The following is a 144,179-nucleotide window of genomic DNA, read 5'->3' as shown; positions in this document are numbered from 1 at the left end:
TTTGCTCCGTGGCTACTTATTTTTACGCCCATAAAATCAACAAAACAACAGCGAAACAGAAAACAAAAACGCATCAGCCACCCTTGCAGTGCAGCGCCAAGTTTTCAGAACAAACGGACTAGCCAAGAGTACATTAAAGAATCGAGAAACAAACCCGTGGCATTATAGTTCCTGTAGTGCAACAAGTCCACTTTGTCAGTACGGGCCAACGCTGTGCCGGCTCGGGATTGACTCTTGAGACGCGTGTGTAGCGAGCGGCCCGGACGGCGCTCTCCGCCCCAAGCCCAGAACCTTTCCTTAGAGCCCCACGTGAAGCAAGAGTGAGGACTTTATACTCTCATTCTGTCTCTCTTCCACTCTTTTCTCTCTTTCTATATCTTTTCATTTTCTTTTTCTCTCCTTTTCTTTCCCTCTCTTTTTCCTTTTCTCTTCCTTTATTTATTTTTCTTTCTCTTTCTCTTTCTTTTTTCTTTTTTCTCTCCTTTTCTTTCTCTTTCTTTTTGTTTTTCCTTTTCTCTTCCTTTATTTTTTTTTTCTTTATTTTTTTTCCTTTTCTCTTCCTTTATTGTTTTCTTTGTTTCTTTCTTTTTCTTTTTTCTTTTTCTTTCTTTTTATTTTTCCTTTTCTCTTCCTTTATCTTTTTTTTCTTTCTCTTTCGTTTTCTCTCTCTCTCTCTCTCTCTCTCTCTCTCTCTCTCTCTCTCTCTCTCTCTCTCTCTCTCTCAATCTATCTATCCATCTATACCTTTCCACCCATCTATCCGTCCGCCTCCGCTCGGCTTAAACTCGTTCAAACTTTTCTTAGTGTCACAAAACCGGTCAACATTTTCATTGACTATTTATACAGAAAAAAAAACCCGCACACATATTTTCATAACCCAAGCAGGAAGGAGACTTTTATAACGCTTGCTCCTCTAGCGAGTAAGTCAGTCTAGCATCGTTGAGAACACTCCTTTAATTGCCTCCTATTAGCGAGTAAGACTTTCAAACGACGTGGCCTTAGCTTAGTCAGTCAAGGTTTTTATGTAATATTCTTCACGTTTATTTAAGTAGGTCAGTAAGGAATGAAATGAATGATCTTTGTCCTAGCATATAAGTGTATCGATATGATGTTGCTCATTGTCTTTGCGAGATAAAATTGTGATCGCTTTCTATCTTTCTATCTATCTATCATACTGTCAATCTTTCTATCAGTCAGTATCTATCTAGCTCTTTGCTTCTCTTCCTGTTTCTATCTCTTTCTCTTCCTCTTTTTTTCTTAGTCTTTATCTATCTATCTATCCAATTGTTATCTCTTTCTGTCTATCTTATATCTATCTATCAATCTGTCAATCATTCTGTCAGTCAGTATCTATCTTCTCTTTGCTTCTCTTCCTCTTTCTATCTCTTTCTTTTTCTTTTTTTCTTAGTCTTTATTTATCTATCTATCTATCCACCTATCTCTTCCTCTCTTTCTTTCCCTCTTTTCCAATCTTTCTCTCTTTCTCTTTCTATCTCTTTCTCTTCCTCTTTTTTTCTTACACTCTTTATCTATCTATCTATCTACCTATCTGTTCCTCTTCCTCTTTCCCTATCTTCCTCTCTTCCTCTTTTTCTCTCTGCTTCTCTTCCCATCTTCGTATCTTACCCTTTTTCTTTTCATCCTTGTCTCTCTATTCATCTACCTCTATATACCTCTCTTTTGACACCCACTTTCTATGGCTACGTTCGGCGTGTCTGCGTGGGTGTATACCGTGTTGTTAGAATAGTGTGTCCCCGGCAGCCGCGTCTTACCCCGGTACCCTCGCACTCATCACCTTCAGCCCTAAGTCTATATACACCAAGTCAAGTTATACGCAGGTTTGTGGGAGGAGACACGGCCGAGGCGTGGTTTATGCGTGACGTTGCTTGGAGCCAAACTAGAGAACGTAGAAACAGGGATTTAGAGAAAACGAAGAAAGGCGGACTAATTTAAATAAATCACTTCATCATGCCCTCCTTCACACCCCACACCGCCGTTTGTAGTCATTGAAATTACAGTCACGCAATACCACAATATAAAGACATATTTTTTCGTCAGTGGCTTGCCTGATCGCGCTGTGAAAGAAGGCGAACGGCCCCAACTTTAGTCACCCTTGAACTGGCGGGTATTTTTTTTTTGGCTCCAAGTGACGTCATCCCGCTGCTCCGCCCCAAAACCGCCTCCTGCGCGCACCGGTCGCAGTTTTGAAGCAGAGTGACTTGACTTAGTATATACAGACTTAGCTTCAGTCCTTCCTGTGTCCCGTTGCAAACTCGGAACATTGACACATACGACGGTGAGGACAAGTGTGTTCTCTGTTCTCGTGTTCTCGTACTCTGCAAGGGTTCACACGTGTTACTCATATGAACGCTGTATCCTTTTTTCTCTTGTTGATTTACATTAAAGTTATGAATTATTCTGTTGTTTTCTTTTTACAGAGGCTTGTATTCATAGACGTTTTCGGCTCTCAGAACAAATATTTTCCAAGGTGTAGGATGTTTTGAGCGCAGAGAACTTATTTTACTCTCTCTCTCTTTCTTTCTTCCTCTTCCTCTCTTTTCTCTTTTTCTATTCCTCTCTTTCTCTCTTCTCTCTTTTTCTATTCCTCTCTTTCTTTCTTCCTCTTCCTCTCTTCTCTCTTTTTTATTCCTTTCTTTATCTCTTCCTCTTTTTCTTTCTGCTTCTCTTCCTCTTTCCAGCTCTCTCTCTCTGGCTCTCTTTTCTTGATAACAGGTGAGTCTTTTACTGTTGGCGGTGGAACAGTTATTAATATAGGTGCAGCGCCAGGTCACGATGTCAACCCTGCACCCGATGGAAAACTTATCATACTTACCAACTAAGTATCTAAAGACCCAAGGGAACAACGACTATCCAAAACAAGGCCACGGAGGAGAGATCAATCGGATTCTCTAGAGTGTGTTTTTTCACGTTTATTTTTTTTATAGCAGAGGACTCAGTTCAAGGGCATAAAAAAAAGGTAACAAATATAAAAAAAAAAGCCCGTTACTCACTGCTCCTAAAAAGAGTTAGAGGAGTGGCCATGGTGTATAAGCCTTCTCAACTTATCACTAGGCTCAGAAAACTACCAGTGGAGAGTCTTATCAAATCTGGGTGTGTGAGCTCCGCAATGTTTGAGGATAGGACCCGAGTCTAGCGCAGCGAGGCACCCAAGGCTGTTCATAAGCATAGTCACAAAAAAGGGAGCCATATTGGGACACCCCGAGCGATGGGAACACGCCGTCACCGCAAATTACCCTCCATCCATACATTAGTTTTTTGTGACTAAAGCAGACTCGGTGAGGTGCGTGCGCTGGAGGAGCCCATCGACACACCATTCTCTCGAGGACAGCAATGATTAAAGTAAGAGAACGTGTGAGTGTTGTTATATATAATGGCTGCGTCTTGGCACTAGGCCCATGGATGATCTTTGTCCTAGCATGTAAGAATACCGATTTGATTTTGCTCATTGTCTTTGCTAGATAAAATTATAATCTCTTTCTGTGTATCTATCAAACGGTCAGTCTTTCTATCAATCAATGTCTATCTTTTTCTCTCTGCTTCTCTTCCTCTTTCTATCTCTTTCTATGTATCTATCTATCTATCAAACTGTCAGTCTTTCTATCAGTCAATGTCTATCTCTTTCTCTCTGCTTCTCTTCCTCTTTCTATCTCTTTCTATGTATCTATGTATCTATCAAACTGTCAGTCTTTCTATCAGTCAATGTCTATCTCTTTCTCTCTGCTTCTCTTCCTCTTTCTATCTCTTTCTCTTCCTTTTCTTTTCTTCTTTCTTTGTCTCTATTCATCTGTCTACCTATCTATCTATGTCTTACTTTTCCTCTCTTCCTCCTTTGCCCTCTTTCTCTCACAAACCCACATCTGATAAGACTTTCGTAGAGGTTGTTGTGGGTATATCCATGAAGTGTTTTATGAACCTAGTGATAGTTTGACAAGTCTTCTGCACCATGAACGTGAAAAATCACCTAGTACCCACATTCGATAAGGCTATTCTAGAGGTTGTGTTAGTATTTCCATGGTAGTTTGAGGAGTCTAGTGATAGTTTGACAAGGCTTCTGCACCGTGAATGTGGAAAACAGCCATAAAAACTCGACTCATCTCCTTTGTGGCGTTTGGAAATATATATTGTGAGACCCGAGAACGTTAAGCTAGATTCGTCAACATCAGGCGGGTGCAGTGACGTACGAAAGACATCAAGGAGAGACTCACCTGCATGCCACAACACCTGGTATTTTTAAAGACTGGCAGGTAACAGAGGCAAGGGTGTATCGGGGAACCCAGTCGTCCATCCGTCTCTGCTCCAGTCACGGCATAGAGCCCCTCCTCCCGTGCGTGGTCTTAAGTCATAGGCAGCCTCCACCCGAACCCCATGACACCGCAGCAGCAACACTAAAGGACAGCCAGCTAACACAAACAAAAGGTATAAGGGAGGTCAGGCCATCCATCTGTCTCTGCTCCACTCCTTGCTGAATAAAATTTCTCCCGCGAATGGTCTAACGGCAGCCTCCACCCAACTCCCGTAACAGACCACCGTGGCAACACCCTCCCTGTAACACCCACCCTGCAACACCCACCCTGCAACACTCACACGACCTCCCTCTGCGCCGGGCTGAAAAACAACTCCCTATTCCGTTTCGCAATTGAGGTGGAGTCAAGGAAAGGTGGCGATTTTTGCCGCTGGGAAAAGAAAACGATACATATAATTAATCTCCGCCAGTTTCCCACATGAGTTCCCTTCAGCCGACTTCCTGGGTGTTTAGAGGCGCCCCGCGGGTCACCTTAACCCCTGAACCTGCCCCCCCCCACCTGAGCCCCCCCTACGAGCCACATCCCCCCCCCCACTCTCTCTTTCTCTTTCTCTCTGTCTCTCTCTTTCTCTCTCCCGATCGCGGTTCTTTGGCGTGGGAAGGTCACTCTCGTCCTGCAGTCACGTGACACTTTTGCGGCTGAGAGAGAAACTTTATAGGAAATAATTATGAGTGATCTTATCAGTGTGTGTGTGTGTGTGTGTGTGTGTGTGTGTGTGTGTGTGTGTGTGTGTGTGTGTGTGTGTGTGTGTGTGTGTGTGCTCTTACCAAAAATGTGTGTGTATACGATGGCGATGTTGACGATTTGTTGTTGTTGTTGTTGTTGTTGTTGTTGTTGTTGTTGTTGTTGTTGTTGTTGTTGCTCCTGGTGTGGGGGGGGGGGTGATGCTACTGCTGCTGATGATGATGATAGAGCTGAATCAATATTTGTTTTTAATTCAGTATAATCATAATGTATGAAGCTGCTACTACTACTACTACTACTACTACTACTACTACTACTACTACTACTACTACTACAACTACTACATCAACAACCACCACCACTACTACCCCCAATACAGTAACTTATCCCAACCTCTCATTTGCTCTTCCTTTCCCCGACCCCCCCCCCGGGCTCAATCCCCCTGCAACCCCCCCCCCCCTCTATCCCCGGCCCACACCACCCCCACGCGCGGCACCTTGAGAGCGCCACTGGACCTTAGCGCCACACTCAGGCCGCCTTCCCTTCCCTTCCACACCCTCAGTTCGTCGTCCGCCGTCATCCGGGCCACACCTCCCTCCGCGGCGCACCTCCCTCCTTGCACAGACGACACTCAAGCCTCGACCTGCAGCCACTAAATCACTTGTCTAGTACTGCAGCGCGGGACTTCCTGCTTCGCGCTGCTCGAACCCCTTGCCTCGAGTCTTGTCTGAGCTCTCCGTTCGTCGCGCGCATCCCCGTCCGCGCAGGTCTGTTTCAGTAAAGCTGTGAGCGGTGGCGTGGCGGCAGGACGGGTTAGTCAAGCGTTGGGTTCTGATTTTTCACGCCATATCGACTGCTTTGCCTTCGTTGCCCGCCTGCCCGTCAGCCTCCCGGGGCGTGGTGACCAACGCCCGGCGGGATGAGGGGCGCGGGGTGCCTCCTGAGGGCGGCCTTGGCGGTGGCTGTGTCGCTCTGCACGGTGGTGGCGGCCAGTGAGGACACGCCAAGCCAAGGAAGAAGAAGAAGAGGAGGAGGAAGAAGAGGTGAGTGATGAAGGAATGGAGATGACGAGAACGAGGAGGAGGAGGAGGAAGAAGGAGGTGAGTGGTGAATAAGAGATGATGAGAAGGAGGAGGAAGAAGAGGTGAGTGATGAAGGAATGGAGATGATGAGGAGGAGGAAGAAGTAAAAGATATGTGATGAAGGAGTGGAGATGACGAGAACGAGGAGGAGGAAGAAGAAGAAGAGGAGGAGGTGAGTGATGAAGTAGTGATGATGAGAAGGAGGAAGAAGAAGAGGAGAGTGATGAAGGAATGGAGATGACGAGGATAAGGAAGAAGTAAAAGACGTGTTTAAGAAGTGTGGATGACGAGAACGAGGAGAAAGGAAAGAGGAGGAGGTTGATTAATTTACTGGAGTATGTAGTAACAGTGGGAGGAGGAGGAGGAGGAGGAGGAGGATTTAGGAAGAAGAAAACCATAAAAAGGGCCACAAAATAAGGAAGCGAGGAGAAGGAAACAAAAAAAAGGAGTAAACTAGAGATTGCAGGGTAGAGGAGGAGGAGGTCGACGAGGAGAGAGAGAGAGAGAGAGAGAGAGAGAGAGAGAATAAGAAAAAAAGTAATTGATATATATTCTGTTTAAAACTTTTGTCTTCATTAATACATCACACGCCCTCTTTATCTCTCTTTCTCTGTCTTATCTCTCTCTATTATCTCTCTCTCTCTCTCTCTCTCTCTCTCTCTCTCTCTCTCTCTCTCTCTCTCTCTCTCGCGAAAGGGTGGGGAGTAAGCGAAGAAGAAATAAACAAACTGGAGACAACAAGGAGGAATAGGAGAGAGGATACGAAAGTCGGGCATAAAGAAGAACTAAAAAAACAAAAAAAACAATAAAGGAAGAGGAAGAGAAGGACGCGAGAAGGCGGAAGAGAAACGGATATTGAGTCGACCACTGAAACGTTCTTGAGTAATTAACCGGCGGCCCAGGACTCAAATCATCCACCGTGACTCATTAACCGCCTCTCCTCTTCCGATGAGTGTTCCGGTTTCATTCATCGTCCTCATGTTCATCGGTGTTCATCGCGGCCTTCTTCCATCCTCCCCCCCCCCCCCCTTCCCCTGTCTTTCCCTCCCCTCTCTCTCTCCCTTTGCCTGGCTCTCAATCCATCGCCTCTCCTTCCACTCTCTCCCTTCCTGTCTTTTCCTGCATCCCTATCCCCTCCGTTTACCTCTCTCTCCATCCTTATCTCTTACCTCCCTCCTCTCTCTCTCTCTCTCTCTCTCTCTCTCTCTCTCTCTCTCTCTCCACTTTCCCCTTCCATCCCCACCCTTCTCCCACCTCTTCCTCCATTCCCATCCCTCTCCCCTTACCTTTCCCTTCCCTCCACTTCTTCCCTCTGCCTCTTCCACCATCTCCACCTCTTACCCAGCCTCTCTCCTCCCCTCTCACCCTCCCCCAGCCTCTCTCCTCCCCTCTCCCCCTCCCCCAGCCTATCCATCTCCCCTAATCCGAGTGAGGAGAGGCTGGTCGTCATCTGTGGTCCATATCGTAACACAAACCACATCATATACTTAAGCTTACCTACACACACGCTTACGTACATGTGCGTTAGATGGCGTGTACACATAACCATCACCACCATCATCACCACTATCATCACTGTTTACACGCCCTCATCACCATCCCATCACCATCTCATCACACGCATGTCCTCTGCACCCCGTCAACACACAACACTCAACACCCTCCCTCTCCTCTCCTTGCGCCATATTACGCTGGACGCCGGGCCAAGTAGCGGCTTCTGTTTGTTTGCCATTCTTTGCACGCTGCCAAATAACTCCCTGGGGCGCCTTTTCCTAAACTGTTGCACCCGGCACGGTTTAGGTTGATTTGGGTTAGGTTAGGTTAGGTTATGCTAGGTTGATTCTTCTTGCGTACTTTTTTGGGTTATGTTAGGTTGATTCTTCTTGTGTACTTTTTTGGGTTATGCTAGGTTGATTCTTCTTGTGTACTTTTTTGGGTTATGCTAGGTTGATTCTTCTTGCGTACTTTTTTGGGTTATGTTAGGTTGATTCTTCTTGTGTACTTTTTTGGGTTATGTTAGGTTGATTCTTCTTGTGTACTTCTTTGGGTTATGTTAGGTTGATTCTTCTAGTGTACTTTTTTGGGTTATGTTAGGTTGATTCTTCTTGTGTACTTTTTTGGGTTATGTTAGGTTGATTCTTCTTGTGTACTTTTTTGGGTTATGTTAGGTTGATTCTTCTTGTGTACTTTTTTGGGTTATGTTAGGTTGATTCTTCTTGTGTACTTTTTTGGGTTATGTTAGGTTGATTCTTCTTGTGTACTCTTTTGATGTTTCTTTTAGTTCAGCTGCAGGGTCAGAAGTCTCGTTAGTTATTCAGTTGTTCGGTGAAGTGAGTTGGCTTGTGACACGACGCTTTGAGAGTTTATGGTATGCTAAATATCCGCAGTTTACTTCTTTTTTTCATGTATATCTTAAGAGCGTTGAAAGTTTAAAGTATGCTAATTATCCGCTTTTTTCTCATAATTTGTCAGATTCAAATCGTGACATGACGCGTTGAAAGTTTAAAGAATGCTAAATATTCGAATTTTTCATAATTTCTAATATTTACTCCTATTGTTGAGCGTTAAAAATCTAAAGTATGCTAAACATCCACTTTTCTCATACACTTTCTCACATTTACTTTGTAGCACGACGCGTGAAAAGTTTAAAGCATGTAAAAAAAAAAACAATACAATTATTTTTATATTTAGTTTCTCACACTTACTCGCAAAAAGACGCCTTGAAAGTTAAAAGTCTGTTAAAAATATCCCCTTTTTTTATTATAGTTTCTCATATTTATTCGCAAAATGATAGTGAAGGCAAATAGTAACAAGGTAATGACGACGATAATGATGATAAAAGAACATAATAATAATAATAATAATAATAATAAGAAGAAGAAGAACAAGAAGAACAAGAACATCAATGACCATACTTAGACTCAGGTTAAATCATCATCATCGTCATCATCATCATCATCATCATCATCATCACCAAAAAGGTAGGTGGCGCGGGTGCTCAGGTGACGAGGAGGCCGAGAGGGCAATCAGCCGCAAACGTGTAGCGCCACAAATTAGGACAGTCTGTGATATTACTGTCATTATCACCACCACCAACATCATTATTAGCTTATCAGGAAGGATCATTACTAGAAAGCGTTAAAATCTCCTCCGACCTTGTGCTATCTCGCTCGTGGCAGGAAGGAAGGCTGTGGGAAGGATGCTGGCTGAAGAGTACCGGAGGAAGGGAAAGTGAGGAGGGGGAACTTCTGTAACTATGAGGTAAGGGTCGTGAGGAGACATACCGTCCTGACCCTAATGTTAGAATTTATTAGTGCTATGGCTTTGTTAGGGTCAGGTTAGGTGTGTTAGATGTGTTAATTAACCCGTCCGCTGCGATTGGCACGGATTTCGCCTTCACTGGTAGCCTAGTCACATATGCTCCCAGGTCTTTGCCCCTGTGGTGGGTAGTGGCGTGTTTCCCATGTGGTATTGGTATGCTGGATTTCCCCTCCCAAGATGCATAACCTCACATATTTCTTAACTGAATTGGAGCAGACACTTTTTGTTCCACTCCTGTAGCTTGGTGATGTCTTCTTGTAGGAAAGGCGCATCCACTGGGTTAAGATCCACCGCATAACCAGACTGTAATCTCCGTAATGCAGCGTCAGAAGTCTCGCTAGATATTCAGTTGTCCGGCGATGTGAGTTTTTCTGGCTTGTGACACGACGCTTTGAGAGTTTTTCTGGCTTGTGACACGACGCTTTGAGAGTTTTTCTGGCTTGTGACACGACGCTTTGAGAGTTTTTCTGGCTTGTGACACGACGCTTTGAGAGTTTTTCTGGCGAGTGACACGACGCTTTGAGAGTTTTTCTGGCTTGTGACACGACGCTTTGAGAGTTTTTCTGGCTTGTGACACGACGCTTTGAGAGTTTTTCTGGCTAGTGACACGACGCTTTGAGAGTTTTTCTGGCTAGTGACACGACGCTTTGAGAGTTTTTCTGGCTTGTGACACGACGCTTTGAGAGTTTTTCTGGCTAGTGACACGACGCTTTGAGAGTTTTTCTGGCTAGTGACACGACGCTTTGAGAGTTTTTCTGGCTACTGACACGACGCTTTGAGAGTTTTTCTGGCTTGTGACACGACGCTTTGAGAGTTTTTCTGGCTTGTGACACGACGCTTTGAGAGTTTTTCTGGCTTGTGACACGACGCTTTGAGAGTTTTTCTGGCTTGTGACACGACGCTTTGAGAGTTTTTCTGGCTTGTGACACGACGCTTTGAGAGTTTTTCTGGCTTGTGACACGACGCTTTGAGAGTTTTTCTGGCTTGTGACACGACGCTTTGAGAGTTTAAGGTATGCTAAATATCCGTAGGTTTCTTCTTTCTTCTTCATATATATCTTAAGATGCATCACACACGCTTTTGTCTCTCACAACAAATATCTATTAAGGCCACAACGAAAAGTAGGCTAGTTTTCATAAGTGTTTGTCACGTTCATGGGGCAAAAGCCATGTCAAACTATCACTAGACTCATAAAATTACACATAGCAAGCCTCACAACCTCTACGAAAGCCTTATCAAATGGGGGCGTGTAGGCCTCGAAATGTTAGAGAGAGAACAAACTATCACTAGACTCATAAAACTCTCCATGGCAAGCCTCACAACCTCTACGAAAGCCTTATCAAATGGGGGCGTGTGGGCCTTGAAAGTTTAGAGAGAGAACAAACTTCCACTAGACTCATAAAACTCTCCATGGCAAGCCTCACAACCTCTACGAAAGCCTTATCAAATGGGGGCGTGTAGGCCTCGAAATGTTAGAGAGAGAACAAACTATCACTAGACTCTTAAAGCTCTCCATGGCAAGCCTCACAACCTCTACGAAAGCCTTATCAAATGGGGGCGTGTGGGCTTCGAAATGTTAGAGAGAGAACATCGATACCCCAAAAAATTCCTGTGTGGTTTCCTCCAATTCCCTTTTAAGAGGCTGCTATTCAGACGAGGAAAAAAAATCTGCTGAACCTTAACGTACATAAAAATAGGTTAGTTAGGCTCGGAAAAAAAGAACATAACTACGAAAGAGAGATCGCAAAGAAGTATATGAAGTAAGACGAAAAATACTGTATATGCTGAGCCCAAACGTACATTAAGTAGGTTAGTTAGGCTTTAAAAAAAATAGCCCATAACTACGAAAGAGAGATCGCACAGAAGTAGGCCTAGAAGAAATAAGAGGAGATATATATGCATAACCCACACGGACATTAAGTAGGTTAGTTATCCATACAAAAAGGGAGAACGGGGAGGACTTCATACCTATACTCAAGACAAAAAAACAACATTGCACATAACACGTATATCCTAATGTACTGTTGTGAAAGGCTTACACGCCACCGACACAGCGGGGTCAGGAAAAGTACACGAGTGGGCGGGGACGCATTAGGGAATAGTTTCGATACTAGGAGGAAAAACAATGTTGCTTAATGTGATGGAGGGTTACATTAGGTGCGACAAGGTGAGCGTCGGCAGTGCGTCACGGAAAGGGAAGAGGAAAGAGGAAGCGGCTTATGTGACACTCGCGGTGAAAGGCGTGCAAGGCTTGGTGGGTGGGGGGCAGCGTTGCCAGATTATCGTACTCAGAGCATAGTATTTACCGGTTTCTGACGTATAAGTATTGGCAAGAAACATCAGGAATTAACTATTTTAACGATAACTATGAATGAATCTCGTTATTGGGGCCCAGGAGATAGTTTTGGGGTCAGAAATCGGTAAGACTAATAGGCTGAGTACGACAATATGGTAACTTTGGTTGGGGGTTATTTACACCAGTGGGAGTGAAATATAGATAGACAAGGCTGTTGGAAGTGCCGTGGAATGATTACCGATATTAAGTTTGCGTTTAAAGGGCTCGTGCCGCGGGGGATAATAAGAGGGTAAGGTAAAGGTGGGGCATACATCATACCCAACATTGCCAGATTCTCGTACTTCACCTTTTATATTTGATGATTTCCAACCCCAAAACTGTCTTCTCCGCCCTAATAACTGGCTTGGTATATAGTTAACGTTAAAATGGTTAATTATAGCTGTTTCTTGGCAATAGTTATGGGGCAGACACGGGTAAATATGATGTTCCGAGTACGATAATGTAGCATCGCTGGTCATAGCTGCAACTGGCCGCGGTCATCATTTCCGTTGCGTTGGTCCTTCGAGTCTGTGGTGGGAGAGAACTTATAACCCGACACAGAGGATTCGTATAGTTTCTTCTTAACTATCATAAGCGTCAGTGTATGCCTTGTATGTGTCGTTAGGGGAAGGAGTCTCTGATTAAACACTTGTCTTTTTGAGAACTTAATGATTCGTGCATGATGAGACGAATAAATAAATGAACACTAATTTTTCATATACGCCAATCCATATGTCGTAGAAGATGGCCGAGACTTTGCATGACGAAATAACAGTAAACACACGCAACAATAACAATAACTTCGTAGCCTCATCACACTTCAGTTTTTTTTGCTATTACGAGTGTCAGTTTATGCCTTGTAAGTGTCGTTAAGTTAAGCAGTCTCCTCTGATTCAACACTTGTCTTTTTGAGAACTTAATGATTCGTGCATGATGAGACGAATGAATAAATGAACACTAATTTTTCATATACGCTAATCCATATGTCGTAGAAGATGGCCGAGACTTTCCATGACGAAATAACAGTAAACACACGCAACAATAACAATAACTTCATAGCCTCATCACACTTCGGCTTCTTTTTGCTTTTACGAGTGTCAGCTTATGCCTTGTAAGTGTCGTTAAGTTAAGCAGTCTCCTCTGATTCAACACTTGTCTTTTTGAGAACTTAATGATTCGTGCATGATGAGACGAATTAAAAAAAAAAATGGAGTACACTAACTTCATATACGCTAATCCGAATGTCGTAGAAATGGCCGAGACTTTGCATGACGAAATAACAACGAAATTGACCTCTCTTTCGGCCACCTCCTTGGATTCTTTTTAGGAGCAGCGAGTAGCGGGCTTTTTTTTATTATTATTTCCTTTTTTGTGTGCCCTTGAGCTGTCTCCTTTGTTGTAAAAAAAAAAAATAATAATAATAATAATAATAACTGCGCAGCCCTATCACATTTCAGTTAACAGACTCTGGAATCATCATATCGCACAAATCACGTCTTGGGAGCATATGATAGTGAAATAACAATAATAACAATAATGATAATAACAATAAGAAGAAATAACGCTGCAGCCCCACCCCACTTACATAAAATAGGCGCTGAAATGACTCCCGGGTTGTAAATCACGTCGCGAGGGGAGGGAGTGAGCGGGGCGGGGCGGGTGTCGCTGGCGGGGCGGGGCGGGGCGGCTGGTGTTTCAAGATTAGGTTATTTCCGACGTCCTTGAGCGGTTTTCCTGCTGGACGATCTTACCTGAATCGCGGGAGATCGTTTTATTATTGTTTCTCCCGCCATTATCTATCATTATTATTATTAGAAGGAGGAGTAGGAGGAGAAGAGGGAGAAATTGTAGTTGTAATAGTAGAAGTAGTAGCCTGGTAGTAGTGAAAGTAGTAATAGTAGTGGTAGTTGTTGTAGTAGAAGTAATAATAGTAGTAGTTTTAGTAGCATTTTCCTCTCTCTCCTCGTCTTCCTCGTCTTCTTCTTTCTCCTCCTCCTCCTCCTCCTCCTCCTCCTCCTCCCCTTTCTTATTCAAATTTTTGCTTTCTCTTCCTTTTTCATTTTCCTGTTTCACCTCCTCCTTTTCTGCTCCTTCCTCCTCCTGCTCCTTCTCCTCCTCTTCCTCTTCCTTTTACCACCACTACTACTAATACTACGTCAATTTCCCTTCCCTTCGTCTTGCCGTGAATTAGAACAGAAGAATGGCAGGAAGCGTGAGTGATTGCCGTCTCTGCCTAGCCTTCCCAGTCCATCAGTCGCGCGCGCCACTTTCCCCGTCTTCCTCTCTGCCACCGCCGGAGTGAGAGTCGGGCTGCGTGACCCAAGGACGCGGGCGGGACAGACGAGGCGGCTGCTCCGTTAGTCAGGTTGCAATTAGAGGAAGGAGCAATGTACCAGATTGTCTTACTCAGCCTCTTATCCTTACCGACTTCCGAGCCAAAAACTGTCTCGTGGACCCCAAGAAGGAGATTCACTTATAATTATTGTTAAAACAGTTAATTCCTGATGTTTCTTGGCAATAGTTAGGCGTCAGAAACCGGTAAATGCTATGCTCTGAGTACGATATCTGGCAACGGTGGGAAGGAGCGTCTAGGGGGCGTGAAAATGAAGAGGTTTGAATGCTACTGGGACGTGTTGGTTAGTCCTTCTTACTCCCAGGCAGCTTAATCGGACTTGCATTTGTCTTACTTACGCACCATTATCCGATATTTTAAAGGAAGGGATTAGAACGGCGTATCGTGTGCATGGAGATGAAAGAGGTTTGAAGGGACTTAGATACGAGATAGCTATTCCTTCTTACTCCCAGGCAGCTTAATCGGACTTGCATTTGTCTTACTTACGCACCATTATCCGATATTTTAAAGGAAGTGATTAGAACGGCGTATCGTGTGCGTGGAGATGAAAGAGGTTTGAAGGGACTTAGATACGAGATAGCTATTCCTTCTTACTCCCTGACAGCTTAATCGGACTTGCATTTGTCTTACTTACGCACCATTTTCCGATATTTTGAAGGAAGTTGAGAGAGGTTTGAAGTGATTTAGATACGTGTTTGTTATTCCTTCTACTCCTGTGTGTGTGTGTGTGTGTGTGTGTGTGTGTGTGTGTGTTTACAGCAGAGGAGACAGTGCAAGGGCGTAAAAAAAAACAAAAAAAAAACAATAATGAAAAAAAAGCCCACTACTTACTGTGTGTGTGTGTGCGTGTGTGTAGAAAAGTTTAAATATTTGGAAGCGTATCAGTTGTTGTTTTTCTTCCTCAACTTTACCGGAATCCCTTTTTTTTCACTTCCTCGCCACTCTCCGTTATTCTCAAGGACGTAATTAGAAAGAGAAAAAAAACGTCTCATGTGTGTGAAGAAGGTTTGTTTCTGGTAAGGATAGTGATTTAGAAACGTGTTAATTAATCCTACTTTTCCGCAATCACCTTCATCGACATTTCTCTTTTCTTGCTCCCTCGCCCCCTTCCGTTATTTTGGCAGCAACCAGAGTGCGTTTAGACATTGTATTAATAGGTTTGTTTGTTCATGGATGCGTTTCAGTTACTCCAACATCGGAATTTCTCTTTTATAACTTCCTCTCCATCTTCCGTTATTTTGGCGATGACTAGAAGAGCGTTTCGTGGATGTGATGTGCGGAGAGGCTTGTTTGTTTCTGGGACGGATGGTGAATTGGATACGAGCTGTCTAATCACGCCGTTCCCTCTTGTCAGCGTCTATATCTTTGCCTACAGTGCTGTCTTTCTTTCTTTCTTACTTCCCCAACATTCCCCTTTACTTCCTTTACTCATTAACTCCTGTACTTCGGTGGCAATCAGAGGAACTTTATCTCGCTTGTGAAGAAGACGAGTGTGAGGTTACCATGTTAGCGCCACGGAGGGTAACTAGGGAACATGTCCGCTTTTCTTACCCCGCCAACACTCTCTCATCCTCGTCGGAGCTCCACCCTCGAGCCCGCGCCACCCCGAGAGTGAGAACGCGCCACGCCCTCGGAAGCGTGCTGGAAGGGGCAAGAAACGAGGTGACGGGGGAGGAAAACAGTGGGGGTTGCGGTGGTGGTGTGAAGGGGGAGAGAACGGGGAGGGAGGGGTGAGAAGGGGAGAAGGGAGGGTCATATCTTCATCCTCGTGTTCCCGTTTTGCTTCCGTCTGTCACTCCCGCCCCGCCCTATACCGATGCGTCTGGGTCACGGCCTTGGGAGAGAGGGAGAGACAGCGGGTGAGTGGTGTGAGGATGCTGAGTGGAGTTGTTTCGTACTTCATCATCAGCTTCTGTTATTTTGAGAAGATGGAAGATGGAGAGAGGACGAGAGAAAGGAAAGGAGAAAGGATGGAAAAGGCAGATAACTAGAACAGGCGTGGAAGATGAGTAGAGTTATAGGCCCGCATAGAGGAAGATTTGTACTCAGTAACTTTTTATCGCCAATGTCACGGAGATGAGCACCGGGGCCACGCGCAGCTATAGCGTATGTCTACAACTTTACCTTTATCTATCAATCTATCTATCTATCTATCTATCTATCTTTCTATCTCTATCTGTCTATCTATCTATCTATCTATCTATCTTTCTATCTCTCTATCTGTCTATCAATTTATTTATCTATCTATCTATCTATCTTTCTATCTCTCTATCTCTCTAACTATCTATCTATCTATCTTTCTATCTCTCTATTTATATGTTTATCTATCTATCTACTTATCTGTCTATTTATGGGCCACATGCCGTCGGTTGGGTGGCCTTCCTTCCTTCCTTCCTTCCTTCCGAACGTCGTAAAGTCTGTGAAACCTTAAGGGAATCGCTAATAAAAAGCCTCTGCGTTAGGCATCATTGGATTTCGTTAAACCGTGGTGCGTCTGAGTCAAGGCCGCCGCCGTTCGTGGTGTTTTTAGGCAGGAGGAAAAATCTTTGGCGTGTCCCAGGTAAAGGAGAAGGGAATGAAAGGGAATGAAAGGGAAGGAAAGGGAAGGGAATGGAAGGAAAGGGAAGAGAAGGGAAGGGAAGGAAATGAAAGGGAAGGGAATGAAAGGTAAGGGAAGGAAAGGAAAGGGAAGGAAAGGGAAGGGAATGAAAGGGAAGGGAAGGAAAGGAAAGGGAAGGAAAGGGAAGGGAATGAAAGGGAAGGGAATGAAAGGGAAGGGAATGAAAGGGAAGGGAATGAAAGGAAAGGGAAGAGAAGGGAAGGAAATGAAATGAAAGGGAAGGGAATGAAAGGAAAGGAAAGGGAAGAGAAGGGAAGGGAAGGGAATGAAAGGGAAGGGAATGAAAGGGAAGGGAATGAAAGGAAAGGGAAGAGAAGGGAAGGGAAGGGAATGAAAGGGAAGGGAAGGAAAGGGAAGGGAATGAAAGGAAAGGGAAGAGAAGGGAAGGGAAGGGAATGGAAGGGAAGGGAAGGAAGGGAATGAAAGGGTCTAACAAGGAAGTGATCTTCCTATTCTTCTTTTTCTTCAGTAGCCTTTCTTGGGGGATCTCTTGGACGACCCCAGCCCGTTAGTGAAGCAGGCGAATTTAATTTATAGTGTCTGCCGTGACTTTTGCTTGGCCTATGCTGAAGTCGCTGAAGGAAGAGAAGGAAGGAAAGTGGAATGACTGATTGGAAGAAGAATAGGAAGAGAAAGAAAGGAAGACAGAGAAGGAAGAGGGAAAAAGGAAAACAAAAGACTGAGAAAACAAAAGAATGAAGTGGAGTAGGTCTGGGATTGCATGGGAGAGGAAGAAAAGGAAGAAAGGAGGAGGAGGGAGACGAGAGGAAAGGAAGAGGAAGGAAAGAAGGAAAGAGACTGAGAAGACAAGAGAATGGAGTGGGGTGAAGCTGGGAAGGAGATCGAGGGAGAGGAAGAGAAGGAAGGAAAGTGGAATGACTGACTGGAAGAAGAATAGGAAGATAAAGAAAGGAAGAGGGGAAAAAGGAAGACAAGAGACTGAGAAAACAAAAGAATAGAGTAGATCTGGAAAGGCGACTGCATGGGAGAGGAAGAAAAGGAAGAAGGATGGAGACGAGAGGAAAGGAAGAGGAGGTTGACTGTAGATTTGGGCAACATGTGGGTGATCTTCCGCCACTGGGTGATGGTTTAAAAATCTCAGCGTATATCGGTGGGACCTAAACCCATACCCACACGCTGACTACCACCACCTCCCCTCAACGCCTACCGCCCTTATATCCCTCCTGTGATGTCCTTGCCCCCAACGCAGCCATCAAGTAGCGTTATCACCCGGCAAAAGGTTCTGGTTTCACATGGAGAGACAAAGAGGAAGGGGAGGAAGAGGGAGGGTGAGGGAGGAGAGGAACTATGCAATCAAACAAGAACTGGAAGCAGGCACAGAACAGCTCAAGGCCAGCCAGAGTGTTGGCGAAGTACAAGACTTTACTAGCTCGACCGCCGGCTCTTCCTCCCCCCTTCCTCCTCCTGTGCCTGGTTGTGTGCATGACTGACTGACTAACTAACTAACTAACTAACTAACTAACTAACTAACTAACTAACTAACTCACTCACTCACTCACTAACTAACTAACTCACTCACTCACTCACTCACTCTCTAGACTCAAAATAGCCCTCCCTCATCCTCCCTCCTCCTTCTGCTTCCTCGTGACGGATTGTGAACTAAAGCGGGACTCAGTAAGGTCATTGGTGTGAGGTGAGGGACGCAGGAGGGGGCGTGGGAGGGTCATGGGACGGTGGAGGTGCGGGGAGTGGGGGTGACTTCTGTTGGGGGCGGTCATGGTAAACGTCCTTGGGAAATTGCGCCCTCCTCCTCCTCCCCTTTCCTTCCCTCCCCTCGTCTCCCCCCTTCCCTTCTTCCCTTGCTTCTCTTCCTCTCCCCAAGCGATATTCAGCCCCATTCTTTTGTCTTCTCAGTTTCTTTCCTTCTTCTTCCTTTCCCCTCTCTCTTCGTCTCGTCTCCCTTTTCCTTTCTTCCTTTTCTTCCTCTCCCATGATTTTTTGTTTTCTCAGTCTCTTGTCTTCCTTCTTCCCTCTTCCTTCTTGTCTTCCTTTCTTTCTCTTCCTATTCTTCTTCCAATCAGTCATTCCACTGTCCACTCTCAAGGTGCAGGACTTTACATTTTTTTCTGCATTGAATTGTAGGTAGACACTTTTATGTTCCTGTAGCTTGGTGATGTCTTCTTGTAGGAAATCCGCCGGCAAGGGATTAATAGCTTCTCCTCACTCCCCGCTTCATTTTCCGCTATTCTCATTCATATATCGTTAACTGTTGATTTGTTTACTTTTCCTCTCAATGCACCTGTTCGTCTCTCCACCCTTAGTACCCTTCCTCTACGCCCATGCAACCTTCTATCATATATTCGTGTCTACTCTGTTTCTTGCTTGAAGTTCTCACCCTCCGTCTTTTTTCCCCACCTTTCCTTCTCTTCCTTCCTCTCCTTTCGTTTATACCTATCTTCCATTCCCATGACTCTTCTCACCCCTCCCTACAGCATTTACCTTTCCTCCTCCTCCTCCTCCTCCTCCGTATTCTCTCTTTCTCTCTCTCCTTCCTTTATATTCTTCTCCGATCTACCTCTACGTTCTACCTCACCACTCCCTTCTTCATCTACCTTTCCTTCCCTTCCTCCTCCTCCATGTTCTCTCTTCCTCTCTCTCTCCTTCATTTATACCCTTCTTCCATTCACTCCCTTCAGCATCTCACTTTCCTCCACCTCTTCCCCATTTTCTCCTTCCTTTCTCTCCCTTTTATATCACTATTTAATCCACTCCCACGTTCTTTCTCACCACTCCCTTCTGGATCTCCCGTTCCCCGTTCCCATCCTCCGTCTGTTTTTCGCCCATATCTCCCTTAATCTCCCTTCCCATTCATTCCTTTCCCCTCCCTTCTTTATACCCAACATCCTCCCTCGTACTCCCACCATGGACCCACTCCCGTCTCCACCCCATCGCTCAGTCTCCCCGTTGCTTGCTAACCTCCAGACACGTAACATGACAGACTGGATGCTTTAGGAGACAGGTAAAGGTAGAGTTGGGTGCATACGCTGTAGCTGCGCGTGGCTGCGGTGCTCATCTCTGTACCATCGAACCAGTGTGCAGTCCGGAATTACCACAGTTTACCCTCCTCAGGTTTCCCCAGATTCCCATATAGTGACCAAACTGAAAGGGAGGATGAAGAACTGGGTGAACTGTACGCCGTCTGTCCGGGCTGGGATTCGAACCTGGGCCCAAGGAGTCTTTTTTTTTTTTTTTTTTTTTTTTTTTTTTGCCAGGTACGCTAGCCACTGCTTAATTTTACCACCACCACCACCGCGGAGAACAACAATTTGAACTCGGACTTAGCTCCCACCTCGTTCTCCCGGAAGACCCGCGTGACACCGGAAGCACCACCAACGTCAATGCGTGTAGGTAGGTAGATAAGTAGATAGGTAGGTAGGTAGGGGTGTAGGGGAAGGGTGTGGCGGACTTGACGTGGGAAGGTGTGTGTGTGTGTGTGTGTGCGTGCGTTTGTCGTGGGGATGTGGTTACGTGGGTGCTTGTAGATAGGTTTAAGTGCGGGGTTGGGTTCTTTAAAGTAGTAGGTGCTTGTGTGAGGGGGATGGGGAGGGGGGTGAAGGGGGGTGACTGCATGGTTGTGGATTCCGTGTTTGTGTGTGTGTGCGTGTGTGTGTGTGTGTGTGTGTGTGTGTGTGTGTGTGTGTTGGAGAGGGAGATAAGAAGGTTTGTGTTATGTTATGGAGTTTTCATTTTATTTCTTCCTATTCATCCTCCTTCTCCTCCTTCTCTCCTCCTTCTCCTCCTCCTCTCCTCCTTCTCCTCCTCCTCTCCTCCTTCTCCTCCTCCTGTATCCTCATCCTCCTTCATTTTCTTCTCCTTTGCCTCTCTTCTGTCTCTTCACCTTCTCATTCTCCTCAATCCCGATCCTTTATTTTCTTATCATCCTCCTCTCTTCTATCTTCCTCCTCCTCCTCCTCCTCCTCCTCCTTCGCCTTTGCTGTCCTTCATCTTCCACCTTTGATTACATAGTTTGTGTAGCTTGTCACAAACAGCCTCGTAAGGGCCTGCAGGTCTGCTGTTGTTTGTTCTTCCCTTGTGTATCTTTGTGTTCCATCCTTAAGTACACACATACATCATCTCTCGTATTACAACCTTCATCTTCTTTGCAAGGTCGTCATGATTACCTTAATGTCTCTGTTATCCCGCTTCTGTCCTCTGCGCTTCCCTGGCCTAAAAACACGGAGGGGAGGAGGAGGAGGAGGTGGAGGGGGGGTGGAGAGTTTTTACCGTCGGCAGTCAAATTGTAGTGAGTTTTCGGATTGTGCAAACGTGATATTAAGGTGTTGGTCTCTACTTGTTCTCAGGATGTGGTGCCCTTTTTTTACTTCTCCTGCTTCCTGTTTGTCTGTTTGTTTATTTGCTTGTGTGAGGGGAAGGGGTGGGAAGGGGGTAAGTAAGTGTGCGGGTGGGGAGTGGTGAGGGGGTGTTGTGTGTGTTTGTTTGTTTGTTTGTTTGTTTACGTGGTTGTTCGTGTTTCTTTGTTTGTCTTTCTTTTTTTCCTTCTTTTTTTTTCTCATATTGTCTTTGTTGCGTGTGTTTATTTGCTTGTCTGTCTGCCTGCCTGTCTGTCTGTCTGTCTGTCTGTCTGTCTGTTTGTGTGTCTGCCTGTCTGTCTGTCTGTCTGTTTGTGTGTCAATCTGCCTGTCTGTCTGTCTGTCTGTCTCTGTTAATTTGTCTGTCCGTCTGTCTGTCTGATAAGGAAACATCTCTCGCACCTGTTCCGTCTCCAACCTGTTCCACGCCTCCAGCAGGTGGGATGTGAACACCTGTGCTTTGTCCGGTGCTACGCCTCAGCCTCCTTCATCCTTCATCCTTCATCCCGGCCACGCTCCATCCTGTTATTATCTTCCTCCTCTTCCTCCTCCTCCTCCTCCTCCTCCTCCCGCTTCTCTAAAATTTCTTCTTATCATGATTTTTTCCTCCTTTGTCCTAATATCAATTGTCTTTCTTTCTTCTTCTTTTTTCTTGATGTCTTCTTTATATTTATTTATTTATTTATTTGTTTATTTATTTATTGATCATTCTTCTTCCCCGTCGTGTTATTCCATATCTTCATGTTGTTATTCTCTTGTTATTATTTTTGTTCTTGTTCTTGTTCTTCTACTTTTTCTTTCTTATTTTTCTTTCTTCTTTCTTTTCTTTCTTTCTTTCTTTACTTATTCCCTTTCGTTATCTTTTTCAAATTCTTTCTCCTCCTCCTCCTCCTCCTCCTCCTCCTCCTCCTCCTCCTCCTCCTCCTCTGCCACCCTTCTAACGTTTTTTAACCCATCACATACTTTCATTCTTTTTACCTGACTTTTTTTTTTTTTACTATATAGCTGCCTGTGTCTGTCTGTCTGTCTGTCTGTCTGTCTCCCTTACATCCGTTACGTCAAGGGCTCCCTAATATGTCACGTGTGTGTGTGTGTGTGTGTGTGTGTGTGTGTGTGTGTGTGTGTGTGTGTGTGTGTGTGTGTGTGTGTGTGTAGACTATTATCAACTTTTTCGTCTGTTTGTTTATATATATGATTTATTTATTTATTTATTTATTTATTTATTTATTTATTTTTTTTTTTTTTGCATGACGGTGACGAAGATGGTGAGAAACTGTCGCGAGGTTGTTGTCTTATTTATCTACGTTATTCTTTTTTTTTTCTCTCTTCCTCTTCCAATTCCACCTCTTCCACCACTTCCACCTCTTCCACCTCTTCCACCTCTTCCATTTACCGTCACTTCTACTTCTCCTTTCCCTCCTCTTTCCTCCATCTCCTTTAGCTCTTACATCCCATCTTTTTCGCCATCTTTTTTCTTCTTCTTTTTGTCGTTTTATTTTTATTTTGTTCTTTTTTTATTATTTTTCTTTGTCTTCATTTTCCTCTCCTTCGCTGTTGTCGTTATTGTTGCTGTTCTTGTTCTTGTTCTTGTTCTTCCATTTTTTTCTTCTTATTATTCTTTTGGTCGTTTTATTTTTATTTTCTTAACCTTTTTCTTCTTTTCTTCTTTTATCTTTGTCTTCATTTTCCTCTCCTTCGCTGTTGCCGTTATTGTTGCTGTTCTTGTTCTTGTTCTTCCATTTTTTTCTTATTATTATTCTTTTTGCCGTTTTATTTTTTTCTTCTTAACCTTTTTCTTCTTTTCTTCTTTTATCTTTGTCTTCATTTTCCTCTCCTTCGCTGTTGTCGTTATTGCTGCTGTTCTTGTTCTTGTTCTTCTATTGCTCGTGTACTTGTTCCTCCTTCTCTTCTTTTCCTCGTTCGCGGTATTTACTAAACAACACACTAATTTTTTTTTTGTGTGTGTATGTCATGATTGCAACGCGAGACGGACGTTTTTTGTGCGTCTTTCTTTTATGTGGCAACAAGGAAAAATATTCTGTCACGGTCATTATGGGCTGAAAGAGAGGTTATCTAACGCTCTTTTTTCCTCTCCTATGTTGACGTGTCGAATTTTGCAAGGCGAGAGAATGCTAAACAGCCACCAACCACCTCCTTCCTTTCCCTTCCTCCCCTTCAGTTCATCCCCATCCATATTTTCCCTCCCTTCCCCTCTCACCAGCGTTGCGAAACTATCGTACACACCATATTGCATTTTCGTAGTTTCTTACTGATATCTATAGCAAAACAAACAAACAAACATCGATAAATTACAGTTTTAACGCTAACTTTAATATTCTTTCGTTATTTGTGTAGGTACGAGAGTTTGAGGCTTAAAAATGATTAATACAATGTGGTGAATACGATAATCTGACAACGCTGCCTCTCACCATCAAGTTCTTTTTGTCATCATTTTCATCCCCTGGGCCGCCTTGCTCTGACTTTGTACAATCACCTTTAGTGAAGTGCATTAACTCTGCTCTTGGTCCTGAATAGTGAGGGAACTTGGTGCGAGCCTAGCAACATTACCAGAACCAGCGCTCTCTAGAAAGGCGAAGGCTACGAGGTGACTTGATCGAGGTTTATGAATGAATGAAGGGCTTTAATTGAGGGGATGTTAATAGGGTTTTGGTTGTATAACAGGCGCCACTATAAAAATTGCCTGCGCCATAATGGGCTTGGGCCGTCCACCAGTTAGGCCCCTGAAGAAAGCCTACCGGCGCAAGAGACTGAAATGTAAAAATAAAAAAATAAAAAATAAAAAAAAAAGAACCAGGAAGGAAACGTAGCAACGGTTTTAAGCTAGATAAATTCAGATTCAACAAAGACATAAGCAAGAATTAGTTTACCAATAGAGTGGTGGATGAGTGGAACAGGCTTGGCAGTCATATCGTGAGTGCCAATACCGTAGATACATTCAAGAAGAGGTTGGATAAATTCATGGATAGTGAAGTAAGGTCCTCTTGCAGACTCCTAACGTTCTTATGTTCCTATGTTCTTTTTTTTCTCCCTCTTCTGCCCTAAACCCCCCCACTTCTCTCTTCCTCTTCCCCAATTCTTTCTCCCTCCTCTTCACCAGGCTCCCGCTACATCAACCATCATTCTCAATTTCATGATTCTCCTTCAAACCTCCCCACTCATGCACCCCCATCTCACACCCACTCCCCTCCTGCACCCCACTCCCATCTCACACCCACTCCCATCTCACACTCCTCCCCTCCTGCACCCCACACCCATTCCATTGTCATTAAACCCTCCTTCTATCCAGTCACCTCCACTCAACCCCACTATTTCAGTATAAACCAACCCCTCCACATCCCCAACCTCGTAACCAGACCCCCCCACCCCCCTCTTCACTCCTTTATTTTATTCTGATGTGGCTCCTCCCGCTTCCTGTCTTATTGTCCTTTTGGAAATTCTTCGTCTGTCGTGTTTCTTTTGTTTTGCTTTCATTGTACCATTAAACCTCTTCTTGTCCCCTGTTCCTTCTTCAGTTTTTTCCTTTCTCCTTCTATTCGTCTTTGCGATTGTTGCATCATTATTAAACCTTCTGTCCACTCTTCTCTCTCTCTCTCCCTTCTTCAGTTTCCTTTCTTTTATTTTTCCATTCGTCTTCAGGTTTCCAGCATCATTTAAACATGTCCTTTCTTTTTCCTTCATCTCTTGCATGCTTTCTTTTGTCTCTTTTGTTCTTCCTCCATTCGTCCTTCCGTTTGTAGCATCATTCAACATCCTGTCATTTGTTGTCCTCCTTTAGCTCACATATGTTCTCCTCAGTTTCGTTTTTCTTTTGTTTCATTCGTGTATTTGTTTGTATCATCATTAAACCTTATGTTCTTATGTTCCTTTTCCTCCCCCTACATGATCTTTTCAGTTCCTTTTCTTCTTCCCTTACTCATCTTTGCGTTAATACCATCACTGAACCTGCTCTCGCCTCTTCTCCCTCTTCCCTCTAATCCTTAAACTCCTACACAACCTATTCAGTTCCTTTCCTTCTTCCCTTACTCATCTTTGCGTTAATACCATCACTGAACCTGCTGTCGCCTCTTCTCCCTCTTCCCTCTAATCCTTCAACTCCTACACAACCTATTCAGTTCCGTTTCTTCTCCCCTTACTCATCTTTGCGTTAATACCATCACTGAACCTGATCTCGCCTCTTCTCCCTCTTCCCTCTAATCCTTCAACTCCTACACAACCTATTCAGTTCCGTTTCTTCTTCCCTTACTCATCTTTGCGTTAATACCATCACTGAACCTGCTGTCGCCTCTTCTCCCTCTTTCCTCTAATCCTTCAACTCCTACACAACCTATTCAGTTCCTTTTCTTCTTCCCTTACTCATCTTTGCGTTAATACCATCACTGAACCTGCTCTCGCCTCTTCTCCCTCTTCCTTCTAATCCTTTAACTCCTACACATCCTCTTCAGTTCCTATTGTTCTTCCCTTACTCATCTTTGCGTTAATACCATCACTGAACCTGCTCTCGCCTCTTCTCCCTCTTCCCTCTAATCCTTTAATTCCTACACATCCTCTTCAGTTCCTTTCATTCGTCTTCATCTTACATTCCAACTCTCTTACTTCTCCTTCGCCTCTCTCACCGCTCAAGTCGCTGTCTTAGTCCTTAACCCAATGCTCCCATCCTTAACAAACCTTGCTTACTCGCCTGTATCCCTCATTCCTAAGCCCAGGGTGCATTAGTACAGCCAAGGACGTCTAGGGGTCAAAAGGCCATGGTACAGCTCCCTTAGATTCGTTTCCCTCACTTTCGTTTCTGGGTCTTTTTCTTTGTATATATTTTCTTTGTTTTCTTTTGTCCTTGCTGTTCCACAAATACTCTCTATCTATATCTATCTATCTGTCTATACATATATTATTAGTTCCTAGTTCTGCTATTTCTGTGTACTCCATGACTTCCTTATTGGGGTCCTTCCTTATTTTGTTTCCTCTGTAATTTTCTTTCATTTTTTTTCGTCCAATTTTCACTTTGTTCCTCGTATTCTCAGCCGCAAATTTCTTTTTCATTGCAATTTCTCACCGCTCGCGACCCTCAGCCTTGCACTCTCCTGCCGCGCTCACCTTTCCCAGTCAGTCAGTCAGTCAGTCAGTCACCCACTTACCTACCTTTCCCAGTCAGTCAGTCAGTCACCCACTTACCTACCTTTCCCAGTCAGTCAGTCAGTCACCCACTTACCTACCTTTCCCAGTCAGTCAGTCAGTCAGTCAGTCAGTCAGTCACCCACTCACCTACCTTCCCCAGTCAGCCAGCTACCCACTTAATCATGCAGTCATTCTTCCAAATTCACCTCAGAAAGTACTAACAAAATTTATGATGCGCTTCGGAAATCACTAACAGTAAACTAGAATATGCGCGGTTCAGAAATCGTAGTACCATGGAGGTAGAATTGGTGGTGTCGACATCAGCCCTATTTAAGTGAATCTGCCCGAGCTGTCATTTTTACGGCCAGGTGTCAGGTGTTGTCAGGTTAATGGGCTCGGCCAGGCTCGCCCACCCCCATCTTCTGGCCGTAAATTTGACAGTTCGTCGGCTTCACCTCAATGAATGGGATTAGCGGGCCGTGTCGACTCCATCAATTCTACCTCCATGCGTAGTACCAAGCTGAAGACTGCCACTCTCATAATTCATACCTGTTAGGCGAGCATTTTCCCGTGTAGTAGAGTAATTGCCGTGGAAGGGAAGTAATTACATGAGCGTGGTACAGAAAATCAGAGAACCTTTGTATTTATGATGTGGCGTTTAGCGGACGAGAATAATTCAATAAAATCTAAATAATGTGCTTTTATTACGTAAAGGAAATATCGAAGTGGTGTATTTTTCCGTCAACGAGCTCGTGTATAATATTCGAACTGAAGGACAATGAAAATAAATATTAGGATTAATCTATAATTCAAGGTATTTTTTTCCTCTTTTTTTCGTTCTTCAAAGAAAGGCGCCGCGGAAAATATGACTTTTGTTAAGGTTCGTTGGGAAATATGACCATGGCGTCGGGGCTGAGTGGACAGATGCATCCCTCTCCTCCCCCCCCTCCCCTCCCCCCTCCCCCCCACCCACCCCACACACACACACACACACACACACACACACACACACACACACACACACAACTGGCAAGACTACATATCGATCACCTCAAATCCAGAGACCATAGTTCCCTTCCCTCCTCCTCCGGTTATCGCGCGGAAGTGATGATCCCGACAGCCCGAGTTCGAGTCCCACCGCAGGACACCAGCAATTTTCAACCATCGCCACATGCTGTCCAAATCCTCAAACAACCCAAATGTTACCGACTTTGGTCACGTGGAGCACCGGGGGACAGCATGGACCTAGCAAGCATCATATATCACGGCAGCGACTATAAATTAAATTCACCTGCGCCACTAACGGGCCCCTCAAGAGAACCTACCAACGCTATAGGCGACACATGAGAAAAAAATAACCTATAGTGTATTCTCTCTCTCTCTCTCTCTCTCTCTCTCTCTCTCTCTCTCTCTCTCTCTCTCTCTCTCTCTCTCTCTCTCTCTCTCTCTCTCTCTCTCTCTCTCTCTCTCTCTCTCTCTCTCTCTCTCTCTCTCTCTCTCTCTCTCTCTCTCTCTCTCTCTCTCTCTCTCTCTCTCTCTCTCTCTCTCTCTCTCTCTCTCTCTCTCTCTCTCTCTCTCTCTCTCCAGGGTCAGTCTTCGTGCAACATTGCGTCCGACCACAACTTGACCATCACTCATCACCCACCTCCGTCCCCCCCCCCCCTCTCTATCCCCTCTACCCCTCCTCTACACCTTCCCCTCCCTCCTCCCTATGCTCCAGATACGCTCCTTCGCATCCACAGTCATCTACATTCATCCACAACTTTATTTATTTTATTTTATTTATTCATCCTTCTCTTTAACCTTCTCAAGTTTCTCTCCTTTCTTTCTTTCTTTCTTTCTTTCTTTCTTTCTTTCTTTGTCTCTCTCTTTCTTTCTTTCTTTCTTTCTTTCTCTCTCTTTCTCTTTCTTTCTTTCTTTCTTTCTTTCTTTCTTTCTTTCTTTCTTTCTTTCTTTCTTTCTTTCTTTCTTTCTTTCGTTCTCTCTTTCTCTTTCTCTCTTTCTTTCTTTCTTTCTTTCTTTCGTTCTCTCTTTCTCTTTCTCTCTTTCTTTCTTTCTCTCTTTCTTTCTTTCTTTCTTTCTTTCGTTCTCTCTTTCTCTTTCTCTCTTTCTTTCTTTCTTTCTTTCTTGCGTTCTCTCTTTCTCTTTCTCTCTTTCTTTCTTTCTTTCTTTCTTTCTTTATTTATTTATTTTTCCTTCTCCCTCCATTTCCCTTTCCCACACACTGTCACACGGGCCCAAGACGAGGAAGGCCACAACTAACTTTTCCAACTTTGGGCGTGGCGCGAACCTCACCGCGTCCGTTTCACGTTTCACCCTCGATGTGACTGTCCTTGGTATGTGCATTCCCCCCCCCCCTCCCCCCCCCCCACTGCAACGACACCCCCTCCGCCCTTTGTAACAGCTAACCCTTGCAAGATTTACTACTTTGCCACACATCCCACCTGCAACGCCCACCTCTCCCTGCCACAAACAACCCCTACCAAGTTCATCCCTACCACTACATTTCCCCTTCCTTCCCCTCTCTTTTCCCATCAGTCACCTCTCCGCTTCCCCTACCTCTCCTTCAGTTCATTCCTACCCTTCCATTTCCCCTCATTTCGTCATATATTCCCACTGCAACGCCCCTCCCTGTCACAGCAAGGCCTATAGCTGTACCTCACATCCCCCCAGTGCAAGACCCCGCTTTTCCCATCCCCTCCTCTGCCAAAGCTAACCCCATGCACACACATCCCTCTGCAACGCTCCCCCTGTAACGCCCCCACCTCTGAAACCCCCCCCCCTGTAACGGCACCCCCTCTGCAACACCCCCTTCCCTTGCAATGTCCCTAATTTCTTCTTTAATCACGCTGTCACGCCGCCCTCCTTCTGTGATTAGCCACTTTTTTTTTCTTCTTTGCTGTCAAAACACATCCCTCCAACCCCTTCCTTGTAACGCTCACCCTGCAGCCCCCTCCCCCCCTACCCCACCACCCTGCCCACCCTGCCCAGTCATAGTCAATCCTTCTAAGATCTACACCTTCCCCACACATCCCTACTACAACACATCTCGCTTCCACTGTCACATCCCTTCCACCATCACCCCTGCCCGGCATCATCTTGCTTCTCCACATGCCCTCCACTCCCCACCTCCCTCATATCCTCCTCTGCATTCCACACGCATTCCCATACAACACATAACGGCCTTCCCTTTTCTCTCTTCCTCCCCACACTTCAATAACTCTCCTCTCTATTCCATACACCTTTCCATTTTCAAGACCTACGTTTCTCAGCCAGTTTCCCTTCTCTCACCTCTACCTTAATCCTCCCCTTCATACGCTATACACACTTCCCTTGCAAGACTTTCCTCCCATGCATTCTCCTACTTCCCCACCTCCCCATTGGTCATTTCCCTAACACATTACCTTCCAGGACTTTCCTCTCATATATTCTTCTACTTCCCCACCTCCCCTTCCCCTTCATCCTCAACACATTACCTTGCAAGACTTTCCTCCCCATAAGTGATCCTGCTCCTCTACCTGGCAAGACTTTCCTCCCCACAAGTAATCCTATTCCCTCCCTTTTCCCCTGGTTCTTCATCCCACAGACACTACCCAACAAGGCTTTTCCCCCCACACAGCTACACTCTCCCCTATTCTTTCCTTGATCTTTCCCTTCATATCCCATACCCCCCTTTCGTGCCCTAGACTAAACCCTCTCCCCTTTCGACTTCTTCTCTTGCATAGCTCACACACTTCGTTCGCCTCCTCCTCTTCCTCCTCCTCCGCCTCCTCCTCCAGGCCTTGAGATGTACTTCAGATATGGTGCTTCCTGCCTCTGTTTGGGGTTAGGAAATGGGAGGAGGAGGTGACGAAGGAGGGACAGAGAGAGGAAAGGTAGAAGGGAGGGAGAGGAAGGAAGATGTGTTAGGGTGGTGGCGAGAGAGAGAGAGAGTAATTGATATATGTTCTGTTTGTTACTTTTGTCTGTATTCATATATCACACGCCCTCTTTCTCTCTCTCTCTCTCTCTCTATCTCTCTCTCTCTCTCTCTCTCTCTCTCTCTCTCTCTCTCTCTCTCTCTCTCTCTCTCTCTCTCTCTCTCTCGACCTTGTATTGCACGCGCTGTAGAGGGAGAGGAGGGGAGGGGGAAGGAAGGGTAGGAGAAGGAGGAGGAGGAGGAGGTGGGAGGGAGAGAGAGCCGTGAATGGATGGGTGGATGGAGAGGGGGAGGGGGATGGGGATAGGCGGGGCGAGGAATAGGATGGGAAGGGATGGGAAGGGTGGGATGGGTAATGGTCCTTGAGTGGGTGCGTTGAGGAAAGGGAAGGGACGGAGGGGAGGGGGTAGTAGGGGGGAAGAATAGGGGGAAGGGAGTCATCTTGAGCACAACAAAGAACAGGCAACATCACCTGCATACCTTAATTACCACCTGTACACCTGTCCTTTCCTCCTTCACGCCGTCCCTCCCTTCCTCTCGCCCCTCCCTCCCTTCCTCTCTTCCTCCCCCCTTTCCTCCCGCCCTCACTCCCTCGGTCTCCTGTTTTCTGCTCTCCTTTTTCTTCTCTTATTTTTGTGGTGTTTCTTTTCCCAGTGTTTTCCTTTCCTCTTACTTTCTCTTTCTCTTTTTCCCTTTCCCTTTCTTTAATCTTCTGTATGGGATTTCCTCTGTTGTTGTTCTTTTGGATTATAATAAGGGTGGCCGAGTAGTTAGCGTGCATTCGTGGTGAGCCCTTGGATCTTGGTTCGAATCCCGCCGAAACACGCTGAATTTTTAACCATCGTCGAGTGGCGGAAGGTCACCCACATGCTGCCCAGATCTTCCGTCAACCCAAACTTCAGCGACTTAAAAGTGTCAAGGTTCAAGCAGGAGCAATAAGTAGCGTTTTTTTTTTTTTTTTTTTTCATTATTGTCTTCTTTTTGTTTACGTCCTCCTCTGCTGTAAAAAAAAAAAAAAAAAAAGCGGATGACATCACCTGTAGCGTACACCTTACCTGCGCACACCTTGGCAACGCTGATTTCTTAAGGATTATGTAACTTTTGATTGGGTTACCTGGAGAGGGAATTTTTCCGTGGATCTTCAGTCAAACCACGATTTCCGCTGCGTGATTCTCATTTGTTTCTTGTTATTGCTGCTGATGATGATGGTGAGTAATACCGTCGTCCTTCGGTGAAATCTACCGTAGCTTTGGAAGATCGTGAACACGTCAGAAAACCACGGAAATATGAAAACCACGCCAGCGGAAATCATGGTTTGACTGAAGATCCACGGAAAATTTGCCCAGTGTAATAGCCCCTTTAGAGGTGCGACAGAGAAGGTTTAAATGGAGCACCGGGGGGGCAGCTTGGGCCAGGCAAGAGTCATACATCACGGCAGCCACTATAAATTAAATTCGCCTGCTCCACTAACAGACTGGGCCCGTCCAAGAAGCCCCGCAAGACAGCCTACCGGAGCTAAATCTGAATATAAAAAAAGGTTACATAAGAGAGAGAGAGTATGAAAGTTCAGAAAAGATGATCTGCAAAAAAAAAAAAAAGAGAAATCTATGCCCGTTTTCGTCACTTTCACTTTCTCTGTTTTCCTTCTTTTTTTTCCCGTTCGTCAAAGTCGTTTTTTTTCCCACGTTTTTAACCTTTCCTCGTGTGTCCCTAATTTTATCTTTACTCACGCTGTCACGCTGCCCTCCTTCTGCGGTAAGTCACTTTTTCTTTTCTTTGCTGTCTACCGTTTCATAACTATTTTCTGCTCTGTCTGTCTATCTATCTATTTTTATTCTGTATCCATCTCTATCCGTCTATCTGTCATCTATCTCTCTATCTATCAGCTGTGTCTACTTTTTTTGCATATTATCTTTTCTTAACTTTTATACTCTCTCTCTCTCTCTCTCTCTCTCTCTCTCTCTCTCTCTCTCTCTCTCTCTCTCTCTCTCTCTCTCTCTCTCTCTCTCTCTCTCTCTCTCTCTCTCTCTCTCTCTCTCTCTCTCTCTCTCTCTCTCTCTCTTATGCAACAGTGAAAGAGCAAAACATGACCTCGCTCGTCAATGCAAACCTTTCTTTTTTATTCAGATTTCCAGACAGACGAGAGAGAGAGAGAAAGAGAACAGACCCTTGCATGGAGGAAAAAAAAAGTCCAAAATAGAGACTGATGGACGCGTGTTCTTATCACTAAACCCACGACCTTGGTTTCTACATTAAATTTTACTCTCTCTCTGACCTTGTATACGCGACAGAAAGAAGCAATAGGAAGTAAGGAGGGATGTGAGAAAGAGAACAGGGTAGAGAGCGTTGGAGCATGTGAAGCCAAACTGAAGACTGACTGACTGACTGACTGACTGACTGACTGACTGACTGACTGACTGAGAGTAGAGAGCGTGGAGCAACTGCGTTGGAGCATGTAGCCTAAAACTGAACTGGGACTGACTGACTGACTGAGAGAGAGCTGAGGAGCATGTAGCCCAAGCCAAGACTGACTGACTGACTGAGAGTAGAGAGCGTTGGAGCATGTGAAGCCAAACTGAAGACTGACTGACTGACTGACTGAGAGTAGAGAGCGTTGGAGCATGTGAAGCCAAACTGAAGACTGACTGACTGACTGACTGAGAGTAGAGAGCGTTGGAGCATGTGAAGCCTAACTGAAAATTGACTGACTGACTGACAGAGTAAAGAGCGTTGGAGCATATGAAGCCTAACTGAAGACTAACTGACTGACTGACTGAGAGTAGAGAGCGTTGGAGCATGTGAAGCCAAACTGAAAACTGACTGACTGGCTGACTGACTGTAGGGTTGAGCGCGAGCCGGATCATATGAAGCCAAACTGAAGACTGACTGACTGACTGGCTGACTGAGAGAGGGGGTATATGTTGTTCTAGTAAGTGCGCGTGGCCTCAGTGCTCATCTCCGTCGCACTGACCCTTGAGCTTGTGGTGGAATGAGAAGAAATGAGAGTAAATGCGTTAGGTTTATGATAGGTCGGTTTGGAGTGGTTTATGCCTCCCACTCTATTCTTCCCTCGATCTTTCCCTTCACTTCCCATACTCTCCTTTCGTGTCCCAGCCTCACCCCACTTCCCACTCCCTCCCCCTCCATCCCTTCTCTTTCATAGCTTACACTCTTCTTTCACCCTCCTCCTCCTGTTCCCTTCTCCTCTTCGATCCCTTCCCTTACATAGTCTACACTCTTCTTTCACCCTCCTCCTCCTTCTCTTCCCTTCTCCTCTTCGATCCCTTCCCTTACATAGCTTACACTTTCCTTTTGCCCTCCCTCTCTTCCTCCTCCTCCTCCTCCTCCTCCTCCTCGTGTCATCCCGTAAGTTTTGAAAAGGAAAATGAGGTATCTAAAGCATATATGGTAAAATAAGTCACTGTAGAATGCATATGATATTTTATTTGTTTTGTTGTTATTTTAGATGTAATGTGATGTTATGATGTTATGAGCATGTGTGTTAGGTCTGTAATTAATATATACAAGCACGAAAAATAATACAGCATTTCAACGTAAGTAAAGTCTAATAATCCTTACACTTACAATCCTTAAATCCCAAAGTCTGATTTTTTTTAAGGTGGCTGATAAAAATTTCAAATATACAATAAAAAAAATCAAATACACACTTTTCATCGTAGATATTAGAAAGGAGTATAACAACTTCTCCGCCTCAGTGACAGGAGCAGCGACTGTATGTATTACGCAACACTGAAATGAGTCTTGATATTTTGGGGTTCATTTGCCTCGACAGGGTTTTCGGTGATGTGCTCGCCCGTGTGTGTGTGTGTGTGTGTGTGTGTGAGTGTGAGTGTGTCTGTGTCTGTGTCTGTGTCTGTGAGTGTGTGTGTGTGTGTGTGTGTGTGTGTGTGTGTGAGTGTGAGTGTGAGTGTGTCAGTGTCAGTGTCTGTGTCTGTGTCTGTGTCTGTGTCTGTGTGTGTGTGTGTGTGTGTGTGTGTGTGTGTGTGTGGGTGCAAAGATCTTGACAGCGTTTGGTAGAAGTTATTAATGGTTAGAGATTAGGAAAATATCTCTCGTCGTATGGTAAGATAATTGACTGTATGGTTGCTTTATTTTTTTCTGCTTTTTGTCCTTCACTAGAAAAATAGTAGTGGAAATCTGTGTTCTCGTTTCAAATGAATGTAGGAAAAATAAAGGTCTGCACTGGTTTATTTTTATCAGGAATACACAACACAAACAGCTGATTCTTACTCACCCATTAACATATTTATTTTTATTTTTATTTCATCTTATTTTAACGCTTATCATCTATCTTTTCATCATCATCCATTTTTCTTATCTATTTCATCTTATTTTAACGCTTATCATCTTTCTTTTCATCTTCATCCATTTTTCTTATCTATTTCATCTTATTTTAACGCTTATCATCTTTCTTTTCATCTTCATCCATTTTTCTTATCTATTTCTTCTTATTTTAACGCTTATCATCTTTCTTTTCATCTTCATCCATTTTTCTAATCTATTTCATCTTATTTTAACTTATCATCTTTCTTTTCATCTTCATCCATTTTTCTTATCTATTTCATCTTATTTTAACTTATCATCTTTCTTTTCATCTTCACCCATCATTTTTATCCATTTCTTCTTACTTTAACGCTTATCATCTATCTTTTCATTCTTCATCCATCATTCTTATCATTCTTCTTCAACATAATATTTTACGCTGAAGCAGGTTGCCGTATTTTTAACCGATCTGCTCCATGACCGGTAGGATGTTCCCGTGCGGCGAGTGTTCTCCCGCCAAGAACTTGAATGTGAGGATACAGAAGTTGGAGACACACACGTCCTCGTCGACAGATCAATTAACTTCGTCGGCTCGGCTCACTTCACCATATAAAGCCATTCTGTCGGCACCCCGCAGTAAATTGGCAAAGTTTCGTGCTCCCTCCTCCCCCCTATTAGGACGGAGCAACCCTTAACCAATAACATGTAGAACTGATCCGGTGTTCTGTAATCAAACCTCGCCAGGATCACCTCCATCCCTTCATAGACCACCACGTACCGAACAAATCCACATAAGCAAAATACAAATACACATCAGCATATACACATAAGCAAATATACATCATCATCTTTGGCCACGTGCTGTAAACATGTCTCTGTGTGTTATGTAAATCCTTTGACGAAACGTGTGACTCAATCGAACGGATGACTGGCTTGGAGGGTGAGTGGGTGAGCGGTGTCTCTGTGTGTCTGTGTTTTGGGGACGCGAGAGCTGACTGGCAGAGGAGGAGGAGAAGGAGGCAGAGGCAGAGGAGGAGGAGGAGGAGGAGGAGGAGGAGGAGGAGAAGGCAGAGGAGAAGGAGGCAGAGGAGGAGGAGAAGGAGGCAGAGGAGGAGGAGAAGGAGGCAGAGGAGGAGGAGGAGGAGGAGGTAGAGGAGGAGGAGGAGAAGGAGGAGGAGGTACCGGGTCGTGAGGCAACCAGGTGAAGGAATATACTCAGAACACACGCAACTTTCACCTTCAGAATGGAATGAAAAAAAAAGAAGAAAACATCACACGAACAGAGACACATAAATAAATAAAAAAATTAGATTACGCATTAGTGAGAGGAAGAAAAAAAAAAAGCGTAATAACAATGACGGTCTAGGAAAAAAAAAAAACGTGAGTGGCTTGTGAGGTCACGCGGGTTGGTTGCTGGTTCCTGCTTACCATGACACCCTCGGCGCCACCTCCGCCACCACCGCCGATGTCATTCATATACGCCGGCGCTGCCATCACGCGCCGCACTTGACCACAAAATTTCAGGCGAGGAGAGCAGCGGAGGAGGAAGGGAGATGAAGGGAGATGTTGCAATGTGCGTGGGTGGATGCGGGGGCGGCAGTGGAGGGGAGAGGAAGGGAGGGGACGGGCGACAGAGGGACAGGGGACGGGAGGCAAAGGGAAGGGAGGAGGAGGGGTAGGCGGCAAGGAAGGGGATCACCTGCTGAGGTTTTCGCGGCTGAGTTCGTCGTGAAGGATTGCCGATCATGCGACGCTTCCCTTGAAACTCTATAAGGTCGTTTAGATAGGTAAACACACACACACACACACACACACACACACACACACACACACACACACACACACGGAAATTCACTAAAACAGACGTACGCACTCAGTGGTTTAAAGGGAAGGAAGAAATACATAAAGACACACAGGAAAATAAGCAAAGAAACGAATAAGGTAAATACATATAAACAACAAAGAAAGAGTTTTTAGACATAGACATAGAGGTTGTTTTTAGCGGCAAACACACACACACGGAAATTAAAACAGACGTACTGAGTTATTTAAAGGGAAGGAAGAAATACATAAAGAAGTACAGGAAGACAGGCAAAGGGACGAACTGACACTGAGTTATTTAAAGTGAAGGAAAAATACATCAAGAAATACAGGCAGACAGACAGGCAAAAGGAACGAATAGATGATGTAAACAGTATAGACAGACAAACAGGCGATTTATTAGACAGACAAAGAGAAAAATAGGTATAATATAAACAGTATAGACAGACAAACAGGCGATTCATTAGACAGGTAAAGAGAAAAATAGGTATAATGTAAACAGTATAGACAAACAGGCGATTCATTAGACAGGCAAAGAGGCGAATAGGTATAATGTAAACAGCGTACACAGACAGACAGACAGACAGGCGATCCACATGTCTGCCATAGCTCTTTAGTTTGCATTTCCGCGTCGTTCGTCACGGTCGCTCTCTAAAACCGTTGCCAGCGCACATCGGAGGGGACTGGAGGGCGGGAAGGGTGAGAGGAGGAGGTGCGTGAGTGAGTGTGTGGTTTATGAGCTGCGTGACATTGCAAAAGTGGTGGACCGGCAGAACGACGGGGCCAGCGTTGTCAAATTGTCGTACACTGAACATTGCATTTATCAGTTTTTAGGCTCCAAGACTGTCGTAACCCCACAAATAACGCTAGAAAATTAAAGTTATCGTTGGAACTGTTAAATACTGATACGGTTTTCGCTCTTTTTTGCTTTAGTTATCCGTCAGAAACTACGAAAATATGCTATGCGCTGAGTACGATAATTTGTGGCAACGCTGGGCGGGGGCTGGAAGGGAGTCAGGTGTGGCGCGTCTTTCAGCCTCAAGCAGCCCAGGATGTACGGGAGACGTCTGAAGTCACGGCCCACTACCCCCCCCTCCCCCCCTCCCCCGCTGCTGCTGATAGTCACACCATTTATCATCCGTCCTTTTCTCTTTCTCTTTCCCTCTCTGTCCATATCTATCTATCTGTCTATCTATCTATCTATATCTATCTTGGGGACATGCAATCGTAGTTTTTGCGGCTCCGAGTTCAATTTTTTTTCATTCAGTCAGTTTGTCTGCTTATATTTCTCCTTTTTCTTTTTTCTCTTTCTCTTTCCCTCTCTGTCCATATCACATGTAATCGTAGTTGTTGCGGCCTGAGTCATATAGTTCTTGCGGCTCCGTTCAATTTTTTCATTCAATCAGTTTGTTAGTTTTTGCGGCTCCGAGTTCAATTTTTTTTCATTCAATCAGTTTGTCTGCTTATATTTCTCCTTTTTTCTTTTTCTCTTTCTCTCCCTCCCTGTCCACATCTATCTATCTATCTATCTATCTATATCTATCTTGGGACATGTAATCGTATAGTTCTTGCGGCTCCGAGTTCAATTGTTTTTCATTCAATCAGTTTGTCTGCTTATATTTCTCCTTTTTTCTTTTTCTCTTTTTCTCTCCCTCTCTGTCCACATCTATCTATCTATCTATCTATCTATCTATCTATATCTATCTTGGGGACATATAATCGTATAGTTCTTGCGGCTCCGAGCTCAATTTTTTTCATTCAATCAATTTGTCTGCATATTTTTCCGTCCATTTGTCTGTATGTGTGTCTGCGTCTTTTTTTATTACAGCAGAAGAAACAGTGCAAAGGCGTAAAAAAAAAAAGAAGAAAACAATAATGAAAAAGGAAGCCCGCTACTTACTGCTCCTACGCCTGTCTATGTCTGTCTGTCTACCTGTCACTCTCTCTTGGGGAATGGAAGGAGGACTAGGCCGTGTCAAGAGGGCGCCAGAAACACGTGCCGGAACTCTGCAGGAACCGTAACAAATGTCGCGGCCGCGGGCTACGAGTGGCCGCGCTGAGCCTCCTCCTCCTCCTCCTCCTCCTCCTCCTCCTCCTCCTCGTGGGTTTGCTTCGCCGCAGTGCCTTTCGAGACCTCTTGCTGATGCCGACTGTTAAGCGCTCCGCCATATCCTTATCATTGTCATTAGAAGAAGTATTAATAGTGTTGGTATTATCTCCATTTTCCTCGGTATTTATTTCCTTTTTTTATTTTTTTTTCTATTTTTTTTTTTTTTTTACATCGCCTGTAGCCCCGGTAGGCATTCTTCAGGGGCCTGGTGGTCGCCCCAAGCTCTTCATGGCGCAGGTAATTTTTATAGTGCGCCAGTTTTTGCCGGTTTCTATTATTTGGTGTTTTTTTCTGCCAGGTTTTCATGGTTTAGTTGAGTGCTTCGAGGCTCTATTGGTTGTGTAGGCGAATAATAACCTCAATATGACCATGACAACTGTGTGAAGATTAGTACCATTCACGCGCCGATATCTCATTATTACGTATTATCATCTCATTAATATTATTCACGCTCCGATATCTCATTAGTATTATCTCATTATTATTATCATCTCATTAGTATTATTCACGCTCCGATATCTCGTGTCCTTCTTAACCAACTGTTCTGCGGCAGTAATGGATCCGTTTACCTTTTCCTCATTCGTGTTCTGATTCTTGTTCTCGCCGTGACCTTCAGCCCGGGGCGGCGCTGCGTGGGAGGCGTCAGGCCGAGGTGGAGGAGAGCGGCCTCTGTGACTTCGGCAGCCAAGGCGCTTCTACCTGGTGCAGCTGGAGCTCTCCGGGCCCCGACGCCGCCTCCAGGTAATCTCCCTTTCACTCCCTTCTCCTCACTTCCCCTCCCTTCTCCTGTCCCCTCCTCCCCCCTTCTTTGACAACCTTCCCTTCGCTTCCCTTCTCGTCCCCTCCTTTCTCTCTTCCCTTACCCTCTCTTCCCTTTCCCTTCACTCCTTTCCCCTCCCATCCCCTTCTGTCCCTTCCTTTCCCCTCCCTTCCCCTCCTCCTCCCCTCTCCTTCAATCTTCTTCGGCAGCCTTACTCCTGTCTCTTGCATTCTCCTCCCTTCTTCTTTCTTCCCCTTTCCTTCTCTCTCTTCCCCTACCCGTCCCGTCCATTCTCCAGTCCCCTCCCTTCCCCTCCTTTCCCCTCCTTTCTCCCGTCACCTACTTTCTCCTCCTGTGCCCTCCCGTTCCCTTTCCGTCCTTTCCCTTCCATTCTCCTTCCGTCCCCTCCCTTCCCTTTCCCGCCCCCTTCCGTCTCCTTCTTTCCCCTCGCCTCCTATCCCGTCCCCTCCCATTCCCTCCCTCCCGTTCCCCTTCCGTCCTTTCCCTTCCATTCTCCTCCCGTCCCCTCCCTTCCCTTTCCCGCCCCCTTCCGTCTCCTTCTTTCCCCTCGCCTCCTATTCCCGTCCCCTCCCATTCTCTCCCTCCCGTTCCCCTTCCGTCCTCTCCCTTCTATTCTCCCCCCGTCCCCTCCCTTCCCTTTCTCGTCCCCTTCCGTCTCCTTCTATTCCCGTCCCCTCCCCTTCCCTCCCTCCCGTTCAATCTCGTCCCGTCCCCTCCTTTCCCTTCCCTTCCCATCACTCTCCATTGATAATCTACAACCTTCCCCTCCGTCCCTGTCAGTCAGCCGCCGACGCTCATTTTTTACTTTTCTCCTTCACTCCCTCGCTGTCACATTTCACCAGACCTTGCGATGACGCGGGCAATAATTACAGCACTGACACACACACACACACACACACACACACACACACACACACACACACACACGAGACTGAGTAATGCTGTTTATCTATTCATTCATTTACTTATTTATTTTTTTTATTTACTCATCATTATTATCTTGGTTTTTTTTATTCTTTCCGTGTGTGAATGGACGCATGAAGATAGCTGTGTGTGTGTGTGTGTGTGTGTGTGTGTGTGTGTGTGCTCACGGTGGGTGTGTTGCAGGGTGGACACAGAGGGCGCCGCATCAGCCTGGACGCTCTCGACTGGGATCAACTCGCTCTGGGTTGGCGGCCCGCTCAACGACACCACCGGGGATGACAGGGGTGAGTGGCGGGGGCAAGGGGGGACGGGGGGTGGAGGGCGCGTCGGCGGGGGCAAGGGGGACGCGGGCTATAGCTGTGAATAAGTCTCCTTCGTTAATCATTATACTATTATCTTGATGTGCTGTCCCGCCTATCCCTCACCTCTCGCCACTGTCCCCAGCAGGAGGGTACGCCTTCCACGAGACGTCCAGCACGCCCGCAAGACTCGCGTCGCTCGCCGTCATGGAGTCCGAAATGCAGAGACCGACGGGCGCCGCGGGTGAGTACATAAGAAAATATCTGTCCGGAGTCCTGCCGTGGCGGGGATATTTCAGTGCAAAGTTCTTTCTCGCGCCACTGCTTCAAAAATAGAAAAAAAATGACAATAATAATAACAGCATCAGCGCTTTTCCAGTTACTGTTGCTGCCTATGAAAGTAATACGAACACCGTCAGGGTAACCATAAGTGACCAGAGGAGTGTCAAGGGGAGTAGGGGAGTATTAACCCGGTGGCAGTGACGGGCCAAATTTGTGGCTTTACCGTGTAGCAGCGACGGGCCAAATTTGTGGCTTTACCGTGTAGCAGCGACGGGCCAAATTTGTGGCTTTACCGTGTAGCAGCGACGGGCCAAATTTGTGGCTTTACCGTGTAGCAGCGACGGACCAAATTTGTGGCTTTACCGTGTAGCAGCGACGGGCCAAATTTGTGGCTTTACCGTGTAGCAGCGACGGGCCAAATTTGTGCCATGATTTTAACCCCCCTAAATAGATGATACATAAACTGATCACAAATGATTTGACATATATTATGAAATGTTTTTTGTGTGATTTTTTCTCAATTTTCTCGCTTAGAGGGACCATTAAGAATCATGATCCCCGCTGCTACCGGAACTGACCTCGCTTCTGGCTTCTCATTCTTTATTCTTTTACTGGAGCAGCGCTAAGCGAGTTTTCGTTTTTTTTTTTGTTTGTTTGTTTGTTACGCACTCTAGCTGTTTCCATTGATGTAAAAAAATAATTTAATTTCTTCCACCTCTCCCCTGCAGGTAAGTGCCTCAAGTTCTGGTACTTCCTGGACGGCCTGAGCGCCAATGAGCTGCGCGTCAAGGTGCGCAAGATGGGGGAGGAGGCGGCCGTCACCATCTGGCAGACCCGAGACCTCACCCGCGGGGACTGGCGGGAGGCGCAGGCCCTCTACACCTTCACCGACAACCACACGGTGCGGCCCTGCCTGTCCCTGTCCATGCTGGCCCTAAGCTTCCCCTTCCCTGCCTCGTTGCACCATCACGCCCTTCATCCCTCATTTCCTTTACTCTGTCCCTTCCACAATGCCTTCAAAACCCCGCCTCTCCCACTTCTCCTTTCCAAGTCAATCCCTCCCACGCTTCCTCCCTTACTACAAAAAAAAAATCAGAATGCTTAAATAATCTTATAACATACACACATGTCATGGGAGTCCTTGTACAATTCTTAACGTGTTGAGTCTTGCTGCACAGGTAATCGTGGAGGCTGTTCCGGCGGCGGCGGGGGACCCCTTTAACATCTTCCGAGGACACATCGCGGTGGACGACTTGGGGACGCGGCCCGGCCAGGAGTGCATCGGCCTGTGTTCCTTCGAGGGCGGCATGTGTGACTGGAACAACGCCCTCACCGATGACTTCGACTGGCACCTGGTGAGTGGGCGGGAGGGACGATCTTTAAACCTGGTGCCTCAAGAGAAGGATGCTAACGCGGGATAGTTTTGACACTGTTATGATCTCCCTTCCTTCAGCAAAATCATTATTCCTCATTGCTTAAATAGTTTCTACAAGTCTGTAATGGCAATGTGTTACAAGCGAGGAAGGCACATCATTTTCCAAGCACGATATATGGGGCACTTAGTAACACACTCTAGCGCCACATATAGAAAGACGCTTGGTACACTATGTTATTGGGGGCCTCATATATAAAATAGTTAATGTTCAGGCCGCAAAGAAGGTAGCGGTGCATGATAGCTCTCCGTACCTAGATTAAAGTAGCCCCATATGTGCCCATGCTATACACCTTTTGCTGCGTGTAGAGATAGTGGTATATGTTAACTGTCAATACCCAGAGGAGAGTAGCCCCGATGTCTCCCCGCTCAACACTTCCCTTCAGACTAAATGATTCGTAAGGAACAACACTAACGAATGAGTCTTGCTGTGTCCTTTGGTAACCACGCGCTTCACTAATAGGTTGGTATTCTTAGACGCCTTCGCTTATCACATCAGCTATTTCTAAGGGTCAAAAAGGGGATCAATAGGGTTCTAATGAGTGTTTCTTTAGATTCATGCTACAGAAGCAGGGTCAAACTACCACCAGAGACATTAAACCACCCTGGAAATGCCCAAAACTCATAGGAAAGCCTTGTGAACTTGAGCGACGAAATGTTTTAAAATACGACCCATAATCTTCGTCTCTCCAGGGCCGCGGAACTCAGAACCCAATCACGGGGCCGCCAAGAGACCACAGCAGCTCCCAGGGTGACTCTCTCGGGGGGGCGTACGTGTTCATGGACTCCTCGTTCCCCCGAAGACCCGGAGACGTGGCCAGGCTGGAGAGCATTGAATTCCAGGCCACCGGTGAGTCGGGGAATGTTGAGGGACGATTGTAAGACATCCATTCGAAATTGACCCTCTTTTTTGGGCTTTCGTTCTGTTTTCTTTACTGGAGCAGCGACTAGCGAGCTTTTTGTTGTTGTTGTTGTTGTTGTTGTTGTTGTTGGATTTACCCTTGACCCTTACTGTAAAAATAAATATGTACAAAGACAAGATATGGGGAGTTTTCAAGACAGCACTTTCTTACCGTTTAGGCATGAGACAACACCCTAGTCATATATAAGTGGCTATGACGACAACAACAACAACAACAACAACAACAACAACAACAACAACAACAAAAATAACGTACTTACTCCTCGTGTTCCGTATCTGTGGTTCCTCTACGTCTGAACAGCCATAGTAAGTTCGTTCCACGCCTTCTCGTGTTTCCCTGCTTTCCTTTCCCTCCCTCTACAGACGTTCCTTTATATCCTTCTCTTCCAACTAAGGAATAACTGTTACACCTTATTTTCCTCTTCTCCATCGGCGCCATCACTCTATAATTCCAGTCAATCAATCAGTCCTCCTTTCCAGACCCATCTCTTCCATCTAAAGAATAATTACCACACCTCCTTTCGTCTTTTCCATCGGCGCTGTGACCATCGTTGTTGCTGCGCCATCACCACACACCCCGGGGAGATCTGATAGAAGTATTCAAATGGGTCAAGGGTTACAACAAAGGCGATATAAGTAAAGTACTGAGAATTAGCCAGCAGGATAGAACACACAGTAATGGATTTAAATTAGAAAAGTATAGATTTAGGAGGGAAATAGGCAAGCGTTGGTTTAGTAATAGGGTGGTGGGGGAATGGAATAGACTCAGCAATCACATAGTGAGTGTAGGGACGATAGCTTGTTTTAAGAGTAGACTGGATAGCTACATGGACGAGGATGACAGGTGGCAGTGGGGGGGAATCTGGAGCTGCCCTGTGTACATTAGGCCTCTTGCAGTCACCCTATGTTCTTATGTAATTCATCCCCCCCCAGACCCCAACAACCCCCCCTGCATGCGGTTCTACACGTACATGGCGGGGCGGGGCGTGGGTCGTCTACAGGTGCTGCTGGAGGACGTGGTGACGCGTAAAGAGAAGATTCTGTGGGCGCTGCGGGGTCACCAGGGCACGCGGTGGGTTCAGGGGCAGCTGGCGCTCTCCTCCAGCACCCCGTTCAAGGTGAGGGTGCCAACTGTCAGGCGGAGTAACCTTGTTTTAGATGTCATACTCGTCCATTCCCTTCCCTCCCCCTCTCTTCCCCTCCCTTCCCCTCCTTCCCTTCTCCTTCCTTCCCTTCCCCTCCCTTTCCCTTCCTTCCCTTCCCTTCCCTTCCCTTCCCCTCCCTTGTAGCTCAATATCTTTGTTACAAATGCCCTCATACTCCTCCCTTTCCCTCCCTTCTCTTCCCTTCCCTCCCCCTACTTTCCCTCCCTTTTCCTCCCTTTCCTTTCCCTTCCTTCCCCCTCCCTTCCCCTTCCTTCCTCTCTCTTTCCCTCCCTTCCCCTTCCTTCCCCTCCCTCTCCCTCCCTTGTAGCTGAATGCCTTTGTTTTGAATGTCCTCATACTCTTCCCTTACCCTCCCATCCCCACCCTTTCCCTACCTGCCCATACCTTCCCATCCCTTTTGACTGAACATCCTTAATATGTTTTAGACGTCCTCATACTCTCCTCCCATCCCCCTCCCTTCGCCTCCTCACCCCTGATCCCGTGACCCCGGCAGGTGGTGTTCGAGGGCACGGTGGGCAAGCCGCGCCTCGGGGACATCGCCCTGGATGACATCACCATCGTCTCGGGGCCCTGCGCGAGTGAGTTGACCCTTGCATGCTTAGGTTCATATTCTTCAACGTATCGGATTCCCACTCTGTTTCCCAAGGCCACCAAAAAGATTAGTAACCGGATTTTCATGGGTGATTTTCAAGGTTCAAGACGCACAAGTCGCGTAAAAACTATCACTGGAATCACATTTATCCATTTCGTTATCTTCATCACTCACTCAATCCCCCACCAACCGTCTCCTCCTCCGTCAGTCCTCCCATTTATCCATTTCGTTCTCTTCATCACTCACCCAATCCCCCACCAACCGTCTCTTCCTCCGTCAGTCCTCCCATTTATCCATTTCGTTATCTTCATCACTCACTCAATCCCCCACCAACCGTCTCCTCCTCCGTCAGTCCTCCCATTTATCCATTTCGTTATCTTCATCACTCACTCAATCCCCCACCAACCGTCTCCTCCTCCGTCAGTCCTCCCATTTATCCATTTCGTTATCTTCATCACTCACTCAATCCCCCACCAACCGTCTCCTCCTCCGTCAGTCCTCCCATTTATCCATTTCGTTCTCTTCATCACTCACCCAATCCCCCACCAACCGTCTCCTCCTCCGTCAGTCCTCCCATTTATCCATTTCGTTCTCTTCATCACTCACTCAATCCCCCACCAACCGTCTATTCCTCCGTCAGTCCTCCCATTTATCCATTTCGTTCTCTTCATCACTCACTCAATCCCCCACCAACCGTCTCCTCCTCCGTCAGTCCTCCCATTTATCCATTTCGTTCTCTTCATCACTCACTCAATCCCCCACCAACCGTCTCCTCCTCCGTCAGTCCTCCCATTTATCCATTTCGTGATCATCAGCACTCACCCAATCCCCCACCAACCGTCTCCTCCTCCGTCAGTCCTCCCATTTATCCATTTCGTTCTCTTCATCACTCACTCAATCCCCCACCAACCGTCTCTTCCTCCGTCAGTCCTCCCATTTATCCATTTCGTTCTCTTCATCACTCACTCAATCCTCCACCAACCGTCTCCTCCTCCGTCAGTCCTCCCATTTATCCATTTCGTTCTCTTTACCACTCACTCAATCCTCCACCAACCGTCTCCTCCTCCGTCAGTCCTCCCATTTATCCATTTCGTTATCGTCATCACTCACTCAATCCCCCACCAACCGTCTCTTCCTCCGTCAGTCCTCCCATTTATCCATTTCGTTCTCTTCATCACTCACTCAATCCTCCACCAACCGTCTCCTCCTCCGTCAGTCCTCCCCGCCGCCGCTTCGCTGCCGTCCTCCGGTGACTGCACCTTCGAGGATGACACCTGCGGCTGGACCAACCCCGACTCCCGCCAGCGCGTCGACAACCTGCAGTACCTGAGGGTGAGGGCGTCGGAGTACTCCTTCCCCACCACGGACCACAGCACGGGCTCCAGGCAAGGTGAGGGACTGGCCGAGTACAGTGAGTAGGTAGACGTATGAAGTCTATTGAAGTATGAGGCTTTATTGAGGTGTTCAGCTTGTTTCATTGTGTTCAGTTCACGGAGTTTGAGTCTTCAAGTATGTGGATTACCATTAGGTTTTGATGCGACATTTTTTTATTATTATTTAAGTATCTGGACTAACATTAGTTTTGGTAGAAGACATTTTTTTCTAATTTTTTTTGGACTACCATTAAGTTTCGATGCGACATTTTCTTTGTATTTTCTAAGTATCTGGACTTCCATTAAGTTTCGAAGAGACATTTTCTTTGTATTTTCTAAGTATTTGGACTACCATTAAGTTTCGAAGCGACATTTTCTTTGTATTTTCTAAGTATTTGGACTTCCATTAAGTTTCGAAGCGACATTTTCTTTGTATTTTCTAAGTATCTGGACTACCATTAAGTTTCGAAGAGACATTTTCTTTGTATTTTCTAAGTATCTGGACTGCCATTAAGTTTCGAAGCGACATTTTCTTTGTATTTTCTAAGTATCTGGACTGCCATTAAGTTTCGATGCGACATTTTCTTTGTATTTTCTAAGTATCTGGACTGCCATTAAGTTTCGAAGAGACATTTTCTTTGTATTTTCTAAGTATCTGGACTACCATTAAGTTTCGATGCGAGATTTTCTTTGTATTTTCTAAGTATCTGGACTACCATTAAGTTTCGATGCGAGATTTTCTTTGTATTTTCTAAGTATCTGGACTACCATTAAGTTTCGAAGAGACATTTTCTTTGTATTTTCTAAGTATCTGGACTACCATTAAGTTTCGAAGCGACATTTTCTTTGTATTTTCTAAGTATCTGGACTACCATTAAGTTTCGAAGCGACATTTTCTTTGTATTTTCTAAGTATCTGGACTGCCATTAAGTTTCGAAGCGACATTTTCTTTGTATTTTCTAAGTATTTGGGCTACCATTAAGTTTCGAAGCGACATTTTCTTTGTATTTTCTAAGTATCTGGACTACCATTAAGTTTGAAGGCAACATTTTTTCTTATCTCCCCAGGTTCCTACATGACGCTGGAGAACCCGACGAGGAAGCAGGAGGGCGACCATGCGTGGCTGGTGTCACCCATCATGCGTGCCGAAGGGCTGACCAAGTGTCTCTCCTTCTGGTGAGTGAAGAAGGCCCGTGGTGGTCATCTCAATACTGTGTTCATAATCTAAGCCTTGAGTTAACCATTCAAGTTAATCGAGTTAATCATTCTTTTACTCTTTTTGGTACACTTTCTCCTCTGGCTCATCCTTATGCTTTCCCAATCCCTTATGCAAGAGTTAATCAGTATCTTCATTCTTTCATCCCTTTCACTGGTACACTCTAGAACAGCTTTCCACCCACCATTTGTATTTGATTTGGCATTTTCAGATGTACTTTTTCATACTTCCCAATTTTCTAGAAGCTTTGTTCCCTGTATAACTAAACTGTGGAACCAGCTTCCAAATGATGTTGTTAAAGCTGAAAACCTGCAATTGTTTAACAGAGTTGATAGTTTATTACTGAGGTGACTTGCTCTCTCTCCAGACGGGCTGACATGCTTGGCCTATAATAATAATAATAATAATAATAATAATAATAATAATAATAATAATAATAATAATAATAGTAATAATTTTCGAGAGGTAAATATCAGGACACCTCTCAACCGAAGTATATCCTATCTTTTGGCTTTTGCTTCTCCGTTTGTGGGAGCAACGTCAAAGCCTTATTTTTTCTCTCCCTTAAGCTGTGTCTATTGCTGTAAAAAAAAAAAAAAAAAAAAGCGTGAGCACTGAAATGGCAAACAAACGCCGTTCTTTTGTGGAGTCAAATCATCGTTTGTCATTTACTCTCCTTGTGTAGGTCATCGGAAGACTCCAAGCCTATTCAGTCGTTAAGAATACCCGGTAACAACTAAGAGTACTAAAAGTGTATTCTTATTCAAAACGAACCCTTCATCACATACAATTATTGATCTTTCTCGCCCCTTTATCTTCCTCCTCCTCCTCCTCCTCGGAACGCTATTCAGTCGTTAAGAATACCCGGTAACAACTGAGAGTGCTAAAAGCGTATTCTTATTCAAAACGAACGAAGGAGTCTAAAAGAGAATCCTTATCTTCCACACAAACCTTGCATTCCTCCTCCAGGTATCTGATGTTCGAGCCCCTGAGCGAGGTGGAGCCAAACCTGGGGTCCCTGAGCGCCTTCCTGCTGCGCGAGGGACCGTCCGGCGCCCTGGTCCTCACGCCCGTCTGGACGCTTCAGAACTTCCAGGGCCTCACGTGGTACTTCGCACAGACGCCGCTCAGGGCCGAGGGGGACTTCCAGGTGTGTGGAGGCTGGGAGGTGTAGCGAGGGCTGGTTTGATGTGGTATAAGGTGTGGTTGGGAGTGGGAGTGGATGGGTTGGATGTATGGTGGAGTGTGGTGGGGTGGGGTGTGGTATGATGTGGTGAGTGGGGTGGTGTGGTCTGGGATGGTGGTGTGGTGTGCTGTTATGTAGTGTGGTGTGGTCTGGGATGGTGGTGTGGTGTCGTGTGGTGTGGTACGATGTAGTGTATGGTATAGTATGGTGTCTGGTGTGGTGGTGTTGTGTTTGATGTGTAATGTATTGGTGTGGTATGGTAGGCTATTTATGATGTGGTGAGTAGGGTGGTGTTATGTAGTGTGGTGTGGTCTGGGATGGTGGTGTGGTGTGGTGTGGTACGATGTGGGGTAGTATGGTGTCTGGTGTGGTGGTGGTGTGTTTGCTGTGTAATGTATTGATGTGGTGTGGTATGGTGTGCTGTGTGATGGAGGGTGCAGTATGGTGTGTAGTGTGGTGGTGTGTGACATGCGGTGGTGTGGTGGTGGTGGTGTCAAAGATCTTGAGTGTCACCTCGACCCAGGCTCCCTCACCCAGCCCCGTCCCTCTTCGCCCGCAGGTGGTGCTGGAGGCGGTCTGGGGCGCCTCCAATAGCTCCGGCAGGCTGGCCGTGGACGACATCAGTATCTTTGACGGAAACTGCCCGAGTGAGTAGCCAGCGAACACACACACACACACACACACACACACACACACACATGCAAACACTGACAACACTGAGGATTTACTGGGTATAGTTTCGAAGCGTAAGTTATTTTTTTGTCCCTATAGTTCGTATGGGAATTTTCCTTCGTTTTCATATTTAATAAACCTACACTGGCTACAGAACATTACACACAACAGCATGATTAAAGCATGACAAAGATGAGAGAAACATCGAACTCCTGAATAGCTCATAAAGTGCGTTCTTGGTAGTTAGTGTGCGCTTCCCCGAGGTCAAATATTAAAAGACTATTAGCTTATGCTCTGTTCTCCCTTACCACTAGTCATTGCCTCCGCTCATGCTTGCCGTGTCTTCCAGCCGTGCCCGAGGCTGCCGTGGTGAGGGCCGGGGACTGTACCTTCACGCGGGGCACCTGCGGCTGGAGGAACCTCACCTCAGACCGAGACTTCGCCTGGACACTCGCTTCCACTCTTCGCCGCCCCCTCGACATGCGTGACCACACCTATGGCTCTCCGGGTAAGTCAGCTGCCACCAAGGAGTCTAGAGAAGCCTTGGGTGGTGTTTAATACGCTCTTCCTTTCTTTTCCAACCTTCCCTTTCACCTTATTCAATTGTCGAGTCCGTTTTGGCGTTCGCTCTCGCTTGTCCATTTCTCCCCTCTGCTCTGCCACACAGTCCCAACACCCATTATTTCCTCCCATATGTTACCTATAGCTTACATATGAGAGGAAGAGATAGGTGCTGGGACTGTGTGGCAGAGCAGAGGGGAGGAAAGGACCCGCGGGAACCTACGCCAGACCGGCCTCGACATATTTGGAAGACTTATTGTTCCTCCTATTTAAGAAGCATACCGAGAAAAGACTGCCGGAATTAATGGAACGCTTGCCTGCTGAACGAGAGTAAAATAGTCACCAAACTTTTGTGCGTTGTTATTTTTCTTTAACAAACAGAATTGGCCACAAACCTTTCCTCAGCAATATATATCTTTGTGAAAATACTTGCTCGACTCCGAAGCCAGTTAGACGTTAAGAGTTTGGGCAGAGGTAGCCTTGCCAGCACACTTGTAGGGAAGCGTGAAGGGAGGTAGAGTGTATTGAAAGATATAACCCGATCATATTTTTTATTACATTTACTACCATTACTTCCATCACTTTTACTCCTCTTTTTTTTCTTTTCCTCTTTCCTCCTCCTCCTACTACTACTACTACTGCTGCTACTACTACTACTACTACTACCACCTCTAAATACTACCACTAACTACGACTACTTTTACCATCGCCTCCTTCTCATCCCCTCCTCCTCCTCTTCCTCTTCCTCCTCCTCCTCTTCCTCCTCCTCCTCCTCCTCTTCTCCTTCCTCCTCATCCCCTCCTCCTCTTTTCCTTCCTCCTTTTCCTCTTCCTCTTCCTCTTATCCTTCCTCCTCTTCCTCTTCCTCTCCCTCCTCCTCCTCCTCCTCCTCCTCCTCCTCACAGGTGGCTACATCTACTTCGACGTGTTCAACCTCGGCGGGCGGACGCAGCGCCTGCAGTTCGTCTCGCCCGTGATGGAGCCGCTGCCCGATCGCTCGCCGCTTTGCTTCACCTTCTGGTTCGCGGGCTTCGGCGCAGACCCGAACACCAGCCTCACCATATTCCAGCGGCCCGCCCAGTTACGCTCGTTCCCCGATCGCCTACTGACGGACCTCTCCAGCGATATCCAGGTAAGAGAAGTGTTTAATTTCGTGTTTATTTTGTCGATTGATTGATTGATTGATAGTTTATTGTTGCAAGTAAACAACAAAGGAGAAGGGAGGAGCATGCCATCCCAACCCCCAGGCAGTACAGAGTGTGATTATACAACTAAGGATACATGTGGAAGGAGTACCAGGAAGTGTAATATATATGTGACATCGGTGCTGGAATATACAAAGCACTGTTAAGCACATAAAAACAGCACTACCTGGCGAGCATACGTTTGGCTTCTGTTGGTTAGATAAAACACTAAATATTCTAAGTGAACATCCTTAGTTTAGAGTGTGTTGACGCTGGTCTTTGAAGGGGGTGAGAGGTGGTTCAAAAGTGATAGTAGAATGCATGTGATGTAGTTTGGAGTGTGTGTGTGTGTGTGTGTGTGTGTGTGTGTGTTGCTACTGAATACCTGATTTGCGAGTTCGAGGCATGTAATGAGATGTCTTTCGCAGGTATGGAGCCACGTCCTGGATGACACGTCGGGTTGGCAGTTCGGGCAGGTGCCGCTGCTCGCCGGCTCGCGCTTCCAGGTGGTGTTCGAGGGCCTGTCCTTCAACGGGGGCTACACGCTGGACGACTTCAAGGTGTACGCCGGGGCCTGCACGAGTGAGTGGCAAACTGTTATGAGGACTGTCAGGCTGTGGAGGGTGATAGAGGATGGATTGGCCGGGGCGGGACCTGTAACCCCTCTTGTAAAACTTGTAAAATTTCACAACACAAAATAAGTCGAGGTTCGTCTCGAGGATTACGCCGCGACCCCGACCCAGTTTTCCAGGTTCTTCGTATTGATTGATTGATTGATAGTTTATTGTTGCAGGTAAACAACAAGGGAGAAGGGAGGAATTGTTGGAGGATCTTTCAGGACTGCAGGGTTTTCCAGAGTTCAGAGTTCCTTGCAATTGATCATAGACTAAAGCTTCCTGTTAGGTCAAAAATTACTTCAAAATGTGACTGTTTCATTGAGAAACTAAAAGACTTCGCATATGGCCATGAATATGCAGTGACTTCCCAAAATTATTATTACTATTATTATTACGATAAACTACCAAAGCCTCCCTCCAGGGTGCAGATACATTTTGAACCACACAAAATACCAAAAGGTACTGGAGAGAAGCAAAGACCACGAATAGTTAAGAAACTGGCCAGTCAAATCAGTTCAGTGTGTTTCTGAAGCAGCTCCGCTTCGAGACCCTCTCTCAGGTGAGCGCTATTCGAACTAGTTGTTATCCGATAGTTGCCTCGTGCCAGACAAAGAGGGCCAGAGGGCTCGTTGGACTAAAGAAATTGTACACGCAGAGCCCTCCAACCAGGCAGCTCCCAACCACTGGGTCGCATACAAAGTGGACGCTGATCCACCCATTGATGACTCTCTCTCTCGACTAGGTCACCGATTATGTGGCAAGTTTGAGGGCTATAATGGCAGTTTGTGTTTGTAACATCAATGCGGAACTGTTCAAAGCTGGAGGAGATGAGTCCATGATATGTGTGTTGTAAGCAGTCTTGATTGGCGTATGTCAATCTGATACCATTCCTCCCTACTAGGAGAGGGTCCACTACGGTATTGCACTGTCGAGTGTGCCAGGCAGGGTGCTCGCCCATCTGTTGTTCATGCAGATCCGCAGCCAGTTAGTGAAGTTCCAAACACCTGACCAGTCTGGGCTCACGCCTAATAAGTTGACAACTGACAGTATCCTAGTGCTTCGTATACCAGTGGGGCGCCGACGCGAATTTCAACAGGGGATGTTTGCAACCTATGTCGATCTCAAGAAAGCGAGATTCCTGCGAAAATTTTTGTCCTACATTACCAAATCTTGACATGATTATATTCCTACTGAAAATTTTAGTATAGCTGCAGTAGTTAAGGTTAGGCTGTATTGATTGTATCATAATATTTTGTATCTATCTTCTGAGAGAGAGAGAGAGAGAGAGAGAGAGAGAGAGAGAGAGAATTCAACAGCACACACACAAAAAAAATTGTGAACTAAAAATTGTTGCAAAAATGGCTTCAGCTTTCTTTTAATCTGCCTAACCCTTTCTTCCCCAGAGAGGCCAAGAGAAACCAGCCTCTCCTTCCCTCGCTCCTGAAGGTCGGGACTCAGGTAGCATCTCCTGAGTAGGGCGACACACTCCGGGCAGCAGGACGAGGCCGCAGGCTTTGCTCTCGCCAAAGGACGAAACCTGTACAGTTAAGATTAGAGTCTATCACTGAACTAACCACCATGGCTTGTGCTGTGTAGTTTATTTTAACTGTATATCTGGTAATTTTTAATGTTAGTGTAGGCATGACCTAATTTTCTTAACCCGGTAGCAGCGCTGGGCCAAATTTGTGGCTTTACCATGTACCAGCGACGGGCCAAATTTGTGGCTTTACCATGTACCAGCGACGGGCCAAATTTGTGGCTTTACCGTGTACCAGCGACGGGCCAAATTTTTGCTATGATATAAACCCCCCCCAAAAAATGGATGATGCATAAACTGATCACAAATATGTTAATGTATATTATGAAATGATTTGCGCGAGTGATGATTTTTTCTCGCTTAGAGGGGCCTTTAAGAAACATGATCCCCGCAGCTACCGGGTTAAGTCTGTGACTGAATACTGATCAGTTGAGCCAAACATCAGATACCTGTGCATGTCTGTAGTGCAGGTCAGGAACACCTATGTACCAGACGTTGTTACAAAGTTGTCTTCGGAATCTCCGGGCAAATTAACTGTCCTCGTAGCTCTTTCGTATGTTTTTTGTAATATAGTGTTTGTTTTTTGTCTCCTTTGTGGCCTTGTAATCAGTGTGTGTTACTTCTGTATCTTTCGTCTCCAGCTCACCTGTAGTCCTTCGTATACTAGTGCATGCTCAGTAGTCATCAATTTAGCATTGCTTCTGTTTTATCTGTTGTGTGGCATCCCCTGAATATAGGATTATCATTCCCCTTGATTTAACTTTATAAATGCATTCTGAAATTAATTTTCATTGTCTATTTTCTCTCATGCTGCTCTGCACGATGTTGTTGATAGATTTGTCTATCAGCAAATGTACATTTTGTACATTTCATATGTTGCATTAGATATTCATTTTATACAATATAATTTAATACTAGGGGACTATTTCCTGAGAAGTACTTTTAATCATTTTATTCAAAAGTGGTATTTAAGTTGTAAAGGTACTATAGCTTGAAAGCTAAATGAGGTGTGAAGTTCCTCCCCAAAAATTATCAAGCTCAGTTTGCCCAAGGAGAGACGCCTCTTTGAGGACAGAACAAACTGTAGGGAGGCGGGAATATCAAGACAGGGTTGTGGGAGTGCATAAAAGTTTTAGTATTGATTGAATTCAGTGTCAAATGGAAAGTAACCAAGAAAAGTATGTGATTGTTCACCCTCTCAATTGTGATCATGTGTAGGCTATGATGTGGACACTATGGGTCACTGATAATGTGAAGACACTTTGATATTTGATCATTTATTGGGCTAAGATACAATAAAAGTTTTATACAATATAAAATAAAGCCGAGCCCAGATCTACTGAATCAGTTTTTGGACCTAATACTAATATTTGATAATACCTAACCATAGCTTTCAGTGGCCTTGACACTATAAGCTATGCTATTTATTTAGAAGACTACTGGTGACTAATTTTGTGATGGAATTAAGTGTTTCTACTGACCTGTGAGTATAGCACTGATAGCAAGGAGGGAAAAGACAACTTGCAGCTCCTTCCTCCCTAGTACTGCATCATCTTGCCAAACACCACCATGTCTTTCCTTCACCTCGCCTCCATATGACCATTTTGGCGCATCATATTATCCCTTTAACTTCTTGCCTGCTTCCTTTCGGTGGTTGGGAGTTCTTTGATACACGAGGGAGATTGCTAGTGAGAGGCGACCTGTTACCACCACCACCACCACCGTCACCACCGTCATCATCCCCACCACCACTCCAGCTCTCATTACTCCCTATCCCCACCACCACTTCCTTCCTCCCTCCTCCATACCCTCCACTATGTCATTGCACTGGGTTTCCATGCAGATCACTACACCTCTTTAGAGTAACACTTTCCCTTCAATGAATGAATAACTTATAATTTTCATTGACCATCATATTATAACCAACAACTTCTTAATGTTTTGCAAATACTGTATGTCGAGGCCGGTCTGGCGTAGGCTCCCGCGGGTCCTTTCCTCCCCTCTGCTCTGCCACACAGTCCCAACACCTATCTCTTCCTCTCATATGTAAGCTGTAGGTAACATATGAGAGGAAAAAATAGGTGTTGGGACTGTGTGGCAGAGCAGAGGGGAGAAATGGACCCGCGGGAGCCAATGCCCAAATGGACTCGACAATTTGGTTTCACTATAGTACTGTATTATCCTTCCATTCATTACTGTCTTTTCAATGCATCACAGTGTCTTTTTTCAGCCACCTTACCACTTACCTCTAGCTTACCATTGTGCCATTTGCCTTCTGATGCCAGGCACATTTTATTCCCCATCAACTCACTCACTCACTCACCAAAACTAACATTAATCTTTCTCTTTTAGACACAGATATAAATGAACAAGGGCTAATACTTGTCCAATTCTGTTTGCTGTAGGAGATCTATCAAACACAGTGTTTGCTTGTGTGAGTATTAAAACAACAGTATACATTCTTATATATTTACATTATATACATGGGATTTATGAAACACAGACCAGTAAATATTCCACATACCACTATATATACACATCCTATATTAGAGAACTGTCATCCTTTCCTTTCACTCCACATTTACCTTTACAAAGTAGTTCAAAATGCATATTTAAATAAGAACATTCACTCTCCTTTATTCCTCACATCATGCAGTCTTCCTGTACCTCTCTACCTCAACACACCAGCAGTACTTTTCACATCTCTCAGTATGAAAACATCTTTAAACTTTTTACGTCTCACACTATGAAACACTTAAAAGTCCAGCACCACTGAAATAATCTCTTTAACCCCACGGTACTGCCCACATATCTTGTAGGAGTAAATAAAGTACTTCATTGCATTCACTGGTCATGACAAGTAAAGTAAATCATTCCCACAAGGTTCTACATCAATTTGTCCTTAGCACCTGGCGATGGGTATAAGGGGGTTCACACACCACACACACCTTCCCCCATACCTGATATTCCTTCATTGTAGTAATTTGATTGGGGAGACCTCCATTAAGCTAAATTAGTGTCTTAACTAATTTAATCAGTAATATCTGATTGTGCCCCTAACTCTACAATAAAATAGTGTGATTAATGTGTGCAGTGCTGGATACAAATATATGAAAAGATGAATCTTTGTTACATGCTGAGGAAGGCAAACGTGTCAGTGTTTCCAAGAATAACACTGAGTTAGGAAGAACTCTAGTTTGCTTGGCCCTGTCTAGAGACTGATTGTAATGGACATTCTTTTCTCAGTTAATAATGTATGAAAGTGTCTGAAATACAAGGGAGCATGGTACAAAATATTATTAAAGCCACACATGTAAAAGAATTGGAATGACAACTTCTCCAAAATGAAGTCGTCATCATCTGCAATGTAAACTGTGGTGGTGGTGGTGGTGGTGGTGGTAGCAATGAAGATGATAACAACCATGACAATGATGATAGTCAAAAGTAATGACAATGATGATGACTCTGGTGCTGCTCCTGAAAAGTGAGATGAGGATTTTAACCTTTACCAGCAGTAAAAATTTGGATTAAGCTCCCCAGTATTTCAAGACCTCATACACTGATCAGTATTAAAATCCAGACATGCACTTAGATGTAACATGTGTACTAAATCAAGCACAATTATGTACACCTAGAAACTTGTAGTAGGCATGAGCAAAACCCTCATACATACAAAATATTGCATCAATCAAGGCCCTGATGTAACAACTGGCCATACAACTCACAGCCACAGTGTATTGTTTTCCCTCACTAGTTTCCTGTTGCTGTCGCTACAGTTTCTGATATGTAAGACATATTTTTCAAATGACCTGAGTATCTCAAGACAGTCAAATTATTTGTAGGGGTGTATAATTCTAATGACAAAACTTTATCCAGCAAGTAACTGATTCTGACAAAGATTTCTTACAATGAATGAAGAGATGAATATTACCATGACTCAATCTGTCACATTCACCAGACTTTCAATATGCAGAATCTTTAATCACTGGGAATGGCGGTGATGGAAAACTTTGTTTAAATGTTGGCAAGTACGCGGCACACTTTGGAAATTAATGCTGTATTTTGTGAAATCTGTCTAGTTTTCTCTCATTAGTGGTGGTGAAATGTGCAAAATTAACCTAAAATAGTGACTGCCAGGGATGGAGTATTCATATTTGGTATTCATATTCAAATACATTTGAATACCATATCTGGGTAAATCTGTATTCGAATAATTATTGATAGAAAGCAAAGTATTCTCATTTGAATTCAAATACAAGGGAAAAGTGTTCGTATTCTGAAAGTAATCTGACAAATACTTCAAAATCTATGATCAGAAATAACAGCCGTTGTTCCTTACAACTCTAGCCTTCTGAGTGGATGTGGAATCATCATGTATAATACAGGTTCATGAGCTCATTTTACTGTTGCATAACTTTGGAGCCATGTTATACCCAGTTCTTGATGGGAGGTATTTTTCAGTGAAAAGTATACACCAATGTATTCATGAATACTTTTAGGAAGTATTCATATTTGTATTCAAATTAAAACCATTTCATTGTATTCAAATTTATATTCATTGGAATTTGAATTATTCGTATTTGAATACACAACTCTTGTATTCACTCCATCCCTGGTGACAGCTCCCTGTTTTTATCATTCATTTTCTCTGTCTATCTATAACTCTGCTGCCCCGTCCCCTCACAGCAGCTTCCCTCAAGGGGGCGGCCACAGCAGCTGTTGCCAATTTTTCTGTTCTGGCACTCCACCTCCACACACTCAATCCCTCGCCTACTAACTCTCCCTTTCTCTAACACTCATCAACTCTGTTAATCCATTTTACTGGTGGTGTCCCCCAATACAATGCCCCTCACCTTTGCACTCAAACTTTTATAAACCCATCATTCAATATCATGTATCCAAACTATCTCAGGACCACGCTTCACCCATTCAGATGCTCCACAATCCACTCACGTTGCTGTACCACCCACTCAAAGCACCAAAAGCCTTTGTTAACCACACCCTAACATTTTCCAGTCCAATCTCATCTAATAGGAAGTTTTACCGTATTTCACCTTCATATCTCGCTTCTCGCTGAATAGATTTCCTCCTAAGTTAAATGTTCTGTATGGACTGTGTTCTCCAGGAGCCCTTTTATTCATCTCTTACTGACTGTCTCTATCTCTAAAATTCTGCGGGGGGCTTCGTGGTGCAGTGGTTAGCACAATCGGCTTACAACCAAGAGAGCCTGGGTTCCATTCCCGGGCGGAGTGGAAAAATTTGGGCGGTGAATGTGAATGGGTACCAGGTATTAATCGGGGGTTGTGTCCCATCTCCTGGGATCTGCTCCCTTCTATAATTCCTTCCCCTCCTGTCTCTCTCCGGCATATGACCACAGATGTTGCGCCGACTAAACGAAACTTTCCAAACTTTCTGAAATTCTGCTGCAGTGTTTCTTCTCTTTCTTCTACCAATATTTTCACGGTAACTGCTCTTCTGAAGTTGCAAATTGAATGCCTTTGTAACTCTAACAGCTTTGCTTTCTTCTCAAGCTCATTCCTATTCTATCCAAATCTCTTATGGAAGAGTTAACCAGCATCACTTTCACTGGTAAACTTTGAAACAACCTTCCTCTGTATTTGCTCCCGCCTTGGACTTGAACAGTTTCAGGAGGGGAGTATCACAATGCCTCTTACAACAAAATCATCCTTCTGGAATCTTCAATCATTATTTTACAGGAGTTGTGTAGAGCAGATATTTTCCATCTATATTTGTTTTCCCTTAGAGCAGCCTCCTTTGCCTTCCTCATGCTAGTGTTAAAAACGCAAAGCCAATCAAATAACATCATCTCTCAGTCCCAGTCTACTTGAAGGTCTCCTAAGATAGTTGGAAGTCAGTTACAGACTAATCCTCAGCACTAACATTGTCAAGTGTAAATATATACACATACATATGCATCACAGACACGCACACACGCACACACACAAAAAAACTAAAGTGAGAGCACCGAGTGGTAGCAGAGGCAGAAGCATCAATGAGCTACATAAAATCACTCCTAGTGTATGATTGAGCATAAATGGAATCACTACAAAGAAACACACCTGTCAGTCCTCAGAGACACCAACACTATATATCACATTGAAGCTAATCCTCAGGCTCCCCCTTGCTACTTTGTACAGAGAAGGGGGAACAGTTGGCTTAACATTATTCAGCTAAGACAAAGAACTTGCAGAACCTCTCGCTAAATAGGCAGTGGAAGTTGGACAAAGCAGCAGGAAACACCCTTAAAACAGGGTGGCAGTTCCTTATATACACGGGCAAAGGAGAGTCATATTCATTAATCTGGATAACACAAATGATGGAGGTGTTGTGTGCAGTGTGTTAGGAAGGGGTTTGGAAGAACTTGTGTTAGTGTTCACTTTCTTGTGCCTTGCCAACAACACATTTCAAATTGATTATACAAGCCAAGAAAACATTTGTCTACAAATGAGTTGTTTCAAGAAGAGCTTATCTTTACAGCCTGCAAATACAAGGAGAGCATGGTGTGTGTGTGTGTGTGTGTTGTGTGTGTGATTCACCATGGCCTGTATAAGTCCCGGACTTAGCAAATACCCTCCTGGTGAGAGCAAACTCCTTAACTGATGTTTGGGTACTGCTAGGATCTTCCCACACACATCCCCCATCCCCCTTGCTTAAGGGGGTCCGTAACTGCTCTTTGTCAGCAGAAAAAATCTTTCGGTCAGAGAAAGGCTTGAACCTCAGCCTGTGAGGGTGGAATCTGACAGGGCAGAGCCATCGTCCACTGAGCCACCTGTGTGTGTGTGGCAGTGCAATTCAGCCTGCACACAATAGACTCGTGCATGTCAGTCAGTACCCTCCCTTAACCCTTTCATTGCTAATCGCTCGCAGCAAGACTATCCCCCCAGGACCTCCTGGTTGTAAGGTGTGTGTGTGTGTGCACCTCTTGGTCTGCTGCGGGTCTCTCTCGAGACAGACAGCCATTCCCCTACGGAAGGAGCTCAGAGCTCTGTGACCAATCTTTGGGGAGGACTGAGACCACTCACACACAACACACCGTGTGTGTTCACATGTATATTCTTGTGCGTGTATTCAAGTGCATTCATGTGTGTGTTCATGTGTATTCGCTTGAGTGTGTGTGCGCTTGCATGCATGTGTGTGTTTTCATGCGTGTATAATTCACCAAGGCCTGATCACGAGCTAGGCTCATTGTCACCTACAAGTACCCTTTCGATTAGAGCAAGGCTCATTAGTTGATCTCTGTGTACTGCTGGGATCTTTATACACACCCCCATCCATCCCCTTTGCTCAAGGGGATCAGTTGTCACTCCTTGTCAGCAGAAAAATCCTAGCTTGAGCGGAGCTTGAACCTCCGCCTGCCAGACCATGAAGCCAGGCAGTGCAGAGTTTTACCATTGAGCTACCAGAGCGTCGTTCGCGTGTGTGTGTGTGTGTGTGTGTGTGTGTGTGTGTGTGTGTGTGTGTGTGTTTAGAATCACATCACATTAACCACCAGTCCTATACTGCTCATATGCATGCATATGTGTGTGTGTGTTTAGAATCACATCACATTAACCACCAGTCCTATACTGCTCATACACATGCATATGTGTGTGTGTGTGTGTTTAAAATCACATCACATTAACCACCAGTCCTATACTGCTCATACACATGCATATGTGTGTGTGTGTGTGTGTGTGTGTTTAGAATCACATCACATTAACCACCAGTCCTATACTGCTCAATGTCCACAATCACAGCTGTACGAAAGACACTGAATCGACATTAAATGCTAGTTCTTCCTTCTCTGTCACAACAGTAATTTGTCAATTACTAACATCCTTGGGGAGTCTGTTTGAGCACAGGCTCTGTATGACTTACAACTCCCATTAAATTCTATCATGTTTGTGCTCATTCAATGGGGCTTTGCAAGTTTACAACCCCTTTCCTCTGAAACCAGTAATTTGCTGGGAATCAAACTGGAGGACAGTTAATGCCTATGCATATGAAAATCAATAAAAGTGTATGATAATGAAAGTGACAAACTAATATATCATTTACGTGGCTGGGCCCTAATTTTGGCTTTCACACATGAACAAGAGCTGGGTATATTTAAAGGATATTGCAGTCAATATTTGTCACTATAAAAGGACTACTAAAGCTGGTGCACAAACTGAAAGCATTACAATTCTCATCATCCTGTGTAATCTAATAAACAAAGTCTCTATATGTTATGTTTTATAACACTAAATCAAACAAGTTAATTTCTATTGACTATACTTGTGGACGTGTACAAACAAGAAGCCACGGTCACTCAGCAGACACACTTTGTGATAAGTCAGTAAATTTCTTTCCATCTTGATGCCTCAAAACCAACCAGTTTAGATTCAGAAAGCATTCAATATTAAAATACGTCCCATGAAAAATTATGAGTAACAAGAATAAACACAACTTCATTGAACACAACTCAGGGATAAACTGCCCCAGTGGGGTAATGGGCCCTTATTTGGGGGGTAACGGGCACTGCCCAACCAAAAAAGATCAGTTTATACTCTTAACGGATCTCTCTTTGTAGGACATATTGACGCCATATTCTTGAGCAGTAAGAATCCTAGTTTACTTTTCTAGCTACCTCAATGAGCAGCCTTTCCTCTAGTTTTCTTGCAATGCCGAGTTATCCACATTTGTGTGGCTCTGCACGTGGCAGACAAAGTGAATCCAAACCTTGCACTGAGCATGTTTGTATTCATAATGTATTCCAAGCTATTAAACCATGAAATGGCAAAGGAAAACTTAGCTCAGCATAAAGGTTGTGATTTTTTTGTACACAGTAAAGTCCATTAATCTGAATTCCACTGCTCCTAAGATCCCAATAGTCTAACTTAGATGAGAGGAAATTATAATAAAAGTTCAACAGTGAATTCTTGTCACTGGCCTGCACCCCTGATGGGCAGATTTGCTCTAAGTCAACCATATTCTACTAACAATGAAAAAGGAACTACTGTAGTGATGATATCTTTTCATATTCATTTAAGATTGTTCCTGAATAGAAAGAGGCTCATTTTGTGAGGTTTATGCTTAACTATTAGCCTTAGACAGCAAAAGGATGTTTTAGAGCTTAAGACTTGCCAAACCCATAAAAAGAACATACTCATACAATTTGTGAAAAAAAACTGTTTCAAATTTGAATGGCAGGAAATAAATTTAAAGTACAAAATGTTTTTCCTCAAATGTCCAAATTGACTGATTATTTTATGTATTTTAGTCACGGCATCACTGTGAGCTACAAGATTATGTTTTTACATGGACTTTGCCTTGTGCAGTGACCCTATGAAACTTCCTCTACCACCCAAAATACCTGCAGGACTTAGTGAAGAGGGTGGAAAGAAAAGGAGCAATAACAATCATTATGCAATAAACTTTAGCAACACAACTGCTTTGACAGAGTTGTCAGCGAGCAATCTGCCTGAAGACCCAGATTCAAATCCAACTGCAAGCTGATGGCAATTTTAAACAATTGTCAAGTAATGGAATATTAAGCACATGCTGTCTAGATCAAGTATCACTAAATTAAGCGACTGATCAAGAGGAGCACTGGGAGCAGCATGGACCAAGCAAGGGTTATACATCACAGAAACCACAAAGAATGAAATTTGTCTATGCCACTACTGGGCAGGACCAACCCCCAAGCCCCTCAAGAGAGCCTACCTCCACTATGGGAAGAAAGAAAGGCAAACTGATGCCAGTCTGGGATTAATGTTATAGATTACAACATAATAGGATCACCACAGTAATTATAACTTTCAAGAAGCAATTTCATGCATATTAGAAACTTAACAACTGCCGATACTAATGAATAATATTGCTCAGTGCATATGCACACTAACTACTATAGAGATTTGGGATGATGTTTGACATCTGAAAAATTCACTAATCCAAATAAGTGCAGGTCTGCTGCTATTCAGATTAAAGGACTTTTATTGTAGTACTATTGTTGTTGTGTTCATGCTCTGTAACTTGTGTAAGCTACTTTTCAAATGAATATGAGTAAATGAAAAATAGTTAATTTGGAAAACTTGTTTGACATGTTACATATGGAAAACAATGTTTCTAAGGTGGAATTTAGGTGCAGTGGCTTTCAAAAGGTTAGGAACCTTTGATTTAACATCCAAATGCATTAAAAGACCCAGGTCAAGTTAGGTAAGCCATGAAAGAATGTCTATTATGCATAAAATTGGAGCAAATAAACCTGAATACAAATTAAAATTGATCACCCCTTCCTGCTGTTCTGCCTGCAGATCCCACAAATATTAATATGCATTTACATATACTTCAACAGACTTTAAAAGAGGAACGGCTCATAGCAGAGCCGCCTCGCAGCTTTATTGTATTGCAGATTAAGCTCACGGTCAAATTGACTCACGCACAAACATAAAACTGTATTCCTTTAAAGTGGTTGTCACAATTCATTATAAACAGTAAAGTAAATATGTTAGTAGAATCTTTTATTCACAGGAAAAAGATAAATATAAAACCTTAAACCTAAATATGTGGGCTCATACGCCAAAACACTCCAAAATAATATATATTAAAGTTTAGACTTTCAGGATTTTATAAAAAAAAAATATATAAAACTATATACTCACTGAATCATTATGAGTGGTAATTTTTTTTTCAGCGGAAAATAGTTTGTGAATACCATGAAGATAATAAAGAAAAATGTAATCATTATGTGCTGAACAGCCAAACACACTCACATTTGGCTAGACACTCAACTCCCTGTCTGTAAACCTCTCCCTTGACTTAAGGTGTGTGCAGTAGTTAGTGTTGGTGCACCACACCCTCTAAAAACAGTTGTCCCAGAGCCTGTTTGTACTGCAACTCATCTGGAACTGCCCATCATCCATACACCACAAGGCCATCTGCAGGGTGCTGTCAAAACCACCTTAACCAATAATTCATTTTGCAGAACCACCAGTAAAGTACCCCTTTCACCTAACCTAAGACTCATTCATCAGCATCACTGTCACCCTCCTCACCTGTCACCATCAGAAACAGATTGTGAGGACTGTGGTGGGGATGAGGATCAGGTGGGGCCACACACTAGCTGGTGCGGGCCAGTGTGAGGTCTTCGGGGGAGAGGTAGTGGTAGATGCAGTCAGGAGACAGCTTCTTTTCTGCCACCAAGGTTGCTACAGTTTCACGCCAGAAGTCAAATGAAATACCAGAACTCTGAAAATATACATTGCCATTAAATCATACTCTCTCCTTCATTTCAGAATTTATAACTTAATTTTTATGCAGAGCAGATAGGTAAAACACTAGACTATTGGTTTAATGGGTAGCACTACTGCAACTCTCAGAGGAAAGTTACTGTAAAATTAGTTTTGAATTAGAACTGTTTTGTCTTGAAAAATGGAGGAGACTGAAGACATGGCCTACGCCCAGCTTTTCAACATATACTTACTCGTTGAAGGGTGTTGCAGTCCTTGTCCTTATTGTGGAGGTAGTGTGTCTGCCAGAATCGAAGCAGGGAGCGAAGGTTGGTGAGGAGGTGTGGCTCCACGTGAGTACGCAAGGCCTCCAGGTACAGTGGCAGTTCTGAGTTCTTGTGGGCCAACATCAGAATCACCAAGGAGGTGTTCAAACAACTCACATTCTCCTGCCATGGTAAAAATTGATGAGCAACCTGTTAATTATAATTTCTCAATGGCAAACAACTTTCGTAATTCAAAGAGAACATCAAAACTGCCAGAAGATATATACTTATAGATGGACTTTTCAATTTAATGGATATTGCAGAGCATGTGAAGAAAAGGAAGCAGATTCTTGCAGTTCCATTACTTTGTGTGTGTGTACATGTAAGCAAGTGTGCATATGTGTTCACACGGATTTCGCCTTAATTACGATCATCATACAGCCCTGCAAAGCTTAACATTAAAACACTCTTAACCCGGTAGCAGCGGGGATCACATTTCTTAATGGTCCCTCTAAGCGAGAAAAATGAGAAGGAATCGTCACTCACACAAACCATTTCATAATATATATCAAAGCATTTGTGATCAGTTTATGTATCATCTATTTGGGGAGGGTTAAATCATGGCACAAATTTGGCCCGTCGCTGCTACACGGTAAAGCCACTAATTTGGCCCATCACTGCTACCGGGTTAAGTCAAGAATCTGGAAAAAACATCAAAGTAATAATAATAATAATAATCATCCAAAAAGTGTGCCTGTCAGAAATTATCAAGCCTTGTCCAGGATACAGGTTCCAATGAATTCACTTTGTTTGTTGTATAATTTTACTTTTTTTAGTGACTGAAAATTTAAGCCGTGTATCAATATCATTTGGGGCATACGCCAGGGGGCACATTGCCTCAGCCACCCTATGACATCTCAAACTCAGGGGTACTCACAGTCAAGTCTCCATGCAGGCCCCCTTCCCATCACAGCAGGATCTATCAACTTGCTCAAGCCACTAACTCCCTTGACTTCCTCCACTCAAGGTTGTCTCTTACAGAAACAACCTGGTGAGCGGATCAGCTTCTGGGTAGCGTGTCACATGTTCGTACAGTAAACCCTCACTTTTATGGACCTCAGCATAACGATTCTCAGTTTTGTGAGGTTATGTTTGGTGGTGGGCTGACCAAGCATGTACACGCATGTCGGTCAGCATAACACAGTATCCAATGTGTAATTATTGAATTGCCTCTGTAATAGCACACATGACTCTACGATACATGCTATAAGCTGACATTCTGCCCATATCATGATGGCGAGGCAGTCTGTTCGCACGAATTATTAACAGCCAGAGTAGTTTTTATACACAACTCTCTTAGTCTGCAACCATGAGGTGGATGATGTAGCTCTACTTCAACTACACCAGTCCAGCCTTGAACCCACCTGTGTCAATGTGTCCACACTGATTGTTTTGATGAGCTGCACCAAGAAGTTGAGCCGCTGCCTGAAGGTGGCAACATGGTGAAGAGTGCGGGACTTTGCCACAAAATCCTCTGCGCCTTGAACTCTTACGAAGAAGTCATGGGAGAGAACCAGTGACCGCACCAACATGTTGGAGTCCACCAGGTTCTTGGTCACCAGGGAGAACAGTTGCTTCTCCTGTACCAGAGTAAAAATTTTTGTGGTTAACTTAGACAAAGTAAGGGTTTATAGAAATGTAAAACAATACCCTAAGCCTAAGAGTATCCTCAATTACTATGAGAAAATAATCAAAGAATTCAAAGGAAGGCTCCCTGAAAAGCTAATAACACCTCATCAGACCCAATACATTTATGATCCTCTTTTTTTTTTGTAGAGGTTTATTGTGCAACTATACAATATTTGTGATGCCCGTGATTTGCATCCATTACATGCACATGCTCGGATACATAATAAATACACGGAAACAATATGATATAGTTGGACAAAGCAGGCATCGGCCCACAGTGTGCCATAACAGAAAACTAAAAGGGATGTAACTCTAAGGGAGCTTCATGTTAAAGACCACAATTTTTGTCCAAAACACTCATCAGAATGGTCACATAACCTACTGAACCCCCCACCCCCCCAAGTTGTAGGAAATGGGATCACTGATGATTATGATAATTACTATTTAAAGTACTTATGGGTCTTCCTATATGCACAATTGCTATGTGCAGTAATTAAGCAGTATATATATGCCTACTTCAACCCAAAATTCAGTACTGTATTTCCCATCATATTAACCCCTTCAATACAAGCAGACAAATCATAACCTCCATGCCATATCCTATTTTTTTTACAGAATAGAATAAATAGTCCACCATGACATGCATACAGCCACAGCGGATCTAGGATATGGTTCGAGAGATGAAATGACTCATATACTGCGTCATGGTACTGAAGAGGTTAAGGCCACTGGAATATAGGAAGAGCTTAGAATTTGATGAGGAATAATAAGAGGGGAAAAAATATCACATTTCATCTTGTTCTCATAGACCTCTCCTCCATCCCCGTTTTGTTATGGCCCATGCACACTCAGCTCAATGTCTGACACTATTTCTAGTTAAATCTGGAATGTATGCCTTTCTACCTTAACTTCACACTTTGACTTGATAGTATTTTTTATCTGCAGAAATTTTAATCATTCTTTACTGTAATCTTAGAGGCACATGATCAACTCACCTCAAATTCTGTAGCAATGAGATCGTCCAGCTTCCTGTAGGCCTTGTCATTGAACTTGAGGAGCTCCCCAAGGAGATCAAAGGTGGACTGAAGCACTTCCTTTTGGTTTGGACCTGGGTCACACTGCAGCAGTGAACCAGCTAAGTGCTGCAAGAAAAGGTGTTATTCTACATAGCAGAACCAAAATTTCAAGAATATCGTAGATTAGTTTTGAGTAAATGTCATTTATCAAAATTTGAGTTTTTTTTTCTACTGTCTAAAAATGGTCAGTTCACAAATTTTCTCTCCATTTGGTCTTTTGCAGTTTCATTTCCTTTTTGCTCTTAATATCCTTCAATTTTAGCAATCCAGCCAAGTTACTTTCACTTGCCAAAGTTCTAACTTGTACACTGCCAAGGTCAGATACCAAAGGCAGTCTGACTGTACCTAGATTATTAGCGTCCCCAGCTCTGAAGCAGGTCTGAATTTTGCTCCATCACTACTGGGGACTGAAGGCCACACAGTAGAGGTGTATGTCACTCTTGGGGAAGGTTGGCCATACTAAACACACCAATGTTGCCATGTCTTATTGGGTGAGTTATTTTTTGGTGCCATCTTATTCATTATATTCAGTGGAGTCATATAAATCTATAGGGGTTCCATGGTCTGCACCATCCTAGGAAGGAGCCTCATATATCTATTAGACCTCCCCAGTTCACCATTTATAGTTACATCAGTTAGCACTGGGATCCTGCCTCTGGGAACTGGGTCAAATGTACATATAACTAGGAACCTGCAGCAGACCCCATGTCCAATAGAGGGATCTTCTGCTGGCTGTTCCTTCCATCTCCCATGCTGCCCAATGGCTCACCTCCAATTCATACATTCCTCTTCCAGAAAGCCATCTCTCCTGGCCCTCATGCTTATTCTTAAACTCTAACACTATCTGGCTGCTACTTTCCCAGCCAACCTATGGCCTTGGTGACTTTCAGAGACCCTACTCACTAACTAGTCATTCTGTTTCCTCTTAACATACCCATAAAACACATTACATTTTACCCATTCCACTATTCTGCACAAGACAATTTTTACCCTTAATGATGAATATTTCCACTATTCTCACCATCCCCTCTTGTAAGACCAAGTACTATCGTAGAAACCCAGAAAGTATATTACATATTTTTTTGTAATGGTATATTAAGTTCAGTGAAAGTAAATTAACATTGCATCTAACTTCAATCTCTCCCAGAACCCTCTTCTAGTAAACCGGTGAGACTGGGCTATTACAAAACAAAGTTAATGACATTTTGCTATGATTAAGAGATACTGAGCTCTCCCAAACTCTCACACTCAAGCTTACCTTCAGCAAGCCACGTTTCAGCAAAAACACTTGGTCAGCGTACGGGTTGGGGCTGCGTAGGTAACTCTCTATAGCTCTTGAAAACCAAAATCTGAAAACATACGAGTGGTGTTATCAAACAATTGTGGATGACAAATGTGAAGATTGAAATCCCTCTACAATTTTAAATTACAATAACATAATAGATACTTTTCTGCCAAATAAGAATGCACTGACTTTGTAATATTTATGGGACTGTGGCCACTATGGTAACAGCCTCCTACTATGGTGTTCTTACTCTTACATTTACCACAATGCAATGTTCTTGTGTTACTTTTGCCTGCTTCTGGATGACTGAAGTTCCATAAACAATTATTTTATGTAAACTAGCTCACACACATGATGTCTGATGGTTGGTGCACACACTGGTGCCCAGCATTATTTTTGTTGGGTCTGGCCAGGCCATGAGTGTAAGGATAGAGCACTTTCTATCAATATTTATCTGTTGCATCCAAAACAAACCACGATACAGAAACTGCAAAGACATGCAAGTGGCCAGCTGCTTCATTGGATTGGCTCTCACTTATCATCATAACTTCCACACACATTCTCACAATCCTCCTCTCCCATGGTGATGTGGAAGAGAGAGAAAGGTATTCTACCTGAATGTGGATCCTGTGGTCTCCTTCTTCAGAGCCTCAACAATCTTGAGCAGAAGTCCCTTAGAACCACCACACATTTGCTCCGGAGGGTACTCCACTAGGGAGCAACACTGGCTGGTCCTTGTGGCTGCCGCCCACTCCTCTGCTCCATCAGGCCGGCTGTTGTCTTTACAGAGGTTGGCTGGGTTATTGCCATTAGGGCTCTGAGGGGAGGCTGTGGTGGGAGGCGAGGATGAGGTGGGCCCAGGGTGTAGGGAGAAGTTGTCTTCTCGGCCATACTGCGTGTGGATCCTGCGCACCTCACCATACTCCTTGGGGGTGAGCATCAGGTACTGAAAGGGAGCAAGATTTTGCTATCATCAGGGCTTCAACAAAACATCCAAAACTGTTTGAAAGATTTACGGAAAAAAAAGTGTAAAGTTAGTGGAGAATGAAAACAGATTTTAATTTAAGATGACATCAGTGCCCAAAGATTTGGTTAGAAAGTAAAGACACGAGTCAATGTAGTGACAAGTGAAGCAACAGTGGTGGAATGGGGAGAAAGTAGTATAACTTATAGCACAAAAACTCATGGCGATGCCTTGAAATGGTGGCTGAATATCTAGGGAAAGGATCCGTACGAGTTGGAAACTGGAGTTGCACAAATAAGGAAAGTCACTGGAGCAAGATTTCTTAACCCCTTCACTCCGGTGACGCCGACGTTGGCGTCTGACATCGTCACTGTATGGAAAGGGTTTTAGTCCTCTACTAAACCTCTTAATCCTCTTCTAAACCTCTTAAGAGGAAATGGAAGAGGATTAAGAGGAATTTAGAGGAGGATTGAGAGGTTTAGAAGAGGATTAATCCTCTTCCATTTCCTCTTGACCCTTTCCATACTGTGACGCCGACGTCTGCATCACGGATGGAAAGGGTTAAGCACAGAATGATAACTTTCATATTATTCAGCTTGTTGTCAGGTGCACCTCCATTACATGATTCAGCAATTGCTGAACATCCAGCGTCAGTTCCCTCCCTCATCTTATTCTGCATATTCGCCATTGTATATATCCAAACGCTCAGGAGGAGTGAAAACGGACATTAAACGAAATGATGATGATGATGATGTATATATCCTTTAAAAAATAAAAGTCCAGTCACATAATTATATCTCCCAGAAGGTCTACTAGAACATAATCTCTCACAACACTCACTCTGTAGTCTGACTGGTCACAGAAGCTGTGCACTAGCCTAAGAAACTGTATCTTGAGGGCCACTTCAGGACTGCATTCACAGGAGCTAAGGTGACCAGGAACTCTTATCCTTTCCTGGTAACTGGAAGAATATGGGAAGGTCAACACCAAAATAAAACCACACAAATAATGAACTAATAAATACGTTCGTTCAGAAAGATGACGACACCTATCTCAGTCAGTGCTTAAGTCTAATATTTCTTCCTGGCTATACCTTTGTCCATCATCATTCAGTTCTACAGTATACAGTCTTTTCATTTTCTGCATACCTAATCACTCAAGTTTGTGGACGGTACAATATAATTTACACAGTCAATTCAATTTCTGAAATTATTACATACAATGCTGGCCATAGGAGTGCAACCAATGGAAAGACAACACTGATGCTCCACCTTCACTGAGCACCACATTCAGCAATCAACCAGCACGGCTTGAGGTAATGCACATTTGACAGCTCAGTGAAGTTAGCTACTGTAATGGCTCTTCCTGAATCAAATTTCTCTGTTACCATATCAAAATTACTTGTCCTCAAGCCTCCAAAACACTCTTCCAACCCATGGCTTATATTATCAATGAGAAGGAATAAAAATGCATCCCCATCATCCACAGAATTATAGAAATTATATCACAAGAACTTGAAGAAAATATTAACTGGATAATGTGGCAGCTTTTTCAGAATCTTGTCAATATTCCCAACAGACTAAATGCAGAGGTGTCTTCAGTTTGCAAAGAAATGCCAGTACTACAGTGAGGAGGACTGGTGTAAGTTTTGTGTTCAGAGCATTTCCAGGTACAGAAAGATGGCTGAGCAGATACAAAAGGTCAGTAAGGGTGAGTGTGAACTGTCTAGAATGTGATCACTGAAGTATTCCTAATGGTGCTTCTTTCCCCAAACTTCACACAGATTGTCACTCAGTCCTCTAAATTCTGACAGCTACTCTTTCCCCTCCTAGATGTCTCCCTCCTTCCCCAGAACTTACGCTTCACACTTCCAGATGAAGAGGTCAAAGAGACTGGACAGACGAGGGATGAGCCTGAGTTTCGCTAGCTGTACTTGCACCTCCTTGCGCTGCTTGCCAAGCAGCAACAGGCCTAAAACATAGACACTCTCCACACGCTGAAGCATGGGACTCGTGAGAGACTCAATCTGACTGGAACTGGAGATGGTCTGAGGTTGTATTCGATACATGATATCTGAAACAGAAAATATACCATAGTATAAGTGTTGCATATGATTAATTATATCACCCTTATTCAAATGTCCAGTAAAAGAAGGGTATGATGCTAAGATCCATTGCTCTAAAACTATGAGCAAAATATGATTCCTCGTATATTCAATTTGCACTATGGTAGTTTGTGTATGGTTTCTGATTAGAGTAAATAGTAATACAATTTACATTCCCTGCAAGCTTTGCACTTTCATGGCAATATATCAGCTAAACATGAAAGTGAAAGCATCAACAGATGGAAAAATAAGTTTTAGGCATTTTAACTTTGAGGATTTTAGAGTCCAGTCTTACGAGTCAGTACACATGTTAACCTTTAAGAACCTTTACTTACGGGAGTAAATGAGTCTTCTTGCACCCCTCCCAGATTGGCATTCTCTGTATATGATTTTTGCATCACTGCACGGCTATACAAATCAAGAACCACGTACCCCCAAAAGGCCGGAGGTTGGTGTATGAGGTGGAGGAGCTGGGTGAGGCGGAGGAGCTGGATGAGGCAGCGGAGGAGGTGGTTGGTTGGCTTTGCTGGGCCCTCAACACCTCACTCATGGAGTCTTCAATCAGCCTCATCCAGTGGTCCACCTCCATCGTGAGGCCTGAGTACCGCGGCTCATCTGGTGAGGCATCGTCATTCTTAGGAGTGTAGTGGTTACTGATCTTGGCCTTATTAAAAACCTTTTCCATTAGGAGGATTTGGAGGTGAAAAAAAAGTTAACTGCCTATAGTCAAACCATTTCAAATAGTCCGTTGGGGCGTTCAATTCTGCGGGTCCTTTCCTCCTCTCTGCTCTGCCACATAGTCCCAACACCTATCCCTTCCTCTCATATGTTACTTATAGGTAACATATGTGAGAGAAAATAGGTGCTGGGAATGTGTGTCAGAGCAGAGGGGAGGAAAGGACCCGCAGAACTGAACGCCCCAACGGACTATTGAAATGGTTTGACAATAAAACCCTGAAAAGAGAGCTGTTTAGCACATGCCTTGCATCAAAACAATATAACTGTTGCAATTACTTGTCTTCTAGAAAGCCTAAAGTACTATAATCCAGAATTCATAATGAGAACCATATCTGTGCCTTTCAAGTGGGATAGCCAACGTAGATTTCATTGTCAATTTTATTATCCATAATATAATTTTATCCCATATAACAGGATTTTTTTTTCTCCTCTCTGTCAACTACATGATTTATGCTTCAGTCAATATACAGTGTACCAGATGATTTTACACAATATTCTACATCATAATCATCATGGTCAATCTCTCAGTCACAAAGTACTGCTACCAGATTTTCTCAACCTCATATATGGTCCATTTATGCTCCCATCCTCTCCCTCCTAGTCTCTTCCCCCTCTATTCCTGCAAAATCCTCCTACACAAGTTGTATACATGAGTGATACTTGCATGGAAGTTTTGTGGCAAAGTTGACCAGACGAGACAAGAAGTGAGGGATTCTGAGGATAAATTCTTGGTTGATGTCACGCAGGGGGGAGAGGGACTTGATGTTGCTGCGAAGCTTGCTCTGCTCGTATACTGCAGGACCAAGATATTGATTCAGTCAGGTTGTGGAATATAGGCAAATTATATTTCAATTTGATTCTGTATTCATGACAAATATAGATATAAATTTTAATATACTGATTAGGTTTGAGAACCAAATTAGAAAATGGCAAAGTACTCCATTTCAAGTAATGTTATTTTCATGAACCAACTAAAAAGGTATATTAACTGAATGTTCACTTAAGCTTCAACATTAATTTGGACAATCAAGCCATTCACTATGTCTATTTTTTTTCTTAGTGAATGCACAATCCCATACTGCTGTAACGCTACTAAATGAAAGGGAGCTTGTCCTTACATAACGTCTTATTTTCATACACGTCCAGGTCAGAGATGGTGATTGCTAGTATACTGCAGAAGTTGGCGAGATACTCCCCATCCAACTTGCCAATCAGACGGTCCAGACCAGCTGCAAGGGGAGACACAGATGAGGCGAGAGACAACACATGGAAGACACAGATGAGGCGAGAGACAACACATGGAGGAGAATGATTAGCCAACAGGGGAATCACTTGAATACTAACGATCTTGTTTCTTTTGATGATGCAATGCCCTGATTTAAAATTCTGGAGTGTATGATTCTGAGTTACTTTTCTTGAGTATGAAAATAAAATCTGATTGAAGAAATTTAACTGTTTGAATTCATGCCTGCCACCCCCTTCTTCATTGCAGAGAACGGATATGAATAAGAAAGTACCAAATGGATATGAATTGTACAGATGAGATTTTTTTTGAGAGAGAGAGAGAGACAGAGCAGTATTTACCATGTATTTACCTTAGTATGTCAAGAGAAAAAAAAATGATCTTCCCATACACAGATACATCTATATTATTGCTCCTCAGGTTTATACAGCATACACACACACACACACACACACACATAAGGTAACCAATTTTAACCTATTGATATATAAGCAATTACAAAATGCTCTTGTTTTACCTCTACTTGAATCATACTTACCCCTCAAAAAATGTCCCTCCTCCTGTTCTTTCTTATTCACACGACTCCCTCCATCCACACACATATCTATGCTTGTTAACCCCTTGACTGTGGATTCCCTACAAGAAGACATCACCAAACTACAGGAATGGAACAAAAAGTGACCGCTACAATTCAATGAAGAAAAATGTAAAGTCATGCACCTTGGGAGGGGATATCCAACATACCAATACCACATGGGAAACACTGCACTATCCACCACAGAGGCAGACCTGGGACTATATGTTACCAGGCTAACAGTGAAAGCCAAATTCGTGCCAATCACAGCGGACAGATTGAAAATGTTCCTCCTACTGTACGTTCTTCTTCACTCTACCCCATCCATCCATCCACACAAATCTACTTACGGATGGTGTTCAGCTGTAGGGTTGATTTACGGAAGATGAGAATATTTTCCATGAGGGTGATTGCCTTGGTGTAGGTTTCTTCTACAAGCATTAAGGAGAACAAGATCTGCAGAACCTCGTCGCTCTCACTCAATTCATAGCCAGTTCTTAGAGACTGAGGAGAGGAGTGAGAAAAGTGAGTCAGGGAGGAGTCTTGAGTGTAGTTGGTTCTCGTTAAAACAAGCAAGCTTACTTCTGACGCTTTACAGCTCCATTATCAAAGGAATCTACAAGAGGTCTCTGGAAACCCTGGTGACTGTGCAGTGAGGATTACGTTGGGTTTGGACTTACGGTACGCAAACACACCACATCAGCTGACTCAATGTAACAGACCATAATTTCCATAATTTTATCTATTAATATATGAACACTAGAAAGTTAGTCAGAAAAATTTCAACCTACTAGAATGGTAAGTTGTCTGAGGATGTCGAGGGTCACAGCGTGCAGGTCGCCCACAGTGAGGTTGTGCGGGCAGGGCTCCTGGAAGCAACACCGACTCCCCAGGTCCTTCATCATCAGCAGGGACAGCAAGGTCTGGGGAATGGCAACAGTCAGCACATTTACAAGACTATTACTAATCTCTGCACTGTATAATAATCACATACAGTGGTGCACAGAGTTTCAAGTGTAAATGGATCTACAAAAAAAGTGAAAAATCGAATCTATATGACACTGGGCATGATCCCTTTGAGAGCGAGATAAGCAAAATCAAAGAAGAAGGTGAAGTGAAATCAAACAATGCTGCACTATCTAATCCTAACAAAAGGATTGAAAGATAAAGCCCCCAAAAAAAAAAAAAAAAAAAAAATGTGAAGCCTGAATCCACAAACATTACGGCATTATTAATCAGAAAAGAAAAAAAAAGGACTTTTTTGTTTTTTGTCTTCAGTCCTCTCCTGTTGTTCTTTTCTTTTCTCTTTCTTGCTACCTGCCACTTACCCTACCCACTATTACCCACACGCAATCTTTCTTTTCTTGCCTTTTTCCCTTCTGAATCTCATCTCTAGTGGTTTTGTGTTATCATCAACTCAACAACTAAAAACTATCAATTACAGTCATCCTCAAACCCAATCAGTTTTGGTTTTTTTTATTTTTTTTTTCTTTTTTTTTTTTTTTAGAGATTTTTTAAATTTTTTTACAAAAAATATTTAAAAAAAAATTTAAAAAATCCTCAAAAAAAAAAAAACTAAAACCGAAACTGAACTACTGGAACCTGACTTCATTCTGGTTCCATACCTCACCTCTCCATGGTTCACATCTAATACTCTACAAAATACTTCTCTTTTCCTTAGCTTCATCTTGCAACCACTCAAGTTGTTTCCTCTCCTCTTCATTTGAGTATTTCCTTTCCATTATGCCTTTATTTCTCTCAATATCATTTAGCCTTAATGCTCCTCTTGTGTAGTCATCAGTTATTTGTCATATTTTTACTCTGGTTTTACTGCCAAAGGTCTGGTCTCATCTTTCTTGTAGGTCCCTATTTTGTACACTAATTTATTATCCTGGTCTCATTTTAGATAGATTTTGGTGATGGACTGACAAACAAGAGACAGATGACAAAGAAACATTAACGCCCGCCTCACTCCTCTTACTTTGATATTTCAGTAATTTCCTCGTCTATTGACACATACATTGCCTCCAGTGCAACACCCCTCTGGAATGACACTCACCTGTACACCGTTGTGCTTCTGGATGATGGTGTCCACTTCCGACAAGTCCGAGTTGTCCCCGAGTGAGTCCTCCTGCCCGGCATGCAAGTGGTCATACAGCACCTGCGTCAAAGTCATCATCATTAGTGGCTGCCTCATTTCTTTACTTGCCTAAGTGTGTTCCGTCAGATGGAACATTTTCTTCAATGATTACAGTTTGTCATACATAACTGCAATGTGCTCAAGTACATGATCCTCTCATTCCTTTTTTATATGCATTATTTTTTCCACTAAATAACTTCTCCCCTAACTTTTCACATAATAGGTGGGTTTCTAGTTTTCCCATACATACTATTTCAAATACTCAATCCTTCCCCTCAACACTCCCTGAAAGTGGCAAGTGATGTGAAGGATAAGTCAAACAATCAACAGCCTATTTGACCCCAGACACCACAAAGCACTTAAAAATTGTTTAGAGTTAGCAATTAAAGGAACAGCCATGAAGCTAATATGCACCATGTGATTCTTAAAATATTTACTTAAAAAAAAAAAAAAAAAAATCAGATACTTTGAAGGGGAAAGCAATAAAGGCAGTAATTCTTTGGGGGCTAGGGGGGCTATAACCCCCCAATGTTTTCTATATCAGCCTCAAAATGCCCCTAAAAGTCCCTCTAGCCCCCCTCCCCAAAATCTACCAAAATTACAGGCCTGGCAATATTATCAAATTAAGATAAATAAATCTCTAAAATCAGAGAAAGAATTCCACTGTTGATGTGATGTAGAGCAATTACTTTTTAGCCCTGGGGATCCAAGATGTTTCCATATCCTAATGTCTTGTGTGTATCCTTGTGTATAGAGCCTGCATAAATATAATAAACATCTATTTTACAGTTTTTTTTTCAAATAATGGCACAAATTTTATATAAAAATCAATGTTTCAATGGCTCCATAAACACAGTACCTTGAGTTGCTCCATGATGGTGACCCGAGGCACCTCAAACCGCTGCAGCGCTGCTTCCAGAATTCTCAGCGCCCTCAGCATTTTGCCATTGGGCATTTTGTCCAGGCCTTTTTCTGGAACCTGTAGCAAGGTGGGTGCAGGTTATGGGAAAGTAAAATAGACCTTATACAAATCATATCAGTTTCATTTTAAAACTAATTTACAATACTCACTCAATTGCTTGATTCTCTTCTGATGAGAAATCAACCTTTCATATGAAAAACATTTACCCACACTTCAATCATATTTTAATAATTATGGTGTTCCTAATTTGACTGATGACATCTGGTATGACAGCCATGATCTACGTTAACTTAATCAAAGGTGATTTACTTTAACAAAATAATGTAACCTAGACTACAAAGTATCCTATAAATGATGACACAGCCTTACAAAATGGGCAACCTAAGCACACCAAATGATGGTCCTGTTAATCTTCAGCCATCACTAGCCCAATGCAGAACAAAAGCCTCTCCTAAAGTTCTACACCTCCCAGTCTGATGTTAGTGTGTTCCATCCTGCTCCAGCAACTGATTTAGTTCACAATTCCACCTAGTTCTCTGCCTGCCCTCACTTCTGTAATTCCTGGGTTGTCAACAGTTATCCATCAGTTACCAACATTATATATGATTATCCTCTTAAAAAAATGGGATAATATTGAATTTATTGTAGCCACCCACTTACACTATTTCCTAGATATGTCATTCTAAATCTTTTGAACCCTGAACTTATACAGTAAAAGTCCAATAATCTGAATACGGGTAATCCAAAAATCCAAATACTCTGAATTTCTGAGGTGGCTGACAAAAATTCCAAAAGTGAAAAATAATGAAAAATCAAATGGTGTCAAATGTGAAGAGCGGCGCCAAGCAGCGGGAACTTGAAACAGGAGACTCGGGAGAGATATAAACTTAGCTTAGGTGTTGACAGCCATATATTTGATTGATTTTCAGACTGTAGCGACCTGTATAACCAAAAAGATGACCCTCACAGTTTCTTCAAGTGTTAGTCCTGAGGCGATGCTCGAGGACGTTGAGTGAAAGTCACTTAGCATCATGAGACAACGACAAACAAATAAGTTCGACCCACACTCAGTCACCTAGTGTGGACATGACCAGGGGACAGAATCTGATGTATGCCCAAACTTCTGTCTTTGTTTACTTTTGAGTAAAGAATGTACTGAATTTACAAAACACTGGTTTAACAAGTGCTTTGGACAACTCTGATGATGTTATATTCAAAATTAAGTTTCAAAAGAAAACAGGCACATTTTAAGGCAAAAGAAAACTAGGTAGCTTGAGAAAAAGAGGGTATACTTTGATTTCCTGTCACTGCCCAGTGTACGGTACTATACTGTACTTGACATGTTATACACAGCTTTACCTTATGCACTGTCTAATTCGGGACATAACATCCATATATAAGGAGGGATTACTGCATAGCAAAATGATAGTAACAAAGTTGGGAGTTTATTTTGATTTATCACATTTTGGTGATGGTGCACAGGTCAGGCTGAGTTGGGATTTCCTTAGGTCAAGTTTTAACTACAACTATAATGGGAACATACGCTATAGCTGCACATGGCCTTGGGGCTCATCTCCTGAGCATTACCCCTTGAGTCTGTGGTGGGTAAGAACCCATTAGGTTACATTTAATTTGGTTAGATTTGTAAAGTTTAATTGTTTACGATAAATATGTGTGATACGCTTCGCACTACACCGTTGTTGTCACTGGTAGTTGGCAGTCATGACAGCAGGACAACTCCAGCAGCAGCAGGGTCTCCATTCCTCATGGTCTTGTGAGACCTGAAGTGCTTATTTTTTCTCATTTCTGCATGTTGTGGGGATGAATCTTTTACCAAACCTGACCTCAACTCACTTAACTTTAAAACTAACCTAACCTGGCCTGTGTCCTGCTGCCAAAAAGTGATAAAACAGAAATGAATCCCTAACTTAATTACCTACTATCAATTGCCTCTTTTTTTTTCATCAATCTAAAAATAGTGCAAATATAAACGATGAGTGACTTTCCATGATGATGACCTAGCCGAGTGAGGGCAGCGAGACAGCTTCAGAACAAGTCTTGTCGTTCACGGCAAAAGTTGTCTGTACAACATGCTCAATGGGGCAGGATTTATCATAGCTCCAAAGTCCTCGTCAGTGCTCAAAGGGCTTGGGGGTGTCTATATATTTGAAATAAACCTTGTTAAATATTTATCAAGCCTTCCATGCCTTGTGAGTTTTCATGCGTGGTGTTATGAGACGGTGAAGGTTGTCACAAGGATGCTTACTTCCTTTGGGAAATAGACTGCGAGGCAATTTAATGATTTCTAAATGGGTTGAGAGGGTTAAAAAAGGAGATTTAGATAAACCCGACTGACAGTTGGACTTGACCTTCCAAGTGTCTGCCTTGCTGGGGCCCCAAGACCAAATCTTGCTCAGATCGTTGGGAAAAACACGTATCCTCCTGAACAGATTATTTTAGCATATGCTTTGAGTAAAAAAAATATCCCCATGACAAAAACACAAAAAATATTCTGTTAGTATGATCTCCAAACACATAACTCAACCAGGCTACACTGCAAGTGGCTGGGGAAAAACTAACACAATACCAGACTAAGTGACCCTCCTAATAGGGACACCAGGGCTGGATACAGTGGTGGATCACCATGACCAGGAGGCGTGGGCCCTTGGACAAGACTAAGTGAGCTATGTAAGTAATTATCTCTCCATCTGAAATTGACCCTCTCTTCTGAGCACTCACATCTATTTACTTTTACAGCAGTGGTGCTTAGCAGACTTTTTTTGTTTATTGTTTTTGCCTTGCAGCTGTTACCTTTAATGTAAGAAGAAAAAAAAGAACAAATAAGCAAATATGTAGTTGATGCAAAAATGATTGACAGTTAGAGTCTTTCCACTCAGAGTGTCTGCCATGCCGGGGCCTGAGTTCAACCGTAGAGACCCGCCTGATGTGGAAAGCCATCCAAACTCACTCAGCCTATCGGGTACTTTTATGGTCGGCTGGTTAACCCTTCCCATCCGTGACACAGACGTCGGCATCACAGTATGGGAAGGGTCAAGAGAAAATGGAAGAGAATTAATCCTCTTTTAAACATCTCAATCCTCCTCTAAATTCCTCTTAATCCTCTTCCATTTCCTTTTAAGAGGTTTAGAAGAGGATTAAGAGGAAATGGAAGAGGATTAAGAGGTTTAGAAGAGGACTAACGGTGACACCGTCGGACGCCCGTCGGCGTCGCCAGAGTGAAGGGGTTAAGGAGTGGCTTTCTCATATAGCTGTTCACGGGTTTGATCCCCGGCACCAGTAAAACCCTCTCCAGGTCAAGATTAACTTCTTGTGTGTTTTGTGACACTCAAATGTCACATCGAGGTATAGTAAAGTGTGAATTCAGAAACATTACACAAATCCCACACAGATCACCGTGAAAAAGTTTTATCTTCATGAATAGATTAATGGCTCCTATGTTTCAAGCAAAATATACCTCCCGTGACAAAAACATTATAAAAACAATTGTGTTAAGGGGCTCTCACACATTCCCGGTCCCGATCGTCCCCGATGACTCCCGATAAGCCGATCGGAGCCTGACCACTGACAAAATACGCAATAATCCCGGGACCAGCGGCTCACCGCCAGTAGACCAGCGACCATATACGAGTTTTTATTTCTACAACCGCCGACTGCAGCAGGTCAGTCGGCGGTAGACCGGCGGCAGGCCTGCAGCACATCAACGAGCAAACACTTTCTTTGCATTTACATATATTTATAACTACCTCATAAACAGCTTCATACCTAAATGCATTCGTGTGCATAAAACACTCTCTCTCTCTCTCTCTCTCCTTTCACCCATACATCTTCCTCCTTTTTTTCATCTCTTTCCATCCTCCCTCTCTCTTCCTCACTCCCTCCCACCTATTCCTCCTTCCATTCCTTTCCTTTCCTCTGTCTGTCTCTGTGTCTCTCTCTCTCTCTGTCCCTCTGTGTGCCTGTCTGTCTGTGTGTCTGTCTGTCTGTAAGTCTCTCTCTCTCTCTCTCTCTCTCTCTCTCTATCTATCTATATATCTATCTATCTATATATATATATATATATATATATATATATATATATATATATATATATATATATATATATATATATATACATTTTTTTTTTTCTCTCACTCATTCCTCTTCCTCCTTTATCTCATCTCCCTCTCTCTCTTCATCCCTCGCTCCTACCTGTTCCTCCTCGTTTTCCTCCTTCCTCCCTTGCTAATCCCCAGGTCAGACACAGGTGTTCACTTGCGGTCTACCGCTGGTCTGCCGTGGGTTGTCGGCGGTTGACCGCCGGTTGACCGGCAATATTTTTCAACACCACTGGTCAACCAGGCACATCGCCGATATCTTTGAAAATTTTAAAGTTGAGCGGCGGTAGTCAGCTGCGTCTACGGTCCTCAGGGTCGGTGGTAGACCGGCGGTCTGCCGCTGACAATCCCTGATCTTACAGCCGGTCGACCGGCGACCGGCTTATCGGGAGTCATCGGGACCAGGACCGGGAATGTGTGACAGCCCCTTTAGTATGCTCCCCAATTATTCAACCCTTCCAGCCTTTCACCTCCCTCCTTGACAACCAGGCGTAGTAACCAGGTGGGCCAACCCTGCACACCTGTCACCTGCCTGCCCTCACCCACTGTCACAAACCCCAAGCCTAAAACAACTCACCAAAAAGTTCTGCAGGTTTCCTAATGACCTAACTAGTAACTGTTGCCCACCTCCACTGTTATCTGTTGCATGATCGTCATATATATTTTTGAGAGTTCCCTGAAGGAGCACTCACAATTTGATCACAGTAACTTGCTCTAGACATTGCTCTAGACATTAGTTTGCGTTTGCGTTTGAGAATCTGCTTTGAGTGACCCTAAACGATGGCAGTGAAAAAAAAAAGAGCAATTGTTTGTTATCCTATTCTTCAATGAAACACAAACTGGGAATCATATATAACTTCCCCTTGTAAGAACCACCCACGTTAAACACACTGATGGGAGGACTCTGCCATTGAAAAAAAAAAAAAAAGATGAGTAAGTGGCCTTATTCCTATTCTTCATTGAAACACAAACTGGGAAACATATCGTAACTACCCCTGACAAGAACCATTGCGAGACTCCAAACACTCAAACACACACGTTAAACACACTAATGGGAGGACTTTACCACTGACTAATAAGAAAAAGAAAAAAAAAAAAAAAAGATACATAAGTGGCCCTTTAATGAAACAACACACAAACTGGAAATCATATATACCTCCCCCTGATAAGACCCATTGCGAGACTACATACACTCAAACACAATACACGTTACACAATACACTAACAAGAGGACTTTGCCACTGAAAATAAAGAGACGCGAGTAAGTGGCGGTCGCTGTCTCGCTTAAGTGTCGTTGGAGGCGAAACAATGACGGGTGATTACCATAAACATCATGTGAGAATGGTGGCCGGTGAGCTCCTTGTAGAACCTGTAGGTGGTGAGGTTCCGGGGCCGCCGCCTGACGAGGTGCCGCGCCGCCATGGGGGAGGAGTGGAGGACAGGCGCGGAGAGACCAGCGAAAAATGACCTTCCCCTGCTGCTGCTTCTCCCTTGTGGCCTCGGTCTGGGTCTTGGGTTCTCTTGGGTTCGGGTGTTGGTCCTGGTCTGGGAGTCAGCCTTTACAACGGTCCCCCTTTTGAGGTTTTCTGATTAATTGATTGATTGATAGTTTAGTGTTGTAGGTTTTTTCTCTGTTATCCGTTTATCTCCTTCATTGTCATTGTGATCTTAATACATGGAAGCAAGAAGGACAGACACGGAGAGACCAGGGATAAAATGACCGAGCTTGATCTTGAACCTACTTCGGTCTGGGTCTTGGGTTCGGGTTAGCCTTCACAACGGTTTCCTTTTCCACTGTTATCCGTTTCGCCTCTTCTTTGTCATTGTGATATTAATACATAGAAGCAAGAAGGACAGGAGCGGAGAGACCAGGAAAAAATGACCTTCTCTTACTGCTGATATTCCTTTCTAGCCTCGGTCTGGGTCTTGGGTTCGGGTGTCGGTCTTGGTCTGAGTTAGCCTTCACAACGGTCTCCCCATTGCGGTTTCTCTTTTTGCAGTTTCGTTTTTTGCGTTTTCACTTCTTCCTTGTCAGTGTGATCTTCAGACATTGGAGTAAGAACGACAGGCATAAAAACATGAAGGAAAAAGGAGCTCCATCTGCTGCTTCGCCCTTGTAGTCTCGGTCTTGGTCTTGGTTCAGATTTTGGTCTTGGTCTTGGTTCAAAATTTGGTCTTGCTCTTGGTTCAGATTTTGGTCTTGGTCTTGGTTCAAAATTTGGTCTGGGTCTTGGTTCAGATTTTGGTCTTGGTCTTGGTTGCAGTTCTGATCTTGGTCTTAGAGTTAGCCTTTATAACGACCTCTTCTTATTTTACTGTTTTCTTCTTCTTTATAATCCATTTCGCTTCTTCTTCGTCATTGTGAACTGAATACATGGAAGCAAGAGGGAAAGGTACAGGAAGATGAGAGAAAAATGACCTCCTCCTGTTTCTTGTCTTGGTTCCCATTTTTGGTCTCGGTCTGGGAGTTAGCTTTTGCAACGGTTTCCCCTTTGCGATATCTCTCTTGTGGCTTTCTTTTTTGCGTTTTTACTTCTCCTTGTCAATGTGGTCTTCAGGTAAAGGAGTAAAGAGGACAGGCACGAAACGACGAAGGGAAAATAACCTTACTTTATTTTTTATTGTAGCCCTTCTGCAACTACTACTACTATTATAGCCTACTACTACTACTACTACTACTACTACTTAAGATACTGCTACTGCTACTTCTATTATTATTATTATTATCATTATTATTATTATTATTATTATTATTATTATTATTATTATTTTTATTATTATTATTATTATTATTATTATTATTATTATTATTATTTTTATTATTATTGTCTTAATTTGATACTCCCCTCTTGACAGTGTTCAAATCATAGGTAGAAGGAAATGCAAGAGTTAACACAGATCGGTATTATAAGACAATTTCGCTTCTCACATCAGTTATATCTAAATGCCAATGAGGGGGCCAATCGGTTTCTAATGAGTGTTTCTTAAGGTTCACGGTACAGCAGAAGGGTCAGACTACCACCAGGGTCTTAAAACTACTCCTGGAAATGCCCACAACTCCTATGAAAGCCTTGTCAAATATGTGTTCTTGGGCGGCGAAATGTTTTATAATACAACCCACAGTGTCTTCATTCCTTTATCCCTGTCACCAGTAAACTCTGGAACCTCTCTCTCTCTCTCTTTTGCATTTCTCCCTTCTAATGACTTAAAATTCTTTCACGAGGGAAGCATCAAGATACTTCTCAAAATAAATAACATCAAGGTCCTCTGGCTTCTTTGTTTTCTTTTTTTATGTGTGAAACAGAGTCGTGAGAATACATTATAGTTGTTTCACCCTACAACACTCTCCTTCTATGTACCGGTATACCACAAAAAAATGCCTGTTAATTTGCCTTTGATGTCCACGGCTCACTTCCAGGAAAGGTTCTGCACTTATCCTTCCTGCTTGTCCCTATGCTGCTAAACTTCCTAATGGGAGAGTCAACCAGTACCTTCATTCCTTCACCTTGGGGGTAATGTACATTCTGCAGGGGTGGTAGAAGACTAGGTAACAGGTGCATCCAAGAAACTACAAACTATGGGTCTGAGTCTAATTATATATATACTGTTTTCAGCGATGTCTGGAGTGCTCAGTTTACCTTGTATCAACCCTTAGATGGCAGCGGTATTTAAAGAGTGGCTCCTCCAAAACGAATCGTCTATACTGTATACATATAGTCACTGCCGACCTTAGGACCGTAGCATAAATATAGTTACGCCGCATCATAGACGTTTTAACTATCGTCTGTATATAGATTCTACCGCAGTCTGGAAGTGTTGTTATATTTCTGCCATACAAAACTGATTACTGAATTTTGGACCGTCTATATACAGTTCCACCGCCGTCTAAGGGTTAAAAGGGTGGCTGTCTGTGTCATGGTGTTTGCAATTGATTTTGGGAGTATGATACAAATACAAGTGAGTGAAGCGACGCGCCCCTGAGTGTATGTACCCCGTTAGTTAATTTAGAATACAGATCAAGGGCTAAACAAATTATATTAAAAGACACATGCATCCTTTCACTCCTATAAAGAAAGCAGATCAAAAGTAATTATGACATTAAGGGCCAGTACGACAGTTCAACACAGACATTGTAAGTGTCCCCAACCAAACTCTATTTTCCACAATGATCCGCTATTTCTACTCAATATCAGATACTAAAGAGATTTACTGTGCAGTTTCCTAAGACTTCCTCCTTTATACATCAACGGCAAACACTATACAAGGCATTTTTGTTGCATTTTGTGATTGGTTGGGGAGCTTACGAATTTTCTGTATTGGACCATAAAACTGACCTTTAGTTCTGAAAAGGCCTGTACACTCTCTCGAAAGGTGAGTACTTATCTGAGCCTGCACCACAGCAAACCACCAACTTAGCAAGGAAACTGAGCATCCTAGACATAGATGAAACACATGCACTTTACTGAGACGAGCTGGGTCGCCCTATGCAAGATGAGAAACGCAAGATGCTGTCAAACAGTCTTGCCAAGCCACGAGTTAAAGATGGCGATCACACAACAACACTTATATAAATTCATGGTGAATATATATACATGGAGATCCAGAAAAATATACTACATGAAGAAATCATTTGAAAATCTGTAAGAAAAATGTTGAAGTCCACTATTAGATAGCTATTAAAAAGGGTCATTAAAAATCACATAGCAGAAATCTTGGTTATATTGATGTAAGAATTAAGAAACTACAAAATCTATGTACACGGTTTTTCCCCTACTATTATACAACAATTAATTACATATGAAACGCATAGTATCTTGTAACACTGTATAGGATTGAGATCTACCTTTGAGGATGTGAATCACAGTGAAAATATTTATACACTACTTGAGAGGGTGGTGATGGTGGTGGTGGTGGTGGTGGCAGTCACATGATGGTGTGTTAGCCACCCTTGGTAAAGAAAGCAATGCAATGATTGTGTGGTGTGGTGTGGTGTGGTGTGGTATGAGGTATGGTGTGGTGTGTTTTGTGTGTTGTGTTGTGTGGTGTGGTGGTATGTTGTTGTGTTGTGTTGCGTGTTGTGTTGTGTTGTGTTGTGTTGTGTTGTGTGGTGTGGTGTGGTGTGGTGTGGTGTGGTGTGGTGTGTGTGTGTGTGTGTATGATATGACAAATTAATGTATTCATGTTACTCCCTGGGGTTATGAATGTGTCCTCTTTAACACATCCATAACTGTGATACATCTTACAAAATACATTGTAAACAATAATCTAGTCTTTGTATTATTGCTGCTTCTGCTGCAAAAGTGTATAATACAAAGACAAGGCAGTATAATATAAAAATATTTATTGCACTTAAAATTTATAGTACAGGAATTAAATGAAATGTAAGGAATAGGAGAAAAATGACCCCAAATGTCAGTTTAGAAACTGATATATTGTAAAGATCTGGAATATTTAGGTTAAGGGTTTTAGTTTGTAGACAATTTACTTTTTAGCCACTCAAAAAACATGTTTTGATTAAATTAATTTTCCCCTAAAAATAATCTCAGAAAAATGTTAAATACAATACCAGACAGAGATGCAGCGTGAGCTTCCTTCCTCAAAATAATACTCAACGGTCCTACTGGTTACAAGAAGCTTTGTAAGAAAATAATGTCAGAACAAAACAACAGTTAATATAAATAGATATGTCAGTATAATACCTGCACAAATTATGGACCCTAGTACAGGAAGTTTCACATGTTTATACATATAACCATCCATCCCTTGTAGTCTGTATGAAATATTCAAGGATTCAAGTTTATCCAGGTAGTAAAATGCATATAATGGTCAGTTATTGCATAAATGCATAAACCATCAAGAGACACACTGTGCCCCCTAACCCTACCTAGGTGCCCTAACTTGGTAGTGACTAGCAATGCTCCAGCTGCTAAAATACAGCTTCTCATAACACCACTCCTGTGTTACTCTCATACACATACTACAGTGACCCTTCCATGTAGCTATTGACTCTGTTGCATAAAACCCTTCCATCAGGCTAAGAAGCCGTGGCTGCAATACACAGCAATGTGGTAAAAAGAATGGAAGACCACAGACCAAGTTAAATTAGAATATAAATTTGACCACTGGGTCAAATAACAAACAACTGCAATTTTGATATCAGTTATTGTCATGGTCACATATAGTTGGAATGTGATTACCCCAATATATTCAAACAAAGTAAATAAGTTAGAAAATAAATAAGCCCAAACATATTCAACAGAAACTGCTAACATTATTCATGCAAAGTGCAAGTGTTTTAAAAACAGTGTGTGTTCCCTTAATGAACATACCCCGAAGCACCATATCTGGCAGAGTATATAATGGCATCACATGGTGAAGCTCTAGTGTCAAGCTGATAGGTAAGCCAGCTAGGACTCTTTGTGGAAAACTTCGTCTCCACTGTCGATCGGAGAGAAGTTCTCGGCACAAGAGTCACTGAGGGACAGCCGCCCTCCGCAGCGCTCAGAGCCCTCACTCGACCCACTGTCACACATGGATTTGTTGCTGAAGGAGTCCAATGGGTCAGAATGTTTTTTCAGTCTGGCTAGTCTTGGGCTCTTGATGCATATCTTGCCAGTCTGCTGCTGCTGAGCATGCTGAGGGGAAGGTCGCTGCTGTAGGGACGGTCGAATGCGAGAGGCAGGCTTCACTACCCTGCTAGAAAAGCCTTTGGGTGGCAATGCCTTCTCACAAGGTTTTACTTTCTTTGTGGATTCAGAATTTGAGTCTTTAAATAAATTACTGTCTTTGGATAATTTTGGGGAATCAGCTTTTGTTGAGCTTTTGGAAGACACGACAGATGTCTGGATACGAGGGATACGTGTTGGTGAAGCAGCCTTTGGGTTGGTGTTCTCGCTGCTTTGAGGCTTATTGTTATTAGCAATAAGAGGACCACTGTGGGGTTTATGACTACTACTTTTATTACTGTTCTTTGCAGAGAACTGCGGTGAGGGTGTTCTACTTGACGGTGAGTTCCCTTGTCTTGCACTACATTTCGAGGCTCCACTTGCACTGCTCCCTTCACTTCCTCTACTCCTGGCAGGGTGTGAGTGTTTGGGTATGTTTGTACTGACTGGGGAACTGCATTTCTGGAGGTTGGTTTTATTATTATTACTGCTTGTACTGGAAGCACTTTTAGCCGGGCTGATAGACTTTGTAGTGGCAGGTTCTTTGATTCCTGAGATATGATTCATCTTATTGAGCTGACGCACTGTACTCATGACGCTACAAATACTGCGAGTGTCTACACCCCCTAGGTCGCCGTCACTGCCTTGAGTCAGCCCAACGGGGTGGCGGGACTTGTTACTCTCCCTCCTTAGCTTTAAAGATTCATCATGTCTAAGACTTTTCCTCTGTGAGTTACTATCTACTTTAGGCAAAACAGCACCAGCATTGTGGGTTGTGAGAGGCAACACTGGGACAAATGTGGAACTATTGGTAGTGAAGGTGTTGGTGGTATTGGTGGTAGTGGTGGTGTTGGTGTTGGTGGTGGAGGTAATGCAAGCTGTTGCTGCATTACCTGAAGCTGCAATGAGGTCTTGGGAACCTAAGTCGGAGTGGGAGGTGGAAAAGTCACCCAAAAAGGCAAATTCCTGGAGAGCTTCTCTTTCCTTGTCTCCAAAGCGTAGAAACAGATCCCTTCGGCCAATGACGGTGGGGCGTGCGGCGGCTCCGGCCAGCACAATGCGGTCTCCACCATTACGATGTGATGCTGCGGGAAGGGAGATACCAAGGACATTTACTTTACTGAACTAAACTTAAAGTGATACAAAAGAGAAGGCAAGAGCCAACATAACCATTGATTAATTAACACTGTTACTTTAGTGTGTTCCTGTGAACAACCAACATTATTATCAACTCATGTTAAACTTTTCAAATTTTTATGGATGAAGTAATAAACATGATCTAAGAATCCTAAAACAAACCACTCCCTGTGATGCTGCTGAGAGACTCCAACACATAAAAAATCTTTTGACGACTTAATATTATCAATTTTTTTTTAATACAAACTAAATGCATATCATTACTAAAACTCTGGAGAACAGCCAATCAATCTAAGCGCTGTCATTGGCAATATGTACTTTAACTTGATACTTCAGTGTCATCCATTCAACTTGGTAATAAAATATGTAAATATAAATAGAAAGTATTGCTTGCCAGATGGATAAACTGAGTAAAGAACTGAAGCTGAATTAATTTTAATGACAGTTAACAAATTTAACATTGCAAGCAGCAACACATAAAGGCTGGTGTGACTGGCGGGCCAAGGCGGTGTGGTGAAGCGATGGTTAGTGACGGAACACTGTCCTGTCCACATCACACTTCCTAGTATGTGGATCTGTCCAGTGATGTTCAAAATATCAAACTTAGGGTGACTAAAACAAGTGACTAAGCAAAAGAAAGCAATAAAATATACTTACAGTACATAAAAAAGTTCATGGGCCATAAACTTGTATGAGAAACAAGAAAAAAAAATCCAAAGAGCCAAATAATGCAGTATATTCAGCCCCATTCCATTCTCTTTCAGTGAATGCATGTTGGTGACAGTCAATCACCAACATGAAAATTTTATTATTGCAAAAGCCCAACATAAAGAAGATGCATACACGGACAAAAAAAAAACAGATGTGTGTGTGTTTGCCTGCGCTTGCTTGTCAAATGCATGAGTGAATACATGCATACAAGTGTACCTGAACACACACACATACACACACACACACACACACACACACACACAAAAAAAAAAAAAAAAAAAAAAAAAAGATAATAATAATAGTAATAATAACTATACCCTATCTATTTGTTTCCACTGGCCTGTGCTTCATCAGCTTCCTTGCCTGCCCCTTCCTCCTACCCAAACTGTCCTTTCCTACTCTATCTAATAGCACTCGTGATATAAAAATTCAAAATGAAGAAATCTGAATATCTATTTCTGACACTTAGATCAACAAGCCAGCATGTTTGACATTGCTTCTAATGATAGCTGCTTATGGCATGCATGCTTATAAAGTAAACAAACAAACATGTGAAGAGAAAATATGAAGCCCGGTATTTTTTTTTTTTTTTTTTTTTTTACAGCTAAGGAGACAGCTCAAGGGCGCAAAGAAAAAAAAAGGAAAAAAGGCCCGCTACTCACTGCTCCCGAACAGAGGTTAATGGGTAACACATCACCAGGCAGAAAACAATTTTATGTGATACCACTATTTTCACACATCTACATGCCTGTGCTGTAGACTGGAAGTAAGGTTAAATGTCTCTCCCAGAAAACATTAGGAGTATATTTTGCGCTGGATTTACCTAAAAATGCATTTACGTGATGTCCCACTTTGGTGCAGCTGTGATTATGCCCAACTATGAATCCAAAGACCTTGGTTTGAATCTGAGATGACTCACTGCACTGCCCTCCAAGTTGTTTATCCTTCTTTGTGAGTTGACCAAAAAATGAGTGCCTAGGGAAACCAGGGAAGGTAAACAGTGGTAACCCAGATGATGAAACTAGCCCTGCATTCTGAGGTAAGGGATTCACACGTACCGCATGTTCAATGACTTAATTCCTCTTTCTTTTTACAGTACATGGAGATATTGGGTCGTATTATAAGACATTTCGCCGCCTAAGAACACATATTTGACAAGGCTTTCGTAGGAGTTATGGGTATATTTAGGAGTAGTTTTATGACCCTGGTGGTAGTTTGGCCCTTCCACTGTACCGTGAACCTGAAGAAATGCTCATTAGAACCCGACTGACCCCTCTTTGACCTTTAGAAATAGCTGATGTGAGAAGCGAAAGTGTCTTATTATACTGACCATTGACTTTATGTATCAAAATGAAAAACAAAAATGCCTAAAGTATGCTGCCCCTATAAAGAAAATGGAAGATACTAAAGAACTCTCAAAAATATTTCTGGCAGCATCTTGATGCCCCCCTCTTGAAAGGGCAGGATTTCATCACAGAGATTAGGAAATACAGTAAAAGGAAGAATGTTTCCGATTCTCAATGAAAAGGATAAAAAGAGTGAAGGTACTAGAGAACTCTTACATTAGTTAGCTGTACAGCATAGGGAGCTTGACTGGAGTCTTGTGCAGAGGGGCTGTGGGAGGGGTGGAGGCAAGCAGTGAGCAAGTTTAAAAGGACCGTGAGAACCATCATGGCTATAAAATGTCATGCCCCGGGAGCTTATTTTTACTCTTTTTCCTCTATTTTCCTACACGACCTCTGTGTGTATCAAAACAACACACAAGAAATGAATCAAGACCAGGAGAGGGTATTCGCCAGCTGCCTGGGATTGAACCTGCGACCAGCGTGATGAGAGAGCCACTCCCTACCGAGTCGGCCAAAGAGGTACCCCCACTGGCTAAATGGGTTATGGGAGGCTCGTTCATCAGGCATAGTCGCCGCACTACAAAAAGACAGCAAGGGAAGCAAAATTGTGGCAGAGTTTGAAATAGAAGACAGTCAACTAGGAGGGGGTGCAGGATTTTGACTAACCTGTTTAAATGAGCTGTGTAAGTAGAGCTCCCCATGAGGTAATACATAATTTATGCCTTGACAGTGTTGACAGCTAACATAATGTATAGCTTTGCAAAGCTTTCCAAATTTTACCATTCGCTGATACAGAAAATTTTGACCCTCAGAGTGTCAAGTTTTAATTACTCCATTCATTCCAATCACACACACACACACACACTAATGACCTTTCTAACTGGCTGGTTTTAATTATCTTATCCATCCATTCACACATACACTCATGACCTTTTTAACTGTCTAATTCTAATTCTCTCATCCATTCAGATTACCCTTTCATATATCTATCTATCTACCTATCTATATCTTCAACGCCCCTGTTCCTGATTTTGAGCTCAGCGGCTAAGTCTGTTTGTCTAGCTCTACCTATAATAAACCTATAATAAAATGAGGAGGAGGTGGCTGAGTGGGTAGCGTGTGGGACCCGCCTTCACCATGTCATGGGTGATACGGGTTTAAATCCGCCACTACCACCTGGGATTTTTCAGTCACTGCCAAGTGGCCTAAGACTACCCACATGCTGTCCTGAGAACCACCTGGCAACCCGAACCCTAGAAGAACTGTCAAGTGAATCAAGGAGCTCCAGGAGGCAGCGTGAGCCAAGAAAAGATGGCGCCGCTATAAACACTTGCCTGCACCACAACGGGCTGGGGCCGACCATCAGGTCCTAACAAGAGAGCCTACAGGCAAAAATGTGAATTTAAAAAAAATAAAATAAAGAAATTGAAAATAAAGAAAGAAAGAAATGGGATAATAGTTAAACTAAGAGGCTTTTTTTACTTTTCCTTCCCCCATTCATTTAATGACTCATGAATGGTTTGTTGAGCCTGTATTCACTTCCATGACAACTGTTCTTCATTGTTTGGTAACTTGTTATGCCACATACAAAATCTTTATTTCCTAATTAATTTTTGTTGTTTTCCCTGGTGCTGCTCGAGACAGATAGTTCAGTACTGTTAATACCGTTCATGCTCATGCTGAATTAATATCCTAAAGCCACAAAACAATGATGATAACAACAGCTCCATTATTTTTCTGTCATTCTCAATCAAAACATTCACAGTCTGTGTTATTCCCATCCCTCCTTCTAATTTTCTGCCTCATTGCTAGTAGGAAGATTTTAATTAATAGTTTTTTTCACTTCCTCACCTACTGGATTATTTCTGAGAAAAAAAATAAAATAAAATAAATAAATAAATCCTGTGCTAAGAAAAATCATGACTTTCTTTAGTACAAAATATGTCTTATATGAGTTGTATGTAGCTTGGTTAGTGGGGCAGAGGGTATCCCACAAAAAGTAACATTCTTTTTAAGGTAACTGTTCTAATATGACAAAAATCAACATGAAACACGGAACACAAAAAAGCATTATGCTTTTACACTAAACAATGCTATACTATGTGATGTGACTAGAGGGGGAATACATGAAATAGTACAACTTGTTATCATCTTTAAATATGATGGAAATATTAACGACCTTTTACTACAATATGTCCAAGAAGTGTGTAATGCAAATCTTCACTTCAGATGTGGCCACTATGCAAAATGGAGTTCCTTCCTTGAGGGTGAAGGTTTGTGTGAGGTGCACCGCCAGGGACAACATTTCCTTGCATTACACTAAGTATCGGAATAGGATGCAAACTCTATAACTAGCGTGGGAAAAGCACACCAAGGGGCAGCAACAAACAAAGCAGATGAGGACAGCTCAGGACAAGTATCCCACATGCAGCTTTCCTATTGCATCATGTCAAAAAACAGCGTGTCTGCCGGTCCGCCAGTCTTGGGGAAAGCCTATCATGGTCACGGTCAACATGGAACATTCTCGGTGGGGTATGTCATCACAATATTGGAACATTCATGTCTATTATGCAAATTAATCACCTCGGTGCATGTAATTCATTGATATGCAAGTATCCACAAGGAATAGAAAAGAAATAACATTCTGAATTTGCTAAGCACTATGATCTGCAGGAACTGTTCTCCTCCTCATGGATACCAACATAAACATGTGTATTATGACACTTTCGCAATGCACATGCAGGTAAGGTTAAAGACGAATGAATGGGAGAATCGTTCCTACCATTGTGCCTGGCTGAGCCCTGTGGTGAAGCAACACATAAGATATGTATATTAGTCCAAGGGTTTTACTCACATTATTTGTACATTCCACTCGTTTATACAAATAATGTGGGACAAGGGCAAGACGTATTAAAAATGTTTAATCAGATTAACAATAAAACAACAACACAAATACCAAGAAATTTTTAGTTTAGTTATTAAGCAAATAGTGAATACTCCAGGAAACTGTCAATCACAGTTATCTACTGACATTAACAAAGGCTTCATTTTATTTAAAGGAAAATATCATGAATTATTCACTGTATACTGGTGTACTGTTACATAACAAAAATGACAAATGAAGGACAGCAATGATGTTCAATATTTGCACGTATCAATCCTTTAGAGACCTGCTCCTCTCGGTGTAATAATGAAGCTTTTAAATGAAAATGTGAATTCCTTCCATTGTGTACCGTGGGAAGTTTGCCATTAGTTTATCTGCAGTGTTGGATTCAAAACATCTACTTTTCACATTTAGTAAAGGCCCATTATCTTTGCCTTATCAAGCTTATTTTCTATTAACAATTCATATGTTTCTGAAACACTGCCATTCCATGATTGAATATGCAACACTTTATTTTACAAAATGCTTTCTGGCAGCTTTCAATTCAACTCTTGTAAGACAGAAGGAAAAGTTTTTGATGAATGAGCCCACAAAATACACCTCTGAGGCCAAGTTCATAACTCTGGATGCCACAACCAAAAGACACTGGAAAGTATTTAATTTCCAGGTTTTCCTCCAACGTGTGATAATTTTGGGAAACGGTCAGGACATCATGCACTATTAGAATGTTACTAAAATGTCAAATTTTTAGTTTATGTCCATCAGTAACATATAAATAAAAATAAATAAAGGGATTCTCCATTTCATGTTGCAAACACACTTGGTGATTTCAAGCGTGCATTAGAGAGAATTTTATGTGATGGCACAAAAATATATTTTCAGGTTTTGCAAGTGGACTGCAATTGTTATTCAGAATGACATAAAATGGATCAATCCTGTTAAAAGTGCTCAGACATATATTCTGTACACACCACTGTATTCTCCGCAGTTACTCTCAAAGTATGTAGAAAAGGAGTATTACAGCTCCCTTACTCTATGATTTTATATGATCAAAAGTGAAACCAAGAAACACTCACCCTTTCTCTTGCGTCTGCTTCGGTGCATCAGACGCAGCTCGTGGAACTGGTGGTTGGTGGTTTCCTCCTCCTCCGTCTCCGAGCTGCACCCCTCGCTGGACTCCATCATGCCATCAAGCAGATTAGCCCGGGCCTGTCAGGGTCAATACGTACTTGTCAGTCTTACGTATGGGGTTCATGAAACTGTCAAATGCAACACCTTGAAATTAGTAAGGTGAGTGTGAGAAGATAGGCTAATTTATGGAAGGCAAAGTCTGTATTCTTAGAGCATCTATAGATAGTTATCAAATTGAGGTCTACTAACTGTGGCCACCTTCTTTATGAAACTACAAGGGGCAGGCACCATAATATATAGACTGTGACAAGCGAGGACAATGAAATCAGTCCATTCCCCAAGTAACCCAAATGGGGTCTGAGCCATGACAATTCATAGCTGGAGGAGATGTGATCTTGTGAAAGTGTATATTACATATCAACACACCATTCATAAACTGTCGCCACTGACTGACATGGGAAATGGACTCACCACCGACACAACTCATCCCGCTGAGGTCAAAGAAGCAACACTGGCTCATGGCTTTCACCTTACAAATTCCTTCCACTCTGGCCAATCATCTCACTTCCAATGCATTGAATCTAAGCTTGTTTGGTTAAGAATGACTGGCTTACCTGTGGGTCCTGAAGATCAATGTGAGGTTGGACTCTGACCCAGCCTGTGCCAAGGCCCACGGTGTCTCCAGGACTAACAGCCTCCGTTCCGACTGGTCCAACAGGTCGCACTCTCTTTCGCTTCTCCTCCTCCTCCTCCACCTGGGCCATGCGCTGAAGCTGCTTCAACATTCCTCCAGGGTTTTCGCTCAGGCTTGGTAGTTCACAGTAGTCACTCTGAGGCCTCCTGGGACTAGACAAACCCAATGTTTCCTTAATGAAGTTAGTGCGTCGCTTCCCTTCTAGACTTCCTCCTTGAGGCTTTGGGGAGCCATTAACACTGTGCTGCTTCTGTAGCTGAAGACTTGCTGCAGCAGGGGGAGTAGGGAGGGCTCTACTGGTGATGCGCTTTGGAACAGGAGGTGAGTCTGTTAGGGACACCTTGTGCTCAGGCACGGGAAGGACGTTGGTGAAAGCCATGCTGGAGGATCTGCGGGGTATTGGGGGGCCGTCAGGGGGAGGGAGGGAAGCTGTGTTTTTGCAGTTTCGATCAGGTACGGGAGGAGGAAGGTCATAGAGGTCTGTGGGTATGCAAGCAGGTTTCTCTGCAATGGGATTTGTACCGGGGATGCGAGACACAATTCTGAGGGACCCCTTGGAGACATGAGGGTGTGGAAATTCCCCCTCACTGGCGGGATTAACCTGAGGGGAGGCCAAACTAGATGACCGGGAAGGCACAGAGGGCAACGGCTTGGAGGTGGGCGGCAAGACTGGTGTGTGGGAAGGAGGCGGCACAGCTGGGAGGGACGTGGGTGTGGTGACTGAGGGATGTCTGGCAGGAATTGAGTTAGTGGCATAAGCACTTCTTGACATGTCTGGAGGAGGCTTCCCTCTGGGTTTTGCAGGAACAGATGCACAAGCTTTACCTTTTGATTGGTCTCCAGAATTATACGCTGGTAGAGTTCTCATTGAAAACTCATCAACACTACACGAGTTACCTGAACCTTCTCTGGGTGATGTTTTGGGGAAGGTTCCACGAAACAATGCACAGTCTGACCCTTGCAAAGCACCAGCGAGCCTTAAAATTTCTGATGAGGGGCTTATGTCTTTCTCGTCTTGTGCCTCTCTGTCTTTGCAATATTTCCGCTGTTCTGCGATGAAGCCAAGGACTGAGGCAAGGGCTTCTTTATGTGATCCTCCTGCTTCCAGGTCCTGAATCTTCTCTATTGTTAAGGGTCCCTCTGAAGGGGCTAAGCTCTTTGAAGAAGCAGCAAGACTTTTGTTGCTCTCAAACTTAACTAGGCGATAGAAATCTCTGGTGAACACAGTATCAACACATATTTCATCAGCAAGCTCATCTTCATGTTCTCCCAGACTTGAGGCATCATGGCTGGCTCCCTTCAAGGCTTCCTGTCCTCCTGCTTCACTGCTGCAGAAGGAGACTCTCTTCAGCTCTGGGAGGTTACATATTTGCTCACAGAAGTTTTCAAAGTCTGAGCTGCACTTTGACACTCCTTCAGAGCAGCACGAGAGTTGTTCACTGCTTGACCAGATGGCCGGCTGGTCAGAGCAGCCTGACCGGGGGGACGTTACGATGTTGTTGTCTTTACAATGGTCCAGTTGCCAACTCTTGGTTAGTTCCTTTTTGTTTGACCAATTTAAATCTAAGTCAGCTTTAAAATAGGTAGCACCATTCCAGAGGAACTCATTGTTATCTTCTTCTAAGTCTGGAGTGGCCTCTTGGATGGAGGGCAACGAGCCGTGGTGAGCCCCACTGGTGGCCACGCTCTCACTCCCTTCACCCTCCCCGCCCACTCCACTCAAGTACTCTGACGAAAGATCCAGTGACCAATCCTCCAGCTCTGCATGACTATAGGTGGGGGACAGATACTTCCTATGATTATCCTCAGAGGGCCACAGATCCTCGCTGCTCCCCGAGGTGGTGTGGTCCTCCTTAGCGTGATTGTAACTACGCTTCTTCAGACTAGCTTGTCCACCTGACCTCTTTAAGCTCCTCATGTTCTTTGCCTCCTCTAATACTTCTTCTGTGGAGGGTGACCGCTCTGTGACATCCTTCTCAGACACATGTCTATCTAAGCTACGAATGGGTTTACAACTTTGAGCAGTCCTCCGGGCAATATAAAGCTGAGAATCCGAGTAACAGCGCACTGGTCTATTGGTCTGTACGGAGGATGGCTTCTGGTAGGAAGTTCTGTATAAACTTTCATTTTCTGGTTCTTGGATTGGTATAAAAAAGACATCGGAATTATTGTCCTCTTCGTCGTATATGACACGAAGTCCATCACAGTACTCAGCGTTGGCCGTGGAAGATACTTTCCTCTCCTTGACTACTACAAATGACTTCTCACTGGACCTACTAACTGTCTCACTTGAGCCTTTCCTTGATAAACTCTCCTTGTCCTCTGCCTCTGCCACAGTTGACAGATGTTCACAGCCACTGGGTTGTGTTGAGGTGAGGGTGACTGTGGTGGGGTGGTGGGGCTCCTCCTGGACGGTGGTGACGGAGCAGGTGGTGGTAACGCTGTCTTTCACCTCGGCCTGCACATCACTGGACATGGTGGAGTAGCCCTCATCTTTGGTTGTTCCCTCCACACCCTCCTCGCTGGTGTTCTTCTCGCCACCCTCAGTCTTCAAACAAACTCTGGAGATGTTTTTGTTGAGTACCAGTTTGCTTTTGTCTTCACATGTTAAGACTGAAAGGTCCAGATGTAAGTTTCCAGATGTAGTTTCTGTAAGGGTCTTTAATATTCTCTCCTTGACCTGAAGTATACTTGACACATCATCTTTCGTTGCAGTATTTACAATCAAATTGACATTGCTTTCAACAGGAGAGGAATTACCGACACCTTCACTCTGGACAACTTTCGTCTTTGATTCATCAAAGGCAAGGTTATCAACTTTTGTCTGAAGCACTTGGCAGAGTTTTTGTTCTGGTGAATTATTAAGACTTGTGGCAGTGGATTCTAGAGACAGAGGAGGAAACTTTCTAGCACTTGAGTCACTACCAGGAGGAGACAAAAATGCTCTAATATCTTGAGGCTTTTCACCGCTTAAATCTGGAAGGCAACTAACTCCATTCTCACTTGTGTAAGGATCTTGTTGAGTGTAAGCTGACTGAACTGGGGAGTCAGAGTTACTACTACTGGTGCTAGCTCTCCCAGTCCCAGCCACTGTATCTTCTGAGGGTTCCCAAGTGTTTGGCCCAACACTCATCCTTGAGCTGGGTGATGGCAGCTGATTATTCATGGAATTCATACCCTGAGGAGAACTGGCTAGGCTTAGGGAGGTCACTATGTCGTACCAACAGGCTGTGGTTGCTGTGTTGGTTGACGTGGCGGTGGTGGTGGTGGAATGTCTGTCCCGAGGGCTGTAATAGTCCTCCCCGAGTTCCACGCTGCTGGAGGTGGTGGTGTTGTGCTCCGCGTGAGAGAGGGATGTTGGGATACTTGCATCAGACAGCATTTGGAGACTGGAGTGAAATCTTGCCTGGGAGGGAGTGTGGTCCCCAAGGTGACTCCTGCTGCTCTCTTCAACATGCCAGGATGCCACCCAACCCCCAGGTGGCCAAGCCTCACCCTGCTGCAGAGGAACACAGGTAAACAATGTGTTACAATCAAAGTAGCCTGTATGTTAGTTACTGTTTAAATGTGCTGCATGGTTGGATGTGGATAACTCAGTGAGAAACCATATATATTAAAGTTCCTTGAGACAGTTTAATTTTTGTGTAAGCAACACAATATAATATATGATATGATATAAAATATGATATAAAAGCACATCAAGAAAAGGAACATATAAATACTCATGTACCTTTTGACCCTAACATCAACAAACTTATGGATGAAAAAATCAGAACTAGTCACTTAAAGACAAAATTTAACATCAAGGTGAGTAACATATGGGAAGCATGGGGCCCATCCTCGTCAACAAGAAATGTCAATAAATGATTCTTTTCAATGTTATGTGCTGGTGAGACAGAGCCTTCTCTGGGGAGGAGGATGCTCATCCATGCCAACACACAACACACACAACAAAAATATAAAAAACAAAACACATTTAGAAAAGGAATATATAAACACATCATCCGTGTTCAGGCCTTAGCATCAACAAAATTGTGGGCGAGTCTTTTCTGGGGAGAATGAAGCTCATCTCTACAACACCAAAAACAGAAAATATAGAAACACAACGTCAAGAAAAAGAGAACATAAACACACACCATCTACCTTTAGGCCCTGACATCAACAAAATTATGGATGAGTCTTATGTGGGGAGCATGAGGCTCATTGACACCAACAATGAACACCCAAAACAGATATGACATAAAAACACAACAGTGAGAAAAAGTTAATAATAAAAAAATAAAAAAAAATTAAACACTTCACATTTAGGAATTCCTTTGGCAACTTTCTTTTACTGCTGATCTGCAGGACTGCAAAATAACTCAATTACTCTTGTCTGTGTGAAAGATGATTAAACATATTTTGTCTAAACCTTTACCTGTTTGTTCTTCGAGAGGGAGGTGGGGAGGCTGTAAAAGCTTGGGGGGTTGGGTGGCGGGGGGCAGCGGTGGCGGAGGTGGCAGGGAAGGGTCTGGCGGGTGCCTGCTGGTCCCACTAAGGAGGAGAGAGCAGCGTTCTGCCGGCGGAGGTCCTGCACCTGATGGGCCAGCTTGACGCACTGCTCCTGGTGGCTCTGGTGAGGCAACATAACAGTGTTTATGAGGAGTCTTCCAATTACATCATTAACCTCCTCCTCATTACCAGAATCATTTTTTTGCCACGGCCTCAAGAAAATATTAAAGGTGCATTCATCAAAGGAGGGATAGGAGGGATATCCATGAGAACAGGCTACAGTACTAGTGAGAAGACTTTACACAAATAAGTACTGCCCATGGTGACGGGTAAATCTCTTCACATTACCTCTCAACACAATTCATATTAAAAGTGCCATTTTTTTATGAGAAAAGTCTCGTAGTGAGGGTCAGAAAAAGGCAACATGCTATTCTTTTAAAAATAAAAAAAGAGAAAACATTAAAATTTTGTTGTTATGTAGTTCCATAAGTGTCTTGAGATATCCCTCTTGAATGTACAAAGGAAGAAAGAATGTAGAAGGAAGATCATCCAAAGCTTCTGTAGTAATTATTCATAAAAATGCAGTTTTAGCTTATTTAATGAGATACCCAGATTGGTCCTCTATGGTGCTCACTACAGCTGCTCCCCTCACTCACAAAGCTTCCTGCACCTTCACTCCCACTCCTTCCCTCAATGTTTTTTTTCTTTTTACAACAAAGGAGACAGCTACAGGGCACAAAAAAAGGAAACAATAATAAAAAATTAAGCCCACTACTCGCTGCTCCTAAAAAGAATCAAAAGAGGTGGCCAAAAGAGAGGTCAATTTCGGGAGGAGGTGTCCTGGTGTTGGTGACTACCTCCTACAGGCTCCTCCCAGCTGTGAGTGAGGCAGGCAAGTCTGGGAGGATATTTACAACGTTTCACGAGTACTGTGATTTATACGTCCCCTGTATACACGATGTGCAGCTTTTGGTGGACAGTAAAAAGTCAATGTGTATGAAAGGGGTTAACAGATCTCCGACAGATGAAACTTTACCAACTATGGACTACTTTTTTCAACATTTTTTTGCATGTTTCACAATGCCATGCCATCAGACAGTGTTTGAATCCCACACATAGCCAACTGGAATTTTACAAAATCTCACATATTGCTGACTAGAGTAAATTTCTCCAACTTTTTCCAGCAATTAAAGAAAATAAAAGTATTCATATTTATCAATATTCATGCCATGCTGACCTGCCTTAGTGAACGGTGAATTAAAGGAGTTTTACTGAATATACAAAACTTGCACCCTTCTCCCTACACCTCACCTTCTGCGAGAGGAGCGCCTGGACCACCTGTGTAGCCACGCGGTCCAAGCACACCTCATACTGCTGCTGCTGGGTGCGCGCCTCCTCCTGCAGCCTCTTGTTGGCCTGCTCCAGAGTGTGGCAACGCTCAACCAACATCTGAACAACAGAATTATTACTAGCTAGGCTCTCCTCTGGCTGGGGGGGACACCTCTCCTCAACCTGCACAAAGACAAGCACAGAGTTAAAATGTTGCTCCTGATGCACAAACTTACATGTTATAATAAAATCTTGACTTAAGTAACCACTGCTACACATCCAATAAGCCCCTAAACAGACATGGTGTAATAATGATGCTCTCACCCATAACAGGTTCTATTTGCTGCAGAAAGTCCCTGAGTTGAACATATAACATGAACTTCGTGAGGAGTATATTTCTGTTGATGAATTATTTCCCAAGAGAATATGCATCAGCAAATACACTCAATTTTAATAAGAGCATCATATGTATATTTTATTGCCTTGGAACTGTATCATTCAAACAAAATATACACTATTATTGAATCCAAGGTAATTTTTTGTAATTGCAAATAATTTTCATCACAATCTTTTTCTTCGATTGTTACAAATCAAATAAAATATACAAAAAGTGGGCATATCAGTTACTGTGACCTGACTAAAATGACAGCTTAACTTATATATCAAGAGACAAAGCTGCAGGTAAGGCCTCAAATCATGTCACCAGAAAAGCCATTCCAACCCCCTTGCAAGTGGGCAGAGCACTTAAGTCTTCTGGTCTTATTGCATCCTTACTTATACAAACTATGACTCAATCCTCAGTACATTCTCAGATGATGCACTTTGGGACACGGTGTTCAATGAAAACGTTGGGGGGCAGTTCATCATGTTTCAACAATGCATCTGCTCAGTGGAAATGCATCACTGAACAATGTGCAATTTTTGGTGAAAATCAAACCTTGGTGAACACAAATATATCAAAACAACTGCAAGTGACTCAACAACTAATGAATATAAAACCAAAGCAAATTTTCAGAGCCAAAAAAAGTCAACAAAAAGAAAAACCAATCAAGCTGTCTAAAAGTTGCACAAACTACATATACACACCAACCAACAAGCTCTCATACTTACAAAAAAGTATATGCAATTCACTCGTCTCAAAATAAAAGCTGCATAGCCAAACACAATGCAAAAAATCACAATGTTCAAAGATTTCATTGGAAGGAACTGGCCCGGCATAAAAACACCACCCAAAAATATATACGTGACTTATGCCAAACTTACGACTATTGACTACAAAAAATTTCCCTTTTTCAACTAACAAGAAGCTACAAGTTACAACACCAGACAGTAATACTATTCAACACAAGTGACCCACCAGCTTTTTCCTGTAATTCATGTATAGCTAAAGCTGGCGCTGAGTTAAAGTAATGTTAAGTTACAATACACAATGGAGAGGTAAATCTTTACACAGGGATTACAGAATAAAAAAATATGATAGCTGTGAAATATACCAAATTAATCTCTCTGAGGTAGAATTCAAATAAAGCTTAAGGCAGAAATAAATAAATATTACCAAACTAAAGCACATAATAGATATATCAAACTTAATGATCTTTAATTTCTTATTTTTTCATTTCAGAAAATTAACTGATCCTCTTAAGAAAAAAGAGACACAAACACTTCAAGACTGGTTATTCTACGGCTCTTAATACTGCGAGCAATAACTTTTACTTCCTCCCTTTCATAAAATTAGTTGTCATACACAAGAGAACAATTCCAAGGCTGGCTACTCCAGTGCATCCGTCCCCAACACCCACCTTGGCCGGCACCACTGGCGGGTCTTGGGCCAGCACCGTGTTGCACTGGTCTAGAGCAGCAATGGTGGCCTGGTACTGCTGAAGCTTGGTGACGTAGGCTTGCTCTTGGGCCTCCTTCTCTGCCCGCTGCTGCTCCTCGGCCTGCCGCCGCTCCGAGGCCAGCACCCGCACCTGTCTCTCCAGCCTGCCAGGGAGCATGTGGTCAGCATTACTTTATTTTTATTTTTTTATTTTTTTGAGGAGGAACAAAACCTAGAACCAGTCACTTTCCACACTGAGAGACTGAGACCTGAGCTTCTGTTTGTGCCACATGCCCAATGAGTCACTAACCTTTCTTATGCTCTCAGTGTCGTATCAATGGACATGGTTTTCTTTTTTAATTTGCCAGCATATAAAAAATTATTTGTTCTTGATGCAAATGTCAGTAGTTTCAATGGCTTTACAAATCTTCAAGGAAACTAAAGGGTTGAGGTGAATGTTTGGCAAAGAGCGGCTAATCACACTGCCGTGATTTCTTGATGTACAAATAAAAACGTAATCCATTGTAACTACTTCTACTCTTCCTTTACACCACTGAAGATGGTGGCAGCGTCCACCGAAACTGTTTGGTTAAAAATATAACTCTATCATCTGCCAGTGTGGGTTTTTATTTATACAAGTGTTTGGCAATGTTTCCCATCATCTGCAGGAACCCCATAACCACAGGATATAGGGGTTATTACTTTATGCCAGGTGTTTAGGACAACTCTTAATTTTGGGCTTGTCTTCTACTGTATCTTCTAGGTCAGAAGTCACAGTCCCCTCTGATGCAGCCCCAACAGCCCATTGTTAACCCGGTAGCAGCGACGGGCCAAATTTGTGGCTTCACCGTGTAGCAGAGACGGGCCAAATTGTGCCATGATATTTACCCCCAAAAATAGATGATACATAAACTGATCACAAATGGTTTGATATATATTATGAAACGGTTTGTGTGAGGGGTGATTTTTTCTCATTTTTCTCGCTTGGAGGGACCATTAAGAAACATGATCCCCGCTGCTACCGGGTTAAGGCCAGTACGTATTCAGAGGTAAAATAGTTACTCACAAGGCAAACTCATTCTGCAGCTTAGAGAGACGGTCCTTCACCTCCTCATTCTCCTTCCGCAGATCCTCCACCAGGGGGTCCTCACTTCCCTTCTATATGGCAAGGGAGAAAATCATCAACTCTCAACATTAACATCATGTGCAGTAAAGATACATGAAAAGTTAAATGAAAAGATGCTGTAGGTCTAAATCATCAATGACAAAGATGCTGATGCCAGTTGTTCATGGTCACCTTCTTTATAAAGGTGTAAAACATATGAAACACGTTATCATTCATAATTATATCTCTACAGCATGTTCAGCGGATCAGTGTTCTGATTTCTCTACAGCATGATCAACATATCAGAGTCCTTATATCTGTACATCATGTTCAGTAGTTCAGTGTTATTTCCAGTATAGCCACAAATGGAAGCACTGGGGCATATTAATTTTATGGGGCTTGGAAATTTACTATAAGCAGGGGTTTCTGTTAGGTATTTCTGAAGTATACAAAGGGACAATTATAGTTACAATTTATACAGTCACACATCAATAGGACATAAGGAAGGGCCATCACAAAGGCTTTTCCCTCTAAACAAGTAGGGCACTGAGCTGAACTGTCGAGGCGTGTTGTCCAAACCCTGCCGAGTCTAGCATGTAAAGAACACTTGTATCTTACTTGACAAGACTCCATAATGCTCCTGTTGGTGGTGTTGTTGTTGTAGTTATTGTTGTTATTGTTGTTGTTGTGACTGTTGATGTTGTTGTTATGCCTGAGGAGTACATGTGAGGCTTGGTGCTGGCCTGCGGTGGGTGGCGGTGTTGCGTCGAGCCGCCGCTGACGATCTTCCGGCACCTCCCCATTCACTGCTACACCACCAGTCTGGAAGAGGCAAGATAGAGGTCAGGCTCCCTTTTCTTCTACAGTAAACGAGGCAGCTCAAGGGCAAAATGATAAAACAAAAAAGCCTGCTGGCACTGCTCCTGCAAACTGCTGAGTAGCCAAAAGAGGGTCAAAATCAGATGGAGAGATGTCTTGATACTCTCCTTTTGAAAGTGTTTAAGTCATAGGCAGGAGTAAATACTAAGGAAGGCTGCTAACTCTTTCAAACAAGGATTATTAAGACACCTGAAACTAAATCAGATCATTCCTTTTTTGGCTCTTTTCTTCTTTATGATGTAAGCAATAAATAAAATTTTAGCCAAGTTGTTTCAATGAAGCTTTCCAGGCTAGAAGCTTCAATGACAAGTAAAGGCAAAGTTCGACCATATGCTACAGCTGCACCTGAACGTGGCTTCAATGCTCACTTTCATTCCATTGGCCTGAGCCTGTAGTGGATGAGCACTCATTACCCCAGGACAGGGTAAGTGCAGCATCTGGGTTACCATAGTTTACCTTCCCCAGGTATGTACCCATTTATTGATCAGCTCAAAAGGGAGGAGGAACAACTAAGTGGACTGCACGCCAATTGCCCAGGCTGAAATTTAAACCTAGGCCTGTAGATTTGTGGCTAAAAGTACTAACCATTACACCACAAGGCTCAGCAAAAATCTAAAACCAGTGACCCAAGTACCAATTGATGAGACAAATATATACTCAGGACTGATAACAAAGAAAACTAAAGATTTGATGACAATACTTTCCTAAATAATCACCTAAATCTGATCCTGTTTAACAAGTCTGTCTTTAATAGAGTATGAGTTTAGCTTGGGGGGTCTGTTAGCGTGGTGATGTTTCAGACCCATTACCTCCCTACTCCACCTACTTTGGACAATTCATGTGGTAAGTATTTAGTTTAGTTCTGCCACTTCAAACTTCATATACATGCATTATAACCATATCATGCAAGTGCTAACCTAACCTAAGCAAACCTAGCATAATCATAACAGTTGGGGCAGTAGCTGTGGTCCAGGGTGCACCCGTTAGTTTAGGTTACCCATGTTAAGTCCGTTTAGTTTCTAGCCATATTGTAACGCCAGAAATTTCTCTTTACTACACTCCCACATGACCAGTGCGTGTAACGAAACACATGAGAAATTAATCCAGACAAGGAAAGGTTTGCCGGCACCGGGGATCGAACCCATGACCAGCGAGACGGGAGAGCCACTCTTTAATCAGTCAGCCAAAGAGGTACCCCACTCGCAGAGTGAGTTATGGGAGGCTCGCCCATCAGGCTAGATAGCTGCACTACAATATTCACTTTAATATTTGAGTTAAACGGCATGTATTTTCGCTCTTAACCATAATACAGACATAAATGGTATTATAGTAAAATTGCAAAGGAGCGCCCACCAATCCGCCACCCGCCAGTGACAACAACCAATGGAGCAGTATGAAATATACAACATATTTACCATAAACAATTATATCTAACTAAACTAACCTGACCTGACCCAACTTGTTAAACCTAACCTAACCAATCCTGCCCTGTGCTCTTTAGACAAAATGCGATAAATGGAAATAAATCCCTTGATATATCCCCCACAGACCACATTTTAAGATATTAATCTCACAAATGAGTGATTTGCTATGGAAAACAATACGGAAGCGTGTTTTACGTACACATAGTACTTCATGCAGCACTAAAGTGTCCTTCGCAGTGAGACGGGTGTACTTCTTTAATAATATCAGCATTTTGAGGTGGCGGAGCTAAACTACACATTTACCATTCAAGTAACTGCAATCCCCTACAAAATTACTGACCCCATATCATTAATAAACGTGACATGCATAAACTGAATGTCAATCCTAGTATGGTGATCCTTAGTGCATATAAACTGGAAAATAGAGGCACGGGACTGATACAGATAGAAATGGGGAGATGCCTATGTCCAGTGGAAAGGCAGGCTGATGATGACAAATTGAGTGGTTGGGCAGACTGTAGACTTTTGGACAAGGTTTTAGCCACTCCTCCAGGCCTTAGCAATACCGTCACATAGGCATGGAGGTCTGTCTGTCAGTGGGCTGTATTACAAGTCAAACCAGAGATGCTTCAGGTCCCTACAATGGTCGGTTTAGGGGTCATACTACAAGTCCAATCCAAGAAGTTTCGGGTCCTTTCAGAATACGGGATGAATAACTCTGTAGGGACCCGAAACTTCTCAGATTGGACTTGTAATACGGCCCCTAAACCGACCTTAGTAGGGACCCGAAACTTCCCGGGTTTGACATGGAATAATGCCCAGTATCATGGCAGAATGAGTATTTATTGGGTAGACATTGAGGGACTACGAGTTTTCTTCACTACAATATTTCTTTTTTTCCCTCTTCCTCTTCTTATCAAATTGCATCCACTGATTTTTCCTCCCTCTTGTGTTATCTCCTCTTGTCCTCCTCCTCCTCTTTCCATTACTTTCCCTCCACTAATTTTTTTTTTTTCCTCTCGATACAATATTCCGTTTCCACATCTTCCTCCTCCTCCTCCTCCTCCTTCCATCACATTGCTTACACTAGTTTTTTCCTCACTTCAACATCCTCCTCCTCCTCCTCCTCCTGTCACTCCCTTCCCTTCCTCCTCCTCCTCCTCCTCCTTCCATCACATTCCTCCTCCTCCTCCTTCCTCCTTCCCTTCCTCCTCCTCCTCCCCTGTCCTCCTTCCTTCCTCCTCTTGTCCTCCTCCTCCTCCTCCTCCTGTCACTCCCTTCCCTTCCTCCTCCTCCTCCTCCTGTCACTCCCTTCCCTTCCTCCTCCTCCTGTCACTTCATTCCCTTCCTCCTCTTCTCCTCCTCCTGTCACTTCGTTCCCTTCCTCTTCCTCCACTTCACACTCACTTCCTTCACTCTATAAGCATGACGTCCCTCTTCACCACATCTTGCCTGTAACATTCTTCAACACTCGTCCTTCAGAGTCTGTTCAATACATTCACACACTAGTTTCTCTCCCTCCTCCTCCTCCTCCTCCTACGTGGAAGAATTAGTACCTCCCTCCACCACCTCCACCTTCAGCCCCTCCTTCAGAGTCCTCGGGGGCGGGGGGACACGTGGTCACGCCCTCCACATGGCCGGGCTGGGGTGTGCATAGGGGTGAGGAAGGAGCACCAGGGAAGCCTCAACACCACCACTACACCACCATTCTAAAAGCCCCTCAACACCACTGACAATAACAAAGCACCTCCTCCTCCTCCTGGCCTTCCTCTCCCTCCTGTACCTCCTCCATCCCTTCCCTCCTCTCCCTCCTGTACCTCCTCCATCCCTCCCTCTAGCACCCACCCTCCTTTCCTCTCCCTCTCCCTTCCTTTCCTTCCCCTTCCTCCTCCTCCATCCCTTCCCCATCTCCCTTCCTTCCTCTCCCTCCTCCTCCTTCTTCTCTTTGCCAAATACCACCATCAGATGATTTCCTTCCTCTCCTACACTCCTGCAATCTGTCACCGTCTTAGGAATTCATGATTATTTGCATTTGGGAGTTTGGTTTATATTGGAAGTGTTTGCTGATGGGGTTATGGTTGAGATAAGTGAGGTTTTTAGGCTTTTAATATTAGGGAACGATGCCACACACACAAACACACACAGCAGGTCCCGCCATCTAGAGAGCTTCACCACAAGCCATTTTTCTTTTTTTGCATTAATTTCCCTCTTTTCACTCTCTTTTACTCTCTCTCACCGATGTTTTAGACCTCCATCTACATCATGAGGCCAAATAATGAGGGGACAAGCAAGTGGTTTATGACAGAAGAATGGCACCCGGTAGCTTCCTGAGCCTGAACGAAGACCTCAAGTTGAACGTCTATGAAAGAAGTCCTCAACAAAAAGAAAATTGAACGTGTCATTTTGCTACCATTACCGCATTTTGCCCCTATGACCATTAGCTCCATGTTGCTAGGGATATCAGTGAATGGGAGCAGTTGAGAGCCTTTATTCCATTGCTTGGGGTCATGGTAAAGGCTAGGGTAAGATGGAGACGCAGGAAGAGGGGAAAAGGAGTTGAGCGAAAGAGTTTGAAGTCTTTGGTGGTGGTGAGTGTGGTGGTGGTGGTGGCAATGGTGGCAACAGAAGGATGAGTCACCATCACCACCACGCTGGGGGAGTGAGAGTGAGGAAGTGAGGGCGGGATTCAGCCTCCTCCTCCTCCTCCTCCTCTATCACCACCAGAGAGGGAAAGAGAGAGAGGGTAAAGAGACCAATCATTTTTAGCATGGCACACTGAACTCTCTCTCTCTGCTGTCACTTTTTTCTCATTCAGTTTCTTTTGCATCTTTCTCCCTTTTCTACTTCATCTTTCATACAGTTCCCCCTCTCTCTCTCTCTCTCTAGCACGTGAGTCAGCCACTTGAAAACCATAACCACCAGTACCAAAATACACTCGGGTCCTCCCTTACCGAGTTAAATGCTAAGAGGTCGAAGGAGAGAACGGCTGCCTGAACTGTGCTTGCCTTGTTAAGTGTGTGTGTGTGTGTGTGTGTGTGTGTGTGTCAATACATCCAGCACCTGATTAATAAAAGGTTAGGTCAAACAAATATGTGTCAATGAATGAATAATGAATGAACTACGTAGTGGGAGTCACCGTGCTTATCAGTGAGGTGCGAGATGGACTATATATGATTTAAAATGATGCGTACAGACCTCTATATCACCTAAAAATATGACCATAATGATAATAAGACCAGTTGATCATTCTGTTGGCCATATATTCTCTTTATGGAACCTCCTTTTATTTGTGGGACATGTTTTTTCATATATTCATTCAGTTCTTGGTGAGACCTGGCCCTTTAACCGTATGATGAAGGCGTAGAAGAAGAAGAAGAAGAAGAAGATGAAAAAGATGAACAAAAAGTGCAAGTACAAAAAAAAGAAAAAAGACGACGACAATGACAGCGAGAAACAAGAAGAAGAAGGCAACGAAGAAAAAGAATAAGCAATCACCAGCATCACTCCCTTAGACATGGCACCCGAGGCAGCATCAACACAGCCAAGGGGCCAAACGATACCACCAGGGCCGAGGAAGGAAGGGGTGCAGGGGTCACACGGCACTGGCTGACCCACTGAACTTGAGCCCCAGCCCCATCCCGTGAGGCGTCGAGGGTTTAGGCGGCTCGTACTTCACCCTAATGACTTTACTTACACAACTATGCAAGGAAAGGCCATAAGGGTGGGAAAATAAGGGAGTCCTACCTTGCTGGAGTCCTTGGAGCCCGCGGAGGTGGCCGAGTTGCGGGAGAGGGTCGAGGGGGGCGTGGCATGGTCGGGGGAGTGTCCAGCCGAGCCCGGGCACGCGTCCTCTCGCTGGGTGCACGGGGACAACTTAAGTGTGGAGCACCGGGACGCCGTGGAGGACAAAGTGGAATCTGTAGCACAAGAACTGGTCAGGGAAGGAAAAAAGAAGAGGGAAGATTGCGTCGTTGAAGAACCCACTCTGCCGTTTTTCTATAGCACTTGTTGCTCTTTAAACTCTCTACTGACCGTGTGGAGCATGTGGAACAAGAACTGGTCAGGGAAGGGGAAAAAAAAGGAAGATTGCGTCGTTTAAAGAACCCACTCTGCCGTTTGCTATACTTGTTGCTCTTTAAACTATCTTCTGACCGTGTGGACCAACGATAAGCCGTAGATAAAGTGGACTCTGACACAAGAAGTGGTCAGGGAAGGAAAAAAAGAGGAAGATTTAGCTTTTAAAGAGCCACTTGTCCCTAACCAGTTGTATTACCTTTAAAACAACCTACCGACCATGTGGAATCTATGACACAAAAACTGGTTAGAAAGAGGGGATAAAAAAAAGGAAGATTGCGCCATATTGAACCCACTCCACCGTTGGTCTATAATTGCCCCTAACCAGAAGTATATTATCTACCTATCTACCAAGCATGTGGATCATTGAGAAGCCGTAGACAATCAAGTGGACTCTATGACACAAAAAACTGGGCAAGGAAGTAGAAAAAAAGGAAGATTTCGCCCATAATACCACACACTCTCCACTCCATCGTTGCTTTAAACTTGTTGCTCACCAGAAGTATATGATCTTTAAACAATATCTATACAGACCGTGCACTTATGAATGGTTGTACTTAGTCGTGAAGGCTTGTGCAAAAGTTAAGGGTTGATTCAGTCTCACGCCGTACTTGCGATGTCCCCTGATTTTACGTATAGGCATCAATTATTCACCACTTCAAGTCCCTATTATACGTAGTTAGTCTTCATGTCTCACAGCAACAGAGCAAGACAGGGAGCACAAGCGACTGTAAAAGGTCCAAATCCACTGGTATAAACTTGCAATTTCTCAGACCTAACTACTAGTGTCTACCATTTTAATTAGTAACTCCATCCTAATTCCTAAATCATGTAGGCTACTTTAAAACCTTGGGAATAAAGAAAAGAAAAAATGAAGCACATCACCTATACTGACCCTTCTCAAGCTCTCTCCGCTGAAGAACTCACACAATTAAAGCTGTATTTAAGATGTATCGATTTCATGGCGCTATATTTAGCCTCGCGTGATGCAGGTCAGGACTGTCGCTCTTCTTTCCTTTCCCTAAGTATGATCTTTGGCATTCACCGTTACACTGTCTGGTATTAAATGTTACTGCTATCACTCCCCATGCATGCGGTCAGTCCCACGAACTTGCATTACGCGAGGCTAATAAATAACACGTGAAGCTAAACGAGCCATTATAAGAGATAAAAATAGCGACCCAGTTAGTGATAATGTAAAAAAAATAACGGCAAGCACAGCATTTGGCCGTCATGAAAAAAGATAAATTGGTGGAGGGGGATATAAAAAGCGGAGGGAAATTAAAGTATTTGTTGAGCTCAAACGAGTGAATTAGCGTGAGGGGTGAGGGGGGGAGTGGGGGTGGGGGTGATATTAACAGCGGTGCGTGAATTTGAATGCTACATAATCATTTACTCCACAATTCGGATGTCGTGGACCCCAAACAGTGCCATGGTGCCAGCTAAACAAAAAAAAAGTACATGGCGACATTCACTGGACCACACGACAAGTTGAAACCAATAAATAAAATAATGAATTCAGTATCAAACGAAATAATTACAAGGGAGAGGGAGTAGCAAGGGGGGGGGGGGGGGGCTGGTATGGCATAGGAGACAAAGAGGGGAGGGGGGGGGGGGGGGGAGGACGGTTTCGAATCTGATAAATATATATAAATAACTGCCAATTTTGCATGACTTCGCTGTGAACTGAATAATGCTCCAAACACAAGGGGAATTTTGATGAGTGGAAACCATTGCTGGGAGTGGCCAATTATATTTTTACCGTTACTACACGTACAGCAAACTCTTTTTTTTAGGGAGGGAGGAATGTGCCAATTATGACGCCTTAATTACGCCCTCCAACAGGTGTGGCGGCGTGCAGCTCACCTGGTGGGGTTATAAATTCGATCTTTCCGCCCGTGACACACAGGTTCGGGGTGGTGGGGTAGGCGGAGGTGACGGAGGGGGGTTGGACGGCGGGGGAGGATGAGGGAGGGGTCTTGCAGGGGGATCGTCGCCCCCCGCCTCGTTCCAAGCTCCTCCGGGCGTAGGGGGCAGCGGACACCACCAGGTCTGCTGGATGCACCTGCCTGCAACACGCAACACACCGTGACAGAGGCCAGACCAACACATGCCAGCAACACTACAGTAACGCCTGATTCTTTAAATGTCTAGTCTTCCTTAACAATACTGTGGCTGATTCATCTTTTTTTTTCTTTTTACATATTTTTCAAGGCGTGGTAAGCTGGTTTTGTTGAGTTTTTATATACTTTTTTTACGACTGAGTTTGAATTACGTCGACTTAACTCTGTGAAAATCCAACACTTTTGACTATATAATTATCTCCGTCCCAGATATGGAGTTATAGAGTCAAACCAGCCACAGAACTGTTAATAAATACTAATACGGCGTTTAAACAATCTCCACGGCGTAAGACCCGTATATTCTCAAGCACTTCGGAGCACACACACTCACATTTGATAAGACCATAGAGTTTTTGTGTTTGTAATTCCATAGGTAGTTTAATAAGCCCAGTGATAATTTGAACAAGGCTTCTGCACCATGAATGTGGACAACACTCATGAGAACCCGACTAATCTCTTTTGTGGCCTTGGGAATATTTGTTATGAGAGCCGAATGCGCCTGAGAACACGGGCCGAATACGAGTACACAGCGAACACCCCGAACAAGCCAGGCCAACACACTACACTGAGCAGGCGACACATGTGGATCAGCAGCTGGGCGGACACGCTAATGACAAAACCAAGCGGCAAACACGTGACTGGTACGTAACAATGCAGCGAGGCAATTAAAAGAAGAATACATGCCAACATAAACACTTAACCCATGCAACACACACACACACACACACACACACACACACACATACTTCAGAGCCAACAGTGACGTCACCCTGCACACTGTAACAACACATCAGAAACATGCACTCTTTATCAGGATCACGGCCATGGAGAGCTGAGTAAAGAGTGGACAGAGAGAACCGACCGACGTGTTAAGCTTAGATAAGGTTGAGGGAAAACTGGACGGGCAGGCACAAAGGGAGGAAGGAAATAAGAGACTGACATGGAAGCCAAAAGAGGAGAAAGAAGGGGTTACGAGAGGGCTTTGAGAGAAGAGAAGGATGAAAGAGTGGAGATAAGGGCTTACAAAGGGCTCGGTTGTGTCTTTCAGCAGTAAATGATGCAAAATTCCAAGTCCAATAAAAGGTTTCTGCTTAAAAATTACTGGAAAAAAAGAAAGGCAAGGTGGAAAAAAAGTATAACATGCACGAAGAACAACAAAGGGTAAGTAAATAAATAAAGGATAATAGGCAAACAATCAGCGTCTTTAATACCATGGTGCACAGGTCATCAATTATTATAGGTCCTGCCATATTTATCCATACTATTGTACCCGTATGTGGTTAAGACTATGATACCACAGTAACAACCACCACCAGAATAAGATACTACCATATTCACAACCACTAAAATGCTACTACTATTACTATTACCACTACCACTACTACTACCACTACCATTACTACTACTACTACTACTAATACTACTACTACTACTACTAATAATAATAATAATAATAATAACACATAATAATACCATAAATCTTATCTCTTCCTTCATTTTATCACATTCAGGGTAAAAAACAACAACAAAACAAAAAAAGAAAAAAAAAACTAAAAGAACTATTGTCAAACCTCACATATCATTTCATTGTACATATTTCACCCTCGTTCAGACTTTCGTATTTCAACCACGAGGAAACAAACAGTGGAATTCGGGAAGGGTGGGAAAAAAAAGTTAAGGGGAGGCATCGGACGTCTTGTGCGAGGAAAGAGTAACGGTCCTATTGAAGGGAAAGTTTTATAGGGCAGCAGCGGTGAGAGAGTGGCAATTTGTACGGCATGGAAACGGCGCCCGTGAAGATGATGGAAAAGCAGACAAAGTGATTCTACGGTGGCAGAGATCGGGGAAATAATTTTAAAAAGGATACAGGGCAGACAATTCAGATAGAGAGTTAAAGTAAATGCACAATACTATTTTAATCTTTCGTTCCTTCCTCTCTGTCTTTTACCTAAGATTTATTTCTATCAGTTTTTTCCATCAGTACGTTAATAAGACTGATACTTCAAAGATAAGGGACACAAATCACAATATAGACAATTCAGAGAGACAGTTTAAAGTAAATGCACAATCCTATTTTAATCTTTCGTTCCTTCCTCTGTCTTTTTCCTTCGATTTATTTTTATCATTTTTTTTTCCATCAGTACATTAATAAGACTGATACTTCAAAGATAAGGGACACAAATCACAATATAGACAATTCAGAGAGACAGTTTAAAGTAAATGCACAATCCTATTTTAATCTTTCGTTCCTTCCTCTCTGTCTTTTTCCTTCGATTTTTTTTATCAGTTTTTCCATCAGTACATTAATAAGACTGATACTTCAAAGATAAGGGACACAAATCACAATATAGACAATTCAGAGAGACAGTTTAAAGTAAATGCACAATCCTATTTTAATCTTTCGTTCCTTCCTCTGTCTTTTTCCTTCGATTTATTTTTATCATTTTTTTTTCCATCAGTACATTAATAAGACTGATACTTCAAAGATAAGGGACACAAATCACAATATAGACAGTTCAAATAAAAAAACCTCAAGACTTTATCCTTCTTTATATCTTTCCGTTTTTCTTTACATTATTCTCTTTATCATTTTTCCATCAGTACATTAATAAGACTGATACTTCAAAGGGACACAAATCACAATATAGACAGTTCAAATAAAAAAACTCAAAACTTTATCCTTCTTTATATCTTTATATCTTTTTATCAGTATTAACAAGACAGCCAAAGATAAAGGAAACATGAAGTATATGATTGACAATTTATAATCACTACATGTCATAACTAGACCCCGACAGTTAATAGATTTTGCGATTGATGTGTGTGCGGTGGCTAAGATGATAGATTAAGACCCGCATCTCAGACGCTTTCGGCCCCCAAAACAAACTCAGACACTTTCGGCTCCTAAAACAAGTATTTCCAAGGACCACAAATGAGATCAGCCGAGTTCTCATGTGTTCTTTTTATAACCATGGTGCAGAAGCCTTGTCAAACTATCACTAGGCTCATACAACTACCCATGGAAGTACCCACAACGCCTACGAAAGCCTTATCAAATGTGGGTGTGTAAGCCCTGGCAAAGTTTGAGATTATGGACCTAAAAGAAAAGCTTACATCCGGGAACAGTGAAAGTTATGGATGCATCGAAGAAAGTCCAAAGGGCAAGATTGAGATGGTATGGACACGTGATGAGAAGACAGGAGGACTTATGTGGGAAGACAAGTGATGGTGATGGAAGTACAGAGTAGGAAGGGAGAGAGAGGGAGGGCGACCGAGGAAGGGGTGGATGAGTTGGTTGAGTAAAGAAAGAAGCCATGAGAGTAAAGAAAAATAAACAGCAATGAGCAAATAGTAAGAAACAGAGCATGGTGGAGGAGGCTCGTACACAAGAAGAAGAAGAAGAAGAAGAAAAAGAAGAAGAAAAAAAAGAAGAGGAGGAGGAGGAGGAGGAAGAAGAGGTATATAGATCACTTTCTCTTTTTCCAGGCTTCTTCTTTAGCAAAAATAAAAGAAAAAGAAAAAAATGGCAACAAGAGGAATGATGAAGATAATAAAAACAACAACAACAACAACAACAACAATAATAATAATAATAATAATAATAATAATAATAATAATAATAATTTCTCCCCACACTCAGGTATCAACAGTCTCATATGCTGTTTGCTCAACCTTGCCGTCATGAACCACACACAGACTCCGGGTGGGTGTCCGTGCGTGAGTGGAGGAGGAGGTGGAGGAGGAGGGGGCGTGGAAGCAGAGACGAAGGGTGTGTGTGTGTGGCGAGGTCAGTGTCTTAACCCTCCTCCTCCTCTTCCTCCTCCTCCTTCTTGTCCGTCCGTCCTCTGCTCACTTCATAACGAGCGGCAACAAAGCTGGACTGTGGCGGCGGCGGCGGTGGTGGAGGCGAGGCAAGGAAGGGAGAGTACTCAACCCGCTGGCCGATGACTCACACACACACACACACACACACACACACATCTTTCCCCTCCCCCCTCCCCCCCCCACCTCTCTCTCTCTCTCTCTCTCTCATTCGTCTTTCTCCTGTACTTCATTTTCTTTACCTATTCCTGTTTCTATTTCTTTCACTCGTGCTATTATCTCCCTTCCTCCTCCTCCTCCTCTTCTTCCATATATATACGAGTCCCTCCTTAATCTAGAAAGTTTATACTATGTGGCTTCGGAAAGTCAGAAAGTCGTAATCAATTGGTTCCGGACAAACTTTTCTCCTTAACAATCTCCTTTTTTTTCCTCCTTCCCGTCATTGCTGTCGTCCGTCCGCCTTGCCTCCTTATTACGCCTCCTCCTCTTCCTCTTCTTCCTACAGTTTATCTTTTTTACTCCTACTCCTCTTCCTCTTCTTCCTACAGTTTATCTTTTTTAGTCCTCCTCTTCCTCTTCCTCCTCTAACACTTTCTCCACCTTCTCCTTGCCTTCGTTTTCTTTCTGCTATTCTGTTCATCTTCTTACATTTCTTTCACCTCCTCGTCTCCTTCGTTCTTATGTTCCTTCTCTTCCTCCTCATTCTCCCTTTATTCCTCCTACTCCTCTTTACCTCATCTTCATTGTGGTTCTTCTCGTTTCCACTTTCGTTCTCTTCTATATTTCCTTTTTTATTCCTAATTTCTTGTCCTCCGTCTATTAAATATTTATCTCCTCCTCCTCCTCCTCCTTTTACTTCTATTCCTCATCGTTCTCTATACCAACCTTAACTCTGGTTCTCCTAATCCTCTTGGTACTCTTATCTTTTTCCTCCTTTACATCACCCTATTCTTACTTTCCGCCTCTTCCTCTTCATCGTTCTCTTCTCAACCTAATCTCCTCCTCTTTCTCCTCTTACTCGTCTTTTCATTCTCTTACTCCTCTTCGTCCTCCAACTAAAATACTACATGGCCATTATCACTCCCTTCCCTCCTCCTCCTCCTCCTCCTTCTTCCCGTCCTCCTCCCCTCCTCCCTCCTTCTTTTCGCTTTCCCGTCCATCCTTCACAGTAGCAGCAAAAGTCTGCAGAATACATTAGTCTACCCAGGCACGTAACAAACTTCTTAATATGCCAACAAGCTTTCTGTGTAATCTGCTCTTCCTCTCTACCCTATCTTCTTCGTCATCCTCCTTCTCCTCCTCCTCCTTCACGATTGAGCAAGGCAACCTAGAAAGGAGGGAGAAGGAAAGAGTGAGGTAAAGAAAGAGGAATGTAGAGAAGGGAGGGAAGGGGTAAGAAAGGAAGGGAAGGAGGGACGGAGCAAAGAAAAGCAGGTAGAAGGAAATGTTGAGAGGAAGAGAAGGAAAGATAAAATAGAAAGGAAAGGGGGAGTAAAGAGGAAAGTAAGAGGAAGAGGGAAGAATTTGAAGGAAAGAGAGGGAAGAAAGGGAGAAGTTCAAAAGAAAGAGGAGAGAGAAGGAAGAGCGTAAGAGGGAGGGAGGAAGGAAACGTTGGGAAGAGTTTGGAGGAAAGAGAGAGGAAGGGAAGAAGGAAAGAGAGGAAGGGAGGGGGGAGGAAGAGAGGAAGGGGGGGAGAGAAGAGAGGATGTTGCCGCTCGGTGTGTGTGTGTGTGTGTGTCACTAAACACCCCCAGCAAACCCTCCTCCTCCTCCCTCTTCCCTCCTCTGCAAGCTTCCCTCCCGAGACTCCCACTAACCCTCCGAGCTAAACAGTGCATGGTGGTCTTTTCTCCTCCTCTTCTTCCTCCTCCTCCTCCTCCTTGCGATGAGTCACGCGTACGTGTGCTCGGGTTATCCATCTTAACGGTGGATAAAAAAAGATTCCCATGTATGTTGCCTGCCTGCCTGCGTCATGGAGTGTTATGTGTTACCAGCCGCGTTATATGAAGTGCTGGTGATGGTATTGTTTTCAGGTTAACTATATTATATTACCAGGCGCGTTAGGGAATACTGAATGGTTGATGTTATACTCTAGAGTCTAGTTGGTAGCCTATTGTTTTCAGGCTAGTGGAAGGAAGAAAAAATAAGGGGGCGAAGAATTTCTAGTGTTTAATTATAATCTGTGAGGATGAATCTTAATGTTTTTTTTATATTCTATTTTGTCTATTTATTTATTATTTCTTATTTTAGTGTATTTATCTATTTACTTTTGTTTCTATTTATGCTTTGGGAAATGGGGAGTGGTATTACCTAGGAGTTATTCTTGATAATTCTTCCACTTCCTCCACCCCCCCCCCCCCCACTTCCCCCATCCTCCTCTATTCTACCTTCCCTTCCTTCCGACTTCTATAAGCACCTCTATTAACACCTCCCCCCCCATCCACACCCCCGCCTTCACCTTCCCCCTCTTCCCACCCCTTCCCAATTTTCCCACCCTTTCTCTCAACCCCCAACTCTTTCTCTTCCCCCCCACACATACACGCACACCACAATTGACACGGACGACCTTTAAAGTGGTGGTGGAGGTGGTGGTAGTAATAGTGGTGGTGATGGTAGCTACAGTGCATGATGACAAGGTGTGTGGTGCTGGTGGTATTGAGGTTCCAGTGGAGGTGGTGGTGGTGGTGGTGGTAGTGAGGTTTCGGTGGAAGTGATGGTGGTACTGATGGAAATTTAAGTAGAGAAGGTGATGGTGGTGGTGGTGTTGCTGTTGGTGGTGGTGGTGATGTTGGTGGTGTTGTTGTTGCTGTTGGTGGTGGTGGTGATGTTGGTGGTGTTGTTGTTGCTGTTGGTGGTGGTGGTGATGTTGGTGGTGTTGTTGTTGCTGTTGGTGGTGGTGGTGATGTTGGTGGTGTTGTTGTTGCTGTTGTTGGTGGTGGTGATGTTGGTGGTGTTGTTGTTGCTGTTGGTGGTGGTGGTGATGTTGGTGGTGTTGTTGTTGCTGTTGGTGGTGGTGGTGATGTTGGTGGTGTTGTTGTTGCTGTTGGTGGTGGTGGTGATGTTGGTGGTGTTGTTGTTGCTGTTGGTGGTGGTGGTGATGTTGATGGTGATAATGGTTGTGGAGGAGAAGCGAATCCGAAGTGAAAAAAGGGGATTAGATTACACTCCAGAGACGCGAATTCCACAAGTGGTAAGTGGAGCGGAACCGACGGAGAAAGAAGCGAAACCAAGTAAACAGAAACCCAAAAGAAAGTAAAATGATACATAAATGACCTTCTGTATTCTTTTCTCGAACAAATGCTTCTCCTCCCACTAAGCGGCGCCAAGACCAACAATTTCTTATTCGTTTACAATTCATCTGATTTTAATTAAGCGTCACTTTTAATAAACTTTTTTCCAATTCATTTGATTTTAATTAAGCGTCAGTCTTATTAAACGTTTTCTTTCTTCGATTACTCTTACAATTTTTTCTACTCTCCTCTTCCTCCTCGTCCTTCTCCTCCTCTGCTGTTAATTAAAGGTAAAGGTAAAATTTAGAGTATACGCTTTAGCTCGTGGCCGCAGTGTTCATCTCCGTCACGCTGTCCCTTGAGTTGGTGGTGGGAGTAGCGGGCTTTTTTTTATTATTGTTTCCTTTTTTTGTGGCCTTGAGCTGTCTCCTTAGTTGTATAAAAAAAAAAAGGGACACAGGGCCAGTGCAACATCCGGATTACCATAAATTTATCTTCCCCAGGTCCCCATTAATTGACCAGCCCGAAAGGGAGGATGAACAGCTTGAGGATTCGTATCTCTATAGGCACGATAACCACTGCACCACGGAAGCGCTTTAAATTAATATACAGAGGTGCTTTTAATTAATATGTTTTGTTCATACGTTTTAGAAATAAAAACCAACAAGAAATCACTGTTAAATAACGACATCAACTTTAATGGTTACCTTCCTGATAAGGCCAATCGATCGACTGACTGACTGACTGACAAGGAGAGAGAGAGAGAGAGAGAGAGAGAGAGAGAGAGAGAGAGAGAGAGAGAGAGAGAGAGAGAGAGAGAGGAGGGGGAGGGGTACGTTCGACAATGTCTCCTCCTGTCCTGCTATCCGCCCGTCTTGCCGTTATGATCATATATAGGGAGACGCGGCACTGTTCCCTCCCCTCACGCGACGCCCTCTGGAACGGACGGCGGCAACGAATTTTCCAGGAAGAGGAGGAAATTAAAACGAAAGAAGAAAATTAATATGAAGTTGGACTGTAGACGTCACGGAAAAGAAAATGTAAAGAAAAAGGAAAAATAAAAGAGGAAGAAAAAAAATGTGAAGAATGTTAAGGAAAAGTAGAATAAGACGAAGGAAAAAAAAACCACGGTTGGACTAAAAATGCCGCAAAAAGAGAAAGTAATGTAAAGATGAAGAAAAGGAAAAGGAAGAAGGAAATAAATCTACGGTAGAAAGATAGAAAAAAAAAACATGTATAGAAATAGAAAAAGAAAACATGTAAAGAAAAAGAAGAAAACGAAGAGGAAGAAAATGATGAAGAGGAAGATGAAAATAGAAGATACATAAATCCACGGTTGTTAGATACCAAGACAACAAACAAACAATATAAAACAAGAAGAAAGACGACGACGAAATAGAAGATAGATCCCCAGTTGGACAGAAGACAAAGATAAAAAAAAAAAAAAAAAAAAAAAAAAAAAATCGTACTGAAGAACAAGAATAACAACAACAAGAACAAGAACACTAGCAAGGTCTGACCCTCTCGCCGCCTCCCGCACCGCCACAATATACTTTAATTTACACTTCGCTCAAGACGAACAGACAGAACAGCAGAACAAAACGACCGACCGTTACCTAGTCGAGGAGGAGGAGGAGGAGGAGGTCTGGCGCCAAACACAAAGCGAATCCCTGTGTCGGACAATTCCCACCATTACACACACACACACACTCATGGACGAGGAGGAGGAGGAAGTGTTAGATAGCTATGCGCATGGGACTTAAGACTTTGCAAACGAAAACGACGAAGAAAAAGGAAACGTAGTCTTAATTAAGGGGGACGAGTAGTGATGAAATACAGGACAAGGGAGAATGGATGAGGAGTAGGCTAAAAATGAAGAGTGGATGATGGGGGAAGAGAAGGTAGGAAGAAAGGATCGATGACAAGGAAAGAGCTTTTGAGGAATTAGATGTGAAGTTCTTGTACGTGGAGTGTAACGAAATGACGGGATGGCGATGATAAAACACGATATAGGTTACAAGACATTACGTAGGGGCGTATTAATAAGCCTTTCACCGCCCAAGCACACATATTTGACAAGGCTTTCGTAGGAGTTTTGAGCATTTCCTGGGATAGTTCAATGACACTGGTGGTAGTTTGATCCTTTATCTGTACTATGAACCCTAAAAAACACTCATTAGAACCCGACTGATATCCTTTTCGGCCTTTGGAAGTAGTTGACATGAATGGTGAAATCGTCTAAAAATACCAACCTACAAGTTCGGGTAAAATTTCGGCGCCCAAGAACACATACATTTGTCAAGTCTTTCATAAGAGATTTGGGCATTTCCATGGGTAGTAGTAATATATGGTCCTCGTGGTGGTAGTTTGACAATGTTCCTGTATTCTCAGCGTGGACAAAACACTCCTGAGAATCCGATTAACCTTCTCCTCGGTCTTTGGAAGAGTAAGAGATGAGAGGCGGAAACGTTTGAAGTCAGAAGTCTCAAACGTTTTCGCCTCTGACATTAACGTTTTATAGTTTCAAATGCCGAAAAGCAGGCTAATCTTGTTCTCAAGAGTGTGTTTTCACGTTCATGGTACAGAACCTTTGTCAAACTACCACCAGGGGCATACAACTACCCATGGAAGTGCCCACAACTCCTACGAAAGCCTTGTTATAGGTGGGTGTTTGGACGGCGAAATACTTACTTAATAATGACCCTCAAAACAGACCTACGAGTTTGGGTGAAGGAAAGTCTGGGTGTTGGGTGTGGCCGGGTGACGGGATGACGGTGCAGTGAGGGTGGGTGACAGGGATGAATGATGAAGGGTGACGGTGAAGGAGGGTGCGGACCTGCAGTGACTGACGGATGAGGGCTGAGGGATGGGGGGCTTAGACGGCTACAAGAGTGATGGGTGATGGAGGCGAGAGGTAGAGGTAGAGGAGAAGACATCAACTACTTCTATGCTAAGACCGTCTTGCCCTATATAAGAAACTCCAAAGATATTACCATGCCTAAAAGTGATTCCTAGCCACGTCTGTCTCAGCCTAAGATGTGTTTATAAGCTCTGGTCAAGGTAAGGGGAGAAGAGGGGTCAGTCATTTCGAGGCTAAAACTACCCTGAGGAAAACTCCTAAGATGCCTCCCCGCCTAAGAGTGAATCCTAGCCACGTCTGTCCCAATCTAAGATGTGTTTATAAGCTCTGGTCAAGGTAAGGGGAGAGGAGGGGTCAGTCATTTCGAGGCTAAAACCACCCTGAGGAAAACTCCTAAGATGCTTCCCCGCCTAAGAGTGATTCCTAGCCACGTCTGTCCCAACCTAAGATGTGTTTATAAGCTCTGGCCAAGGTTATAGGGAAGAAGAAGGTTAGTCACTTCTGTTAAAACCGCCATAAGAGTCTTTCGCCCTTTATAAGAAACTCCTAAGATGCTTTCCCATCTAAGAGTGAATCCTAGCCACTTCTGTCCCAACCTAAGATTTGTTTACAAGTTCTGGCCAAGGTTAGGGAAGGAGGGGGTCAGTCCTTTCTATGTTAAAACCGTCCTAAGAGTCTTTAACCCTATAAGAAATTCCGAAGATGCTTCTCCGCCTAAGAGTGATTCCTAGATGCGTCTGTCGTAACCCAAGATTTGTTTACAAGCGCCGGCCAAGGTTAGGTTAGGTTAAGGCAGGGACGGATGGCAGAAGGTTGAGGAAAGATGATACGGAAGGTGGAGGAGGAGGAGGGTGAGAGAGGGAAGCAGATGGAGAAAAGGACGGAGGGAGAGGGCGAGGAAGAGGAGGGTGAGGGAGGGAGGGACAGGTAAGAAAGATGACAAAAAGGTGAACAAAGGTGATGCGGGTTTGAAGGGTGAATAAACCGCTCACGTATCAAAACTAATCATAAACTTAAACCGCATAACTACACTCTTATACTGTTTAGTGTTTTCTCTCCCTCCCACAATGACTTCCTCACTACGCCACTTCCTAGTCTTGCTTTACCTTTGAGTAGGAGAAAACGGGGCAATACAGACACGAGGAAGAGGATGAGGAATACGGAACTTTATATCAAGGTGAGAGAGGAACAGGAAAAGATGTCAAAAAGGTGTGTAAAAGGAGATGATGAAAAGGGATGATGAGGACAGGGGGAAAAGGATGAGGAATATCTCACTTCAGAAATCAAGGTGAGGGACAGGTAAAGGCGATATCGAAAAGGCGAATAAAAAGAGATGATGAAATAGGAGATTATGGGAACAGGAGGAAGAGGATAAGGAGGTGGAGAGACGGACAAGTATGAATGATGTTAGAAAGGCGAAGAAAAGAGATGACGAAAAGGGATGATAGGAGGAGGAGGAAAGACGAAGAAAAGAGGATGAAGATGGGAGCAGGAGGAAAAGGAAGAAAAATACCTATAACTTAAAATCAAGGTAAGGGAGGAACAGGTAAAGATATTGTCAAGAAATCGATGAAATAACATGATGAAAAGAGGAAAAGGATGAGAAACGCCTAACCAAATATATATCAAAGGAGAAAAAAGTAAAGATGATGATGGAAAAGCGAAAAAAAGACATGATAAAAAAAGAGATGATGGGGACAGGAGGAAGAGGATGAGAAAAGACGAAGAAAAGAGATGATGAAAAAAAGGATGAAAATTGGAGGAGAAGAGGAATAGAAAGAAAAATAACTAACTTCATATAGCAATGGGAGGAAAGGAACAAGTTAGAATGATATCAGAAAGGCAAAGAAAAATGATGATGAAAAAGGGCAAAGAGAATGAAGAAGGAGAAAGAAGGATAAGTAAGAAAAATGTCAGAAAGCGAAAAAAAAAGATAAAAAAGGGAATGAAAAGGACAGGGGAAAGAGGGAAGAGAGAGGAAAAGGAGAGGAAGAAGAGGAAGGGAATGCGATATCTTCGTGCCAAGGTGGAGGTGAGGGACAGGAAGGAAGAGTGATGACGGAAGAGTGAACAGAGATGAGTAAGATGAGTCGGTGACGTGGGTGAGAGGGGGTTAGGCTCTATCAGTCATCTGGGTCTAGTGGTCCACAGGAATGTTGATCGTCGTCGAACACACACACACACACACACACACACACACACACACACACACACACACACACACACACGGTTGAGAGATGCCTGTGCTGTGTATGTATGTGTTATGGTCAGTCCTTTTAGCTTCCTATGGGTGTCAGCGTGATGGAGGATGAGAGGGCAAGAGGGAAGGATATAGGGAGGAAAGGACGTAGGTAGGGAGGAAGAGAAGGAAGTAGGAATGGAATGAAGGAGAGAGGGAAGAATGCTGGGGAAAGGAAAGGAAAGGAGGGAGGGAAAGAACGAAAAAGAGAAGGGAAAGAGGGAAGGAATGTAAGCATGGAGGGAGGAAAGGAAGTATGATGGTGGAAAGAGGGAAAGGAATGAAGGAGAGAGGGAATTAAGAACGGTGGCGAAAGGAAAGGAAAGGAGGGAGGGAAAGAAGGAAAAAGAGAAGAGAAAGAGGGAAGGAATGTAAGTATGGAGGGAGGAAAGGAAGTATGATGGTGGAAAGAGGAAGGAAATGAAGGAGAGAGGGAAGAATGCTGACACTAGGAAAGAAAAAAATGAAAAAGGTGAACACGAGAGATGGAGAAATGTACTGGGATGTAGAAAGAGAAGGAAAGGAAGGAAGGAAGGAAGTAGGGATGGCAAAGGGAGGAAGGAAAGAGGAGAGAATCAGAATGAAGTAGATAGAGATAAGGGAGGAAAGAAAGAAGGGAGGGAGGGATGCAAGGAGAATAAAATACGGATGGTGAAAGAAGCGAGGTAGAAAGTAAAGAAAAGAAGGATGAGAAGGAACCCGGGTGAGTGAAGAAAGAAAGAAAGACAGATATGGAAGGATGGAGGGAAGGAGACAAATAGGTAAGGAAGTAGGGATGGCGTAGAAAGCAAGGGAGAAAGGAAAGGAGGCGGAAAGGGGAGGAAGGGAGGCTGGGAGGCTGGCTGGAGATGAAGAAGATGGATGTGATTTGGAGCAGAACACACCTCGCTGTAACACGCTCCCGCAAAGCACTTCTCAACGCACTCTTCGGCTCTTTGCGGTTCGGCGTGCATCTTCGCGGTTCTTGTGGGGTCTCGGCATTACTTCTTCCCGCCAGCCGTATAGTAGCTACACACGCTGAGTGGTTGGTATTGTTAAACGCTTCCACCTGCCACATCAACTACTTCCAAGGGCCAAAAAGGAGATCAACGGAATTTTAACGACTGTGTAAAATTTTAGGTTCATGGTACAGAAGGGTCAGTCTACCACCAGGGTCATAAAACTACCCAAGGAAATGACCCAAACTCTCATGAAAGCCTCGTCAAATAGGTGAGATTGGGCACAAGAATGTTTAAAAATATAGCCTATAGACTTGTGAACATGGAGATGCGGTTTTTTTTTGTGTGTGTCGTGTTGGGGGATGTGATTTTAGAAATGATCCTGTTTTAGGGATTTCATACTCTTAAATTAATTGTTTATTTTTCGTGTTAGATTATGTGGTTTTAGGAATGATCTTGTTTTAGGGATTTCTTATTCTTAAATTAATTGTTTATTTTTCGTGTTAGATTATGTGGTTTTAGGAATGATCTTGTTTTAGGGATTTCTTATTCTTAAATTAATTGTTTATTTTTCGTGTTAGATTATGTGGTTTTAGGAATGATCTTGTTTTAGGGATTTCTTATTCTTTAGTTACTTGTTTATTTTTCGTGTTAGATTATGTGATTTTAGGAATGATCTTGTTTTAGGGATTTCATATTCTTAAATTAATTGTTTATTTTTCGTGTTAGATTATGTGGTTTTAGGAATGATCTTGTTTTAGGGATTTCTTATTCTTTAGTTACTTGTTTATTTTTCGTGTTAGATTATGTGATTTTAGGAATGGTCTTGTTTTAGGGATTTCTTATTCTTTAGTTACTTGTTTATTTTTCGTGTTAGATTATGTGATTTTAGGACTTGTTTTAGGAATTTCACATTCTGAGTTGCCTTTTATTGTTTGCTTTAAAAAGTGACTGAAAGGAAAATATATAAGGAGGAGGGGGAGGAAGAGGAGGAAGAAGAAGGAGGACGGGAGGGATAGAAAAGGAAGAGTTAAAACAAAAACAAAAAAGGAAATATGGTACCCTAGAATACTGATAAAAAAAACAAAAAAAAAACACTCATGTCACAAGCTCTCCCTTTCAAGACCCATTACCATGACGACATTTCCGACAGTATCAATCAGCGAGACACAAGGAAATATGATACCCTAGAATACTAATAAAAAAAAAAAATAAATAAAAAAATAAAAACACGCATATCACAAGCTCTCCCTTTCAAGACCCATTACCTTGACGACCTTTCCGACAGTATTAATCAGCGAGACACAAGGAAATATGATACCCTAGAATACTAACAAAAAATGAAAGAAAAAAAAAACACGCATCTCACAAGCTCTCCTTTTCTAGACCATTACCTTGACATTTCCGACAATATCAATCAGCGAGACACCTTTCCCTACAATTACTCTACAAACTACCTTTCCTGTTTAAATTATGACTGCAGCCAACGTATTAGCTTTCTTTCTGTTAGTAAATCAATAGGACAATCACGAGTGACTGCTGTAAGTGGGTAACCGGAAGGGCCTTGAGAGGTGATTCGGCCCAGACCTTCAATGCTTACTTCTTCATTTTTTTTCTTCCCATACCACAGAGGAGTAAGGTCATTCAGGAGACTCTTCGTTTTTACTCTTTTTATCGATGATCCTGTTATTTGTATACATATTTTTTTTCATCTTTTTAATGTGTGGGGAGAAATATTTATCATTATCATTATTATTATTATTATTATTATTATTATTATTATTACTACTACTACTACTACTACCACCACCACCACTACTACTACTACCACTACTACTATTACTACTACTACTACTTCTACTTCTAAAACTATACTATAAACATAAAATATATCACTTAACTTCTAAACATGCAAGTAAATTACAATGCACAGAGAAATCAAAGAAGCAAACGTACTTACCAAATCAACACACACACACACACACACACACACACACACACACACACACACACCTCTTTACTACTTACCATACTTACTAAGAGTCCCATACTTTACCTCTGCACCTCACCTGAGAGAATGGACTGTCTCTTCTGACCTTCCATGTCCAGCTAAGTGAACTAACCCACTGAGGTCATCGTTACCAGACTGTCGTACTTAGCCTCTTATGTTTACCGATTTCCGACCTAAAAACTGTTTCCTCCACCCCCAAAACTGGCTTCATATAAAATCATCGAGAAAATGGTTAATTATTGGTGTTTCTTGACAATTGTTATGGAACAGAAACCGGTAAATACGATGCTCTGAGTACGATAATCTGGCAACGCTGACTGAGGTACAATGAAGTTCTTATTTTGTACTCCATACCGAACCTGACTTACCGCGAGCTATCCTAACCTAACCTAAGCTAACGTAACTCAGTGTGTCTATGGTTTCTCTCTGTTATTTCGTCTTACGCATAAATTTGAGGCTTCGTATTAATCGGTATTCATCTCTATACCTTATCGAAACAAACCTGACCTACCTAAACTTATGTAACTTATTGTATCTATGGTTTCTGCCTCTTATTGCATATATATGAGGCTATACGTATTTTATTATTATTATCTCTCAACCTTACCCAACCAAACCTGACCTACCCCAAGCTATATTAATCTAACCTAACCATATGTAACTTATTGTGTCTATGGTTTCTGTTTCTTATCGCATATATATGAGGCTATACGCATTTCCTTCTTGTTATCTCTAAATCTTACTTAACCAAACCTGACCTGCGCCAAGCTATATTAATCTAACCTAACCATATGTAACTTATTGTGTCTATGGTTTGTGTCTCTTATCGCATATATATGAGGCTATACGTATTTCCTTCTTGTTATCTCTAAATCTTTCTTAACCAAACCTGACCTGCGCCAAGCTATATTAATCTAACCTAACCATATGTAACTTATTGTGTCTATGGTTTCTGTTTCTTATCGCATATATATGAGGCTATACGTATTTCCTTCTTGTTATCTCTAAATCTTTCTTAACCAAACCTGACCTGCGCCAAGCTATATTAATCTAACCTAACCATATGTAACTTATTGTGTCTATGGTTTCTGTTTCTTATCGCATATATATGAGGCTATACGTATTTCCTTCTTGTTATCTCTAAATCTTACTTAACCAAACCTGACCTGCGACAAGCTATAACCTAACCATATGTAACTTATTGTGTCTATGGTTTCTGTTTCTTATTGCATATATATGAGGCTATACGTATTTCCTTCTTGTTATCTCTAAATCTTACTTAACCAAACCTGACCTGCCCCAAGCTATATTAATCTAACCTAACCATACGTACCTTATTGTGTCTATGGTTTCTGTTTCTTATCGCATATATATGAGGCTATACGTATTTCCTTCTTGTTATCTCTAAATCTTTCTTAACCAAACCTGACCTACCTCAAGCTATATTAATCTAACCTAACCATACGTACCTTATTGTGTCTATGGTTTCTGTTTCTTATCGCATATATATGAGGCTATACGTATTTCCTTCTTGTTATCTCTAAATCTTACTTAACCAAACCTGACCTGCGACAAGCTATCCTAACCATATGTAACTTATTGTGTCTATGGTTTCTGTTTCTTATCGCATATATATGAGGCTACGTATTTCCTTCCTATTATTTCTAAATCTTACCTAACCGAGCTTGACCTACCCCAAGCTATTTTAATCTAACCTAACCATACGTAACTCATTGTCTGTCTACGGTTTCTGTCTAAAGGTGCAGACTTATTTCCTTTTTATTATTACTAAACCTTTTTTTTTTTACAGTAAAGGAAGCAGCTCAAGGGCAGAGAAGTAGAAAAAAAGTCCGCTAATCTTACCTAACTAAACCTGATTTACCGCAAGCAATCCCTAACCTAACCTAACCCAAACTCAGCTCGCCTCCTCCTCCACCTCCCTAACCTAACCCAAACTCAGCTCACCTCCTCCTCCTCCTCCCTAACCTAACCCAAACTCAGCTCACCTCCTCCTCCTCCCTAACCTAACCCAAACTCAGCTCACCTCCTCCTCCTCCTCCCTAACCCAACCCAAACTCAGCTCACCTCCTCCTCCTCCTCCTCCCTAACCTAACCTAACCTAACCCAAACTCAGCTCGCCTCCTCCTCCTCCTCCCTAACCTAACCTAACCTAACCCAAACTCAGCTCGCCTCCTCCTCCTCCTCCCTAACCTAACCTAACCTAACCCAAACTCAGCTCGCCTCCTCCTCTAACCTAACCTAACCTAACCCAAACTCAGCTCGCCTCCTCCTCCTCCCCAACCTAACCTAACCTAACCTAACCTAACCCAAACTCAGCTCGCCTCCTCCTCCTCCCTAACCTAACCCAAACTCAGCTCGCCTCCTCCTCCTCCTCCCTAACCTAACCCAAACTCAGCTCGCCTCCTCCTCATCCCTAACCTAACCTAACCTAACCTAACCCAAACTCAGCTCGCCTCCTCCACCTCCCAAACCTAACCCAAACTCAGCTCGCCTCCTCCTCCACCTCCCTACTGTCACCCAAATTCAGCTCAGCCTGCCTCCTCCCCCATCCCAACCTAACCTAAAACCTAACCACCCAAACTCAGCTCTCTCCTCCTCCTCCCTTGTCGACGCCCAACCCAGCTCACCTAACCTCACCTCGCCTCCTCCTCCCTAACCTATCCTAACCTAACCTAATCTAACCTAACCCAAACTCAGCTCGCCTCCTCCTCCTCCTCCCTCCCACCTTGATACCCCGACCCTGATACACCTGACTCACGCTCACATCTCAGCCCGGGATCACGACGTTGCTTGGGAACTTAACCCTTCTCAACTTTCACGGCTTTCCGACTTTGCCACAGCGGTTAACTTTTTTATCTCTATGACATCCAATACTTAAAAACATGGTCACTCAATTTACGAACGTCCCCCATGATCATAAAAGAGGAAGTAATAGGAATCCTGCTTTTTCGATTAACGTAAGCTATGGGTAAAGCTACGGAAATGAGCACTGAGGTCACGCGTAGTTATAGTATATGCTCCCTTAATAAAATAATAAGATACATGTAATAAAACAATGACTCTAATGTGTAATAATATAGTTTTCGGTAGCCACAGTGAATTGAGAGAGAGAGAGAGAGAGAGAGAGAGAGAGAGAGAGAGAGAGAGAGAGAGAGAGAGAGAGAGAGAGAGAGAGAGAATCTTCCTCCATACTATATTTACCCTCCGAGTTTTTCTTCTCTCTTTTTTTTCCTTCATTCCTTCACCGTGACTTGGCCGGTCTTTAGCCTCGCAACAGACAGGCCTACCACGCATAGCTATCCTCTCTATCATTATTATTAAGCCATAACACGCGTTGATGCTAAGAAACGGAGGAATATTATAATGCAGTTCCCCCAACAACATAATAGTACATAGCAATAATAATCTAGACCCCAAAATAATAACATAACTACCAGAGCCGAAATGAAGTTAGGTCGCCGGAAATATTCAACAGCGTTACTATTATTAGGTCAGTAAACGCGTTGATCCTTAAAAATAAGAAACGGAACTTATTAAATGTACAGTCAAATCAAAATAGCAAATCCCGCCCGTAGAGTTACATGTATGCGAGAGCCGAAATCGGGTTAGTCGTCGAAGATACTACTGTGCCGAATTCTCTTATACTTCATTCTTACCCGACTTCCTGACACTCCTGACACTATAATATTCGGCCTTAAAAATGAAATATCGTCTATATCACTGCCATACTTGCTGACACTATGACAGTAAATTTGACGTTAAGAAAAACCGCTGTCTTCATTTGACGTAACATTTGACGTATTGAAAAACGAATGCTACCAATGTCTTGCTTAGGAAGTTCAGTGCATCGTATAAGAGAAAATTCGTAAAAGTAAATGTAAACGGAAATATACGAAAATGAGGGTTAATTAAGGAAAAAAAGTGAGTTATTATTTTTTCTCCCATTTCTACGGATTCAACTTCTCTCTGTTTACATGTTTGTGAGTGTGTAGAGTAAATCGTTAAGCATCGTCCCTGAATCTTTTTTGCATACGTACTTTTCTAATTTTCTTTGGTATGTCTTGAGCGCCGTGATCCCAAACCCAGACAGAGCATGAAATAAAATGAAAACGATCGGAAATAACAATAACACTGCATCACCTCTCAAGTTTTCGCTCATTCGCGTTTCTTTCGTTCGGAAGGTGGCATGTACATATTTTAGGGGGGGGGGTAGCTGTATTGTACCTACCTCCTTGCCTACCTACCTGCTTGTTTACCTATATACCACTACTGCTGCCTACTCACTTATCTACATACCTTCATATCTACCTATCTACGTACTTACCTACCTACCTATTTGCTTCTACTGCTACTACTGTTCTTATGATGGGAAGTTTACTACAATAACTTATAAGACCAAAAGGCTTTATGTGACTGCTCTTTCTTGTTACTGTGGCCATTTGTACGCACTAGAATATGTCCGCCAATGTGTACTCAACCATTCCAATTAGTACGCATATCAGGAGAAACAAATAAATGCTTCGATGAAAAATTTAGCTGCGGTGTTACAGAGGAGGAAATTAACTTGGGCAGGTCATGCCATCCGTAGAGTTGATAACAGATAAACAACTAAAGCAACAGAGCCGAAATTTAGTCAACACAGAAAAAGAGCCAGGGGGATAAATAGTGTAGAATAGTAAAGGGATTAAGAGCAAGAAATGGACTTCGGGAGGTCATATCATGCGTGGAGATGATAACAGATAAACAACCAAAGTAATAGACCCGAAATTTAGTCAACACAGAAAAAGAACGAGGAGGATAAATACTGTAGAATAGTAAATGGATTAAGAGCATGAAATGGACTTCGGGAGGCCATATCATGCGCAGAGCTGATCATATAGAGACAAACCAAGTGACAGAACTAAAATTTATAGAAGTCAGGCCAGGAAGAGAACAAGGTTGAGAGAGAATATATGATAGTATTGGGATTAAGAATAGGACATGAAACTATTATGCATATAGCTGAAAATATAGACAGACAACCAAAAGTAAAAGTCAGGAGAGACATTCAGAGAACCAGGTGGAGAGATGTAATTAGCCTATTAGAGCATTTACCGGAGCAGGAGAGCGTAGGCGTACACAAACATCAGACGGGGGTAAAGAGAGAACTTTGGAAAATGGCCTATAATGATGATGATGATGAAGGGAAAGTTAGGAAGGAGAGAGAGGCTGCGCGGAAAAGAGGCTGCAGGAGTCACAAGTTTAAGAGACCCTGGGTAAATACTTTTTTTCGCAGCTGTACAAAAAAGCCGAATACGTCTCAATTGAAGAACTCTGATAATGGAGGGGGAGGTGAAGGAGAAATAGAAAAATAGAGAAAAAGAGACATGCCAAGCGGAAAGAGGCGACGAGATTCAAAAGTTAAGAGAGAACCGAACCTGTGTAGATACTTTTTATTGCAGCGGTGCAAAGAGTCAAAATACGTCCCAATGAACTCTGATGATGGAAGGAGTGTGAGAAAGAGAGACAGAGGGAGAGAGGCAACGCGGTAAAAAGGCTATGCGAGTCACAAGTTAAGAAAGAACCGAACTTTTTTTTTTTTTTTTTTTTTAAGGAGAGGGGACACAAGGCAAAAAAAATAAAATAATAATATAATAAAAATAAAAACTCAAGCTCTAAAAAAGAAAAAAAAAGAAAAGTCAATTTCGGGAGGAATTTCGGGAGGAAGGTGTCTCTCTTCCTTCATTGGGTAGATACTTTTTAGCGCAGCTGTATATAGAAGAGAAATACGTCCCAGTCAATTAATTCTGATGATGGCGAGAAAAAAGAGAGAGAAAAAGTCATGCCGAGCGGAAGTAGGCTAAACCATGTCACAACAAATAAAGAGAGAACCGAACCTGTGTAGATACTTTTTAACGCAGCTGTACAAAACGCCGAAATACCTCCCAATGAAGACTAATAATGGAGGAGGAATGAGAGAGAGAAAAAGAGGGAGAGACGCCGCGCGGAAAAAAAGGCTATACGGGAGTCACAACAAGCTAAGAGACAACCTGGGTAGATACTTTTTAGCGCAGGTGTACAAAACGCCGAATTACGTCCTATAGTGAACATCCTCCTTTACCTGATGCAAGTGAAAAGCCAAGACGGGGAGAAGCGGCTGACCTGCACTGCCCTCCCCTGAGTGACCTTGTGGGGCCGACCATGCGCGGGGCTGGGGGCGGGCACTGACCTGGGGGACGTGGACTTGCGGTCAGGGGCGTCCAGAGCGGGGCTGTCTGCGGGCGGGGAGCTGCGGTCAGGCTTGCGGCGACCTGATCTGTGGGCGGGAGAAGAGAGAAGGAGATGAGACGTGGGTGTGAGTGTGCATGGGAGGGATGATAAAAAGAAGAAGTAGAAGAAAAAATATGGATATGGGTGAGCATGGGAAGGATGGTAAGAAGAAGAAAGAGAAAAAGAAGAAGAAGAAGAAGACGAAGAAAAAGAAGATGAAGAAGAAAAGGTGTGAGTGGGGGTAAAAAGGACAGTAAGCAGAAAAAAATGTACCCGGAAGAAAATATTTAGTATAAGACAGTAATATGAAATTCTATCCGAGTAAAAATTTGAGTCTGACTTAAAGTAATTGGTAGCACTGGATATTGTTGTTATTATTATTATTATTATTATTATTATTATTATTATTATTATTATTATTATTATTATTGTTTCCTTTTCCTGCTTCATTCTCCTTCCTCCCTTCGCTTTCCTCTCCTTATTCCTCCTTTCTTTTACATTCTTCTCTTTCCTTCTCTGGTTCTTTCATTCTCCTCCTCTTTCTACTTCCTTCAAATTCGTTTCTTCGTCCTTCTTTGCTTCTCTGTTCCTTCCCCTTCTCTTCCTTCCTTCCTTCTTCTTTTAACTTTCCCAACTTCTCCCTCTTCCTCTTCCTTTTCCTACTTCCTCCCTTCGCTCTACCCTACCCTCTCCTCCCTCTTCCTCCATGCACCCTTCTCCTCCTCCCTTTCTCTGCTCCTCCATTCACTCTTCTCCTAACTTCCTTAACTCTTTCTCCCTTACCAGGAAAACAACGATGGAAGATGACAAGGGACGCAAGATAGATAGTAGTAGAGGATAGTGGTTGAGGACTTTGAGAAGATGAGGGAAGTTAGTCAGAGGAGAGAAGTTGAGGAGAATGGATGACTACTACTACTACTACTACTACTACTACGACTATTCCTTTTCTTCTTCTTCTTCTTCTTCTTCTTCTTCTTCTAAACAAACGCTATATGCACCGAGAAGTTTAAATTACGAACTCAAATACGACACACTGCAAAAAGTGGAAGAAAAACAAGGTAAAAAAAGTTAATGGAGAGAGAGAGAGAGAGAGAGAGAGAGAGAGAGAGAGAGAGAACCAACAAAGCTACGATAATATTCAAAAGATGATATCGTAAAAACAACAACCGTGACTAGACAGCTTTTAGGGGCGTTAGATAGGCGTGTGTGTGTGTGTGTGTGTGTGTGTGTGTGTGTGTGTGTGTGTGTGTGTGTGCATGGTTTCCTTTCATTCAGGTGTGCTCAACTCAATTACCTGGCCGCCGTATCAACACACTCCGCAATAAAAATGAAATGTAAAATAAACACAAAAAAAGAAATGAAAGGCGAAATACTGGATGAGAAAAAAAAGTGAGACGTCAAACAGCTGACAATCGTTCGCACAAATTAAAATGTTGACACAGCTGACCACCACTCCCACCGAAATAAAATAATTGTTGTTGTTGTTTTTGTTGTTGTTACTGCTGCCACAACTTCAACATTAATATAAAAAGGATGAAAAGAAAAGACAAAGAGATGGTTACAATGACTACTACTACTACTACTACTACTACTATTACTACTACTATTACTACTACTACTACTACTACTATACTACTACAACTACCACTTTCATTACATATATCACTACTTCTACTTCTTCTTCCACTACTACTACTACTACTACTACTACTACTACAATTATTTACTACTTCTAAACCACAAAAGAATGTATATGTGAGAGAGAGAGAGAGCGTGTGTCTGTCTAATTGTCCGTCCCTCTGTCTGTCTATGCGTGCACCAACAAATATTATTAATTAAAACACAAAAAAACATAGCCCCGTCTATAGCCAAAGGACAAACGAGCCAATATAATCCTTTCATGCCGCAATAATTCCCGGCCGCGGCGCGTAACGATGACAATAAAGGCGGCTAAAACAACGCCCAATTTACGTTTATCTCCGCCCGTTTGCATGAGGCGTGGGTGTATAGTGCTTGGGGAGACCGCCGGAACCGTTCCCACGTTTTCTTTCGTCCCCCGTGGCGCGAGCATGGGCAAGTAGCGCCCATTTTCTGTTATTCTTCCGTTTTCTTCCGTCTCCCCTCCTCCCCCCTGGCCCTGGCGCGATTGTAGGCAAGTACACTCCCATTTTCTCTTAATCTTCCGTTTTCTTCCATCCCACCCCCCTTGGAAAGAAGCGTAGGAGAGTAGCATCCATTTACAATTATTCTTCCGTCTCCCGCCCAGTGTAAGCAAGTAGTTCTCATATTCAGTTATTCTTCAGTTTTCTTCAGTTAACCTTCCCCCATAGTATAGAGTAGGCAAGTAGGTTCCCATTTTCTGTTATTCTTCCGTTTTCTTCAGTCAACCTTCCCCCATAGTACAGTGTAGATAAGTAGGTTCCCATTTTCTGTTATTCTTCCGTTTCACCCTCAGGCGCAAGCGAAGGCAAGTAGTTACCCATTTTCTTTGTTACTCTGGTTCATCGCATCCCAGTTTCTTTTGTTTCTGTGGCTACGTTTTCTTTCACACCGATAGCCTAGTACCCCAGCATGAGCGCAGACAAGTACATACCCATTTTCTTTTATTCTGGTTCACCGTATCCCAGTTTCTTCGGGGCAGGTAAAATTTTCTGTGGCTACGTTTTCTTTCACACCGAGAGCCTATAACAGTACCCCCAGCTGAGCGTAGGCAAGTACTTACCCATTTTCTCTATTATTCTGGTTCACCGCTTCCCACTTTCTTAGAGGTAGGCAAATGTTTGTGTAGCTACGTTCTCTTCTCAGACCGAAAGCCTATTATAGTCTGTCTTACCTGATCCAATCTTATTTCGTCTTGAGGATCGATTTCCAGTGAGCTTATTCGTTTTCTCTCTTCTTCCTCCTTGCATCCTTCTCTTCCCTCTCTGGTTCCATTTTTTCTTCCTTTTTCATCTTCCTCCCTTTGTCTTCCTCTTCTCCCTACTCTCCCCTCCTCCCTTCCGTCCTCTTCCTCCCTCTTTCTCCTTCCTTCACTCTTCTCTACTTCCCTGCCCCTTCTCTCTTCCTATCTTCTTTTCCTTCTTTTCCTACTTCTCCCTTCTTCTTATCCTCCTCCTCCTTTCACTCTTCATCTTCCATTCCCAAACCTACTTCTCATTTTCCTGCTTCCTCATCCTCCTTCATTACTGCCCTTTTCTTTTTTGCCCATTCCATCTTCTTTCCCCTTGTTTTCCCTCCTCTTCCGCCTTCTTTCCCTTTACTAATATTCCCAAACCTATTTCTTTTATTTATTCCTTTTCCTGTTTCTTCATTTCATTTACTTTACTGTCTTCTTTTTTTCCTTTTCCTCTTCTCCCTCTATTCCTCCTCTTTCCCTTTATTTTGCCACTTTTTCCTCCTCCTTTTCCTCTTCTCCTCCCATTCCAAAACCTACTTCTCTGTTCCGCTTTTTGCTTTCTCCTTTCACTTTAACGTTCTGTCTTTTTTTATCCTTTTTCTTTTTCCTCCTCTTTCCTCCTTTCACTTATTTTACCGTCCTTTATATTTTTTTTCCATCCCTTCTCTTCCTCTCTTCCTCCTCCTTCCCCTTTAAGCCCAATCTCCAATCACGTGTCGGAAATGAGGTGTATTGAAGTGACGTGTGTGTGTGTGTGTGTGTGTGTGTGTGTGTGTGTGTGTGAAAGGAGATTGGAATTATAGCGTGTGATCTACAAAACCACGATCTCTCTCTCTCTCTCTCTCTCTCTCTCTCTCTCTCTCTCTCTCTCTCTCTCTCTCTCTCTCTCTCTCTCTCTCTCCGGGTAAACTGACCAGCCAAGTTTGAACAATCGGGTCTGTGTGGTTTGTATTTCCATGTAAATTCTCTCTCTCTCTCTCTCTCTCTCTCTCTCTCTCTCTCTCTCTCTCTCTCTCTCTCTCCTTCCCTGGTTCATTTTCTCTCCTCCTTTTCCTTTTCCTTCTTTCTCCCTCGCTCTTTTCTGCCCTTCCCGCTCTTCCTCTTCTTCCTTTTCCTCTTTCCCCCTTCCTTCCTCCCTTCATCTTTCTCTTCCCTTCCTGGTTCCCTTTCTTTTTCTTTTGTTTTTCCTCCCTCCCTTTTCTCTTCTCGTACTCCTCTCTCTCTCTCTCTCTCTCTCTCTCTCTCTCTCTCGCTCTCTCTCTCTCTCTCTCTCTCTCTCTCTCTCTCTCTCTCTCTCTCTCTCTCTCTCTCTCTCATAGTAAATTTTAAATCCAGCTTTTCTGATATAGGCCTACACATTTATCACTGCCCGACGCTATCAATTAAGCAGATCATTATTTATTTATTAACTCACCTTTACTCATCCCTCCCTTTATCATCCATGTCTTCCTAACCCATCTTTACTTACCTTGTTCCTTCTCCTTTATTTTACTCCTTTACCACGGAGCTCAAATCTTCTCTTTCCAATTATGTCTTACTTCATTCCTTCTATTCTTCTTTCTTCCCTTTCTTTTTACTCATCCCTCCCTTTATCATCCACGTCTTCCTTATCCTTCTTTACTTATCTTGTAACTCCTACTTTATTTACTCCTTTGCAACGGAGCCCAAATTCTCCTTCTTCTTCTTCTTCCTTCATTCTTTCTATTCTTCTTTCTTTCCTCTCTTCCTTTACTTATTTCTTGCTTCCTTCCATTTTTCCTTCCTCCTTGATCACCCCTTCTTATCCTTCCTTCCTTCCTTTACTTTATTTCTTGGTCTCTTCCACGTCTGTTTTGTGTCTCCCTTCCTCCTTGATCACCATTTGTTATCCTTCCTTCCTTCCTTCCTTTACTTCATCCCTTGCTCCCTTCCACGTTTGCTTTTTGTCTCCCTTCCTCCTTGATCACCCCTTCTTATCCTTCCTTCCTTCCTTCCTTTACTTTATTTCTTGGTCTCTTCCACGTCTGTTTTGTATCTCCCTTCCTCCTTGATCACTCACTATTATCCTTCCTTCTTCCCTCCTTCTCTCCCTCCTTCCTTCCTATCTTTCTCTCCACTTTTCATTACTCTTTTCTCTCTATATATATATGAATGTATTCACTACTAATTCTCCCTTCTCTTCAGTGTATTTGGACTATAGATTCAGTAACGTACTATAGATTTTGTTTACTCTTTCGTCTCTTCTTCCTACACTGTTTAATGATAATAACACCTACCAGCGTTGCCATATTATCGTACTCACCGCATTACACTATCGTAGTTCTGACCGATAACTATAGCAAAAACAAACCAACAGGCATCAACAAATATCAGTTTTATCGCTAATTTTAACTTTCTATCGCTGTTTGTGTAGGTACGAGAGTTTGTGGCTTAAAAATGTTAAATACAATGTTCAGTACGATAATTTGGCGACGCTGATACCTACCTATACTTACCAACGTTGCCAGATGGTCGCACTTAGGAGCCTCTGTTTGACGATTTACGCGATTTTTAACCACAAACCGTCACCCTATGCAGACAACCATATTTATTTATAGTTATTGCTATAAAACATAACTCCTAGTGATCTTTATTTACATATTTATGGGTCAGTAACTGGATAACGGCAAGCTGGCATCGCTGCTAACTAGGTACCTAACTATCGACCTACCTAACTACCAAACTATACATCTACCTATCTACCTACCTAACTACCTACATATTTACTCTTTCTGGGGTCAAAAGTGCTGCCTGGCTCGGGGGAGGATTCAACAACACCACAACAAAACATTCATCAAAACATTTTCACATTGTTAGGTCACAAAAAAACAAAGTCGTAAATATTTATATGAAAAAATGTTTTCTCTTTTTCAAACGCATTTTTATTTTTTTCTTTCGTTTTTTCACTAATTGATACGTATGTCGAAGAATTTTTATTTGGAGAGAGAGAGAGAGAGAGAGAGAGAGATGTGATCGTGGTGAATTTAGTATGATTGCAGTAGTAGTAGTAGTAGTAGTAGTAGTAGTAGCAGTAGTAGTAGTAGTAGTAGCAGAGACCATCATCAAGATTAATATTGGTGTAATAAGGAAATGAGGAGGAGGAGGAGGAGGAGGAGGAGGAGGAGGAGGAGAGTAGAAAGAGGAGGAGGCGATGTAGTCGATGAAATCTATGGACTAAACACGCCTCCTCTCTCTCTCTCTCTCTCTCTCTCTCTCTCTCTCTCTCTCTCTCTCTCTCTCTCTCTCTCTCTCTCTCTCTCTCTCTCTCTGTCTCTCTTCAGGTGTGGGGTGCAATCAAACGTGCATTTAAAGCGCACACACTTGTCCCCTCCACACACACACACACACACACACACACACACACACACACACACACACACACACACACACACACACACACACACGGGATTAAAGGCAAGAGAGGGATGGCTTTAAATTTACACTTGAATCAGTTGTTTTAAAGAGAAATGCTACTACTACTACTACTACTACTACTACTACTACTGCGACTACTACTACTACTACTACTTCTCTTCACTCCCTTTCCCCTCCTCCTCTCTTTCTCTCTTCATTACTTTCCTTCCTTCCCTGGTTCCTTTTCTCTCCTCCTTTTCCTTTTCCTCCTTTCTCCTTTCGTTCTTTTCTACCCCTCCCGCTCCTCCTCTTCTTCCTTTTCCTCTCTCCCTCTTCCTTCCTCCCTTCATCTTTCTCTTCCCTTCCTGGCTCCCTTTCTTTCTTCCTCCCTTCGCCTTTCTCTTCATCCTGCAATTCCTTTCTTTCTCTTCCTATCTCCCATTCCTCTTTCCTTTCTTTCTCTCTTCTTTCCTCTCTTTCCTTGTTCCTTACTACTACTACTACTACTACTTCTGTGTGTGTGTGTGTGTGTGTGTGTGTGTGTGTGTGTGTGTGTGTGTGTGTGTGTGTGTGTGTGTGTACAATTTAATGAGTGTCAACAAATATCCACAACTCCATACAAGCTCCCTTTCTCTCCCTCTCCCTTCTTCCTGCACGCCCTTCCCTTTGTTATCCTCCTCCCTCCCTCCCTCCCTTCCTTCCTTCCTTCCTTCCTGCTCCCTATTACTTGTGTCCTCTTTCTGACTCCGTGTTCCTGCTTTCGTAATCTGTTTTCATTGTTTCTCTTATATTAGTTTCCCTTCGTTTCTTCCCTTCCTTTCTTTTTCATTTTCTTTCCGTATTAGTCTTTCTCTTCCTCTTTACCTTTTCTGACTCTGTGCTCATTTTTTTTTTCAAAGTTTCGTTATGTTATTCTTTCTTTCTTTCCTTTATTCCTTCCCCTATTTCTTGTTCTCTTCCTTTTTCTCTTTTTTTTAACTTTGCTTCTTCCTTCGCAACCTGTCTTTCACTTCCTCGTCATACCTTTCCTTCTTTTCTTTCGCTCCTTCCCTTTTTTTCCCTTTTCCTTCTCTTCTTTCCTTATCCCATGTTCTTCTCCCTTTCTCTTTTCTAATTGTGTTCCTGCTTTCGAAATACGTCTCTCATTATTTCTTTTGTAGATCATCGTTTTTGTTCTACTTTTCCTTTCTTCCTTCCTTCCTTCCTTCCTTCCTTCCTTCTTTCCTTCCTTCCTGTCTAATTTGCTTCCTTCCTTTCCACTATCTCTCATTCTCTCTATCTCTTTCTGTGTCTCTCTTCCTCCTTTCACTGTTTCTTTTCCCCGTTTATCTTATTTGTTTTCTTTCTCCTATGTTAAGTTAGGTCAGGTCAGGTCAGGTTTGTACAGTTGGGGGCATAGACTAAAGGTGCGCATGGCCTCGGTGTTCATCTCCGTCCCATTGGTTAGGTCACACGTGTCCCATTACTGGTTTATCTTCTCATAACGTGTCCTTCTTTACCCCATACTCATATTTCTCATCGCCAATTATTCTCTCTCTCTCTCTCTCTCTCTCTCTCTCTCTCTCTCTCTCTCTCTCTCTCTCTCTCTCTCTCTCTCTCTCTCTCTCTCTCTCTCTCTCTCTCTCTTTCTCCCTCTTCTACTTCATCTTTCATACAGTTCTTCTCTCTCTCTCTCTCTCTCTCTCTCTCTCTCTCTCTCTCTCTCTCTCTCTCTCTCTCTCTCTCTCTCTCTCTCTCTCTCTCTCTCTCTCTCTCCTTTTCTTTGCTCCTAGTCTTTCTTCCTTCCTTTTCCTTATTTCATCTCCGTAATTTCATCTCTTCTCTTTCCTATTACAATTTCTTCGTCCTCCATCGTGTAGAAAAGGAAGGGAGGGAGGGAGGAAGGAGGGAAAGAAAGAAGGGAGAAAAGTAGGAAGATATATTGGTTGGTAGAAAGGAAGGAGGAAAAGGAGAACAGAAGGAAGGAAGGCAGAAAGGAAGGAAGGAAGGAAGAAAGGAAGGAAGGAAGGAAGGAAGGAAGGAAGGAAGGAAGGAAGGAAGGAAGGAAGGAAGGTAAGGTAGGCCTCTCGTATCATTAACAGCCGTTCTCCTGCCTTCCCCCCTCTCTCTCTCTCTCTCTCTCTCTCTCTCTCTCTCTCTCTCTCTCTCTCTCTCTCTCTCTCTCTCTCTCTCTCTCTCTCTCTCTCTCTCTCTCTCGCATCCATCCATCTGTCACTTTCGCTGGTTCCTTCCCTCCTTTCCTTTCTCCCCTTCCCCTTCTTCACTCCCCCCTCCCCCTCCTACTCTTTTCAGCAGGCCCACCCTCTCTGCTCCTTCCCCTTCAGTAAGCAAAGCCTATTCTTGGTCTTCCCCCTTCCCCCTCCTCTTCCCTTACCTCCTCCTTCCCTTCTTTCTCCTTTTTTTTCTATCTTCATCTTCCTGACATTTCCTTTTTTTTCCCCTTTTTTTTTTTAGTCTCTTGATCTACTTTCCTTTCGTGTTTTGTTTTTTTTGTTGTTGTTTCTCTCTCGCCTTTTTCTTTTTCTTCAAGTTCTTCCTTTCATCACTGTCTTTCTCTCTTTCCAGTTTTTATCCCCAGTCTTCCTTTTTTTCTTTCCTTTTCCCCGTCTATCGATCTTTTTTTTTCCACCTCCCCTTTCCTTCCTTTTTCCTGCCTCGTCATTACCCCTTTCTGTAGGCCTACTCTCTTTTTTTTCTTTTCCTTTCCCTTTTTATTTATTTTTTGTCAAGTCTCAAACAGGTAATTATGAATCTTGTCTCTACTTTTTTTCTAATTACTTCTTTTCATTCTTGTTTCCCTGTTTTTGTTTCTCTCTCTCTCTCTCTCTCTCTCTCTCTCTCTCTCTCTCTCTCTCTCTCTCTCTCTCTCTCTCTCTCTCTCTCTCTCTCTCTCCTGTTACTCTTTTCCTTCCTTCCTTCCTTTTTTTATTCTCCTCTTTGTACGTTTCTTTCTTTTTCTCTCTTTTCCTTTTCCTTTCTCTTTTTTCTCTCCTTTTGTCCATTCTCAAACAGCTCATCATGAATCTTGTCTTCCCATTCTTTCTAATTACTTCTTTTCATTCATTTTCACTGTTTTTTGTATTGATTATCGCCGGTTACTTTTATTTCCTTCATTTTTTCCTTCCTCCCTTTTTTATTCTTCTCTCTGCTTTCTTTTTCCATTCGTTTTCCGCTCGTATTCCTCCCAATAGGCCTAAACTCTCTCCCCTTCACCCCTTTCCTTCTTCCTCTTATTTCAAACACCTGACCATGAATTTTTTTTAACTTTTTACTTTTAATTTTTCTTTCATTTTAATTGCCTACTCCTTATTTCCCTTTTCTCCTCCTCCTCCTCCTCCTCTT

At 43.2% G+C, this 144,179-nt stretch overlaps 4 protein-coding genes and 1 long non-coding RNA gene across 11 annotated transcripts in view; 2 read left to right on the top strand and 3 right to left on the bottom strand.

Moving 5' to 3' along the window:
- The window catches only part of LOC127009602 (MAM and LDL-receptor class A domain-containing protein 1-like), a 74,479-nt gene extending 74,009 nt beyond the window's left edge, over positions 1-470 (top strand). For both annotated transcript variants that reach the window (XM_050882816.1, XM_050882815.1), the window contains one exon: positions 1-470. This exon is cut by the window's left edge and continues 1,524 nt beyond it. The gene's annotated coding sequence lies outside the window, so the exon portion shown is untranslated.
- A 38,404-nt stretch (positions 471-38,874) lies between these two features.
- LOC127009747 (MAM and LDL-receptor class A domain-containing protein 1-like) lies at positions 38,875-58,998 on the top strand (the record flags this gene model as incomplete). Its single annotated transcript, XM_050883126.1, has 16 exons — positions 38,875-39,059; positions 40,207-40,307; positions 40,471-40,566; positions 41,333-41,505; positions 41,783-41,959; positions 42,730-42,886; positions 43,892-44,076; positions 44,618-44,702; positions 45,933-46,106; positions 47,157-47,265; positions 48,275-48,455; positions 49,051-49,138; positions 49,513-49,671; positions 50,629-50,855; positions 51,336-51,489; positions 52,928-58,998. Coding segments are annotated over 16 exons (2,292 nt in total), but the record flags the coding sequence as incomplete, so codon positions are not given.
- LOC127009601 (short transient receptor potential channel 4-associated protein-like) lies at positions 55,515-82,973 on the bottom strand. Its single transcript, XM_050882814.1, has 16 exons — positions 82,711-82,973; positions 77,210-77,329; positions 76,270-76,371; positions 75,002-75,133; positions 74,561-74,714; positions 73,512-73,622; positions 73,058-73,186; positions 72,088-72,270; positions 71,411-71,624; positions 70,392-70,512; positions 69,202-69,533; positions 68,561-68,651; positions 67,222-67,368; positions 65,962-66,177; positions 64,526-64,720; positions 55,515-64,290 (listed from the first exon to the last, which is right to left on the bottom strand). The coding sequence occupies exons 1-16, from the start codon at positions 82,807-82,809 to the stop codon at positions 64,162-64,164; spliced, it is 2,475 nt and encodes an 824-aa protein (XP_050738771.1). The 5' UTR covers positions 82,810-82,973; the 3' UTR covers positions 55,515-64,161.
- Positions 82,974-86,090: 3,117 nt separating this feature from the next.
- LOC127009599 (serine-rich adhesin for platelets-like) lies at positions 86,091-135,034 on the bottom strand. 5 transcript variants are annotated; one of them, XM_050882810.1, is made up of 11 exons: positions 134,529-135,034; positions 112,943-113,145; positions 110,747-110,919; positions 105,318-105,521; positions 104,661-104,752; positions 103,575-103,758; positions 101,758-101,958; positions 100,373-100,567; positions 95,876-99,454; positions 95,207-95,339; positions 86,091-89,137 (listed from the first exon to the last, which is right to left on the bottom strand). In XM_050882810.1, exons 1-11 carry the CDS (start codon positions 135,017-135,019, stop codon positions 87,795-87,797), a joined length of 6,798 nt encoding a protein of 2,265 aa, XP_050738767.1. In that variant the 5' UTR covers positions 135,020-135,034; the 3' UTR covers positions 86,091-87,794. The 5 variants fall into 5 exon arrangements, with proteins under 5 accessions (XP_050738767.1, XP_050738768.1, XP_050738765.1 ...); XM_050882811.1 differs by lacking the exon at positions 112,943-113,145 and having other exon boundaries at positions 134,529-134,736; XM_050882808.1 differs by lacking the exon at positions 134,529-135,034 and having other exon boundaries at positions 101,758-101,895.
- On the bottom strand, positions 128,032-130,340 carry LOC127009600 (uncharacterized). Of its 2 annotated transcripts, none has more exons than XR_007762094.1 (3): positions 129,990-130,340; positions 129,769-129,865; positions 128,032-129,096 (listed from the first exon to the last, which is right to left on the bottom strand). It is a non-coding gene; the product is annotated as an uncharacterized LOC127009600 (long non-coding RNA). The 2 variants fall into 2 exon arrangements; XR_007762093.1 differs by lacking the exon at positions 129,769-129,865 and adding an exon at positions 129,219-129,465 and having other exon boundaries at positions 128,032-129,082.
- Positions 135,035-144,179: the final 9,145 nt, after the last annotated feature.

The sequence above is a fragment of the Eriocheir sinensis genome, chromosome 41 (genome assembly GCF_024679095.1).
Source record: "Eriocheir sinensis breed Jianghai 21 chromosome 41, ASM2467909v1, whole genome shotgun sequence".
Taxonomy (NCBI): domain Eukaryota; kingdom Metazoa; phylum Arthropoda; class Malacostraca; order Decapoda; family Varunidae; genus Eriocheir; species Eriocheir sinensis.
The sequence above is the reverse complement of the archived record's forward strand: the minus strand, read 5'-3'. Positions and strand labels throughout refer to the sequence as shown.

Excerpts from the sequence above, each read along its gene's own strand:
- LOC127009601 (XM_050882814.1), bottom strand. The coding sequence starts at position 82,809 with ATGGCGGCGCGGCACCTCGTCAGGCGGCGGCCCCGGAACCTCACCACC. Across the intron at positions 73,187-73,511 it reads GTATGAAAATAAGACGTTAT|TATACGAGCAGAGCAAGCTT; the intron begins GTAAGGACAAGC and ends TTGGTCCTGCAG. Across the intron at positions 69,534-70,391 it reads GTGACCAGTCAGACTACAGA|TACCTGATGCTCACCCCCAA; the intron begins GTGAGTGTTGTG and ends GCTCCCTTTCAG.
- LOC127009599 (XM_050882810.1), bottom strand. The coding sequence starts at position 135,019 with ATGAAGCAGGAAAAGGAAACAATAATAATAATAATAATAATAATAATA. Across the intron at positions 103,759-104,660 it reads CTGCAGAATGAGTTTGCCTT|GCTGGAGAGACAGGTGCGGG; the intron begins GTGAGTAACTAT and ends GCTCCCTGGCAG. Across the intron at positions 100,568-101,757 it reads AGGCGCTCCTCTCGCAGAAG|AGCCACCAGGAGCAGTGCGT; the intron begins GTGAGGTGTAGG and ends TTGCCTCACCAG.